Raw genomic sequence first — 144179 nt, 5'->3', positions numbered from 1 at the left:
CCTTAGCCACCTGATTGACTCTTCAGACAATTAGGGACATTAACTACTAATGCTAATGTAGTCCCTAGACACATTAGCAAAAAGCAGCATTTTAGTGGCTCGCTTTACCGCTAGCTCAACTTTGCAGACAGTCAGGGACCTTAAGTACCAATGCCAATGTAGTACCTAGCAATGCGGCCTCATTAGTGAGTAGCATCACTTTGGTGGGTAGTTTCACCTACAGACAGTCTGGTACCTTAACTACTAATGCTAATGTAGTTCTTAGCCATATAAGCAAAATGCATCATTTGTGGCTAGCTTTGCCTTAGATACCGGATTGCCTTTACGGACAATTAGAGACCTTAACTACGAATGCTAGTGCAGTCCATAGCCACATTAGCTAAAGGCATCATTTTGGTGGCTAGCTTTGCCTTAGCCACCAGTTTGAGTTTACAGACAATCAGGGACCTTACCGACTAACAATGTTACCTCTACGGTGCGTGTATGCGCAATTGCGCACTGCCCAAGCTTTTCCGTGCACAAGAAAATCTAGCCAGCTCACAAAAATGAGGGCTCAAAATTGCTAATTAAGAATCTAATTAGGTCAAAGTTAGGATATGAAGGTAAAAATACACGAGTTCCCCTGATGCTGTGTTCTAAATGCGGTATTTTGAAGTCTAGATCGAAGTAGAACGAAGTTGAGTAAAGTCAGTAGAGTTTTTCGAGAACCGGCTTTTTCGCCTCGACTCACTAAAAAGAACCGTCTCTTTCGGGTCCTAAACGGCTCTTCAGATTGTTTTTGCTTCTTAAATCCATACACGACCAAATATTATGTAAAATGATGCACAAAATGACTTAAAGGAATAGGGGGTGGGAAATAGAACAAAAAAAGAAAAAAATACCAAAATGAAAAAGTAGTGAAAAGCTGAGAAAAAAAAGAAACAAAAGGAGGAAAAAAGAGAAAAAAGAGCAGAAAACTTTCAGAAAAAAGCCAGAAGAAAAGAAAGAAAGACATGAAAGGAAAATGAAATAGAAAACAAAAAAGCAAGAAAAAAGTAAAAACAATTAGATTTTTTTTAAAAGGAATTAAAAAGAGTAGAAAAAACAGGGAAAAAAGGAAACGTTCCGTATTGTGCAACTGACTAAATAAGCCCCCAAAAATGTTACTATTATGCAACAAAAGATACCAGGAAAAAAAAAGAAATGGAAATCTTGTGAAAGAATTGTAAATACAAATGACGTTTGTAGGCCGTACAACCTTTGCAATAGTACATCAGTCAATTCACCAGATTGACTTTTCAGACAATTAGGGACCTTAACTACTAGTTTCACGTACGGACAGTCATGGACCTTAACAACTAATGCTAAAGTAGTCCCTAGACACATTAGCAAAAAGCATTATTTTTGTGGCTAGCTTTGCCCTAGCCACCAGATTGAGTTTACAGACAATAATAATGTAATAGTACTTGTATTAATAATAGTATTAAACAATCGTGATCAAATTGAGGTCATAATTTATGTTTAAAAACAATCTTGAATTGCCATTTTTTCCTCACATCGCCCTCCTCTTGTCTGAAAAATAATTTAGAAAAGAATAAAGGTACCGTCTGTAAAAACAAGGATGGCGTGCCGGTGCTCCTGAAAGACCATGTCCCCGTAGCGTTTCCTCATAAAGGCCATTTTCTCCAAGAAGGTCATGAAGACCAGGTTGATATCAGTTCCAGCGCGGTTTGTATTTTCACCTAGAGAGCAAAAGGCACCTGAAGACCTGGCAGTTCAAAAAACTGGACATTTCCTCACCGTCTAACGAGAAATTGTCCACTTGAGACTTCAGCGTGGCAAGTTGCACTCGGCCGTCCATGAAATGTAGAATGTCGACCACCTCCAGGATTTCCGAGGAGAAAAAGAGAACCTCGTAGTTTGGAGAGACGGAAAAGGAGGAAATCTGTCAGAACAAGCGAAAATCGACAGAGAAAATATTGATCATTGCGTACGTTTCTATGCAGATTGGAAAAGGGATTATTTCCACTATTTCGGTGATGTACAGAGACTTGCAGATGGATTACTGTATTCCTTTTCCAGTTTGACTAAACTTAGTTTGACATGTGTCGTGTGGTGACCTTGGTGATAAGCTTGGAAACGGCCTCCCTGGCCGCGGCGATGTTGTGTTCCTCAACGCTGTTAGAAATATCCACAGCGATGTAAATGTTGAGAAATCCACGTTTGGATATGCGAATTTTTCGGCCTTGATGGAGGTCATCTGAAAGTTTGAAATGTGAATACGGTTTTAGAAACTGCAAAACAGTTGGCTTTACAGTGGTAGCTCTTCTTACGAGCTTAATTCGTTTCTAGGTTCGTGCCCAAAGCTTGAATTGATTGTGTAATGAGAGAATTTTTCCCACATGAAACCATTCTAAAATAATTGATCCGATCCCGTCCTCCCAAATGCATACAAGTGAACACTAACTTGGTATAAAACATACTGTATCTTCCTGGTCTCTAAAAACATTTTCAAATGGTAAGTCAACGTAAAAAAGTAATAACACTGTAACAAATGTTTTACCTGTATTTTATAATATTCTGGCGGTATCCTATATAAAAAAAAATTTGCTGTGAGTGAATATGTGCTGCATTGTTTGAGGAGGATTAGCAATTAATAAGGGGAGCAATTGGCTCAGATATGAGATCTAGAGACTATTGATGATACATAGGGACTTACTGTACACTTAAATTTAAAGTTACTGTAACTTTAAATGAAGGTGCACTACCCAAAAATGTTAATTCATATACTATTATGTTTTTTTCCCGTATTAGTTTGCATGCCCAAACTGGATGAGCTGATGCTGGAGTTAAACAGTCACGGGTGGTGAACAGTCCAGAGCGCTCTTTAGTAGTAACCTTTGGGACCGCTCGTGAACTGGATTTTCCTTCATATAGCGGGCAATATTTTTGTTGAAAATAAAACTTATATACTGAAATTCTCATGTTTGGAGGTGCTGATATAAAGAGGTACCACTGTATTGCGGCAATGACACGATAACGTCGTTTACCTGCAAGCTCGGAAGATGCCAGCTTGCTTCTTATGGCGCCACCAAATGTCTCGGCAACTTCTAGCGGCGTATCATAAGTATAATCATCTGAGGAGGTCGAGACACAAAATTCAGGACAGTTTGGACGACTTATTGGCAAAGAGGAAAATAAGAAAACCGGAAAAGGCTTCCTCAAAATTTAGCTGTTATTTTTTATTGCGCACGATTTTTTGGGGGGGCATGTACAGTGCATAGCAAAAGTGGAAAAGTTCAAAGGACAAATGGGATACAAGAAGTTTTTGCAAGATTTACACATCTCCCGGATCACTTTGCGAGCTAGAATATCAAAATGGAGGGAGCATAAAACCACGGCCAACCTACTATAACCTGTCCCTCCACATTTTCAGCCCAAACAAAGAAATAACGATTCAGAGATATAACTAAGAGGTCCAGTATCACATTGGAGGACCTGCAGGCGTACAAAGCTGAGGTAGGACAACCTGTGCATAAGACAACTGTTAGTTGTACTCTGCATAAATATGCCCTCTGTAAAAGTGTGGCAAGGAGAAAACCTTATCTGAAAGAATATCATAAAAAGGCTGGTTTGGCGTTTTAAAGAAGCCACACGGGACACACAAATAACATATGGAACAAGGTGCTTTGGTCAGATGAGATAAAATATAGCATTTTCAGCTAGATAAACGGCATTACGTTTGGCTTGAGAGTAACAATAAACATCACCCTGAAAACACTGTCTCCACTGTCAAACATGGTGGTGGCAGCATCATGTTTTGAGTTTAATTTTTTTCAGCAGAAACAGGGAAGATGGTTAGTGTTAACGGTGAGATGGATGGAGCCAAATGCTTGTTGATTCTGGCAGCAAATCTGCTGGAGTCTGCAGGAGACCTGAGAATGGGATGCAGTTTCACCTTCTAACAGAACAACAACACCAAAAATAAAACATAATCTACAATCGAATGGTTTAAAATTACTAATATTGTGGTGTAACAATGGCCAAACCAAAGTCCATACCTCAATTTCGGACTAGTAAAGTGTAAGGGAGAGTGAGTAGAAGAGCAATAGGGAGAGAAAACACAAAGAGAAGAAAGAAATAGAGTATAAAAGAAAGAGAAAGAAAGACAGCAAGAAAGAAAGAGAAACAAAAAAGAGAAACTAACAGAAAGAAAGAGAAATGGAAATAAAAAAGAAGGAGAAATAAAGAAAGAAAAAAAGAAAAAGAGAATGAAACAAAAGAGGGGGACAGAAAAAGCAAGAAAGCAAAAAAGAAAGTGGATGAAATAGAACAAATAAAAAGGGAGAGAGAGAGAGAGAAAGAGAAAAGAGAGGAAAATACAAGAGTGAAAAACAAAGAAAGGGAGAGATTATTAGAGAAAAAGAAAGAGAGTCAGATAGAGAGCCTGAAATACGGCAATGTGCTACAAAGTTCTTAATTAACTCAACTGTACAAGCACTTCACCCAAAATTCAAGCACGGTTTAACCCTTGAAAACACATTCGAATTCTAGGAAAATCAAGATTTCAAGCACCTGTACGAACCCTTTGTTTAGCTTTGCTATTTTTTAATGTAAAGGTGCGGATTAACATGTAGCTCACAGTAGCAAGCGGGTTCGGTTCCGGTCCACTGTCCATTCCCCAGGCAGACCCGCTGGCTGGACCCCACCAGGAACAGGTCGGGACCGCAATTGTATTTGACTTTATCATCCACCTCGAAGGATTTGCCGATTCTCTGGGCGCCGGCGGGGATCCCCGGATCGGCGCATGCGCTTCCGGCAGCTGTGCAAAAAACAGCAAGAATCCAACCAAAATTGCAGATGAAGAACATTGAACAAAGACATATTTGTGAAAAAAAAGCATGTATACGTGAATAAGCAAGAATACGGCCATTTTCATTTTTCTGTCCAGCCCGGACACGAAGATGGCGCCTCACAGTCTATAATTAATGAATACCTCCCCAAAATGTGTATCTCCATCTCTATGCTTCCTTAGAAATACACTGCATCGTTGTTTAAGCTTACTGTAAGTAATTATCCCCTTTCTCAATAGGAGGGGCTAATCTTTATCTTCCAAAGTCAGTTGGGCAGCTGGCCGGATACTTAAACTTTCTCATTAATTATAATAGTGTGACACCGAGCGACCAGCATTATATCGTTTCATGTGATCTTGTGTAAGCCAATCAGATGAGTTGTTTTACGCCCGTGTTTTGAATTAATAGGAAAGTAGTTATCGAATGTGGGTGATTCCTCTATGAGACGATCTAAGGAACAGCTCAGGTAGGATGCGCCTCCGATCGCAGACTCAGTCTGTTTCTTTACCTAAAAGAGTTTCCTAATTTTTAATACAATCTCAAGTTATAACCCTGACAACATGTTTACCCTGGAGTGCTATGTTTAATCTTAAGGCATACAATAAATCACGCCATTGATATCAATGACAAAAAAGATGCCATAAATACTTTGTGCTCTTGTTTTTTTAGGGATGTATCCAACCCCTAGCAAAAGGTATGAAATCACCAGTCTTGGGCCAGCCCTCACTCAGGACTTTTATTCTGTAGAAAAACCTCAGATCACAAACATGAAACAATTGTAAGGTCACTCCAAAGTGCAACATATTGACATTCAGAAACACTAAAAGAAATTAAGCAAAAACATTAAAGTGGTCAGTAAATGTTACTTTTATAGAGCAAGTGAAGATACATAAATATGGAATCACGAAAAACAGACAAAGAAATAACTATCAAAACATACTACTAGTATTTAGTTGCACCACCTTTGGCTTTTATGACAGATTGCAGTCTCTGAGGCCTGGGCTTGATGAGTGACAAACAGTATTCTTTATCAATCTGGTGCCAACTACATTGCCAGATCATCTTTGGATTGTCAACGCTGGTTTCCTTTTAGCTTTCCTATATGAAAATCCCATTTCCTTTAGGGTATTTTGCACAGTTCTGTCACATACATTGACTACAACTTCCTCCCATTTCCTCTTCATTTGTCTTGTGCATTTTCTGTTTTCAAGACATATGGCCTTTAGTTGTTTGTCTTGACGCCTACTTGTCTCCCTTGGCCTACCAGTACGCTTGACTTTAACAACCTTCCCATGTTATTTGTACTTGGTCCATATCTTCGATAGCTGACTGTGAACAGCCCACATCTTTGGCAACCATACGAGTAGAATTACCTTCTTCAAGAAGGTTGACGATCCTGTCTTTGGTCTCAAGAGACCTCTCTCTACTTGTAGCCATGATTCTTGCCAATCCACTTAGTCCAGGAGCCCTGCAAGGTGTGATAACTGCACTGTTTTTAACTGCTGACTACCGAGCAGACTTAAACTAAGCCAAGTGCCTAATTAAGGAAAGGAAATTGACTGAGTGTGTCCTTTTTTCTCAGAATTAAGTGATTCCATATTTATTTCCCTGCACTTGCTCTATAAAATTAACATTTACTGACCATTCCGATGGTTTTTCTTATTTTGTTTTAGTGTTTTTGAATGCGAAACGATTGTTTCATGTTTGTGATCTGAGTTTTTTCTACAGAATAAAATCTGAGTGAGGGCTTGCTCAAGACTGGTAATTCCATACTTTTTGCTAGGGGTTGTACACATTATATATATTTAGACATACATACAGTACATGATTTGTAAGCCACTTAAGCTAAAGCATGAAAAAGTAACACTTTCTGTTATTGACCAAAACAGAAAAGGTCAAATTCTTTGATTTAACGAATACTAGCTCTAACTGAAAATTAATAAATAAATCAATTAAACATAAAAGGAAGGCCAACTAGTCTGAACGGCACAAAACACAAAAGGGGGTTACACACACACACACACACACACACACTTGTCAAAACAAATTCTGATACATTTAGGAACTACAGATGCAAAAAATATTAACAAACGGGAAGAAAACGACAGAAATATTAGTCTAGGGGTGTCCAAACGTCTCAGAAAGCAGGCCATATTTTGGTAAGCTGAAAATGTGTGAGGGCTGACAATTCAGCCTGGCATTCTTTAAACAGTCTTTAATAAATTCTCCCCCCGTGAAAGGGGTCAGCGTCGCGACCTCGTAGCTCGCCTTTGTAGTATTTTTATTTGACTCTCGGGGTCTCATTAAAAAGCAGTGCCGTTAAAACAGCTTCCAGTTGCTTCACCTTTTCACAGCGTTCGTTTTTAGTTAGCTTTTTGTCGTCGGCGTATTTCGTCTTGATATTATATCCTTTGAAAACAACCACTGCCTCTTGGCAAATTAGGCTGACGGAATTGTTTCGGCTTTCGGTGAAAAAAATACTCCAACTTCCACTTGTCCTGGGAGCGGTAACCCTTACAATCAACTACTCTTTTTTATTTACAGTCGCCATGTTGGAAATGGGGTGGGCTAAAATTCTCACAGGAAGTCAAGGGCAAGGCGGCCAAAGGGCTAGTGCTTTGAGATGCTGATTTTTTTTTTTGTACAATTTTACAGCAATAACATAATAATGTAATAATAATAATAATTTTACTGATACGATCCCAAAATGTAACATCCTACTTGCCCACATTTTCTTGTGTAAATATTGTGTAAATTATATCCATTATCTTCTTTGTTCCTTTATATTCTTTGTTTTCTTTTATCCTCACTGTTAAATGTGAAACTGGAGTGCCACGTCCAATATCATTGTCACAATATGTTCAACCCATTTTGTAACAATGACAATAAAGGTATATTCCATTCTATTCCATACTGCGGTCAACATTACTAGCGGCCCACATATTATTACTTTTATAACGAGGCCGCGGGCCAGTAAAAATGTGATCACGGGTTGTAAATGGCCCCCGGGCCAGACTTTAGACCAGGGATGTCACACTCAATTGCACAAGGGGCCAAAATTCAAAACACACTTAAGGTCACGGGCCAACCAGGATAAACATTTATTGAAAACACTTAAACTGAATGTTTTTGGAACATAAATATGAATAAAAACAGACAAGAATATTACATTTAAACCTTAAATCAGTTATACAGTATTTATTATTTTGCCCTAAATAAAAATATATTGTTAAATTATACAACTTAGAACTTAACTTAAACAACTTAACATTAAAATAACATTCAAATCCCATTGCTCCTATGTCAATGTATATATTAAAAAAAACTTAAATATCCCAAAAGATTTTGCTCTCCTTAATATATCTCCTGTTAAAAGTAGAAATATGAAAGTGCTAAATAAATTATTTTGTAAAAACGTCACAACATTCTGAGAACAGGGAGCCTGATGTGCTTACCTTTGGAGCAGACGGAGTAGGGCGAGAGATGGGAGGGAGTGCTTGCACTTTTTGCATAGCTCCAACAATCCCTCCCACTCACCCAATCAAATAACTTTAAATTATCTTCCGGTGTTTTGGCGTACTTACAATTTGTTCCGTGGATTCATCAAAAAGTATCTGAACACTGAACACAGATTATATAGGGAGCTTTTATATAAAGGATTCTTTAGAGTTGTACAGCCAAAACGAGTTTTTTTTCTGTGACACCTTGACTGTAAATCGTAGTGAAAACGTGCCCTATATATTCTGAAAAGTACTACTTAATGTTCAGCTTTGGTTTAGCTTTGCGTGTATTTGAACAGGATTAATGGGCCAAGTTTTGAACGAGATGGAGAAAATTTGCATTCAATTAAATTTGTCTCTGAGCCATAGGTACTCATAGAAAGAGCCATAGGTTCCCGACCCCTGGTATACTGTATACGTCGTATATGAAGGAATAGGTACAGTGACTAAAACGTCAGAATATGATGTCCAGGGATGAGACGGTGTTGTTCATATTGACGAGCCATTAATAACAATAATGTAAAATGGTCTTGCGGGCCTGATATGATTACACGGCGGGCCGGATGTGGCCCGCGGGCCGGGAGTTTGACACATGTGCTTTAGACATTACCATATTAGTCAATGCCACCACCAATGCATGTCAGATCAATACTGCAATCTAGTGGTGGTATGGCACAAATGTTGCTCGTCATATCAGCAATAGGACTGGTAAGCATTTTATATTAGCCGCATAGGATAGTGAACAGTTTTCAAATCAAATCAAAATGTATTTCTGAAGCACTTCTCAGGCAATAAATTAACGTACGTATAAAACACATTCTATAAAAAATGAAGACATAAAATTCCTTCCTGTTTTCCCAACCAATAACCCGGAGAGCCAAATACACAATGATTTTAGCGGAGCACAGACTAACCATGTGAGGACAGGGCTGGCCATTGAACCACACCCTACCAGTTTGGGTTCCCCCAAAACACTAAAATTAATTAAAATAAGGGCTGGCAGAACTAAGAGATAAAAATGTGAAGAAGTAAGTAAAATATATTACAGAAAGAGGTTCGAAGTGAAACAAATGCGCCTCCTTTTAAAAATGTCAAGGACCTCATGTGTTCCATAGGCTGAATGCTGCTTGAACATACAGTGGCGTGTAAAAGTATGTGCACCTAATGTAAGCTTCCATGAGTCTGAACGTTTACACAAAGTCTGTGATTGTCGCTTGTCCTAAGTGTGGCAACCAAACCCTTATCAAACATGTCCAAAACCAGAATCAACTCACACTTTGCCGAGTTTAATAATTTTTCGCATTTTAATAAATCAACTAAGGTACTATTGGAAAGGTTATACGTACGGCCTGTCAAAATTAGTTGTGTTTACAACAAAGTCACATGACATTTTCTTTTTTTTTTTTAAAGTATCTTTTTGGAGAAGTATTTAGTCAGTTTCACAGTACAGAACCGTATTTGATCACACCTTTATAGTGAAAGTACAATGTTGGCAACAACATCGATTTATTATATTTGTATCTAATATATTATATTTTTTTTCTCTATTTTTCTTATTTTTTTCATGATTTTTCTGCTGTCTAATTCTTTTTACATTTCCTTGATTTTTTTTCCTCTACTTTTGTTTCTTTATCTAGCTTTTTCCTTCTTTTGTTTTTTATCTTCATAAATTTGTTTTGTCCTTTTTTTCCGATCTTTTTACTTCTTTTTCCTGATGTTTTTCCTTTACTCTCTTTTCCGTTTTATTATTTTTCTTTCTTTTCCTTTTTCTTCTTAGACGTCTACTTCTTTTTCTTTGTCTTTATTTTTTTGCTCTTTTTAACCCCATTTTCAAGTCATTTCATGCACAACGTTACAAAATAATTGCTAATATATGGAGTAAAGGAGCAAAACCAATCTGATGAGCCGATTGTCAGCCAGTAGAGCTGGCTAATTTTAGCGAGCCGAGCCGAAAGAGCCAGGTCCTCAAAAATAGACGGAAACCATCGTGACAACGTTGACGTAGTCGTGCAGGTAAATCAGGTAGCTAATATGTAGTCCTTTTTTGTTTCTGTGGGATATTAAAATTGGTGTGACAATCTGAAACTTTAGTGAGTGATAAACATGCAAAAACAGAGAACTCAGGAAGAGGGCAGGTGAAGGTCCTCATCCTAGAAACAGTTAACAAACCTCTGCCAGAAGACCTCAAGGACCTCAAGTACAAAGTGGACTCACATTCCTGGATGCAGATGGGCGTGTGACCGCTCCACTTGCCGCTGGGTAAGCAGAGCCGCCTGTCCGAACCTCGGAGCGAATAGCCCGAGTAGCACTCGTAAGTTGACTCGTTGCTCACAAAATATTTCTCCTGGGCAGGAGAAACGCTGCCGTGCATCAGGACCAAGGGGTTGGGGCACTCCACCACTAGAATTAGAAGTCAAATCGTCTTTATTGTCATCAACTTAGACCCAAAAAGAAAATTGTGAAAAATGATTTGTTTCAAGAACCCAAACACAACAAACAGAACAAGGAAGTTTATGAGAATCCTCACAATTCAAAGACATCAGAGCTATGCCAACACGAGCTAAACGACATATCCCTGCTACGTCACGTTGACACACTCGATCCGAATGAACGAGACAAGAAAGGGAGAAGATCGAAGGCGGACAAACAACAACAAAAAGAAAGGAAAAGAAGAACAAAACAAAGAGGACAAGGCAGGATTATGTTGGAACACTAACAACATCTAAATTTACCAAATGTGAAAGGAAAAAGACTGATCGGCAAGCTAATAGGAAAAAGCAACAAAACAAAACACAAAAGTTAGAGAATGCAGGGAAACACAAGTCATGCATGAATTCAACAACTACAACATCTTCCAACACCAACTGGCTCTAAAGGAACAAAACATTAAGATGGACAACGCCGGATATATTTGGAGGACTGACTAGCTCTATCCGAACAAAACATGAAAGTAAGACCAACTAGTTCGAATGGCACAAAAAAGGGGAAACACGCTCAAACATGGATTGAACAACAATATAATGTTGCAACGCTGACCAGCTCTAACAGAACAAAACATGAAAGTTTGAGCACTAGCTAATTCATGAAAACACTAGTTAATTAATGAAAACATTAAAGGAGGACAAACTCGTTCCAACGCACAAAACGTGAAAATAAGAGGAAACACACTCACGTGTGGATTAAATAACTATATAGTGTTCCAATGCTGATAGACTCTAACACAACAAAACATGAGAGACAACACATAGCTATGTTGGAACGCTGATTAACTAACTGGAAAAAAATGAAGACCAACCAGGTTAAGCAGCCAAAAAGTGAAAAAAAAGGGGAGGGGGCACTCACATGTGGATTGAACAACTATAGATTTAAATGAACAAAACATGAAAAGAACACGATGCAGGCTATTTTGCAAAAATAACTGGTTCTAACAAGAAAAAAATAACTAAAGTAGGAGGATGCAGGGAGACTCATGTCCAGGGTTGGGTAGGGTTACTTTAACTCTATTACTTTCAATTACTTTTGGATTACTCCAATACCAAATATGCTAATAAAAGACAAAATAATCTAAATATGAATAAAATTACAAAATTTTGTGCAGGCTTGGGGAGTAACGGAATACATGGAACGGCAAAAATGATGTTGGCAAGCTGTTTGGATTTATTTTCATTTTGTTTCTGTCGCAATTTATGTCAGTTTTGCCGGAAATCAAATAGATCAAAGCCAGGAGAGAAATCTTACCACGTGTTGTGAGTCATCATTTTATTCATATTTAGTTTCTTTTGTATGTTATTAGCATATTTGGTATTGGAGTAATCCAAAAGTAATTGAAAGTAAACAAGTTAAAGTAACCCTACCCAACCCTGCTCATGTCCCATCAGCAACCAGCTCTAAAGGAGCAAACCATTAAAGTATTACAACACGGGATAACGAAGGCTTACTGAATAGGTTTAACTGAACAAAACATGAAAGGCGACATTGTAGTTCGAATGGTTTAAAATGTGAAAGACAGGGGAGACAATCACACGTGGATCACACCACGATATAATGTTCCAACGCAGACCAGCTCTAACTGAACAAAATATGGAAAGATAACGATGCAGGATAATGTTGGAAAACTAATGAGAGAACATGAAAATAGGACCATGTGGGCTATTTTGTAAAAACGACTCTCTCTAAAGGAAAAAATAACCAAAGCAGGAGGATGTAGGAAAAGTCATGTTCCACCAGCAACCAGCTATAACAGAACAAAACATTAATGGAATACAACACAGGGTATTGCTGAAACACAAAATGGCTCTAGCTGAACAAAACATGAAAGGAGGCTTTGTAGTTCGAATGGTTAAAAAAAACAAAGGAGAAGGGAGAGACACTCACAGGTGGATCAAACCACTATATAATGTTCCAACGCCGACCAGCTCTAACTCAACAAAACATACGATGCTGCAGGATACTGTTGGAAAACTAATGAGATCTAAATGAAGAGAACATGAAAATAGGACCATGTGGGCTAATTTGCAAAAACGACTGGCTCTAAAGAAAAAAATAACCAAAGTAGGAGGATGCAGGAAAAGTCATGTTCCACCAGCAACCAGCTATAACAGAACAAAACATTAATGGAATACAACACAGGGTATTGCTGAAACACAAAATGGCTCTAGCTGAACAAAACATGAAAGGAGGCTTTGTAGTTCGAATGGTTAAAAAAAACAAAGGAGAAGGGAGAGACACTCACAGGTGGATCAAACCACTATATAATGTTCCAACGCCGACCAGCTCTAACTCAACAAAACATGAAAATACGATGATGCAGGATACTGTTGGAAAACTAATGAGCTCTAAATGAAGAGAACATGAAAATAGGACCATGTGGGCTAATTTGCAAAAACGACTGGCTCTAAAGAAAAAAATAACCAAAGTAGGAGGATGCAGGAAAAGTCATGTTCCACCAGCAACCAGCTATAACAGAACAAAACATTAATGGAATACAACACAGGATATTGCTAAAACACGAAATGGCTCTGGCTGAACAAAACATGAAAGGAGGCCTTGTAGTTCGAATAGTTAACAAACCACTATATAATGTTCCAACGCCGACCAGCTCTAACTCAACAAAACATGAAAGTACGACGATGCAGGATATTGTTGGAAAACTAATGAGATCCAACTGAACAAAACATGAAAGTGGGACCAACTAGTTTGAATGGCGCAGAACACAAAAGAGGAAACACCCTCATACACGGATGGAACAACTGAATAATGTTGCATTGCCCAGCAGCTCTAACAGAACAAAACATGGAAGAAAGAATGTTGATGGTGCTACTCACTCTTGCAAGTCTGAGCTCGAGAACTTCGAGGCCCTGCGGAGCTCCAGGTGCCGTCAGGCCGGCAAATGCGCTTCTTTAAGGGATATGGATAGAAACCCGAGGGGCAAACGTAAACTAGCATGCTGCCTCCTTTCAGCCCATTGGTCAACGTGTACTGCACTCCCTCCGTTTTGATATCATCGTCCATACAATCGCATTGCGCTTCTTTGGCTGAAATGAAGAAAAGAGTTATTAGGCTACCGTGGAAATCACAATGCGGAGGACCAATTTAGAAAGTGGAACACGCTTTTTTTATTCATTAAGTGGAATCAACCATTCAATTAGGGGGAATTATGATAACATGGGAAAACAATATAAAACACTTTCTATTTTTACCGGACTTTTATGAAGCGTAAGAAATGAGAAGAAGCAAGCAGGAAATCAGATTATATTCGTAATGTTTCAAAATAAAGCTACCGGTTTAACAAGCTAACGATGCGTTTTTACATCAAGAGAAAGAGAATTAACTCCAAAAATTTCAAATTGAGAAAATAACACAATTTTGAACACAAAACATACTTAACTATTACAAATTCCCGGAAATAATTTCCACAAAGTGTATCCTTGAACAAGAAGAGCGTTTTTTTTGTTAAAAAATTCGGAACAAATTGATTGAATTTAGTGTACTTGTTTCTCAATGCGGATTAAACCATTCTAGTAGGGGGGGGGGGGGGGTCAAGATACGTCAACCTCCAGGGCTCCATGCTCTTACAAAATGTTGTATTTTCCCTTACAAAATACAAAATAATCTTACACCATATTTTTTTTTCAAACGTGTTTATTTATGTAGTTTGCCATACTATATTGTACATGTGTTTTGTTGTATCATATATATCGTTAATTAACATTTTGTTGTGAGATCCTGAGTTGCTCGACATGAATGAGGTTTATTATAAAAAAGTTCAAAAATTACTTAGCTTGGACCTTCACTGTAGAAGGAAAAATACATGCTGATATAATTAAGTAGAATAATACATTTTCTTATTCAAATTATGAATTCATTTTCTGCATTATATGTTGTTGGTAATATACTGATTAAAGGGATAACCACAAACCTGTCTTTTTTCATTTTCTCCTTTTATACTTCCTTTTTTTCTTAACCTATTTATACAACAATAATGATTCGTAATATAATGCATCAAAGCAAGTGAGTCGTTCTAGAGCCGGCTCTTTTTAATGAGTTGAGCCGAAAAAGCCGGTTCTCTAAAAAGAAACGGACTTATTTTCACTGCATAACTACCACATGAAATCCGAGGCGGCAGATGCATGCGCACAGTAGCATAAAACCGCTCGCCTCATTTGCATCGACAAAAAACAATACCGGAATAGAGGCTACCGCAGCGAACTCGTTTGACTTGATTGATTTGCCATTTCGTGATCGTCGGTGTATACCGGATGGTACCCATAATTGAAAAATTTGCGTTTTTCCGTGCAGATTTTCTCGTACGTCGTACACGTCTGACATGCATGATAAACGTACTTTGTACGGCAAAAACGTACAGGTTGATAGGTATGAAACCTTCCCTACAAAAAAACTTTCTATTTCTGCCGGAAACCGCATGCAGACTTTTATAAAGCTTAAGTTTTCACGCAAGGTAGGAAGAAAACCCGACACAAAATGAATAAATTATCCGTTACTTGCGAACATGACCTTATTTTAAACCCAAAACGTAATTATCTACAGCAAATTCTTAGAAATAATATCCACAAAGTGTATCTTTTACGTGGATTACGCCATTCAAAAGGAGGGGAAATAAATGTAACCGGGGAAAATTTCCCAACAAAAATACAATGCAAATGAAGAGAAGAGTTCATAGAAAAAAAACCTTTCCCCTTTGAAAACAAAAACAAACCGACTCACCCAGGAGCAGACACAAAATGGCGGCAAACTCCAACCGAACAACGTAAAACATTTTAGAAAATGAAAATGTGGAGAAAGAAAATGACAGTTTTTGCAGGACGCGACCTTTTCGAGAGTCAAATGAAATCTACGGGTTAAACATTACCTGGTGGACAAATAAAATCGGATCGATCTGATCGTGTGTGCCCAAGGCATTGGGCAATTAAGCGGCTGCTTAGGGCCCCGCAACCACTAGGGGGCCCCCAAGAGTGGTTAACTTTTTTGGTGTTCACTTTGTGTGTCCACTCAAAAATACAACAAAATACTACATGATAACTACAAAACTAAATATCAAATATAGTGCTTAAAAACAAGGACCTCGTATATTATTTTGCTTTCATTCTTAAAAAAATATATATTATAGAATTACTCGAAAAATACAACTACAGTAATACTGTATTACAAAATACTACTACAGAATGATTTACTCCCAAACTACTACAGTAAGATGATAAAATACTACTATGGAAATACTACAAAAAATCTACTAATATACTGCTTTGGAAATACATCAATTATACTCCTCAGGTGTAGTTCCAGCAGCTTTTATTAAACCTACACTGAAACAACCCAACCTTGATCCAGAAAGCTTATGTAATTATAGACCTGTGTCAAACCTACCGTTTCTTTCTAAAGTACTTGAAAAAGTAGTGGCACAGCAGCTGAATGATTTTGTATCCGAGAACAATCTTTTTGAATCCATGCAATCAGGATTCAGGGCTAACCACTCTACTGAGGCAGCCCTGATTAAGGTAACCAATAATCTTCTACTGGCAATCGACTCTGGCGCTTCATCACTTTTGCTGCTGCTGGACCTTAGTGCTGCTTTTGACACTGTGGACCACAATTTCCTACTAGAACGGTTGGAAAAATGGATTGGTCTCTCAGGAACCGTCCTCTCATGGTTCAGATCCTACCTCTCAGATAGGACGCACTGTGTTAGATACGGCCAAATGACATCTCAGCCCTCTAGTGTTACCTGTGGTGTTCCGCAGGGTTCAGTACTTGCCCCCCTTCTTTTCAGCATTTACATGCTTTCAGTAGGTGATATTATTCGCAAGTATAATATGAAATGATCTGCATTTATATAGCGCTTTTCAAGTCAATGACTTCCCAAAGCGCTTTACAATGTGCTCCACATTTCCCAATAGCGGCCTTGCAGCCATGTAAGGCGCTAACCTGCTTATTGGGGGTATTAGGGGTTCAGTGTCTTACCCAAGGACATTTCGACATGTAACACGGACGAGCCGGGATTCGAACTGAGATCCCTTGATCCCAAGACGAGCGCTCTACCTCCTGAGCTACTGCCGCCCCCTCAGTTTCCGTTGCTATGCAGATGACACTCAACTATATCTTCCGATGGAGGAATCTGCCACACTTAATTTGGGAAATTTGGAGGCCTGCCTCACTGAGATAAAAGAGTGGATGTCACTCAACTTCCTGCGCCTTAACTATGAAAAGACCGAAATGTTAGTTATTGGTCCATCTAAATGCCCTGACTTGTTCTCAAAAACTGCTCTGAACATTGACGAATGTAATATCACCCAGAGTGACTCAGTTAAAAATTTAGGTGTCATATTTGACCCCGATCTGTCCTTTCAAACACACGTAAAGAATATTACTAGAACAGCTTTTTTCCATCTTTGCAACATTGCTAAAATTCGTCCTATGCTGTCTCAGTCAGATGCGGAGGTTATAATTCACGCGTTTGTTACTTACCGTCTCGATTACTGTAATGCACTACTCTGCGGTCTCCCGAAGTCCAAAAACAAGAGCCTTCAGGCGGTACAAAATGCTGCGGCGAGGCTTTTAACTAAGACAAGAAAGTTTGATCACATTACCCCGATTTTAGCTAACCTGCATTGGCTCCCTGTTAGTTTAAGATGTGATTTTAAGGTTCTGTTGGTAGTATACAAAATCACGCATGGACTTGCTCCCTCATATCTTTCAGATTTAATTTCCCCCTATGTTCCGGTCCGGAGCCTTCGCTCTGAAAACGCTGGTCTACTACTGATCCCAAGAGCCAAGAAGAGATCCGCAGTTTCAAGAGCGTTCTCCATTCGGCCCCTGAGATTCGTTCCGCAACCTTAGTGGAAATGTTTAAATCTAAGCTTAAAACACACTTTTATTCTATAGCATGTGAATAACTTTTATTTTATATTGATAATATGTGTATAATTTGCCCTCATGTAGGTTTTAGATGAGGGGATGGTGTCATAATAGTCTATAATAATAGTTTGCAATGGTCTTTAATCTGTGGAGCCCTTTGAGACTCTTTGTGATTAAGGGCTGTACAAATAAACACCTAGATATAATCTTTGGCTTCGTTAAGGTACTGAAGGATTTTATACGTTTGACGATAAAGGATTTTATACAAGGCAGCACGGCAGCGCGGTGGTTAGCGCATGTGCGGCACAGTTCTGAGGTCATGGGTTCAAATCCAGCTACCAACCTTCCTGTGCTGAGTTTGCATGTTCTCCCCGTGCTTGCGCGGGTTCCCTCCGGGCACTCTGGTTTCCTCCCACATTCCAAAGACATGCATTGCAGGTGAATTGGCCGGTCCAGATTGTCCCTAGGTGTGAATGAGCGAGCGAATTGTCTGTCCCTGTGTGCCCTGCGACTGGCTGGCAACCAGTTCAGGGTGTCCCCTGCCCACTGCCCGAAGATGGCTGGGATGGGCTCCAGCACCCCCGCGACCCTACTGAGGATAAGCGGTACGGATAATGGATGGATGGATTTTGTACGATCAAAAACAAGTTACATTTAATGCAAAAGATAATCACTGGCGGGGCTGTGGTGCGACGTCAGTGCAACCTAGTGGAGAATATTGTTGACAGGAATGGCGGGAACGGCACGTCAGGCTGATAAGATAATCAGCGCATCCAGATGCGGAGGGGCCCTGATGACGGAGGACGGCAGGCAATGTTTTGAGAAACGCTCTGCTGTTTTGAGTTTTCCAGACATCGCGGCGAGGTGGTGGAGCTCACGTTGGTTGGGCTTCATTGGCATGCCCATGGGAGGAGCCGGCACACCATCTTGCTGAAAGACGTGGGCCGAGAGAAGAAGCGAGAGGACTTGAAGAGAAGGCTTACCGGGACTCCAACGATACTAATTCGACTACTTCGCCCGTATTCGATGGAGTTTAGTTAAATTGCTAATGAAATAAAATCTGCCCCGTGTGAAAATGTCGGCTTTTCTTGTTCATCTTTTCCATCAAGAAACGAGTGCACGTTGTTGGGTGAATGTAGGTTGTGTTTGGTTAATGGAGTCAGATAACTAAATCGAACAATTTGGTAAACGACACATTTTAGTATTTAAATTCCCAACTTTACTTTTGAGGATAAATACATTCAAACGCACATTCAAACCATAATTAAACAATAATTTCCCTTACAGACTTGTCTTATGTCAAATAAACACACCTTTAAATGGTAGTTCATGTATTTTTGCTTCTCATTCAAATCAATAGTGTTTATTACTGGTAGGGGGCACTAAATAATACGCACTGTTCCTTTAAGAGGAATACCCCATGAATGCTACGTGAGAGCCCCGCCCCCCTGATAATTTTTATTTTATTTATTTTGTTTTTTGTCCTCTTTTCAATGTTAGTACAGTGCGACTTATGCCTTTCACCTTTTCTAGTTTCCTGACTACTTGAGTCTACCAGGAATGGAAAATTTCCAGTCAAATTTAATGAAGATAAAAGCTGGTGTGCTCACTCATAGAAAATAAATGAAAACAAAAATGAACAATGATGCTATGGTAAATGATCACGGGTCAGAAAAAATAAATATAAAGGGATAATTGACCTAAAAGTCCAAGCCCCCCTACCACATCATTTCCCAAAAACGGAGGAGCAGATGTGAAATCATTTGTTGGCATCCAGGAATTGATCGTTGCAAAAACCGAAAGGTAAACAGAGGACATTTGAGTAAAATCGATAAAGGGGAAGTGTTTACACTCTTTTTTTACCATCCACCCATCCAATATCTGCGCCGCTTATCCTCATTAGGGTCGCGGGGGTGCTGGAGCCCATCGCAGCTATCTTGGGGCAGTGGGCAGGGGGACACCCTGAACTGGTTGCAAAGGGCACACAGACAGAAAACTCACTCGCGGGACAATTTGGTTAGGCCAATTAACTTACCCACACGAGCACGGGTAGAACATGCAAACTCCGCACAGGAAGGCTGGTTGCTGAATTCGATCTCATGACCTCAGAACTGTGCCACAGACGCGCTAACCACTCAACCGCCGCGCTGCCCAATACAGAGACATTTAGTGCTTAAATATTTTTACACATTGTCCCTTTAATTTTTGATAGTTTTGGTCCCAAAAAATGGCAAATATGCTGTCATTAATAGTCAAGTCATATTTATTTGTATAGCGCTTTATCATAAAAAGTCTCAAAGGGCTTTACAGAGCACAACAAAAAAACTAAAAAAAAAAAAAAAAAAAGAATGCAAACTTCACACAGGAAAGTTCGATCTCATGACCTCAGAACTATTCCGCAGACATGTCAACCACTCATCCGCTGTGCCGCCACCTTTTTCACCATTGTCATCAAATCTTCATTTTTGAGATTTTCCCAGGAGACTTTTGAGAAACTAGATCGCACAACATAGCCTGAGATAGCATTTGATTTGTATCTATTTAAAAAAATCATAACTCTTTTTTTGTAGAAATGAGAAACAGACTTTTGGTTTTCTCTTCCTTTGTTTTCTGGTTTATGTAGCTTTCTTATTTGTTTTTGTCATGATGAATAATTACATTCAGCTGTGCCCGCTCGTTTGGCACCAGCTACTGCTGGCTACCTGATTGGTTCCCCGTCCTACTTAAGCTGCGTCCTTTCACCGCCTGTTGTTAGTCCGTCAGCGAACCTCTGTTTTCACAAAGCAAGCATATTTGACTCTGACTCCCATCGGTCCTGTTTGCTCACCCGTTTTTCACCCGTCCGTTCCTGATTCTCCCGTTTGTCTCCGGCTATGACCCGTTTTTGACCCCGACCACATTTCGATCTCCCGTCCCGGCTAACGACCCGTTTTTTTTTTTTTTTCACCCCGACCACGTTCTGATCTCCCGTCCCAGCTAACGACCAGTTTTTCCGTCTACTACGCTATGATCTCCCGCTCCGAAAGATCCGCTTCCGCATTCGGAACACCTTCCGATTCCATGAGCTGCTTGCTTCCCACGTCCAGCGAACACCAGATCGCGGGCGCTGCCTTTCCCTCTATATCTCAATAAATTTGTGATTAACGTTGCGCATCCGAGTCCTACTTCTGTTCTTGTCGTGTCAGTTTTTCTGTTTTACATTTTTGTTTTAAGAAATTGTTTGACAATAATCAGGAAGTCTTGGTTTGTCCACCATTTTCAAGGCTAAATTCAAGTAATTTTTAATGACTTTCAAAGCCAATTTTTCAATTTCTCCAGTACAATTAAAAGGACAAATCCAGTGTGATTCGTGTATATTTCAGATCCATAAATATTTCTGCAATGTACATATGCGATTTTTAATCTTGCATGTGTATTTATCAAGATACATGATTTTTAGATCTCAGTAAATAGTAAATAGTGCATATAAATATAGTAAAAAGAGTAAATAGTGAATATATTTGTGAATCTGAACAATACGTATGTAAATATTTTTGATACGAATATCTACCCATATACAGTGAAGAAGTTTGAGCTCCCTCCAGAGATTTTCGATTGGGTTCAGGTCTAGAGACTGGCTGGACCTTGCTCGAACCTTAATATGCTTCTTATGGAGCCACTCTTCGGTTTTCCTGGCTGTGTGCTTAGGGTCGTTGTTGTGTTGGAAGACCAAGCCACGACCCATTATCAATGCTCTGACTAAGGGAAAGAGGTTGTTCCCCAAAATCTCACAATACACGGCCCCAGTCATCCTATTTTTAATGCAGTGCACTCGTCCTGTCCCATGTGACTATTGACTATTTTTTTGCACTATGATGACTATTTTCGCACCAAATGCACATTGCACAAACCTTTACGATACCAAACTGTATGTAACATCCTACATGCCGACATTTCTTGTTTAAATATCGTGTAAATTATAACTATAACCTTATCCTCCTTGTTTTATAACCTTATCTTCTCTGTTCCTTTATCTTCTTGGTTTTTTTACCTCACTGTGATTGTATGAAACTGGAGTGTCATGCCCAATTTCGTTGTCACAATACGTAACTGTATGTAACAATGACAATAAAGGTATATTCTATTCTATTCTATGTGCAGAAAAAACAACCCCAAAGTATGATGCTACCACCCCCTGCATCACAGTAGGGATGGTGTTATTCGGATTGTACTCTTCATTCTTCATCCTCAAAACACGCTAAGTGGAATTATGACCAAAAAGTTCTATTTTGGTTTAATCTCCCCACAAAATGTTTTCCCATGACTCCCCTGTAACATCTAAATGGTCATATTCACATTGAAGACGGGCGTTGACATGCGCTGGTTTATGCAGGGGAACCTTTCGTGCCATGCATGATTTCAATCCATGACGTCTTAGTGTATTACCTACAGTAACCCTGGAAACGGTGGTTCCAGCTCTAATCAGGTCATTGACCAACTCCTGTCGTGTAGTTCTGGGCTGATTCCTCACATTTCTTAGGATCATTGAGACCCCACGAGGTGATATCTTGCATGGGGCTCCACTCCGATTGAGAGTGATTGTCATGTTTATCTTCTTCCGTTTTCTAATGATTTCTCCAAGCTGCTTGGCAATCGCTCTGTAGCCCTTTCCAGCCTTGTGGGGGTGTACAATTTTTTCTCTGGTGTCTTTTGGACAGCTCTTTGGTCTTCGCCATGTAACAAGTCGATAGTATGGGGTGGACAGGTGTCTTTATGCGGCTAAGGACCTCAAACAGTTGCATCTGATTCAGGATGATACATGGAGTGCAGGTGGACTTCTAATGGGCGGCCTAACAAGTCTTTCAGGGTCAGAATTGTAGATGATACACAGGTGTTCAAATGCTCATTTGCGGCTATATTACACAAATAAATCGTTAAAAATGGTGATTTCTGGATTTTTCTTTTTAGTTTATCTCTCTCACAGTGGACATGCATCTGCGATGAAAATTTCAGACCTCTCCAAGTGGGAGAAATAGCAAAATAGCACTGGGTTCAAATACTTATTTTCTTCACTGTACGTGTTGGGTGAAAAATACAGTAATATGTACCTTACATTTTCAGTTGCAGGAAGCTTACCTTAGTAAGCTAGTAAACGTTACCTCTATTTTTTGCACGGCCCATAATAAATATCCATAATAGAGACGCAATCTTCTCACTAATACACATTTCATTGCGCCCAGTTTAAGTGTACCATGAACCTGTCCCGACGCATCCTAGTACAATGCGTACAAACTAAAGTCAGCTGCTGTCAATCACGATGAAAAAGGAAATGCAACGGCAAAGTGAAGCCTCCAGAGAGCAAAGTCGGCGTTATTTTTAAGCAGACTTGTTGAGAAACATGGCAATGATCTCAAGCATTTCTAGCTCTTTACTCAATATTTAAGCATTTTTGAAAGCACAACATTGAAATTCAAGCATTTTCAAGCTAAAAGCATGGGCCATGGTATTCAAGAAACATTCGTTACATCAATACCTTTTCACAACTCAATGCGATGTTGTGACGCTAACATCGCTAACATTGCTAACATCGCTAACATCACACTGCGCTATTTTGTTTGCACACGAGAGACCGTCGTCTGCAAAACAAACAAAAGTGGCCTCATAACAACACGTACTGTATTATGTTTTGCAACGTAAAATCAAAGAACTTTTCCTGTCTCTGTCTATTATCCGCCTGTCATTGTTCTTTTTTTGTCTCTCTGCCTCTCTCGCTCTCAAAGTACCACGCTGGATTCTTACGGCTGTTGATCAGGAAGCAAGAAGAAATGCAATGGCAAAGCGACGCAACCAGTTTTGGCGTCATTTTTGAGCAGACTTGTTGAGAAACATGGCAACCATTTCAAGCATTTACAAGCGCTTCACTCAATATTCAGGCATTTTTCAAACTTTGAAAGCACTACATTAAAATTCAAGCATTTAAAAAGTACTTCACAGAAAATTCAAGCACTTTTCAACCCTCCTCAGTTAAAGCTAGTTTGTGTTCAAACTTTCGTTTTGTTTATTAAATTCTAGCTTGTGTTACGCGTTATCTGCCTTTCATGTTTTGTCCATTTAGATTTAGCATTCTAACATAATCCTGCTTTTCCCTCTTTTTATGTTTTCGAGCTGGTCGGCGTTAGAGCAGTTGTCATAATCAAGTATGAGTGTGTTCCCTCCGTCCTCTTACTTTCATGTTTTGTTAAATATGATCCAGTGTTCCTTTGATTTCAAGCCCCCGAACAAACTTTGAGTCATGTTGAGTATGGTATTAGAGTTTTATTTTTCTTTATTTTATTTGCGGGAAAATGTCCTAATGGTTGCAATTTCTAATCCTATTTATCGTTTACCTAAATATGCATTTTCACTTGTCTTGTTTTCTTAGCTGTCAAAGTGAAATTCTCCCAAGCGAAAATCTTTAAGTTAAGTTCTTTAAGAAGGGTAGCGGCTTGTATTCCAAGGTGTCTCTTTCCAGGACGTCTTTGAGGAAAGGAACAATCCGGAAGACGTTGATGTGGAAATCTCGAGAGTCCTCGTCCGATTCCACCACGCCGCCGCCTTTGCACATGTTTTTGCTTCCCCAGCTCACGATTCCGATCTGGGGTGGGGGGTTACAAATGCATTCGATACAACCGTTAAAGTGACCGTGTGCAAGAAATTACCATTAGGGGCTGCAGCTTAGAATGGAGTTGAAGTTTGAAGGGTAAAATTCCCTAGCCCAATACTAAATTTGAGTCATTTTAGCTCATGGGGCAAATGGTAAAAATACAAACATTCTCACAGGGGGGACTGGACTTTTAGATTAAAGAGAAAGAAGGCTAAAAGGAGAGAGCGGGACATAGAAAGAATGAGAGAGAAAGAGAGATAGAGAGAGAAAGAAAGAGAGAAAGAACTTCAGAGAAAGATAGAAAGAAAGGAAGAAAAAAGATAGAAACTCAGAAAGAGAAAAAAGTTAGAAAGTTAGAAAGAAAGGAAGAAAAGAAGAAAAGAAAGAGAAAGCAGTGTTCTCGTTTGCCCGCGTCCCCGCGTCCTAGACGCATCATTTTTGCTGGGGACGCAATGTGTCAAATCAACGTGCGTCCCCGGGACGCAACTTTTTTGACACCAAATTGTCATTATTACCCGATTACTTTTTTTTTAACAAAGATTTACCGCACTCCAAACTTTTCGTCAGGCAGATCCGCTATTGTTGTTTTGGTCTCGCGTCGATCTCGGCAAACGGTTGTCGAGTGAAAGAGAAGTATGCCTCCGTAAAAACAGTTGGTATCAGGTGCAAATTAAAAAAAAATTGGTCATTTCTTCAGTGTCGGTAATAAGTCGAAACATAATACAGAAAGTGGTAACAACAGCAATAATTCCGGCACGAAAAAACGGTGGAGAAATTCTTCAGAAGACCGCGAAGGCAAGGAAAACACGCGTTTTGAAGCGAACAATTCGACAAGAGATAAACAAAAGAATACTCCTAGCAAGAAAAGGACTTTTCTGCCAAAATTGACTCAATTATATTCCTGGTTACGCTATAAGGAGGATGATAATGGAGGCAACAGGTTCTGTGATGCGTGCACCCAGCGTGACAAAAAAACTGGATTGCATAGATCATTTCGCAATACGAACTTTCAGAAAAGTACATTGGATCGGCACAACGACAATGAAAACCACAAATTAGCTATGGAAATTCCTTTGCTGCAATTGGACCTTGAGAAGGCATTACAACTGTAAAAATCTGAAGTGATTAAAACTGCATGAATGTATAGACTAATATTTCAGCAATATTATTTTGTATAATGTACAATACTTTTGTGAACTGAAAAATCTGAAGCGATAACTGCTTTGTATTACCAATTGAATGTGATGATTAAAACTGAATGAATATATAGATTTCTATATCTATTTATATATTTGTCACCGATTTACAATTTCAACCTCGATAACACTAAATTTTGGGGACCCAAAGATCTCTGTTGGGACCCATAGATTTTTGTGCATGCGAGTCCCCGGGACCCATCACTTTTCAGAGGTAAAATGAACACTGGAGAAAGAAATAAAGCAAAAAAAAAAGAACTACAATAAAGAAAGAAAGCGAGAGAAGGAAAGAGAAAGACAGAGAGAAAGAAAAATAAATAGAAAGAAAGAAAGAGACTAAGAGAGAAAGAAAGAGAGAGAAAGAGAGAGAAAGAGAAAGAGAAAGAGAGAGAAAGAGAAAGAAAGATAGAATGATAGAAATAAAAAAATAAAAAAGAAAGAAAGACAGAAAGAGAGACATAAAGAGAAAGAAAGAAAGAAAGAAACATACAAACAAAGAAAAATAGAAAGAAACATAAGAAGAAAAAAACAAACAGAAGTAGAGAAAGAAAGAGAGGGGAAAGAAAGAGATAAAGAGAGAGAAGGAAATGGGAAGAAAGAGATAGAGAAAGAAATAGATTTAAAAGAAAGAGAGAGAAAGAAAGAAAGAAAGAGGAGGAAAGAAAGAATCATACAAAGAAAGAAACATAGAAAGAAAGAAACAAACAAAAGTAGTGAAAGAAAGAGAGGGGAAAGAAAGAGATAAAGAGAGAGAGAAGGAAATGGGAAGAAAGAGATAGAGAAAGAAAGAGATTTAAAAGAAAGAGAAAGAAAGAAGGGGAGAGAGAGAATGGAAGAAAGCAAGAGAGACTACTTCCAGATTTTTCTTGAGAACGAATTTAAGCCAGTAAAGGGATAGGAAAACTGCTGAGTGACAACAAAAGACAGAGCAAGCTGCATAAACCCAGAGCGGCTGGAAAGAGCCCATCGCTGGAGTTGTTCAGAGCTGGTATTAGCGGCTAACTTGAGCACCTAGTGGAAGAAGCTACCAAAAAGTCCAGTGAAAATTACAAGAGCAAGCTTTATTTACACAGAGAAGTTAACCAAATATAGCGAGCCAGATCCTGCCGCCACGTGGAAAACGTGTGTGGCTAGAGAGGAAAACAGTGGAAAAATGTCAGCGATGACAGAATGATGGTATACCGTGATGTTCGCATGCACATTGAAGGACGAAGCAAGAGCAGCTAACAATTACAGTAGTGAATAACGGTGAGCGGTAGCCTGCAGCCGATTGTCTTACATGAGAAGCTAGATAAGGAAACCGTTAATAAAAGTCGGAAAAAGACACTGAAAGACGAAGCAATAACAATAGTGGCTAGCGGCTAGCCATAGCATGCAGCTAAGTTGTAATGAGCTTAGAAAAAAATCAGTGGAAAAAGTGAGTGAGAATAGAATAGAATAAAATAGATAAAATACCACAGTTATGACAACAAGTAAAGGGTACTGGTAAAATAAGAAAAAGTAAAGATCTAAAACATCCTAGTCATCATTGACAATCTAGCATTGTACAGAATCCTAAATTGTCTAACAATGTAGCACAAAGCAAGAAGCATCTAAAGGTAACAGTAGCGGCTAGCCGTCGAGCCAGAGCCTGCAGCAGCCAAGTGGCCGACATGAGAGGCTAAAGAAGGAAACAGTGGATAAAAGTCAAAGACCAGCCGTGGTAGGTGAGAAACGCCGAAGAACAAAGCAGGAGCAGCTAACAGTACAATAGCTACTTGCGGCGAGCCACGGCCTGCAGCCAATATGAGTGACTAGAGAGAGAAGCAGTGAAAAAAAATAGCAAAAGGCTGACCTGCACGGTGCGATGTTGGTAGGTCTTGAAGACGGCCCCTCCCGAGTCGCCTGCCCCCAAAAGACAAAAATCCATTTCTTTTTTCCAAAACAATAAAAACAAATAAAAGCGGACTCACCCGTGCACGCAATGTGATCCCGTTGAGGTTTGAGTCCCCCGGTGCACAAAAAGTTCTCGGTGACGGGGACTTCGGTTTTGTTGGTGGTGATGCCGGGAGCGTCCAGGGCGTGTCGGACGCATTCGTCCCTCTAGTTTCACATCAAATAAATCAAGAAAATACAAGGACAAGGACATTTGAAGGCGACTCACCTGAGGGCCGAGCTTGACCCGAACCACTTTTTCGTCTACCCATCGGGTTTGGCTGTGTGTCAGGAAAAAAAGAGTGTCCAGGTTCTTTAACAAGCGCTTCTCTGTCAGAAGTGAACAAAAAAAAAAAAGTATTCATCACAAAGTAAAACACAGGAATACAACAAAATAGAGACCAAATAGTTTGGTAATCACATTTGTGCTCAGGGCACCCGAATGGCTAGCAACGGCCCTGCCAGATAATGGATCACAGCCGCATGGGTACTGTTCATTTACGGTGAAAAGGACGGACAAATTTGCTCTGTCGGCCCCTGCTTTCAGTAATAGTCGATTGGGGGTAATGTATCACCAACACAACTGTGCATTTCATCTTTGGACGGCCAATAGCCGTACGCCTCTTGACAAAAGTGCCTTGTCCCCATTTGCAACAATATGTGATTAGGGATAATGGATTGTGGACAGACAAGTGCAGTTCAATATAGGCAGAAAAAGAGTAAAATGCAAAAAAGAGCTGCGAGGCCTGGCAAAACTAGTAGATTTACAAGAACGAGAGTAAGAAAGCAAGAGAGGGAATGAAAATGAAAGAGAGAGCAGAAAAGAGAGAAGGAAAAAAGAGAGAGAGGGAGACAGAGAGAGAGAGAAATACAGCGAGCCCAATAGAGAGCGAAAGAGAGAAAAAAGGAGAGGACGATTAAGAAAGAGAGAGAAAAGAGAAATAAAGGAAGGAAAACGAGAAAAGAAAATAAAGAGAGAAAGAAAGTGAGACGGAGAGAGAGAGAAAGGGATAAAGGGAGAGATATAAAGAAAAAGAATGACAGAAGTAAATAGATAGAGAGTGGGAGAGAAAGAGTGTGTGAGAGAGAGAGAGAAAGAGTCAAAGAAAGATCGAAAAAGAAAGTGTGCGTGAAATAGAGAGAAAGAAAGAAAAAAACGAGAAGGAGAGAGAAAGTGAGAAAAAGGAAGATACTAGAAAGAAAGTGATAGAACAAAACATAGACTAAGAAAGATAAAGTGAGAAAGTGAAAGTGAGAAAAAAGAGAGCGAAGACAAGAAAAAGAGGGACAGAAAAAAGAAAAAGTCAGAGAGAGGAGGAGAGAAAGAGAGGGAAAAAAAGAGTTGCAGGTGCTTTGCGAATGGCGCCTGGCTTTGGCGACAACGAGAGGGAATATTTCAATTGCAGCTCATTTTTTTCTTGTGCTTCTTCTCTCAGCGATTACAACCGTAGGGGGGGCTGCATGTTGTGTTCTAGAGTAAATCGTTTTGCTTATTCGGAGTCTGCTTATTTTTCTGATACCGACCTTGTTGTGCACAGGTGGATTCAGAAGCCATTCTTAAAGCTGCGTTGGTTTCCAGGGTGCAAGGGAGGCAAATGGGTCTAAACCGGAAGAGAAGACAATGTTGCAGGCGAGCTCTTTCATAACGGTTTTTTACTTTGTACCTGACCAAAGTAGAGATGGTCACATAGTCCTTCAGTTGGACGAGTGCCACGTCGTAGTCGTAAAATTCCTTTACGCCTTCCTTCTCTTTGGCGCTGACGTTGAACTTTGGGTGCAGGAAAAAATTCTTCACTCGCTTTGCTGTCAGAAAGACGAAATGGCTGAATCAAATCACCTCGATTTCAGATTTTCACGTAAAAAAGTGATGTGAGTGAATAGTGCGGTAGGTGGCCGTCAGGGCCTGTAAGGCCTACTATGCTGGCCTAATCGAATTTCAAGTTGGTGGAGCCAGGGCCTTATTACTGGCATAGGGATATGTCTGCAGTTTCACAAACAATGATTGGCTAGGGGGCGGTAACGGATGTATCACGGATGTGGCACAACATTTTCAGTCTAAAATCGAATGAAAATTTATGCCGGAAATACGGCAGGACAGGCTCGACTTTCGGCGTTAGAAAACAACTTCTTAATGGAACTGAAACGCACAAAGAATCTCTTCGACAAAATAATTGAAATCTTTTTAAGGAAAAAAAAACGAGGGTGGAATTTGTGCAAAAATACTTGTTGGATTATCCCTTACTATTATTCATGTTTTTATTTTTATATATATCGCAGGTGTAGCTGCAGTAAATGCATATTGTGTCACGGTTGCCACGGCGCCCAATCGGCCCCACCCGTGGACACCAGCTGAAACGCGTTGACAGATTGCTTCCGGACTACTTAAACGTGGTCTTGCCAAGTGCCTGGTGTCAGAGCGTCTGAAACTTCTGCGAAACTCCTGCTAGACTCTGTGTAATATGCCAATTCCTGTGAATTTCCCTGTGTTTGATCCTGTTTTATTTTCGTCCCGATCTGTTTGATTTTGACCACTCTTTTGTTCAAGTTTCAATCCACTTCCGCGACCATTGATTCCCGGATCGAGTGTGCGCGCATTCCTCCTCTCCCTAATAAACTGTGAGTACGTTACGCTATTGGGTTCTCCATTCCTGTTTCCTGGTTCCTGACATATTGAGGGTTAGATTGATTCAGTCATAGTACTACTGAAGGCCTAGGTGTGAAATGCACGGCTTGCCACTGGAATAGTGATATAGCGGGTCGGAGCATCGTCAAAGTAAAACACAAGTTTCAAAGAATATGGTTTACATCTGCTGCCGTGTCCATCGTCGATGTCCACCGTCACGTGTTGAGGCCTATCTTCAAAAGTGAAGCAGTGTGCCGCTGTCAAGACGAACTCGGCCGTCACTAGAGAGCCCATACACTTCATCACTCGTTCTTCGTTCTAGAGGTCAGGCAACAAAAACACTCAAAAATTCAATCAAACCTGATTTGTACAGCACTATTTTTTCCAGTACCATTAAAAGAAGAAATCCATCAAAAGAACAAGAGCCTAAACATTAGTTTCAAACCCTAACTTTAGCCCCAACCTTATTTAAGAACCCAAAATCTGTTCAGAACCCTAACTTGCAGCCCAAACCCTAGCTCCTAGCTCTAGCCCTACACTTAGGCATTAGCTCAAGCTGTAACCACTGCCCTAACCCTTTTAGAACTGTAACCAAAGCTCAAATATTCTATATCTATTTTGGAATCCTACATTCAGTTTAGAGCCCTAAAATGAAGCTTAAACCCTTGTCCCTAACCATAAGCTTTCACCTAAGTCTAGCTGTAACCCCAGCACCAACCCAATTTCAGAACCCTAGTTAAACCCAGTTTTATACTAAAGGATTTTATACATCTGACTATAAAGGATTTTGTAAGATCAAATACAAGTTACATTTAATGCACAATATATTCACTGGCTGGGCTGTAGGGCAGGTCAATGCAACGTAGTGGAGGATGATGTTTACAGAAACAGCGGAACTGGGACGAAGGGCTGATATGATAATTAGCCCTTCCCGACGCAAAAGGGGGCCTGATGACGTAGAAACACTCTGCTGTTTTGAGTTACTCCAGACATCGAGGAGAGGGCGTGGGGGTTTTCCTGGCACGCCCATTGGAGGAGCCGACACACCAGCTTGCGGAGAGACGTGGGTAGAAAAAAAAAGAAAGATCGAGAGAGGAGGTTTGACAGAGACTCAAGCGACACTAATTCGGCTAATTCAGCCATTGATTCGATGGAGTTCACTTGGCTAATTTATTTAAGAAATTCAATCTGCTGCCGTGTGAAAATGTCGGCTATTCTTGTCCATCTTTTCTTATCAAGAAACGAGCGCGCATTGTTAAGAGAGTGCAGGTTGTGCTAGGTTAGTGGAGTCAGATAACTAATTCGAAGAATTTGGTAAACGGTACATTTTAATATATTTAAAACCTAACAATACCCAATTAAGTAGCCTGAACCTTAGTTTTTAACCCCACCACAAGTCTTATTTTGGAACCATAAAAAAGTTTAAAACCCTTATTTCAAGCACCAAACCCGAGCCCCTTACCCTAGCCCAACCCCTAACAAAAGAAACATGGCGACAATTTCAAGCATTAACCACCACTTCGCTTAAAAATCAAGGACTTTTCAAACCCTGAAGACATAACACTGAAATTGAAGCAATTTCAAGGATTTCAAGAACCTGTATGAAAACTCAGATGAAAACATGTACCAGGACCTCCATGTTTGCATGAGAGAAAAAATGGGCCGACTCTGGCTGGGTACTTGAAACAGTAAACAGAAAAATTGCTCCTGATGTTAATTTTCGTGGAGTCCAGAGAGCAAGGAACTACAATTGTATAAACGATTGGGGAAAAAAGCATGGATAAGCACCTTCTTGTTTGCTTGAGAGAGAAAAGGGCAGACTACATTTGTTCAATGATAAATTATTATATAAATTTTCTTTGGGAGTCAAGAGAGCTGGGGATTACCGTATTTTCCAGACTAAAAGCCGCACACAAAAAAATCCAAATTGGCCAGAAATTTGAAAGTTTGCCTTATAACCCAGTGAGTAGGGCAAAATAAAGTAGATACGGAGCACACAATACAGTATATACAGGTGAGCATTTCTCCATGTTTAATGGTAGTACCGTATTTGTGCAATGATAGATGCATCGAAAAACATTCCTGACCAAAATCACAAAACACTGTATGTTACGGGAATAAAACCAGATGACATACGAAAAGGCATTTAGTTTCATCTCACTATCACCCTTTTTTTAGTCATGATGCTAGAAACGAATGTCGTAAAATGGAGAGAAAACAGAAATTAATCCTGAAAGATATAAATTAACGCAAAGTCCAAGTTGTTATTCCCTCTTCTTTGTGATTTCTGTTTCCTTATTCTCTAACATTTGTTTCAGGCACTGTGAGTGAAAATGGTGAAATAAAAAGATCAAATCTAATGCCTTTTTGTGCGTTTCTGTGCTCTCTCACCGCCGCAACCTGGGTTTAATTCCCGTTTCATGCAATGTATTTAAATTTTGGTGAGCGACGTTTTTCGTCTGATCAATCTTTGCATCTATAAAATGTGCAATGGTTATACACGATTACCGTAGCTCCTACTGTAGTTTCATTTCCAAGCGCCTTATAGTCCAGTGCACCTCATATATACACAACATATATATATATATATATATATATATATATATATATATATATATATATATATAAACCTAACTTTAATTTAATCTAAATCAAAGGTTAACCTAGTATAACCTAATTCTAATCCATCTATGTATCTATCTAAATCTAGTCTAATCTCAATCTATCTAATCTAATTGTAACTTAAATCTAATCTAATTGTAAACTAAATCTACCTACCTATCTATCAAGGGAGCCAAAAAGTTTCACAAGGCACTCTCTCTCTCTCTCTCTCTCTCTCTCTCTCTCTCTCTCTATCTATCTATCTAATCTAAATTACTTTATAAATCTCAAGTTGAGTGTGTGTGTTTTTCTGTTTGACTGTGGTTTATAGGCTTATGTGGCTTAAAACAGATTTTTGTGAAAATGTACACTCTAGTGCTTTAGGCCTCTGGGAGTGTCCTTGGCTAGGCACCCCCTATAAATACCAACAAAATTGAGAAACATCTGCTTTTGTGTACGAGCAGCTCAGGAGCTGCATGCGGTCAAAATGCTCTTTGGCACTCCCAAGTGGCTCCCTGGCACTTTTTTAAACGAACACCAGTAAGTAAAATGGCTGGCAACAACAACGTCTAAATAAAGGAAATATGGTCTTTGAGCAAATATTAGCCTTAACAGAGACAGACAGATGCATACTTAAGTGGAAGGGGATTTAAGTAACGGCTTCAAAGTACCCTAATGTGGTAAGTAGTTTCTACTTCACAAATCTACTCAAGCAAGAAATATAGTGATTTAAAAATACTGATGGAAGTAGAAAAATGTCCCAACAAGTAGATGTCACGGAGAAGATATAATTCATGACAACTCACCTCTGGAAATACGGTACAGTAACCAAAACTTGACTTTATATCTAAAATAAATTTTAAAGGGTATGAAATCCCCCACCTTGACAACAATATGTGCCGCCCAAGGAAAGTTCTCCCTTTTGTTGATGGTGGGGTAATTCTTGTGAAGACCGCAGGAACCTATGACGTCGTCCTCATCTATCCGTCAACAGAACAGGAATGTCAGAGGAGGCTCCCTCGTTAGTGATAAAAAATAAAAATGAAAAGAAATCTCACCGATAATGTCATCGAATGTTTTCTGCAGAGTTTTGATGTCCCTCAACCTGAAGTAATGCTTCCCCCCCTTGCCCGCCACCAGCGGCATGAGGTCATCGTCGAAGATGTCAACACCGATGGCAAAAACGTAAATGTCTGGAAGGCAAAGTGTTGGATAATCATTGATCTTAACCTGGGGTGGGCAAACATATGGCCCGTCAGGCTTTTTTGTCCGGCCCGCCGAACGAAAATGGTCGAAATATAATGACGATGAATAAAATTAAAAGCTTAAAACGTGTACCTAATATGATATGTTGCTTTCATTCTTAAAAGAGAAAAAAATACTCTAATACCAAAATACCACTACAGAAACGTTACAACCGAGAAACTACAAAAATTCTCCGGAAATACTACAGACATTCTAATACAGAAATACTATAAAATACCATTACAGAAATACTATACCACATCAGTAATCCTGTAATACAAAGCCACAACAACAGAAAGATTAAGAAAGAGATACTACAAAAATACTAGTAAATAAATTGTTTGACAGAAATACTACAAAAATACAACTACAGTAGTACTAAGAAATACTGCAGATATATGACAACAAATGTAACATGGAAACACTTCAGAAATACTACAAATTTACTACTATGGAAATACTATAAAAATACTACCAAATTATTAAAAAAATCCTACGATGGAATGTTTCAAAAACACTTCTACAGAAACACTACAAAAATATCACTACAGTAATACAAAATAATAAATATACAACAGAAATATTACAACAGAAGTAAAATTGAAATATTACGACAGAAACAGTACACAATTACTACTACAGAACATTATGACGGAAATACCACAACAACAGTAATACTCCCAAAATAATGCAGATACTGTATACTACAAACACATCTACAATAGAAATACTAAAAAAACACTACTCTGAAAGTACTACAAAACAAAACTACAGTAATAAAACAGAAATATTACTATCTGTAATATCTGACTGCAGAAATAGAACAAAAACACACACAAAATACATCTACAGTCATACTACAAAACTAAATATCAAATGTAGTACTTTTTACAGGGACCTATAATATTTCTTTCATTCGTAGGATTTCAAAACCAAGTTGATGCGACTGAGATAAACAAATAAAACATTTGGATGTCTGCAAGTATATTCATTCATAAATGAACAAAATGGGATAGGTCTCCAGAATCGGCCCCTTAGCCAAAGTTCTTAACCCAATGCGGCCCCCGATTCGAAATAGTTGACAGTTGACACCCCTCATCTTAAGTTCATACAGAGTGGATTCTTCTTCTCCACGATAGAAGACCAGATGGAAACATTACCTTCATTTTTTACATAGCCAAAATCAAATATCAATAATTGATGTTTAATCCTTGCACATTTTCATAGTGCCCCGTTTAGTTGTGGCATGCACCTGACGCTTCATAGGACAATGCCATACAAACTAATGTCAGCTGCTGTTAATCACAAGGGAAAAAAAAATGCAACGGCAAAGCGAAGCCACCAGAGAGCAATCTCAACGTCATTTTTAACCAGACTTGGTGAGAAACATGGCATCGATTTTAAGCATTTACAAGCACTTTACTCAATTTTCAAGCATTTTTTAATTGTTGAAAGCAAAACATTGAGATTCAAGCATTTTCAAGCTAGTAGCATGGGTCATGGTGTTCAAAAAACATCATCATTACATCAATATCTTTTCACAACTCAATGTGATGTAGTGACGCTAACACCGCTAACATTGCTAACATTGCTAACGCTAACATCACACTGCGCCATGGCGTTTGGATATGAGAGACCACGGTCTGGAAAAAACAAAAGTGGCCTCATAACAACACGTACTGTATTAATATTTTGCGATGTCAATTCAAAGAACTTTTCCTGTCTCTGTCTATTATCTGCCTGTCATCGTTCTTTTTTGTCTCTCCGCCTCTCACTCTCTGAAAGTTCGGCGCTAGATTCTTAAGGATGTCCTGTTGCTGTGGTTTTTCGCCTAGTTTTCAAACGGTCAAAATGACAGATTGTCACGGTTGCCATGGCGCCCAATTGGCCCCGTTTGTGTGGAGCCAGCTGCGGCACGTTAACAGATTGGCTTTCTGTCTATTTTACGCTCAGTGCTGTCCCGTTTCCCTTGTGAGCCCGTCAAAGAACTTCTGCCCCGCAAGACGTGGGTTTTGACTCGGTCCTGTTTCTGTTGGTATTTCCTGCTCGGTATTGTTCCCGTTTATTTTGTCCTGCTTACTTTCGGTTTCCAGTTTTGTTTCCGTCTAGTTTTGTCCTGTTTATTATTTTCTCCAGTTTTCGTTCCCGTCTAGTTTCTCCTGTTTATTTTCGATATCCTGATTCATTATCCATCCGTCTGTCCTGTCCTGTCCGGTATCGACCCCATCTGTCCAAAATCAACTCGGGCAATTGGAATCGATCTCGTCGGTCTCTGGCTTCCTGTCTTTCTACATCAGACCGCTGCCTAAGGTGCATTACTCCCCATTTCCCTTAAAATAAAAGGCTTGTGTGAGAACTTCACGCGTTTCGGTCCTGATTCGGTTCTGGTTCTTGACACAGATGTCTTTAAGATTTTCCTGTTGATGCTTGAAAAAAAAAACGCAGTGATAGAAATTTGGCGGTAATGTAACCTCTGCAGACACAGAAATATAAAAGATGTAAATTCTCATACTGGAAAGTCCTGTTTAACTTAGATTTTCTTACAAAAGACAGGCTTTAATTCATCATAAATCACCTCTCTACTCCAGAGTCCACACAAATATGAAATTTGGGGTTTGTTCAGGCTTGGTCCTGGAAATCGAGCTAATTGGTCAGGCTCAGGCTGGGTCGGGTTTTGATACTCGTGGGCCTGGGTCAGACCAGGCGTTTTTTTTTTTTTTAAGACCATACCTCTGCCAGTGAACTCACCCAGGAACTCGGCTCTTGAAGGTTCTTTCAACCTGTAGTTGGGGTCCATATAGACTCGCTGCTTGATTTCCTCCACGGTGGACTCGGGGGAACCGCCCATATTGTAGGCACCTGCATGTCCACACAGAACTCAAGTCTCATCTGGAGAAATTGTTTTAAAAAAATTGCCCCCTTTATGAATTCAGTGTTTTTTTTCATATTTATCACTCAAAGGGGTTTTAGATTATCAAACCAATATTAATATTGCACAGAGACAACCCAAGGAAATAAAATATGCAGTTTTGAAATGTTGATTCCATTTTTTAGGCACAATAAAAATCTAGGACTATCTGTCCCGATGTGAAAAAGAAATCGCCCTCCATTGTTGAATCACAGAGTAACTGTGACGAACCACAGTTTTGGGAAAACTGAGTTCAATTTTGTGGGCCACACCCAATATTTCTTGCCACCACCTTTTGAACTTATATTAAATGCATTAGACAAAGTGAAGTAGGCGACAAAATATCAAGAAAACAAATGACATGCCACAATCTGAAGAATTTCCAGAAGAAATTAGGTAAAAAGTGATTGAAATCCATCATTCCAAAATAGGTCACAAAGCCATTTCCAGGGCTGTAGGGCTCCAGCAAACCACTGCCATTATCCACAAATAGAGAAAACTGGGAAGAGTGGCAAACCTTCCCAGGAGTGGTTTACCAACTAATATTACTACAAGAGTGCAACGATGGCTCGATGGTTGCAGAGGAGCCTTGAAAAAAAACATTCAAGGAACTTCAGGCCTCACTGGCCTTAGTTAAACAGTGTTCATGATTCTACTATGAGATATACACCGGCCAAAAATGGCATCCATTGGATAGTTCTCAGATGAAAACCACTGCTGTTACAAAAGAACACACAGAGTCATCTCATATTTGCCAAAAAGGCATCTTGATCATCCTAAAGACTTTGAGAAATGTTCTGTGGACTGATGAGACAAGAATTTCAATTTTTGGAAGCAGTGCAGCCCGTTACATCGAGTATAAAAGTGACACATTTGACAAAAAGAACATGATGTCAACAGTAAAGGGTGATGGTGGCAGTGTGATGGTCTGGTGCTGCTTTGCTGCCTCAGGACCAGGATAACTCGCTGCACTTGACAGAATAATGAATTCTGGTGTTTAGCAAAAGATCCTGAGGGAGAACGTCCGGTCATCACCTCGTGCCCTCAAACTCAAGCGCTCTTGGAACATGCAGTAGGACACGGCTCAAAGAATACAATAAAATTAAGGTTCTGGAATGTCCAAGTCAAAGTCTGGCTTTAAATCCAATTGAGATGCTGTTGTGTGACCCTTGAGCTGCAATTCATGCTTGAAAACCCACGAGTATGGCATATTTAAAACTATTTTGCAAAGAAGAGTGGGCCAAAATTCCTCCACAGCTTTGTGAAAGACTTATTATCAATTATCGTTACAATTTGATTTCTGTTATCACTGCTAAAGGGGGCCCACCTTGCTATAAGGTTCAGGTGGCATTTTTTCACATAGTGTCAGATAGGTTTGGATTTTTTGTTGTGCCTCAATAAATGGAACCAAAACTGCCTTTTCTATTTCCTTCGGTTGTTCCTGTGAAATATTAATATTGGAAACCATTGTGAGCGATAAACATGCAGAAATCAAAAAGAGGGCAAATACGTTTTCACGGCACTATATGTACAGTAGACCCCTGGGCCACAACGACTCCCCCTTTAGGAAGTTTTCACTCTACCGTGCAGGATAAAATGTTTTGGGGCCCCTCTTCACGGTATTTACCCCACTATACGACATCAACAACAAATTATCAGAATAGATATATACAGTAGATCTCAAGATACGGCAACCCCACCTTATCAAGTTTTCACTTTACTGGGCGAAAAAATATGTTTGTTCTCCCCTCTTTACAGCATTCGGTCCGTCTGCGAATCTCCGTTTTTACACGGCAAGCCCTTTTTCGTCTGTCCTGTGTTTTTGCTCCTTTTTTTTTCCGGCTACGATCTGTTGGATCTCGTCCCCGTCTGCTCTCCCGTCTCGAATTACGATCTGTTTGATCTCGACCACGTCTGTTCTCCTGCCCCTAACAACGATTCATTTTTTATCTCGACCACGTCTACTCTCCTCTCCTGGTTTTCGATTTTTTTCCGTTCCCGGCACTGCCATCGCTCGCCACTGAAGTCCCACTACCACGTCTGAGCAACCTACTCCCCGGGACCAGCGATCTCCGGATTGTGTGTGCACTCCTTTCCCTTCTCCCCAATAAAACTGTGAGTAACGTTACGCGAGTGGGTCCTGTTTCCCGTTCTGATCCTGACAATAAGATGTTTTTCGGCCCCTGTTTACAGCATTCAACCTGCCATACCATATAGTCAACATCAGAATACAAATTGTACAGTAGAGCCCCAAAATACATCAACCCCACCTTACTACATTTGCACTTTAAAGCGTGGAATTAGATCTTTTTCGGTCTTTTTACAGCATTTTCCCCACTATAATCCATACCCAACAATTATAAGAATATATAGGTACAGCAGACCCCCTAGTTACAACGACTCCAACTTACGATGTTTTTTCTTTATGGTGCAGAATAAGATGTTTTTTCAACACTTAACCTAACCCTCATTTATAACCCACCATCGGCATCTCCTCCTCCCTGCATCCGTCCTCTACTCTACTGCAGCAACTCAAGTTACTTCACAACAAATGTAAATCTAATCAGATTTTTCATCTACTTTTATTTATGTTATTTAATCCTATTTGTGTACATTACACCTAAGTAATAATAACTATACACTATTTTGTAATTTTAAAGTTTTTATCTGGGGTAGTAGGCAATGTTCCCTCTAAGCTGCGACCCAAAAAAGAAAATCTATCCAGCGCAATGTTCCCTCTAAGCTGTGTGTGTGCGCCATTGCGCACTACCCAGAGCTTTTCCGCGCACAAGAAAAATCTAGCCAGCTCACAAAAATCAGGGCTCGAAATTGCTAATTAAGAAGCGAATTAAGTCAAAGTTACAGTGCGTGAAGGTAAAAATACAAGGGCTCCCCTGACGTTGTGTTCTAAATGCGGTATTTAGAAGACAAGGTCGAAGTAGAACAAAGTTGAGGAAAGAGTTTTTCGAGAACCGGCTTCTTCGGCTCGGCTCACTAAAAGGAACCGGCTCTTTCGGGTCCTAAACGGTTCTTCAGGTTGATTTTGCTTCTTTCATCCCTATATGACCAAATATTATGTAAGATTATGCACAAAATGACTTAAAGGAAGGGGGAATAGAACAAAAAAGAAAAAAAAACCAAAATGAAAAAGTAGTGAAAAGCTGAGAAAAAAAAGAAACAAAAGGAAGAGAAAAAAGAAGACAAATTCAGAAAAAAAGCCAGAAAAAAAGAAAAGAAAAAGAAACAAAGGAAAAAAAGTAAATACAGAACAAAAAGAAAAAAGGAAAAGCTAGGAAAAAATAAACACAATGAGAATTTTTTTAAAGGAATTTAAAAAAATGGAAAAAACAGGGAAAAAGAAGAAAAAGTTTGTGTTGCATTCCAATAATTTCCAATTATACCAAGTCAATCTTGTTGCCAACATTGTACTTCCACTAAAAAATGTGATTAAATACAGTTGTGTATCGTGCAACCGACTAAATAAGCCCCCAAAAACGTTAGTATTATGCGACAAAAGATACTAGGAAAAAAAAGAAATGGAAATCTAGTGAAAGAACTGTTGTAAAAACGAATTATGTTTGTAGGGCGTACAACCTTTGCAATAATACATTGGTCAGTTCATTCAAAAGTGAAAAAAAAAATTGCATTGCCGGAAACTCAGCCTAATGTAACTTGATGTCAAGTTTTGGACATGTTTGATAATGACTTAGTTGCCACACTTGGGATTGCTGTGGAAAATTAGAGGGAACATTGGTTTCCAGGTAGGGTTTTGGCTTCAAAGTAAGTTTTTCAACCGTGGAGAACCCACTGGTCATCATTTCCCACCAGAGAAAATTTTTCTTGGGTTCTTCAGGGTTAAAGCAATTTCATTTTTTTCAAACTAGAGTTCAAAGTAAGATTTTTTTTCGTTTTTTTCATTGGTAGTAGGGCTTCTGAGCTAAATAGCAAATTCACCCCCACCTGAGAACAAATTATTGTTGTATCCCGGGGGTCAACTGTATTTGAAATGTAGAATTTGATGACATTACCATCAGTAAAAACGATGATGACGTGCCGATGCTCCTTGAAGCGCTCGTCCCCTTCTGACTTCTTTATCAGCGCTATTTTTTCCAAAAAGGTGGCGAAGAGCAGATTGAGATCGGTTCCGGCAGTGTTCCTACCTTGGAACGTGGAAAGTCAGAGAAGAGCAGTTCAAATGAGAGAACTTCAACTTTGAACATCATTCTGTTTTGCTGGGGGGAGGGGCACACAGACATGAACTACCCCTTACCCCTCCACCTCAAGTTGGACTCCACAGGATTGCACCAACCCATCTGTGTCCACGCACAATAAAACTTATCATTTGCAGTGTCAATAAAATGATGAAATGATGTCAGGATTGAATCACATGATAGCAACAATTTCAATGTTCTTCAGAGAATTTTGTGAGACCCCAGTGGGTTGATATCACACAGAGAGAATCCAAGGAAATACAAAATGCAGTTTTGCAATGTGGTTTCCATTTATTAAGGCACACGCAACAAAATCAATACCTATCTGGCTCTATGTGAAAAAATAAACGTTGCATGTTTGTTGTGTACTTGTAACCTACTTTACTTTGCTTAACAGATTCAATTCACAAAACACGATGAGGGGAATAAATATGTTGGTGAGGATGGTGAAAAACGAACAAAAACTAGATAAATGGGGATACAATCACATAGATGTACATCTTAAAAAGAACACAAAACTGACATAATCTTCACATCTCAAAGTTAGGGCAGACAAGTGGGAGCTTAATGCTGGAGGCATCTGGCTCGTGCTTAATAACGAAGCGACTGAGTATCCACAGAGCCGATGTAAATATGTATATTTTGTATATAAGTTATTTTTTACATGTAAATACACAGAGGAGCTAACTGTGAGACACAATTATTAGTGAAGTCAATAAGCATATGCTTCTTCCTACTCCCTTTCGAACATGTACGATAACATTGTTTGGTTCTTTAATTTTCTTTTTCAAATTGTCATTTTGTTTTTGCTTTTGTAATGTTACGTTCAAAATAAAAGTTTCATTCATTCAATGCAAGTGATTTGGTGTGGCCTGTGGAATAAAACTCCGCTCTTCCAAAACTGTGGTTAGTCAAGATTACTTTGTAATTTAAGTGGGGGGGGACCAATTTTCAAATAGGGCGGGATAGCCCTTCATTTTTTCGTGCCATGGAATCAGCATTTCAGAACTGCATTTTGTATTTGTGATATTAAAATTGGTTTGGTTATGTGAAACCTTTGTGAATAATAAATGTGCAGAAAAGAAACAGGAATGATTCAAATACTTTTTAAGGCACTGTAGCTAAATCCGAAAGTGTGTGTGTCTTGTTTAAGGGTGGTGTCTGCAACGTGAAATTGTGCTACTCTCTGCCGCCATTTCTTGGCTTAAAGTCACGGTTGCAGCCTCAGTCAGTACAAACAAACTATTATTTTTCCACTTTTGGGGGGGGTTGGCTTGGCAATCAGCCATTTTTACTTTCACCATTTGCAGGCTACACTAACAAAAATCCTGGGACGAGCATAAAATCACTGGACTGCCCACCCAACCCCCCTTTCCTGCTTCATGTGTTTCAGGTCCCAAAATTGCAGTGCTAAATGAAAGATAAAAGGACTTAATCGAGATAACATTCTACTTTCAACTTTTTATAGACACTTCAAACAACGCACCCCACCTTAAGAGTATTATGAACTTCCAAACACTATGAACAATACTCCACTTTGAATTGTTGTGTAGCCAACCAGTGTATTAATTTATTGTGGGCTTAAAAATGGGTCAGGGCTTAAAAATGTGAGGAGGGTGCGGAGGAAATACCATATTTATTTTTGTATAACGCGCACCCATAATTTTTGATTAAAAGTCGGTATAAAATTTTGTTTGACTCTCTCTTAGCTCAAACCAAGCAGTGTACGTGACTCATGTTTTTTCAGGATGACATTCTGTTTCTACATTATCTATAATACGTCTTTGGTACTATAAATAAAAATTGTTTTACAATGAGATAAATTAAGAGGCGTGTTACACAATAATAAATACAGTACTCCTGCCTGCACGGACTACACTGATTTTTATTGAAACGCACAATTTTTAACGCCCAATTCACCTTGGGAAATAACCCCACACTCACCTAAAACACTTTCTTCTGAGATCTATATGAAATGAAATGAAATGATCTGCATTTATATAGCGCTTTTCAAGTCAATGACTTCCAAAAGCGCTTTACATTGTGCTTCACATTTCCCAATAGCGGCCGTGATCTGTGCAGCCATGTAAGGCGCTAACCTGCTTATTGGGGGTATTGGGGATTCAGTGTCTTACCCAAGGACACTTCGGCATGTAACACGGACAAGCCGGGATTCGAACTGGGATCCCTTAATCCTAAAACGATCGCTCTACCTCCTGAGCTACTGATATTTTCATGCCTTAAAAGATTTCCATATGATTTCCTGATAAAATTGTCTTAAAAAATGAATGTGTAGCTTCCAGAAGGCGAGACGGGGTTGAGGGATTGAACCTGCCTCTTCAGTTTAATTAGTTCACAACATCAAGGACAAAAAAAGAAAAATGGGGACTCACTTCCCACTGTGAAATTGTCCACTCGCTCCTTCAAGACGTTTAGTGTCACGTTACGTTTCATGAAGTCCACAATGTCGACCACTTCGAAGATGTCCGAGGAAAAAAAGGCAACTTCGTAGTTTGGGGAGATGGGGAAGGAGGAAATCTGAAGGGGACGAAAAAAAATTTGCTAACTCTCCATTCACTGCACGGTAGACCCCCGGGACACGACATGAATCTGTTCTGAGGCAGCGAACGTAAAATGAAATAGCCCTATAGCAAGAAATATAAAATTAAGCTGATTTTTAAGGAATGCCTTCCGAATCCTAGATCAAAACATTATTACAAAAAATAGTATGGATAACCTAGGCCGTCTGGGAACCATGCCGACCAACTAGGCCGAAAGTCACAGCCTCATCCAGCCAGGAAACATGGCAAAACCAAGCCTTTGTTCTCATTTTCCCCATCCCTCGGCTGAGGGATGTGACAAAATGGATCCAGAGACTAGCCTGAGGAGGGAGGTTATTTTCGCCATGCGGCCAACACCACCACCCCCCTTCCCTCGGTTTTTCTTCTCCTCTACGTGCTGCTTTGTCCAACCCAAAGGTAGGCAAGAAAGTATTTCACAACATTTGGTGCTGGACAAAAAATATTTCTCTTCTGACACACTATGAAAATATTTCCTGATCCTTTAAATGACTTGATTATCATAACCGGGTTTATGGATCAGTAATATAATTATGGCTACCGAATCTCTTTCCCCGTTCCCGTTTTCTAAGACTGCCAAGGCTGGTGTTAACAATGTCCTTTATTCCTTCATTTGATTCAATTTTCCTTGTCATGTAAATAAATGTAGTTTGTTAATATTAAACAAGTGCATTATTTATTTGTGTGTCTCTACTATTTTCCTTCTGGACTGATCAATCGTGAGCCATGAATGAAATGAAAAAGGTAAATCAAAATGTGTTAAGGGTATTGCTTCCTTAATAACAAATGCTAGACATAATATAAGGATATGTCGAATCAATTTGGATGGGAAACCGAAGCACTACCTGCTGGCTGAAAAGGAAACCACCAAATTACATTCTGAATTACAAAAACATAATAAAAGCAATTACCTTTCAATATATACAATCGTAAATCAAGTAGTACTATGTTCATGCAGACAGCAACTTATAGGACGTCAACCAATTGCAGGTCTTAGAGACCCACAAAGCCATACAACTTAGCATTTGCGTTCATTTCCATGGTTATGATATTTTTCATTCTTCCTTAGTATCACTGCAAGTCTTGGGACCCATAGAAAACACATTCAAGTTTACTACACAATTTCTGAACTGAATGAAGACAGAAAGGAGTTGTGGGAAGTAGTTCAATAGTAGCATTTTATGAGGTTGGGTCACTGCAAAGTTTTGGCCATGCAAAATAATTTCGCAATGATGTGATATAGTAGGGACAATGCCATGAAAAGGTGTCCGAGAAAAACATCCATTCCAAACCGTAACGTGAAAACGTCATAAGGTGGGGTCGCTGTATGCCGGGGGTCTACTGTTTTTTTTTCCACTATTTTTGTGTACTAACCTTGGTGATGAGTTTGGAGACAGTGTCCCTGGCGTCGTTGAATTGTTTCTCATCGATGCTCTCGGAAATATCCACGCCGATGTAGATGTTGAGGGTTCCCGTTTTGGAAACACGGATTTTGCGGCCCTCCTGTGTGTCGTCTGAACAAATCCAGACCCGTCAATGTGATAAATGCATTTTAGGTAAACACATGTGGTATTATATGACACAGGTTGAAGAAGTGGAGGGGTTTGGGCACTATCTTACGACTACGGAAGCCCGGATGAGGATTTTGTCAAGCAACTTGTCCCGGTATGGCATATAGCATTGGTCCGCAACCTAAAAATATTCTTGCAGTAATAATAACGATAACAATGATAATAACAAGCTTTAATCCACTGTGTAATCACTAGACTTATAGGGATTTGATGACATAGGAGAAGACATTCGATTTTATCTTTACATTTATCATCACACTATTATTATTCACTGTACCACGTTGTGCAACATTGTTTTGGCTGAAGTCTTTCCCATATTGCCCCATTAAAAATGTTGTACAACGTGGAAACTGGAGTAACAATAGTGTGGTGATGAGATCATATATGTCCTACATCACCTACGATCCTAGTGTACCAATAGTTATGATTCAGCGCTCTCCCCTTTTAATTCGCGTTCGATTCCTGTTGCATCCAAAGCTGAGCAAATATGGTTAGTATTTGTCGATCGTCAGTCATTGTTCAATTACGGTAATATAGTGCCATAAAACCACATGTATAACGAGCACCAAAAACATGTACATGAATAAAATAAGGCTCCTTGTTCTTTTTTCTGTGCGGCCGGTTAACAAACGACACGCGACCCAGTATCGGTGGTTGTTGTCGGATTCATTTTTTCCACTGTTTCCTTCTCTAGCCTTTCATCTTAACCACTTAGATACAGGCTATGCCGCACCGTTACTGATGTTGTTAACTGTCACGTGTAAAAGTGTCAAAAATGTTGAATAGAGAAAAAAATAAAAAATAACATAAAATGCAATACAAAGACAGGAAAAAAAAATGAAAAAGCAGCTCCAGATGAATAATCTTGCTTTGTCCTTCAGTGTCTTATTCTGGTATGGTTAACCACTCCCACCAGCTCTGATGAAGTCCAGCTATTGGCTCTTTTCAGTCGCCTATTTGTTGCCTTTGGGGATTAAAGCCCTGTCCCTGTTTAAAATTCATCCTTGCTAACCTGAGGAAATATAAAAGAAGCTTGAAAATTTAGCAAAGTGGTATCTTTCGGGTTACTGTCTTCTCTGAATTCAGCTCCATTCTAGGCTACAACTACCTCTAGTGGTAAACTATAACACACTGTCACTTTAAATAAGTTGTTCGGTTACCAGTGGGCTCCAAAGTGGTGAGGCTGTTTTTAATAGCGCTGCCAAAAGCCTCAGACATTTCCGCAGGCATATCATAGGTATAATCATCTGGGGAGGAGAAAAAAACCCGAGTAAATATTTAAATTCATCATAATACTTAGTTGCTGTGACTTCCCACAAAAAAAGGAATACATAGAATAAGATTTTTTGCACTGCAAAAAAAAAATCAAATCTCTTAGTCTCACAGTAGCAAGCCGGTTCGGTTCCGGTCCACTGTCCGTTCTCCAGGCAGACCCTCTGGCTGGACCCGACCAGGAACATGTTTCTGTTGCAGCTGTACTTGACTTTGTCGTCTAGTCGGAAGGAACTACCCGTCCTCAGGGCCCCGGCAGGGACGCCCGGATCGGCGCAATCGCTTCCTGCTGTCGTGTGGGCAAGAGGAAAAAGGTGAAGATGATAAAGTGTAAGTGGAAAAGTTTGGATTAAAAACATGGAATAAAATACAATCCATAATCTAGAATAAAAAGTAGGCCTGGGCGTTAAAATGATGATTATCGTCATTGTCACAATCACCTGGATCGGGAACACCTGTGCTCAGGATTTGGCGCACCCTGTCCATTTAAATCCTCAGCTTCCGGAAACAAGCTGTCTGATTGTACTATGCTACCTGTTGCCGTCTGCTCAGAAAGCCCATACCTCCGACTCTTAGCCAGCCTCCTGTTTTCTTCTACTTGATCTCCGTTGCCAACCCGTTTCCGAATTTGCCTACGACCTGCCCTGTCCGTCTGACTCCTGATCACTCTTCCGAACACGACAACGCCTTTCTTCTTCAGCCCCGACCAACAACACGACGATTACGCCTGTCCACGACCATTCCCACCAAGCCTTCGCCCGCCTGTCAAGCTTCGTCAAACCGTCAAACAACGGATCGAAGAATCACGTCTTGTCATTCCTTCCTTCCAATAAAAACCAAAAAACGAGTGCAAGTGATCTCAGTTTTCCTTCCGTCTGACAGTCATATAGTTTTTGCCATGATAAATAAAGAATGATTGATAAAAGTCTATAGTTTCAACAGTAAATACCACCCGACCACCAGATAAAACAGGGGTGCTGATGTGATGAAAACGCAAGTTCCAGACTAGAGGTAAGATCGGCCTAAAAAATTCAGCCCGACCCGACCGGAGTCGCGGGTACATGAACACGAACCCGCCCAAAAACGACAGATTAACTTCATCTGATAAACGAGCCCGAAATAAACCCAAAGCTTTAATTTGTCGTCAAAGTAAACGCGAACATTTACTCCGGCCGTGCTTACTTCAGCCCTGAAATACGCAGCTTGGACTTTACTGGGGTCGAGTCCCTCAAATCAAGTGTGCACTGCAAGTGCCACGCCTAAATTAACAGTTTAGCGCCGAAGTGCTCATCTCAGTGACGTGCAGCGAACGAAAGGGAAACTGAACAAAATGGCACAGAAATGAAAATCCTATTCTGCAGACTACAAGCTACAAATAGTGAGCGATTTGTCCAAAAAGCAGAAAGAAAGGTTGTAAAGCTTGTAAGCTTTTGGCAAGAAGCCGAAATGACGTCTGACATGAGGGAGGTGGAAGGAGGAAGCGGCGTGTCTTTTACCCCAACACCTAGGATGAAAATTTCTTTGGATTTAGAGATTTTGAGTTAAACTGACAGTCTTGCAAGTATTTTCTTTATCTAAATAATTACTTGAGTAAAAGTAAGTGCATGCTGTGTAGATCCTTCTCAAAACGGGAACTTTTTTTTTTCTTTTAACTGGCGAGAGAGAAACCCGAAGGGCCCGACTTAATGATTGACATTTTGAGGTCCGGGTTCGGACCCGGGGCCAGGATTTACTTCTATTCCAGACTAACATTCAGAAGATGGAGAAGATGACAAGGTCCGCCCCTTCATGAAGACCCAGCATACCCACTCAAAGCATACTGAGAGAAACATAGACAGGAGGGGCCCCTTTTTCTTCAGTTGTTTTGAGGTATTTTGGCTACTCACGAGTTTGATCGAAATCATAGTAAAAAACACAGGGCGGTGACGTACACTGCTAACTTTGCCGACATGTATCAACCAAGACAAAAAAACGTATTCCACCATTTAAAACAGTACCGCCCGAAGGAAAAACAATTCAGTCCAAAACGAGTGCTAGCGGACGTTCAGCAAACACTGGGCCAGTGAGCAGCAAACGGCTAGCTAGCAAGGCGGTACCTGCGTATTGAAGGATTTTATACATTTGACTATAAAGGATTTTATACGATCTAATACGAATTACATTTAATGCAAAAGATATTCACTGGCTGGGCTGTGGTGCGATGTCAGGGCACCCTAGTAGAAAATGTTGTTTACAGGAACGGCGGGAATGGGACGTAAGGCTGATAAGATAATCAGCGCATCCAGATGCAGAAAGGCCCTGATGACGTAGAAACGCTCTGTGTTGTTTTGGTTATTCCAGACATCGTGACGCTCTTCGACGAGATGGTGAAGCCCAGAGGGGGCTTCACGGGCACGCCCATGGGAGGAGTCGGCACGCCATTATGCGGGGAGAAGATGGCCAATAGGAGAGAGCTAAAGGACTTCAGAAGAGGGCCTCCCAGAGACTCCAACGTCACTAATTCGGCCGTTTTCGATGGCGTACACTTAGTTAAATTGTTAATTAAATTAAATCTGCCCCCGTGTGAAAATGTCGGCTTTCTTGTTCATCTTTACCATCAAGAAACGAGCGCACATAAATTGTTGGGTGAATGTAGGTTGTGTTTGGTTAATGGAGTCAGATAACTAATTCGAACAATTTGGTAAACGGTACATTTTGATATTCATTCCCAAAAGAAAACCTGAAACCAGCTCCCCTTCCGACAAAGATTTCACTTGTTCAATGTTCCTAATTTTTGTGAAATGCTCTGTAATTGTTTGTTCTGACATTAAAGATTGATTAAAGCAGCATCGTTTTTTGTCAACTTTCACTCAGGGGCAAAAAATTAGCCTTAAAATGTGAAAAGAAAAGAAGACGTGATAATTATCGTGATAAGACCAAGCAGCAAATTGGGGAAAGACTGAAATGCGTGCTGACGTTACTCCAGCATGCAAAAATCGAGCTGGAGTGGTTTGTCTTTGATGCAAGGACTTGCACCCCTTCTATCGTTCTGATTTCATTTTCCCCGTTGTCCATGCTCGGAGTCTTCACTTGGAAAATGTTGGTCTATAAGTGATTCAAAGAGGCAAAAAGAATCCCGCAGGTTCGAGACTGTTCCTCAATTTCGTAGAATCCTCTGCCTTCTGAGGTATGACCTGCAAACTCAGTGGATGTGTTGAAATGTAGGTTTAAAACAGACTTTATATTTGATAGCTTAAAAGTGATGTTGACCTCATACTCTTGTCTTCTTGTCCTTGAGAGAGTAGGGTGGGGCTGGTTTTGCATAGTTCTTGCATTTCGAGCCATTGTGCCGGCACTCGGACCTGATTTCCTCCACCATCTTGCACCTGCTGCATTGATCAAGATTTTGCGGCAGGAACTGGAAATTCTGTTGTTACCTATATTTCATGTTGATAATGTCTACGTATTGTCTGTAGATGTCTTTGCAGCATCAATTGCAGCCTGCTCAAGGGGGATTACCTCTTGTGTGGCCCTTTCTCAAGCATTTTCCTCATGCTGAGGTTATTTTAGTTTTCCCTTGCCCTCATGTAGGTTTCAGATCCGGAGTAGTTGTAAAGATAGTTTGTGCAGCCCTTTGAAACTTTTTGTGATTAAGGGTTATACAAATAGACATGACTTGACTTGTTCCAGGATTAACAAACCTGTTGCTCTCTTCTCTCATGTTTGTGTTTTCATTCTGTGACAGTTTGTATTCAATGAACCCCAGTTTAGAGAGTGTTAGCACATGAGGCCCCTTCTCCAACATGTGTAAGTGGAGCACAAGTGTGTTGTCTTTGTTATTCTGGACGTAACAAAGCCCAATGAAAAGGGTTGACATTTCTAACAACCCCCCAACCCACCCAAGATGTTGAATCTCTTGACAACACTAAAAATGTGAGTCTTTTTTACAGAAAACCCAAGAGACTTGAATTAAAAAATGGACTCACATTCTCGGCTGCAGATGGGTGTAGGGCCACTCCACTTGCCGTTGGGTAAGCAGACCCGACTCTCCGAGCCTCGGAGCGAGTAGCCAGAGTAGCACTCGTAAGTTGTCTCGTTGTTCACATAATATTTCTCCTGGGGAGGATTAACACTGCCGTGCATAAGGACGAAGGGGTTGGGGCACTCCACCACTAGAAAACACAAAGTGTCAAGACTTGTGTGGCTGGACAAATAAGGAGAACAGAGTGTAGGGTATCTGCTTAAGTTTTAGTTTATTTCATGTTAGAGTGGACATGTGAGAAGGCCACCACTTGCAATTATTGTATTGACCAGCCAAGGGGTGCCAGAGGTTGACCACAAAAATGTGTTTTATAAGTCTCATTTCTCAAATCTTTCTGAAGACCCAACATTTTATTTTACTTTTAAGTTATACATTTTAAAGTCCATGCATTTCGATAAGAATTAATGATCCAAAGAAAAGTTCTGGCCTGTGTCTTAAAGCCTGTAACAACATGTCGCCCCACTTAATCCACAGCCATCTGGAAGGCTTTTCTGCTGCGTCGGTGATGTTCTTGATGGCTCGCCTGTTTTACAGTCCCTTCACTACCAGCATCTTGAGTGCTCTGGTGAGAGACTGACCGGCAAATCCTCTGCACCCGACCTCTATGGGATTGCATCGGGTTTTCCATGCGCTGCTTTGGCATTCACCTGCCAGTTCCTCATACTTGGCTCTCTTTCTTTCAAAAGCCCCCTCTATCCTATATTCCCAGGGAACAGTAAATCCCACCTGACCACTTGCCTTGTTGTTTCTGACACAAGGACGATGTCAGGCCTGAGTGTGGTCACCGCAATATTATCTGGAAACTTGTGCTAGGTCGACTTTCAATTGCCACTCCTGTGCTGTTGCCAGAAGAACACCCACTTCACCCCGGAGCTGCTGTTGTTTCTCCCAAAGTCTGACAAAGGTGATGCACTGCCTATCTGGCTGTTGGTGTTTTCTGGTGGAAATCCCTGTGATAATGGCTTCAGCGATCACTCACAGCACTTGGTCATGCCGTCAGCGGTAGCCTCCCTCTCCTAGTGGCTGGGTAAGACGTCATAGACCAACTGGATGAGGAACCTGATCCGGCGTGGCCAGAGTTCTTTCCACAAAATCTTCTGGCCAGCTGCCTCTTCCCGGATCCACTGCCCCTGCTACCTCATTCCTACTGGGGCGGCAGTAGCTCAGGAGGTAGAGCGATCGTTTTAGGATTAAGGGATCCCAGTTCGAATCCCGGCTTGTCCGTGTTACATGCCGAAGTGTCCTTGGGTAAGACACTGAACCCCCAATACCCCCAATAAGCAGGTTAGCGCCTTACATGGCTGCACAGATCACGGCCGCTATTGAGAAATGTGAAGCACACTGTAAAGCGATTTGGGAAGTCATTGACTTGAAAAGCGCTATATAAATGCAGATCATTTAATTTCTACTGTCCTACTACTTCCTCCACCCCTGCCAGAACCTCTTTCTGGATAAGTAGATGCTATGTTGGAAAACTAACTAGCTCTATATTTACCAAATGTGATAGTAAGACCACGCAGGATATGTTGGTATACCAACTATTTCCCACAGAAAAAAAAACGTGAACGGTAGATGAAGCAGGATATGTATTTACACACATATACAAATATAGTGAGAATCCCAAGACAAGACCATTAAGCATAATATTGGGACAATAACTGGCTCTAATGGAACATAACATGAAAAAAAGGGCAACATAGGAAATGTTGGAAAACTAACTCGATCTGGATGAAGAAAACAGAGAGATAGAAAGAGAAGACAATGCAGGATATTGTTGGAACACTAATTGTGCAGGCTATTTGGGAGAAAACAATTGGTTCACATGTAACAAATCACGAAAGTCCTCTTATGGTTCAGATCCTACATCTTAAATATGGTGAAATGACATCTGAGCCCTTTAGTATTACCTGTGGTGTTCCGCAGGGTTCTGTACTAGGCCCCCTTCTTTTCATTTTAGGTGATATTATTCGCAAGTACAATATCAGTTTTCATTGCTATGCAGATGACAGTCAACTATAGCTTCCAATTGAGGACACTAAACTGTGGAAATCTGGATGCCTGCCTCACTGAGATAAAAGAATGGATGTCACTCAACTTCTTGCGCCTTAACTCTGAAAAGACCGAAATGTTAGTTATTGGTCCATCTGACTTGTTCTCAAAAACTGCTATGAACATTGACAAATGTAATATCACCCAGAGTGACTTGGTCAAAAATGTAGGTGTCATATTTGACCCCAATCTGTCCTTTCAAACACACTTTAAGAATATGAGTAGAACAGCTTTTTTCCATCTTCGCAACATTACTAAAATTCGTCCTATGCTGTCTCAGTCAGATGCGGAGATTATAATTCACGACTTTGTCACTTCCCGTCTTGATTACTGTAATGCACTACTCTCCGGTCTCCCGAAGTCCAAAATCAAGAGCCTTCAGCTGGTACGAAATGCTGCAGCGAGGCTTTTAACTAAGGCAAGAAAGTTTGATCACATTACCCCGATTTTAGCTAACCTGCATCTGCTCCCTGTTAGCTTAAGATGTGATTTTAAGGTTCTGTTGGTAGTATACAAAATCATGCATTGACTTTCTCCGTCAAAATTTTCAGAATTAATTTCCCCCTATGTTCCGGTCCGGAGCTTTCGCTCTGAAAATGCTGGTCTACTAGTGATCCCAAGAGCCAAAAAGAGATCCACAGGTTCGAAAGCGTTCTCCATTCGGGCACGGGTGCTATAGAATGCTCTTCACCCTGAGATTCGATCTGCAACCTCAGGGCAAATGTTTAAATCAAAGCTCAAAATACACTTCTATTCTATAGCATATGAAAAACCTATATTTTATGTTGACAATATCTGTTTATGATATGTTATTGCAACATCCATTGCAGCCTGGTCATCCTGGAAGGGGGACTACCTCATGAGCGGTCCTTTCTCAAGGTTTCTTCATTCTCCTCATGTTGACGTTTTTGACGTTTTCCTTGCTCTCATGTAGGTTTTAGATCAGGGGATGGTGTAATAATAGTCTAGCTGTTTGCAATAATCTGTAGTCTCTGCAGCCCTTTGAGACTCTTTGTGATTAAGGGCATCACAAATAAACATGACTTGACTTGAAAATAAGTGAACGCAGGGGAAACACGCTTACACGCAGATTTAACAACTATATGATGTTCCAACTCCGACCGGCTTTAACAGGACAAAATATGAACGGATGATGGCTGAATCACCGACTAGCTCCAACTGAAAAAAACATGAAAGAGGGACCAACTAGTTTAGATGGCACAAAAAAAGTAAGAGGGAACACCCTCATACATGGATGGAACAACTAAATAATGTTCCATTGCCCACCAGCTGGGGCAGCATGGCGGCGCAGTGGTTAGCGCGTGTGCGGCACAGTTCTGAGGTCATGGGTTAAAATACAGCTACCAACCTTCCTGTGCGGAGTTTGCATGTTCTCCCCGTGCTTGCGTGAGTTTCCTCCGGGCACTCCGGTTTCCTCCCACATTCCAAAAACATGCATGTCAGGTTAATTGGCGGGTCGAAATTGTTCCTAGGTTTGAATGTTCGAGCGAATTGTCTGTCCCTGTGTGCTCTGCGACTGGCTGGCAACCAGTTCAGGGTGTCCCCTGCCCACTGCCCAGAGATGGCTGGGATGGGCTCCAGCACCCCCGCGACCCTACTGAGGATAAGCGGTGCAGATAATGGATGGATGGATGGGTGCCCACCAGCTCTAACAGAACAAAACAAGGAATGATGTATGTTGATGGTGCTACTTACTCTTGCAGGTCTGAGCTTGAGAACTTCGAGGCCCTTCGGAGCTCCAGCTGCCGTCGGGCCGGCAAATGCGCTTCTTTAAGGGATACGGATAGAAACCCGAGGGGCAAACGTAAACTAGCATGCTGCCTATTTTCAGCCCTCTGGTCAACGTGTACTTCACTCCCTCTGTTTTGATATCATTGTCCGTACAATCGCATTGCGCTTCTTTGGCTGAAAAGAAGAAAAGAGTTACTTGGCCTCTGTGGAAATCACAATGCCTAGGACAAATCAAGAAAGTGAACCGTAGAATTGCTTAAACCCCCATTTATTCAAGGGGAATATATGTAACTGGGAATTCCTCTGCGTACAAAAGGTTTTCCATTTCTTTCGAACGCACCATGTGGACTTTTAAGAAGCTAAAGAAATGACAAGAAGAAATCAGATTTTATTTGTTATATGTCAAAAAAAGCTAGCGGCATGATTTTACATCAAGAGACAGAGAACTGTAATAAATCAAACTTGCAAAAATGACACAATGATATCTCTGGAGAACATACGAGTAACAATTTCCCAAACAGGTAAAGGGTTTTGTTCTTGTAGGATTATTTATCAGTTATCACACATTTGTTTATTACTGGAAAAGCTGCGGTCAATCATGGACAATCCATCACATCCACTACACAGCATTATCTCCAGACAGAAGAGCAGTTTCAGCGACAGACTGCTGTCACTGTCTTGTACTACGGACAGACTGAAGAGATCTTTTCTTCCTCATGCCATGAGGCTCTTTAACTCTACCCGGCAGAGTAAAAGCCCACAGTAAACCACACCACCTATATTGGATATTACCGAATCTTACTGCAATATGTATTCTGTGTAGCACTATTTAGTTATTCTATATAACACGCTACAGTGGGCATTTGCACGTCACACTGGGTATTTGTATATTGTATTCTTTTTGCTTTATTATTGTATTGTTCTCAGCTCAGGGATGCTGCTGGAAATGTGAATTTCCCATCGGGGATGAATAAAGTATCTATCTATCTATCTCTATCTATCTACTCCCCATTACTTACTTATTACTTTGCTTACATATAGCCAATTCCCAAAACAAGTAGAATGTTAATGCTTAAAAGTAGCGTGAACTCTCGTTTTCTTTTGGTTGTTTTTTTTTAAAGTGGATTCAACAATTCTAGCAGGGCGCAATCAATCTAACTGGGGAAAACACCCTCTACAAAAAAAAACCCCTCTATTTCTGCCTCTGACCCTACAAAAATACATAAGAAAGCTCTCTTGAATCAGTTATGCTTTTCCGGCTGGAATTAAGAACAGAGTTCAATGAAAAACGCTAACACTCACATCGCTAAAAACCTCTTTAAATTTTGGATTTAGGGAAAAGCCAAAAATGAGTCCACTCACCTACAAGGAGACACAAAAGAGCAGCAAATTCCAGCCAGCGGCCAAAAAAAAGCATGTCGGAAAATGAAAGCCGGGACTAAAATGTTTTTTTGGTAGGACCTGGCCTTTTAAAGACTCAAACAAAGTTAAAAATTAACTTCAGGACAAATACAATGAGATCAATACGACTTTTAGAGGGCAGAACTTTTAATATTGCGACGTAGCTTGACAGCGTTTTTTATTTGCTTAAATTCAAATAGTTACGACGCAAAATGAAAGTGAAAATCATTTGTATTTCTCTAATCAGAAACCAAACAGAAACGTGTTTCTTTGTAATGCATACCATGCTATTTGATATTTGGATGCAATTGACAGCGGGAGAGAGAGAAAACGAGAAAGGGAGGAAAGAGAGAGTGAGGAAAAAGAGAGAGAGAGAGAGAGTGAAAGAGAAAGAAAGAGAGAGAGAGAAAAAGACAAGAAGAGGGAAAGAAAGAAAGAGAGAACAGAGCAAAAGAAAGATAAAATAGAGAGAAGAGAAAGCGATATAAAAAAGACGGTGAGAGAGAAAGAGAGGGAAAAAGGAAATTAAAAAGAGAGAGTAATAAAGAAAGAGAGAAGGAGAAAAAGAGAGAGGGACAGAGAGAGAGAGAGAGAGAGAGAGAGAGAGAGAGAGAGAGAGAGAGAGAGAGAGAGAGAGAGAGAGAGAGAGAGAGAGAGAGAGAGAGAGAGAGAGAGAGAGAGAGAGAGAGAGAGAGAGAGAGAGAGAGAAATCCAGGTACAGCTGCTTTGTGATTAGTGCCTGGCCTAGGCGACATCAAGTGGACATGTTTAAAGCTGCAGTTATTTTTTCTCTTGCGCTTCTCTCAGTGTTTTCTTGTGGGCCGCATTACATCCTTTGGCGGGCCTTAACCAGCTTGCAGGCTGCATCGTGACATCGTTAATCTACCGATACTTGTGTTTTTTTCCTCCTAATGTTGTTAAAGGTTGATTATGAGAGGCACAAAGTACACTTGCCTCATCATTTCCCAAAAAAGGAATACGAAGTTGAGCAAAGATTTGTTGACTCAATGAGTCAAGCTTCCAAGTATCGATCAGACAGGAAATCCCCTTGTCCTCCTCCTGCAACATTTAGCGAATAAAGCATGGGAAAGGCAACAGGAAAAGCAATCGATCAGATTGGATTTGATTAACTTGATACAGTAAACGATTGTTATTGGCTGGTTTAAGTGCTAGAAAAAAACTGCAGGGAGGTTTACTTACACGATCTACTTGTGTCTACATGTGTTTTGTGTATTTGGAGGAGGCATTCGACCGTGTTCCTTGGGGAACCCTCGAGGGCGTCCTTCGGGAGAATGGGGTACAGCACAGTCTTATGTGGTCCCTGTATGATCGGTACTTGAGTTCGGTATAATTGCCGGCAGTAAGACTCGTTTCCAGTTTAAGTTAAACTCCACCAAGGCTGCCCTTTGTACTGGTTCTGTTCAAAACTTTTATGGACAGAATTTCGTGGCACAGACTCTGTGGGGAAGGTTTTGGGAGCCTTAGCATTGCATCTCTGGTTTGTGCAGATGATGTAGTGCTGTTAGCTTCCTCAAGCCGTAATCTTCAGCTCTCACTGGACCGGTACGTAGCCGACTGTGAAGCAGCGGGGTTGAAGTTCAGCACCTCCAAGTCCGAGGCCATGGTTCTCAGACGGAAAAGGGTGGCATGCTCTTTCCGTGACAGGGATGAGATCCTACCCCTAGTGGAGGAGTTCAGGTACCTTGGGGTCTTGCTTATAAGCAATGGTAGGATGGAACGGGAGATCAACAGACAGATAGGTGCAGTGTCTGCAGTCATGCGGACCCTGTACCGGTCTGTCGTGGTTAAGAAGGAACTGTGCCAAATGGCTAAGCTCTCGTTATACCAGTTAATCTACGTTCCGACCCTCACCTATGATCATGAACTGTGGGTCATGATTGAAAGAACAACATCCCGGATACAAACAGCTTAAATGAGTTTCCTCCTGAGGGTTGCTGGGCTCTCCCTTATAGATAAGGTTAGAACCTCAATCATCCAGGAAGACTTGGTGTCGAGCCGCTGCTCCTTCGTATTGAGAGGAACCAGCTGAGGTGGCTCAGGCATCTGATAAGGATACCACATGGACGCCTGCCTCGAGAGATGTTCCGGGCATGTCTGACTGGCAGAAGGCCTCGGGGATGACCCAGGACACACTGGAGAGACTGGCCTGGGAATGCTTTGGGATCCTGCTGAATGAAGTGGCTGGGGATAGGGAGGTTGCTGCCCCCGGGACCCAACCCCAGATAAGCGGAAGATAATGGATGGATGGATGGATGGATGGATGGATGGATGGATGGATGGATGGATGGATGGATGGATGGATGGATGGTTGGATGGATGGATGGATGGATGGATGAATGGATGGAGTGTTTATTGATAGTATTTACCAAGAATTACCAACTGCACAAAAAATATAGCAACAAAAAAGTAAAAAAAATGTTTTTGGGAATGAGACTGATAGGTTGGTCGTTTTGGTTGTAACATTTCTCAGAATTCACTGTGTGAATATAACTTGTTTTTATATTCCTAAATATAAAAACAATTTTCACACACACACACACACACACACACACACACACACACACACACACACACACACACACACACACACACACACACACACACACACATGAAGTAACGTTTCTATAATCAGTCTAATTGCATCTTTTGTATGTTTATCAGTCTTGTACTCTTTTATTTTGAAGTCGCATTTCCGGTGTATTTTTCTGTTTCCTGTGTGAAAGAAGTTAACTCGACACACGGGGGCGGGCAGAGTGGCATGGAGCCCTGGCCGGGGCGAGTGGTGGTTGCCCGATGGGCCACCGGACAATGCTAATAAATTTATTTACCTTAATGCTTGTTTTTTATTTGAGTAATTCTGCCAACATAGAGTTTATACAAGTTTTAACTTTATCAGAGACAGCTGAAATTAACTGACAACTGTAATATAAATATATTAATGTGATTTGGAATTTCATAAAGAAAAAAATAGTAAAACAAATTAATTTGGGGAGAATGCAGCTGAGCAGATAAAAGTTACATTTAATGGTGACTTTTCATTTTATTTGCGCAGCACGGCGGCGCAGTGGTTAGCGCTTGTGCGGCACAGTTCATGTCATGGGAACCTGTCGTGGGTTCAAATCCAGCTCGAGACTTTCTGTGCGGAGTTTGTATGTTCTCCCCGTGCTTGCGTGGGTTTCCTCCGGGCACTCCGGTTTCCTCCCACATTCCAAAAACATGCATTTCAGGTGAATTGGCCGGTCCAAATTGTCCCTAGGTGTGAATGAGCGAATGAGTTGTCTGTCCCCGTGTGCCCTGCGATTGGCTGGCAACCAGTTCAGGGTGTCCCCTGCCCACTGCCCGAAGATGGCTGGGATGGGCTCCAGCCCCCCCGCGACCCTAATGAGGATAAGCGGTACGGCTAATGAGATGAGATGAGATGAGACATATTTATATGTCTCTCCTACCCCCATTTTACTTTCTCTCTACGGTTGATTATTTTTTTTGACATGGTGGCCTAAATCACGTTTATTTGTATAGCCCTTAATCACAAAAAGTCTCAAAGGGCTGTGCGGACCACCAAATCCGATCCAAGACTTGATCATTTAAAGGGACAGTGTTTTTTTCTGACCACTCGATGTCGCTGTACAGTGTTGTGCAAACAAAGAGAGCTAAACAGTGATCCCAAAAAATGTTAACGATGGAGACCAAACCGTACCATTTTTTGTCTTAATATTTCCATTAACTTTCACCAGGCTTTTTTTTTACCTGTAGCAAAAAGCTAGCGGCCAATTACGTCAGCTCCCTCTAGGTGAGGCTCATGAAATTAAAAAATGAATGCAGATTTCTCAACAAACAAGTATTTTAAAAGAACACACAACTATAATAGCGGTTAGTGCCTTTGCAGCACAGTTCTGAAGTCATGGGTTCAAATCCAGCTCCCAGCCTTCATGATGTGAAAATAAGTCAGAGCTGCCAAACATTAAAAATGATATTTGAGAATGGGCAGGGATAATTTTCAAATTCAAATAGCTTTCACTGTCGTATTTAAGAGAACAGTGTGTCTTATTTAAGCAATGCATGCCCCTATATAGTGTCATGCGTCTGAAAACGAATGCTACATAACGCAAAAATGAAAACAAATTACGAAGACTCAAAGTTATTAAACTGTACCTTTTTCCCCGATTTTTATTTATTTTTTGCCCAGCCTTTAACGAGGTTTTGGGTTGTTTTGGGGTACGCTTGGCACAGGGTTGGGTAGGGTTACTTTAACTGGATTACTTTCAATTACTTTTGGAAAACTCCAATACCAAATATGCTAATAAAAGACAAAAGAAACTGAATATGAATAAAATGATGACTCACAACACGTAGTAAGCTTTCTCTCCTGGCTTTGATCTCTTTGATCTCCGGCAAAACTAACATAAAATGCGACAGAAACAAAATGAAAATAAATCCAAACAGCTTGCCAACATCATTTTTGCCGTTCCATGTATTCCGTTACTCCTCAAGCCTGCACAAAATTTAGTAATTTTATTCATATTTACCGGTAGTTTCTTTTGTCTTTTATTAGCATATTTTGTATTGGAGTAATCCAAAAGTAATTGAAAGTAATCAAGTTAAAGTAACCCTACCCAACCCTGGCTTTGGCAGATGGCGGACAATCATGCTCCCTCTAGGTGAGCTTCATGTAATGTAAAATAAATACAAAGCTCTCATGATACATTTTTTTAAAATCAGGGTTGGGTAGGGTTACTTTAACTGGATTACTTTCAATTACTTTCGGATTACTCCAATACCAAATATGCTAATAAAAGACAAAATAAACTAAATATGAATAAAATCACTAAAATTTGTGCAGGCTTGGGGAGTAACGGAATACATGGAACGGCAAAAATGATGTTGGCAAGCTGTTTGGATTTATTTTCATTTTGTTTCTGTCGCATTTTATGTTAGTTTTGCCAGAGATCAAAGCCAGGAGAGAAAGCTTACCACGTGTTGTGAGTCATCATTTTATTCATATTTAGTTTCTTTGGTCTTTTATTAGCATATTTGGTATTGGAGTAATCCAAAAGTAATTGAAAGTAATCCAGTTAAAGTAACCCTACCCAACCCTGTTTAAAATGCATGTTTACATGTTAATTCGCTTATTTTGGTTAATATTCAAATCGATATTGTTTAATGAAAGATGTTTTTTTGGTTTAGTGTTTTTTGTGTGTGATACAAATTATATATATTTGAATTTACACACCGTAAGTTTCAGAGTTGTCAATAATACCTACACTGTGTATACAATAGTTAAATTACACTGTCACTTGATGGTTCATGTTATAATGAGAAAAAAAACCCTCATCTTTATGTCTCACTGACTTACCAACGTCACCCTTCGACCAGGAGCCAACACAGTTTGTAGCGTTTTCTTTATCGTCATTATATATTAATTAATAACGTTAGAAGTTTACTTCCAACTTCAAAATAGCATTGAAAAATACGCAAGTAAATCATAAAATCAGTTGTTTTATACTGTGTGAAAAAGTATGATGAAAGAAGTCAGTTCATTTGAAAAATAAAAATTAAAAGTACATTTTACACAGCATTTGTTAATAAACAATAAAGCTACAATAAATGCAGCTGAGAGTCAAAGGCGGGGTCGTGAAGGAGGCAGTGTCCAGCTCTGGGAAAATAGGCGAAGAAGAAATGAAGCGTAACCGGAAGTAAGGCAGCTGTCAGAAGGACGTAGCTTAGCCTCTTAGCTCCGGAAAGATGCTGTCCGTTTTCTCGAATGCGTTTAGGACGTGTGCAACAAAAAATGTAAGTAAATTGAATTATTTTCCTGCGGCAAAGTGTCGATGCATCATTTTAATGCGAGATGATATTTGTATACCGAATTAAATTCGGTTGACCTTGTTGTGCTAATGTTAGCTTTAGCATTATCATTGAAGACTGTTATAGGTGTAATGGGCAAGACAGACGGCTCTGAGCTCAAAATGCATGCAAAAATGACCACGTTTGATTATTTTCAAACTGCCATTGAAAAATACAAACTCGACACCAAACTGAACATTTTGTTAAGATTCATTTGGTTTTTGCGGCACCTGATTTTGCACCAATCAACTAGAATTAGAATAATCTTTATCGTCATTGATAACAAAGTAGTGGACATTGTTTATCACGAGAACAGGCGTGTCACTCTCGGATATATACATGAATTTAATGAAAAAACAAACAAGATGTATAAAAAAGAATATCAGTTCGGAGCCTCCGCTCGGAAAATGCTCGCCTTCTAGTGTTTCCAAGAGCCAGGATGAAATCCACAGGTTCGAGTGTATATTCTATTCAGACCCCTGTGCTGTGGGATGCTATACCAAATGGGATAAGATCTGCAATCTCAGCGTAATTGCTTAAAACAATGCTTGAAACACACTTATATTCTATAATTCTTATATTCTCTTACGAGTCATGATGACCTCATATTCATGTCGTCTTGTCGTTGATGAAGAAGGTTAAGCCTGGTTGTTGCACAGTGCATGCATTTTGAGCTATTGTACCGGCATTTTGACTTGATATATCATCTAGGTCGAGATTTTGAGACGGGGATCGTGCCAGTGCTGTCAGCTGGACTATTTGCATGACTCCTGTTATCACTATTTTCTGTTGATGCCCTTGCAACATCCTTTGCCCTTGCAGCAGCCTAATTATCCTGGAAGGGAGATTACCTTCTGTGCAACCCGTTTTCTATATTTCTTTTTCCTTTTTTGACTCTTTCGTTCCCCTCAATTAAATTTCAGATCAGGGATGTTGTAAAAGGGCTGTGCAGCCCTATGATAGATACCTTTTGTGGTTAAGGGCTCCTTAAAAAAGGGACTTGACCTGACACATGGGCAATATTTACAAGGTACTGTAAATAGTTGTGCTTGTAGAATGGCCTTTGTTTTTAGTGTTCAGAATAAGGGCTGTATGATAAAACGAACTCTAATCGATATTGTGATGTACTGTAGTGTAATTAGTAAGTGCAAGACACTGCTTTTTTTAAGGATTTATTGTTTATTTGAGTGATTGAGTGTTTGGCCAACCAGAAGTGATAGACAAGCTCTTATGGCTAGCTGCTTAAAAAATACTTGCCTTACGCATATGTTTAAAGAGTTAAACATCTGTCTTATATTTATTGAACAACTGGGCTTCTACAGTTTATCATTGGCCTCAATGTTGGCACTTGGAGACAGCATTTTCATTTCAGTATATTTGTGGACAACAGAAATCAAATGTGTTCAATCATTTCATTTGCAGGGGGTTGCCGCGGTGGTTTCAGCTAGGACATACGCTGACTTCACAACTCAGGCCAGCTTTGAAATAAAGGTGAGTTATAGTATCAGACGAGCGAGATGGACGACATATTGCCATTGACGCGTGGCGTCTTTGCTTCAGAAATGCGACCTCCACAAATTGGAAGAGGGCCCCGCCACAGAGGTGATGATGACTCGCGACGAAGGCCTGCAGTACTACCGCACCATGCAAACCATGAGGCGGATGGAGCTGAAGGCCGATCAGCTCTACAAGCAAAAGATCATCCGCGGTTTCTGTCACTTGTACGACGGACAGGTAACTGTGAACCTCCTTGTCTTTTTCAAGCCTTTGAGCATTTCGACTTGTTTCTTTGGGCAGGAGGCCTGCGCCGTCGGCATCGAGGCGGCCATCAATTTGTCGGACCACCTGATCACTGCCTACCGGGCTCACGGCTACACGTTGACCAGAGGCGGCACCGTAAAGGAGATCATGGCTGAACTAACAGGTGGATTGCACAATCGCTGCTTTTAGGGCTGCAACTACGAATCAATACATTGGATTAACTCAATACATGACAGACTTTTCTCTCAAATGGGATGAGTCAATGTCAGCCAGTTTTTGCCATTTTTATTCATTTTTGAAGACCAAGATAAATGTTATTTTTGTAGCTATATAGGCATAAGATATGTCATAATAATTTCATTAAAACGAAAAAATATGTTTCTAGCTTTTACCATTGTTTAGTAAACCACAGTTGAACATTGCTTTTGTGAAATGATGCATAATTTCTGTGTTTTTTTTTTCTGCAGTTGTGATGCATCTAATATTTAAACAATGCTTTCCATAAACACAAGGCCACTTTGCTTGCAAAATAACATTTTAATTCAAGGACCCTGAACAAATGCGTGAACGATGCACACATTTTGCAAGAACCTATCAGCGTCTGATGTTTTCGTCGATTTCCATCACCGTGGCTATTGCATTCCCTTGTGTGAACACGTTTCTGCGTGCATGAAATGTCTTCCCTCTCTGACAAGATGATGACGATAGGACTTAGTTTTTTTTTTTAAAGGAATACGCCCTGGTCCCTCATCACTGCTTCAGTATATCTACTCGCCATGTTGGGCTGCCGACACACTTTCATTCACTGGATACTGGAAGCAACACTAGAAAGTGGGGCCTTCCTAGATGTATGTAAAAAGATCTGATTAAACCCACTCCTACCATTTAACAGTGATTTTTCATACCCAAACGATTCCCAGAGGCTTGATACTTATTCATGAGCTGCGTCAAACACTTTATACATTTTTTTCAAATGTTAGTTTGTTTGGATCCCTTAACTTCTAGGGTTGTAGGGTCCATTTCCTGTGCTATGTCCAAGTACAGCCTGGTTGCGCCCGTCCCTCTCCAGGCCAAGATATGTTTCCACCCGGTCTTAAATCGGGGACCTTTCGCGTGATAGGCGAATGTGCTTACCACTGCACTAGGTAAAAAAAGTAAAACATGATCCCATCTTATCATTTAAAAAAGGAAGGTATAATGATGAACACTTGAGTCAACATACTTGGATAATAAATGTAAGATTACAATTTGTCATCACACCCTCTGATTCAATATAAATACATTCCAAATTAGATGGAAAAAAAAATTGAAATATGGATATTTGCACGTTTTTCTTTTTTCCCCATTCATTTTTTCCTCGAACCTGAGACTTTTTGCATGTCAGGCGAATGTGCTAACCACTGCACTACAAACAAAAACACTCCTAGATGCATTTTTACGGTCTGGCCCTCGGGGACAATGTTTCTGAAAACTTTTATATATTATAGCACTGAATGAGTAAAAATTGATTATTGAAAGCATTGGCAACAAATTTGATCATCGATTCCTTGTGTCGCGCGATTTATGCGTCACTCAGCACATGAATTCAATGCAAATCAGAGTGTATAGAATTTTGTTGTCACGATGTATTGTAGTGGGGCTGTTGAGGGGACATACCGTTTGTAGTACTATTTCAATCCAGCATAGTGTGACTCGAGACCCCATTAAGTTTTGCAACGTCGTCTTGATCCAGCTGCAAACTTGTAGTAGCACTTTGGTCTGCGAGAGAATGACTCGATACCATATATTGATGCACAAAGTCTTTGTGATCGGTTCTTCTCTGATGTTGTCTGGCTTTTTTCTTTTGCACTTGGTAAATAAAAAGTATCTTACATATTTGTAGGTGTGTAGCATACATATGTTTGTATTTTTGTTTATTGCTATTTGACAAACACTTTTTTTATAGTCTTATAGAATATTCTATTGTTTTGTGCACTATTTATCTATCCGCCCAAAACTTCATTTGAATGAAGAGGAAGAATTTAAAAAGTATTTTTTTTTTATCCGATTAATCAAAATCTAATCAACTGATCCATCTATTAATAAAATAATCTTAAGTGGCAGCCCTATCTAGTTTTCAAGTGTCGCTATTTTTCTGAATTTCTTTTTTTTTTTCAGGCCGAAGAAGCGGCATCGCCAAGGGAAAAGGCGGTTCCATGCATATGTACTGTAAACATTTCTATGGGGGAAATGGAATCGTTGGAGCACAGGTATGTGTTGGAGATGTCTACTCTGCTTTTTCTTGAGAGGTGTTTTTCAGATTAGTTTACTTCAAGAAATGTCTTAATTTTATCTTTTAAAAAAAGTATGCTATTGGCCAGTATATTTGCTTCATTCCAATAATCTGCCAAGTAACTGTAACCACATCAGTACGTGGTGGCAGCTTACATTTGTTTTCTTTTAGTATAATACTTATCTGCTTATGAGGTAGCACAGTATATTTAACAACTTATTTTGTCTGATGAAGCAATTTAAAGGGAGAGTGTGTAATGCTTAGTGGCACATTGTGGTACAAAAACGCATTAATTCAGTAAAAAAAATGATTTGGAAAAATGGGGAAAAGATTAGCACCTCCAAGTGGTGGAAAGATTTACTCTGGACCAAGTGTAAATTATCTTTCCTTGAATGATTATTTCCAGGTTCCTCTGGGTGCCGGCGTGGCTCTGGCCTGCAACTATCTCGACAACAAACAGTTATGTGTCTGTCTCTATGGCGACGGCGCTGCCAACCAGGTGAGCTGCACTTTTTTTTCTTTTACATACAGTTCCTTGAAAAAGTATTTGCCCCCTTATTGAATTCTGTGTTGCTTGCATATGTACGTGTATGTATATTTAAATTGTATCTGTTAGACAAAGTACAGTAGGCTACAAAATCTCAAGAACATAATTGACATGCCACAATCCAAAGAAATTGCCGAAGAAATAGGAAAAAAGTGATTGAAATCTGTCGAAGCCTTTTCCAAGGCTGTGGTTGTTGTTGTTGTCGTTGAGTCACTCAAGGCGCCTAAGGTAATCCTTAGTAGCGCTAGACTCGCTTGTGGGAGGCTCCGTAGTTCTCCGAAGGAGAGGGGGCTGCGACTGTCCTCTGCTGCCAGGCCTGACGCGGTGTGACCCAAGCAAACCAATCAGACGAAGCCTCTAAAGTCCTTAGTACGTTCGGACAGGCCGGTGCATGATTTATGGAAGCCCCCGGGCAGGTAGTACAGGTGATTGGGGTGTGATCGCAGCGAATGGTTCGAAAGCACCACTGGCATTTGGACTGGGGGCCAGAGTTGCTCTCAAAGTCGCCCGCCCTAAGAAGAACAGAGAGAGGAGAGTAGAAGGGAGAGAAAGAGAGGGACAGATAGAAAGAGAAATAGACAGACAGAGTAAAACGCAAAAAGGGGGAAAAGAAAGTGAGAGAGGTGGGGAGAGAGTAGGAAAGAGAGGGATAGAGAAAATGAGAGACAAGAGTGTAAAGGGGGAAGAGAGAAAAGGAGAGACAAAGAAGGAGAGAGGACCAAGAAAGAAAGAGAGAGCGAGTCTGAGTGGATTGAGTTGGATTCGTAAGGCTCCCCCGGGAGAGAGCCCTTCGCAGGACACCAGGGGAAGGTTCCTAGTCTTTGTCCTGCCCAAGGCTGTGGTGCTCCAGTGAATCACTGTTACAGCCATTATCCGCAAAAGGCGCGGTCAATGAGCTAAGAAATTTTCAGGAGTGCAACAACGGATCATCTAGGAGGTTGCAAAAAAACCTCGAAAACCATCCAAGGAACTGCAGGCCTCGCTGGCCTCAGCTTAACTCGGTGTTAGTGACTCGACTATAAGAACTGGCCAAAATAGCATCCATGAGAGATTTCCCTGACAAAAAAACTGCTGCCGCAAAAAAAACCCACGAAGTGTCGTCTCACATTTGCCCCAAAAAATCTTTATTATCCTTGAGACTTTTAGAGAAATATTCTGTGGACTGAAGAGTTGAAAATGGACCTTTTTGGAAGATGTTCATTCTGTTACATCTGCTGTAAAAAATGCGGTACAACGATCCAAAACACCAGCAAGTCCATCTCTGAATGGCTTAAAAAACAAACTGAAGGTTCTTGAGTGGCCAAGTCAAAGTCCGGTTTAAATCCAATTGAGATGCCGTCGCGTGACTTCGAACGGGTAGTTCATGCTAAAAAAAAACCTCCATTACGGCAGATTTGAAACAATTTTGTTAAGAAGAGTGGGTCAAAATATCTCATCAGCGTTGTGAAAGACTCATTACCATTTATCGTAAACGTTTGATTTCTGTTATCACTGCAAAAGGTGCCCCAACTCTCTCTCAGGTTTAAGGGGCAATAACTTTTTCACATCGGGCCGGATAGCATTTGATTTTTATTTGTTTTTTGCTTAATAAACGGTATCAACATTTCAAAACTGCATTTAGTGTTTCATTGGAATGTCTCTGTATGATATTAAAATTGGTTTAATAATCTGATACCTTTTGTGAGTGATACATTGGCAAAAAACAAACCAGGAAGAGGGCAAATACTTTTTCAAGGCAGTGTAGAACCACTGCTCTTTTCTCAAGCTGAATATGTGTCGCGCAGGGTCAAATCTTTGAGACGTACAATATGGCCGCCTTATGGAAGTTGCCTGTTATCTTCATCTGTGAGAACAATCGTTACGGCATGGGCACGTCAGTGGAGCGAGCGGCTGCCAGCACCGATTACTACAAGAGAGGAGAATTCATCCCTGGTCTCCGGGTACGACTAAATAACAATATGAATAAATACACACATAAAGTAAAAAAGTAAATTTGACTCACATTTGGTGTAACTTGACTTGAGCTGGTAGAATGGAGTAGCGGGATGATGCAAAAGTGGGAGTGGCGAATAAAGAATTGAAACTGATTTTAAAACTTACTAAGATTGCCATGACCTAATTGGAACCTCGTGTTTAATAATTGTCCAGATCGGTTATTGGTATTTCCTGATAATGACGAGCGTTTTGTCAATGGTTGTTAGGTTTTTGCTTCTCTCTATAGCATCAAATCTCCAGACCCATTGATGATTAATACAGTATTGTATTGCCAATTTGCCAAATCTTTACGGAGCGTGCATGATTCTGAACAGTGAATAGAATATGGGCATTATCACAATTCTGTAAGACACAAACCAATAGCAGACCAGCATTTAATACGATGTTGACCAATAGCAGGAAAAGCCTGATCCCCGCTATCAATACCCCCCTGAACAGGACCGTTTTAATCAGTCCACCCTCACTGTCCCACACTAGTATCTGCTCTTTTTGGGGGGGATGTAATACCTGTTATTACCCTCGGCACAGTCAGTGGAAGTAAATTTCCCAAAAGGGACCAATAAATTAAAATTAAAACCTTTAACATTTCAGGTGGATGGGATGGATGTCCTCTGTGTTCGCGAAGCGACTCGGTTTGCCGCTGATATGTGCCGAGCTGGCAAGGTACGGCCAACATATTATATGATACGAACTATTTTTATCTTGATTTGCACAGTTAACTTGGTTTTTGCCCTTTCTCAGGGTCCTGTTCTGATGGAACTTCAGACATATCGGTATCATGGTCACAGTATGAGCGATCCTGGCGTCAGGTAATCCTTGAAATATGACCAGTATTTACTTATAGAAGCCACACGATGTCAGCAAAACCCTTAAAACCAGGGGTGTCAAACTTATTTTTTTGCTAAAGGCCATATAGTAGAACACTCTGTGAAAAATTATGAACTCATTCCGTGCCGTAACGTACACTTACCTTTTCAGAAACATTGCCCCTGATTGCCAAAAGTTCAAATACTTAAAAAAAAGCCCTTAGGTGAAGTACCAAGCCTCTGAGAATGATTTCGGTATAATAAATCACCACTACGCAGGAGTGGCTTTGATCAGATTTCTATCAACCTACCTCATGCCTCGTTTTGTTTCCTTCACCATATGGCGCTGTGTGGCAGTGTGTCAGCGGGCTATATCACATGTATGCGCAGTTTGGTTAGAAACATGAATATATAAGTACAGACAGTTTAAGGATTCAGAGCTTTGTTCTTTCTAGAAAAGATCACAAAGTCCCTTCGTCATTGTCTGGACAGAGAGCATACCTGCCAAGTACTACGGTTTTGCCGTAATGAGTACGGTTTTCTTGAACCCACTACGGTGTTACGGTTGGGTCACAAAACTTCGGTGCCGTCCGTACACTTTGGATTACTTTCTATCATATCGTTATGGGTTTTAACGCACAAAAATGTGTTTATCCGAGGAATCAACTCCTTGCCCTGAAGAATTCTCGCGCGGGCGTGATGTGGGGGCCCTATTATGGATGCAGTGCCGGAGCTAAGGCTAAGCGGCTAGCGGCGTTATAAGTCTTCTGTACCGTCCGTAATCATGGTAAATGTTAACTCCATACCAAATAAGACAGACTAACTGGCTGTGCTGGTGAAAAACGTCAAAGCGTACAGGGAGTGCAGATTGCTGTGTTTTACGGAAACGTGGCTTACGTCTAGCATCTCGGACGCTAACGTGGAGCTACCTGCAGCAACCGGTAGCTACTGGAGAATAGAATAGAACAGAATATACCTTTATTGTCATTGTTACAAAATGGGTTAACATATTGTGACAACGAAATTGGGCATGACTCTTCAGTTTCACACATTCACAGTGAGGTAAAAAAGCCAAGAAGATAAAGGAACAGAGAAGATAAGGTTATAAAACAAGGAGGATAAGGTTATAGTTATAATTTACACAAGAAATGTCGGCATGTAGTATGTTACATACAGTTTGGTATTGTAATACAGTTTGGTATCGTAATAGTTTGGTAACGTAAGGGTTTCTGCAATTATACATTTGGTGCAAAAATAGTGATCATAGACAAAAAATAGTCATCATCGCAAAAAATAGTCATCCTCTCCGATTCCCGGCTTAGCGTGTGACGTCATCCACTCCGCTAAACGGAACTCCGGAAAATGAAAAATCTCCATCGGCATACATCGCAGGTAATTGACTATGCAGTTTATTCAAAATTATTATTATTTCATATCGAAACTGATCAAAATCAATTATATAATCATTAACTCACAAATATATTGGAATATCTCAAATAAAAAGTTTCCAAATTAAACTAAAAACCAACACTAAATAATATTACTTCAATGATGAAAAAAATAAATGTTCTGTTTCTTATTGTATCAAATATTGAAAAGAAAAGAAAACTATGAGGGTTTTCTATGACATTGTTATATTAAATACATTATTGAGCTTTAAAGAACTTTCTTTCGATTAGGCTTGCATGGCACACCAACTCACCCCTTGTTGTACTGTGGGCTTAATGTTCAGTGTCAGGTTGGGAAGAGCAAAGGAAAACAAATGTTTGGTGAATGTGAGTGTGTTCTGGACTATAGCCACATCCTAATAGGGGATATTGCTTTGTTATATAGATAGATAGATGGAAAATGTAGAATGCATGTAATTAAAACCATATTGGCTTAAAACTTTCCAGAAGCGAGTCAGATTCTGTTTTGTTCTACTGTCTGATCATGTCCATTGCATTCAGACTCATCAATTTTTGTCAACAAAGTGGACTAATTGTTGCTGCCCAAGTGCAACGGTTTGACTTTGAAAGCACATCTGTATTGCCACTTGACTACTCCACGCCTTCATCTCTGCCCTGACAGCTACCGGACCCGCGAGGAGATCCAGGAAGTGCGCAGCAAGAGCGACCCCATCTCTTTGCTAAAGGACCGCATGCTCAGCAACAACATGGCCAGCGTGGAGGAGCTCAAGGTAGCAACATTCACATACAGTACCGATTTATTTGTTTTTTTTCTTTTTGCATATTTATAACTCACAAAGTTTTCAGACTATCAAAATGATATTGATATCACACAGAGACCACATTAATTTATTAATGCACAAAAAGAAATGGAAATCTGTCTGGCCCTATGTGAAAAGGTAATTGCCCCCTAAACCTAATAGTGAGTTAGGCCACTTTAGGCTTCAATAACAGATATCAAAAATGTACAATATTGGTTATGTGGCTTTCACAAAGGAGGAATTTTGGCCCACTCTTCTTTGCAAAATTGTTTCAAGTCTGCCATAGTAGAGGGTTTCCTAACATAAACTAGACGTTTAAGGTCACACCACAGCATCTCGATTGGATTAAAATCCGGACCTTGATTGTTTTCCTGCTGCATGATCCAAGAGCACTTGATTTTGAGGAATTGAACTGATGGCTGGACGTTCTTGGGGCGGCAGTAGCTCAGGAGGTAGAGCGCTCATCTTGGGATCAAGGGATCCCAGTTCGAATCACGGCATGTCCGTGTTACATGTCGAAGTGTCCTTGGGTAAGACACTGAACCCCTAATACCCCCAATAAGCAGGTTAGCGTCTTACATGGCTGCAATACAAGGCCGCTATTGGGAAATGGGAAGCTCACTGTAAAGCGCTTTGGGAAGTCATTGACTTGAAAAGCGCTATATAAATGCAGATCATTTCATTTCATAAACATCAGAACTCATTTTGCGTCAATCACAGCAAGTTGTCCTGGTCTTGAGGCACTAAAGCAGCCGCCACCATACTTGACTGTGGCCATCATGTTCTTTTAGTCAAATGCTGTGCCATTTTTGCGCCAGATGTAACAGGCTGCACACCTTCCAAAAAATTCAATCATTGACTCATCAGTCCACAGAATGTTTCTCCAAAAGTTTCGAGCATAATCAATATGTGATTCGGCAAATATGAGACGATTCTTTGTGTTCTTTTGTGACAGCAGTGGTTTTCGATGCCATTTTTGCCTATTGTCTCTCTCATAGAGAACTCATGAACACTGACTTTAACTAAGGTCAGCGAGGCCTGTAGGTCCTTGGATGTTTTTTGAGGTTCTTTTGTAACCTTCTGAATGAGCTTTCATCACACTCCATGGAGTAATCTTAATTGGTCGACCAATAATGGCTCTTACAGTGGTCCGCTGGAGCCCTAAAACTTCGGAATTGTCTTTTTGATCTTTTCCGGACTGATAAATTTCAGTTTTTTCTTTATTTCTGGAATTCCTTTGGATTGCAACAAGTCAATTATGTTCGTGAGATTTTGTAGCCTACTTAAATTCTTCCAACAGATTCAAATTAAGTCATTTCTTGACTCAACACCGTTGGTGGCAATCAATTTTAGGCGTGGCCTGTGAAATTTTACTCCGTTTTCCCAAAACCGTGGTTAGTCACAGTTGGTCTGTGATTTATTAAGGGTGGACAAGTACATGGCCCAGATTTTTTGTGCCTTAATAAATTGAATTAACTTTTCAAAACTGCATTTTGTATTTCTCTGGGTTGATATTGGAATCGGTTTGATGATCTGAAACCATTGTTAATGGTAAATAAGTAAAAACCACAAAATTCTGAAAAGGGGGCAAATACTTTTTAAGGACAGTCTACGTTTATTTGTGATGTTTTTTTCCGCGGCAGGAAATCGATGTGGAGGTGAGGAAGGAAATCGAAGACGCGGCCCAGTTTGCCACCACGGATCCCGAGCCGCCCCTGGAAGAACTTTGCAACCACATCTTCCACAACAATCCGCCGCTGGAGGTGCGAGGCACAAACCCGTGGGCCAAGCTCAAGTCTGTCAGTTAAAGCACTTCCACTGCCATAACTCCTAAGACTATTCTGTCAAGTTTTAGCTCTTTAAATCCCTCTTAAGACCTGATGGCTCAGCAACTCCTTGAGGCTCCAAATGGAGACTGTGGCTTGGTTACATTAAGATGTATATGTTTGAAGTCTTCTCTCAGAAGCTAATAAACTCCACAATGCCATGATAATATCATGTGGTTCTTGGCTTTGCTTTGATGTGACAAAACAATACTGATAAAAAAAAGTACCAGATTTTCCAGAAAATAAGGTACACCTAAAAAAACCCAAATCTGCCAGAAACTAATTTTTATTAGGGTTGCGCAAATTAGGGCCTGCAGACCGCACACATCCCAACAGGCTTTATCATCCGGCACATAATTTAGTAATTTATATATAAGTGCTACTAATAGAAAAATGAAGTTTTTACATGTCCCAAATGTCCTTTTGTGTATTTAAGACAAAAATCCTTTCAGATTACAATATTAAAAATCAAATTTAGTGCTTAAAACAGGCACCTTAAAAGACAACAGTAATATTACAATGTAGAAATACTACTACAAAAATACTACTAAAGAAATACTCCAAAAGCCAATTTAACGTAATACGACAAAATATGTGCGGAGTTTGTATGTTCTCCCCGTGCTTGCGTGGGTTTCCTCCGGGCACTCCGGTTTCCTCCCACGTTCCAAAAACATGCATTTCAGGTGAATTGGCCGGTCCAAATTGTCCCTAGGTGTGAATGAGCGAATGAGTTGTCTGTCCCTGTGTGCCCTGCGATTGGCTGGCAACCAGTTCAGGGTGTCCCCTGCCCACTGCCCGGAGATGGCTGGGATGGGCTCCAGCACCCCCGCGACCCTACTGAGGATAAGCGGTGCAGCTGATGAGATGAGACGACAAAATACTACAAAAATACCGCCAGATATTTACTACTACATATATACTATAAAAATATTAAATAAGTACTACAAAAAACATATCTAGAGTACTACTACAGAAATATTTTTTTTAAAATCCTGCAGAAATTTTACTATGGAAATACAGACGCTACCCTACATACGAACGAATTGGCTCGTACGTTGCTTCAGTGCTATATTTTGAATGTTTAAGGTTTGAATAAGTATGTTTAAGTCTTGTATAAGTAACCTGTATTGTTTTGTACTAACAAATAAACATTTCATAAAATAATATGCTCTATAAAGATGAATAAAGTTGAGTTCAACTTACTTTTGGGAGATGCGCTTTACGAGGTCCTCCGACATGGTAGAAAAATGGCAGAAAAAAAGGGTTCCGACCATTTTCTCAACCGCATCAAGCGTTCTTATTCCACTTTGTTTCAAAAGAAGCGGCTCGCCTCTTCTTTACTCTTTACACCAAGCATATTGAATGGAAGATATTAAAGAATAAAAATATCAACGTTCTTAGTGCCCTGGAGATACAGTCTAGTATGTTTACACACGAACTAGGAAGAGGAAACCGCATTTCATTCGGTGGCGGGGGAAAGAAACACTACAGTACTGTCCTGTACTCGGAAAAAGGTGCACACAATACAAAATCTAACTTACAGCAATGTCCGTATATTCTTCGACGTCCCGAAAAAAATGTTTGAACATATCGTTTTTCTGAACTTGTAAGTAGGGGAGCATCTGTACTACAAAAGTACAACTAGAGTAATACTAAAGAACTGAATATCAAATTTAGTTCCTAAAACTGATACGTAATATATTATTTTGCTTTAATATTGAGTATTTCAAAACCTAATTGATGAGACTAATCTCAATCAAAACAAATATAATTAGGAATATAATGTGTAGATTTATCCATAAATGAAAAAACTGGATAGGTCTCCACAATAGGCCCGTTGGCAAGATTTTTTAACCCAAAAAGCATTTACCCACCCCTGATTTATAGTTACTCATTTATCGTCTGGTGCGCCTTTCAGACAGTAAAGTGGGTAAATATATGATTCACAGCATAATGTCTTTAAGATGCTACAAATTGAATCAATTCATCTGAGTGGTTTATCTTGTATGAAATATGTGTTTTCTTTTTTAATTTCTGATTTTTTTTGCAATTTTGCAAATGTCTAGCATTTGAAGGTGCGCCTCATCTGAAGAAATTCTTCTGTCCACAGTCGACAGTGCTGATTGGTTAGTATTCATGATGTGTCCTTCTTTCAGAAAAATGTTCTCGAAGTGTCACTTTCAGCTAAGAACTGTGCAGGTTCACTCGTATGTCAAACTCGAAATAAAAATTTCACATGTTCTGTCGTGTGAGTATTTTTCAAGACTGAAAAGGAAATGTTAATGCCGGTTTTGATGCAGATTAAGTAATAAGTGTGGCTACGTTGAGGGAAGTATTCTAGAGTATTGCGTTAATATTAAACTACCTGAAATCTACAGGCTAATTGTTCCTACTTTATTCGGCCCAATGGCAGTAGCCCGGGCAGTAGCCTTGCCCTTGGCTTTCTGTGAGAATTTTAGCTCACTCCATTTCCGACATGGCGACTGTAAATAAAAAAAAGGATATGTGACTGTGAGGGTCGCCACTTCCAGGACATTTAAAGTTTGTTTTATCCAAAATCTGCCTGCCTAATCTGCCAAGAGACTGTGGTTGTTCTCAAATAATATAATATAAAAAGCCACTACCAGAGGAAGCTTTCTGACTACAAGATGCTAACTGGAAACAAATGCTGTGCAAAGGTGAGGCAACTAAAAGCTGCTTTAACTGCACAATGGCGTTTTTTCGCAAGACCGAGCGAGTCAAATGAACGTGCTACAAAGGCGAGCAACGAGGCTGGTCACCGAGCACCGCAATTTTTTCACGGCGGGGCAATTTATTAAAGACTGATCAAAGAATACCAGGCTGAATTTTCAGCTTCCCAAATATGGCCCGTTTTCTAAAAGGTTGGGACATCTCTGTTCTAAATAATTACAAAGCTCAGTTTCTGCAGAAGGAAACACTGCAATATAAGATAAAATCACATTTGCAAGCTCAGCGAGCATTTATCAAACAATGGCTTTCAACTAAATATATGGAACTCGCCATATCTGCCTCAAAAATTGTCCGACACAATTTCATAATCTATAATCAATGATCATATGATGTCAACAAGAGTCCAGTAAAGGTATTCTCGTGGAATAGTCGGTCCAAATAAGCCTGACATTCGTAAATCCATGTCATTAGCTGCTGCAACTGTTAAATGTTACGAGTCAGATTCACATATTACGTACATATTTCCTATCGTAGATTGAGTTAGCTTTGACAGTTTTCGAAAGATAGGCTGGACTTTATTGTCCAATTGATTCAGGGTGTGGACGGGTGCTAGAATTCCTTGAAAATGCTTGAATTTTAATGTGCGTTCAAGGTAAGGATAATGCTTGAATTTTTGGTGAAGTGCTTCAAAATGTTTGAAGTTCTGGCCATTTTTCTCACCAGTCCGACTCAGTGGACCGCTCATTAAACGAGTGTGTGTGGGGGGATAGTAGGCTTGAAAATGACGCTGACTCTGCCGCTGCACTTGGCTTAGTCTGTCATGTGACACGTGATCGCCCCCTACAGGTATGTCAAACCAAGATGCCGATATAGTGTTGTCCATAGTGACATTAACAAGAAAATGTAATGCAATATAAACCAACAGACGGCAGCAAACACTAATAAAATGGGACAAAGAAACTGTTTCATTCCATTCGGTTGCTGGTTTAATGTTCGGCTGAGGATTTGTCAAGTTCTCTGGTCTTTTTCCTGCAGGCAGAGCTCAGTCACCTTAAACAGCTGGAGCCATGGATTGATTTCCTCTTTTAACAAACTGACGTTGGAAAATTCGCCATGAAAGTGCTTGAAATTGGCTATGAAAAGGTGTAGAAACCATACTATTTGCTTACTTAATCCAATAAAAGAATAATCGTCTTTTTGGTCGACAACAGCCAATCCCAACATCCATCCATTAGCTGCACCGCTTATCCTCAGTAGGGTCGCGGGAGTACTTGAGCCTGTCCCAGCTGTTTTCGAGCAGTGGGCAAGGGTACACCCTGAACTGGTTGCCAGCCAGTCGCAGGCAGGGCACACAGAGACCGACAACTGACTCACTCATTCACACCTAGGGAAAATTTGGACCAGCCAATTAACCTGATATGCATGTTTTAGAATGTGGGAGGAAACCGGAGTGCCCGGAGGAAACCCACACAGACACGGGGAGAACATTCAAACTCTGCACAGGGAAGCTGGACTTGAACCCTTGACCTCTGCAGTGTGGGGCTGTGCGCTAACCATTCAGGCTATGTGCTGCCTCCTAATCCCAACATGCTTTGTGTAAAAAGTTCCACCTTTTCATTTCTCATGATTCATTCCCATCACATAAAAACTTCTAGGTGCTTGATGTATAAACAAGCCATTGAGTTTCTGGGGGGAAAAAAAGATACCCGCAGTGCCTTTTTACTACTGAATAAGTACCACAAACCACAGATTATTGCAAAGTACAGACTATGATGACACCATCCCCTGATCTAAAACCTACATGAGGGCAAGGAAAAACTCAAAAACCACAACATGAAGAGAATGAAGAAACCTGGAGAAGGGGCCATACATAAAATAATCCCCCCTTCTAGGATGACAAGGCCAAAATGGATGTTGCAATACTCAGATATTGTCAACATGAAATAAAGGCCATTCAAAAGCTATACAATAAAAGTGTGTTTTAAGCCTGGACTTATACATTTCCGCTGAGGTTGCAGATTGAATCTCAGGAGGAGGAGCATTCCACAGCACCGGGGCCCGATTGGAGAATGCTTTCGAATGCAGATTTCTTCTTGGCTCTTGGGTTCACTAGTAAACCAGCATTTCCAGAGCCAAGGCTCCGGACCGGAAATAGGGGAAAATTAAATCTGAAAGATATGAGGAAGCAAGTCCATGCATGATTTTGTACAATACCATCAGAACCATAAAATCTTAAGCTAACAGGGAGCCAAAGCAGGTTAGCTAAAAGCGGGGTAATGTGATCAAACTTTCCTGTCTTAGTTGAACGCCTCGCTGCACATTTTGTATCAGCTGAAGATGGTACAAAAGAGATATAGAGAAAGGGTGAGAGAGAAAAAGCGATAGAGACAGAGGTAGAGATAGAAAAAGATACAGTTGAGATAGAAAAGGAAATATAGAGGAGAGAGAAAAAGAGATAGGAAATTCAAGATGAAGACCAAGAGAGAAAGATAAAAAGATTGATGAAGAAAAAAATAAATGAGATAAAATAGAGCGAGTGAGAGATGAAGCAAAAGAAAGGGAGACTATGAAAAAGAGCGTTGTTTTTCCAAACCTTGTGTCCATTTTTGGTCATGTTTATTATTATTATTTTTTTAGATGATTGTCTATCTCTTAATTTTGGCTACGATCAAAAGCATCTGACATATTTCTCCGAGGTAAAATGTCACTTTTTTGCCAAGAGACATTGCACGTCTTTGAGGTGACGTTCTCCTTCGGAAAAGTTTGCGATTCTTTCAAACCCGGACTTCTTAAAGAGACAGCGTCCACATTCTAATTCTGTGTTGTTTCACAAAACGGTACAGAGCGCTAGGACCCCGAAGCGTCCACGAGCGAGAGAGTCCCTTTTAGTTATGGGAATTCCGGGTTTTTTTGTGTGTTTTTTGTTTTGTTTTATTTTTTAGAGAAGCGGCCTTTTTGGCCCAGCTCACTGAAAAGAGCCGGTTCTTTCGGCTCCCTAACGGTTCTTCAGTTTTTCCTGGAGAGAGAAACAAAGAAATAAGTATTTAAAGTTAAGAAGAAGAAGCAAGACAATAAGAAAGATAGAGGGATGTATAAAGATATGTAAAGAGAGACTCAGAGAGGGAGGAAGCGAGAGAAAGAAAGAAAGAGAAAGAGAGAGGTAGAGAGCGAGGGAGAGAGAGAGAAAGAAAGAGAGCAGAAAGTTGAGATAAAGAGCAAAGGAGAAAGATAAAGAGATTGCAGAGAAAAAGGAAATGAAGATAAAGAGAATAAGTGAGAGACAAAGTGAGAGAGAGAGAGAGAGTGAGATAGAGAGAGAGGGGAACCGAGAGAATGAGAATGAAGAAGAGATGGAAAGAAAAAGAGAGGAAGAGCACGGTAAAAAGAGATATAGAGAAAGGGTGAGAGAAATAGAGACAGAGGTAGAGATATAGAAAAAGTGAGAAAAAGAGTGATAGAGACAGAAAAAGATGGAGCAAGAGATATAAAAGGGAAATAGTGAGGAGAGGGGAAAATCAAGATAAAGACAAAGAGAGAAAGAGATTGATGGAGAAAAAAAATAGAGATAAAAGAGAGCGAGTCAGACTTGAAGCAAAAGAGAGGAAGAGAGGGAGAGTATGAACAAAAGCAAGAGAAAGCAAAAGAGAGGAAGAGAGGGGAAAATAAATATAACAAAAGGGTGAGAGAAAGACAGAGTGACAGAGAGAGAGAGAGAGAGAGAGAGAGAGAGGAAAAGAGTGAGAGAAAGGGCGAAAGGAGAAATAGAGAGAAAAAGAGAAAAGAAAATCAAGATAAAGAGCAAGACATAAAGACAAACAGATTGATGGAGAGAAAAAGAGAAATAGAGATAAGAGAGAGCGGGGGGGAGGGGTAGAGCAATAGAGAGAGAAAAGGAGAGTATGCGAAAAGGGTGAGAGAGTGGGAAAAAGAGATATAGAGAAAAGTGCAGGATAGAGAAAAGATAGATGAATACAAAGAGAGAGAGAGAGAGAGAGAGAAAGAGAGAGAGAGCGAGCGTTACCCCCTCCCGTTAGCTTCTATGCTTCGGCTCAAAAAGCCGTTTCGTTCGCGCACGACCCATCACTACTGGCTCTCGCCTCCTTTAGGCCGCGGTGGTCAGTTACTCGACCGCGGCCGCCCGGAAGGACCAAGGCGGCAGGAAGAAGGCAAGGAGGCGGCGGGGCAGGGACGCTCTCTCCGCTTGTCTACGGGCTGAAAAGGAGAGCCAGCGACGGGAGCCGTGGCCCTAAAACTTCGGGAGCGCATGGAGCGTCAAAGCGGTGAGTTTTCCAGCCCAAACTCCCTAAAAGTGAACTTTGGGCTTGACGTCACTTGACCAAAGTTTACCAGCGGGCTAACGGCGATGACGTCACATGACGTCACGTCGCTCGAACTGAATTCGACGTCCGAGTTATTGAAGCGCCGAGTCGCACGCCAGTAAGGGTGATGACGTCATTGCCAGGCGTGGGAGCGCCCCGTTATGTTTTTAATGTATCTGACTTCCATTATTGAGAAAAAGCCTTTCTTTTTAGTCCTCTTTCGTCCGTCGTTTCTATTTTTCTCATTTATGTTTCTTATCCCCGCCTTCGCCCTTTCCTTCTTTGTCTTTTTTCTTCCTTTCCTTCTGTTCCTTTCCCCTTTCTTTCTTCCACTCCTTTCCTCTTCTCTTTTTTATCTTTTCTCTTCTTCTTCCTCTTGTTTTTCTTATTCTTACCTCCTCTCTTTCTTATTACATATTTCGTTTTTTCCCTCTTTGATCCAAATTATTTTCCTCCTCCTTATGCTCTTGGCAAAAATAATGTTAGGAAAAAAAGTAGCTGAGGTTCAATTACAGTCCTTAACAGTAGATGACGTGTGTTTATTGAGAGAGTATTTACCTATTGATAAGCTAATTAAAGGAAACATTTTGTGTACTTGAATCATTTTGAATTGCACTTTATGAAGGATTTTATTTTCAGTTTATGGATTAAAAAATACAACATGGAAAATAGTTTTTCCTCCCAGAATGCAGTATTGATTGTTCGATTTAGTGAATGAGATCATTCAGCAATCTCAGTAGTTGCACTTTTCTTTTAATGTTTGAGCTGGATGGGTTATGGTTTGATGGTAGATGAATGGACCCATGTGGGGGAGGCAGGAACTGGAGGCAGAGGGGTGCTCAAAAAGAAGCTTGTATTTAATAACAAAAGCAGGGTCATTGTAGCAACTGGGAAGTGGGCACAAAGCAGCAAACAAATTGTCCAAACAAGAAACCAGAAACAAAAAAACAAACCTAAAAAAACACCGGAACTGGAAATGGGATAACACACAGAACAAAGGAACCACAAACAAAAAAACTAACCAGACATAAAGGTGGAGATGAAAATCACAACCAGAATGACAATGGCAGAAGAACTGAAAACAAACGTCTGCAGATCTTAAATGTCCTTTTTAAAGGGTGCAGGATAATTGGGCACAGGTGTGTAATGGTTGGACACACCTGTACCCAGTCCAAAACCCTGGTTGGGGCCCTCTGCTTGTAGGAGGTGTGTAAGACCCCAACTATGATAAGTGTTTAAAATGTCTGAAGCTACCGAGTGAAGCGTTTTAGATTTCAATAAAAATGCGCCACTCTATGAACTTTGACCTCCTCCGGGTTGACTCAAATGGAACCGGCGTGCTTCCTGTCCCATGACTACGCCTGACAATGGCGTCAGTGTGGGACGGCGGAGCAGCTGATCCTTTCTTATTTTTCCCCGAAAATGACGACCAGGGGTTGGGAACGTATGTGACAAGTTTAAACTCTACTAGACACTCCAAAAATGGAGAGAAGACATCAATGGATTTTCAACTTGCAAGGGAGGACTGTGATAGAAGCCTGCTCTGAGGGCTCCCCCTGACCATTTTCTTTTTATTACATCTTCAAGGTCACAATAAGCAGATCAGCCCTAAGGGGTGTGGAAATTAAAGAACAGCAATAGGATCGGGCAAGACTGACAATGATGTAATTGGCGCATGATAATTCAAACAACGAACCACAGCGAGTTATAGCAGTCAAAATAAGGAGTCAGAAGAATCCAATTAAATCAAAATGTATAGCACTTTTCAGGCAACAGATTGCAACTCAAAGAGCCGTAGAAAAACATAAACGATACAATAAGAAAATATTCCCCACCCAACTGTCACGATTGCCTATTGCCCTCACCTGGGCCCGCTCGTTTGGCACCCGCTGCTGCTCGTTGCCTAATTTGCTTCCCTCCTATTTAAACTCAGTGCTCCCTTTCACTCCTTGTCAGTCCGTCAACGAACCTCTGCACTTGCAAGACGTGTATTTTGACTCCGTTATTCTACTTGTGTATCCATTATCCAGTCTCGATCCCGTCTTTCCCGTCCTGTCCGGTATCTTGCTTGTGTATCCAGTATCCGGTATTGATCTCGTCTGTCCTGTCCTGTCCGGTATCTTGCTCGTGTAACCAGTATCCAGTTTTTTATCCCGTCTGTCCTGTCCGGTATTTTGCTCCAGCATCCGGTATCGATACCGTCTGCCCCGTCCTGTCCGGTATCTTGCTCGGGTATCCAGTATCTGGTATTGATCTCGTCTGTCCTGTCCTGTCCGGTATCTTGCTCGTGTAACCAGTATCCGGTATCGATCCCGTCTGTCCCTTCTGTCCGGTATCTTGCTGTTGTATCCAGTGTCCAGTATCCGGTATCGATCCCGTCTGTCCCGTCCTGTCTGGTATCTTGCCCCAGTATCCGATAGTGATCCTCTCTGTCCCGTCCTGTCCAGTATCTTGCTCGTGTATCAGGTATCGATCCCGTCTTTTCCGTCCTGTCCGGTATCTGGTTGTGCATCTGGTATCGATCCCGTCCGTCCTGTCCGGTTTCGATCTCGTCTGCTTCCGGCTTCCTGTTTTCCCCCGCCTGACTTCTCTGTCTCACTTCTTCTGCACAGCGATCGTCGAACCACTGGCGTTTGTGTTCACGCGCACTGCCCCATTTCCGTAAAATAAAGCTTGTGTGAAAATGATACGCGTCTGGGTCCACCAACTGTTCGGGTTCGGACGCCAACGACCCAAAATGCCAAATACAAACACACACACAATGGCTGAAATATAAGCAACTGTGCGCAATAATATTAGACAAAATAACAGCATTACCCTTTTTCATATCAGAGCGCAGAAACAAAGAAACCAAACAAAATCTATATTTATTCTGACATACAACAAATGACTTACTTAACATTCCCCCATTTTCGGATAAACAAAAAAATTTAACTGTTATTGTTTTATATTGTAACATATAACAAATGACTTACTTAACAGTCTGGTTCGTGAGCCAATTCATCTGGCTCAGATTATTATTCTAATATTTGGCAAGGAAAAATCCAATTGTGAATGGTTCAGTCCTGAATATATAAGGCAGAGGTCTCATTATAGTTGCAGCCTGGTCCTCCTGGATGGGGATTACCTGATTTGCGGTCCCTTCTCAAGGTTTCTTCATAACTTCATATCGAATGGTTTCATGCTGTGGTTTTGTGTTTTTCCTTGCCCTCATGTATGTTTTAGATCAGGGGATGGTGTACTAATAGTCTGTAGTTTGCAATAATCTGTGTTCTGTGCAGCTTTTTGAGACTTCTTGTAATCAAGGGCGTCACAAATAAACATGACTTGACTTGACTTCTCAAACTCGCGGCCCGGGATGACAGTTTGAAGCCCCCGTCTTATTATGAAATTTAAAGGGACAGTGTGCATTAATTTACCACTAAAGGATGTTGTATTCTGTTGTGCCACCAAAAATAAGTGCTAAAGCCACAACAGAAGAAGACAAAATACGGAGACTCAAAGTGACCAAAACACAGCTTATTACTTTTGAAAATAAGAAAAATAAAGGAATGAAAAAAAGGACAAAAAATGAAAAGAAAAAGAGAGAAAACTGCATTTTTATCTTGTTTATCTTTATTTTTTTTCTTTACTTTTTTCTTTATTTTTCTCCTTTTTTGCTTTCTTTTCCCCTACTTTTTTTGTCCTCTTTTTCTGAATTCTTCCTTTCCTTCCCGATTTCTTTCATTCTGATTGAAAAAATGTTTTCCTTTCTTTTTGTCTTTCTTTGAGAAAAGCTGGGTACAAATTGATGCTTTTTGCTCCCTTTCAGTCTCCGTAGTTTGTAGTCTTCCTCGGAATTATTTTTGGTTGCGCTACACTTGACAGCGACATCTAGTGGACAAATATAAAACACTGTCCCTTTAAGAACAGGGGGGTGTTTTTATCAGTGCTGTTTTTGTGTACAACCCCATTCAACCCAACCTCAACCTCTGGCGATTAAGGGCGTCACAAAAAAACATCCATTCATCCATTATCTGCACCGCTTATCCTCAGTAGGGTTGCGGGGGTGCTGGAGCCCATCCCAGTTAACTTTGGGCAGTGGGCAGGGAACACCCTGAACTGGTTGCCAGCCAGTCACAGGGCACACAGAGACAGACAATTCACTCGCTCATTCACACCTAGGGACAAATTGGACCGGCCAATTAACCTGACATGCATGTTTTTAGAATGTGGGAGGAAACCGGAGTGCCCGGAGGAAACCCACGCAAGCACGGGGAGAACATGCAAACTCCACACACGAAGGTTCGATCCCATGACCTCAGAACTGTGCCGCGGACGCACTAACCACTAAGCCGCCATAAAATCAAATTAGAGACAACATTTAACAAAACCTTTTCCTTTTTCTTTACTAGCTGTTGTTGTTGTTGTCAGTGTGTTGAGTTAGTTAGTTAGTTTTTTTTTATATTAGACTCTCACCCTGGATGCTGTATTACTATTACATAAGCTCCAATATTTTTATGTTTGTATCCCTGGTTTTCAAAAATCTAATTAAAAAAAACACGCTAAACTCTAAGAGAGTCTCTGGACAAAAGCTCATTCTTCAGCACATGTTATTACACCGTGTGACATCTAAAGAAATAATAAAATGTATGAAATGAGAATAATGCCAGAGCCTGTGTGCCAAATATCAACAAATATACCACTTTAAACTTGTCTCTCTCAAATAATGGTTTCACAACCAAGGTGCAAGCAGGTATTTTGTAAAAATGTCACCAAATTCTGCAAACAAATATCCGGATGTATTTATTTTCAGCACAGACGGCGCAGGGCGAGAAACGACAGGGAGTGCCTGCGCTCTTATGCATAGCTCCGCTCACCCCTACGGCTCACCCAATTAAATTTCTCCGTGCATTTGGCTGGCGTTTCTGTCTGATGACATTTTTTCTGTATCCTTTTATCATAAAGTCTCTCAACTGTCAACCGGATTATTTAATGAGAAGGAATTCATTAGCGATGTACAGCCAAAATGATTTTTTTTGGTGTGTAAACTGTAGTTAAAAATTTGCCCCCTGAACAGTACTTTACTAGACTTCAGTGTTGGTTTGGCTTCGCGGGCGCTACATAAAGCTTTGCTCGCTCAAACAACATGTAACGATATGGAGAAAATTTTCTTCGAGCCATACGTACTCATGAAAAAAGCCATATATATCACGAGCCAGGACAGGAACATGAATGAGAACCCAATCGCGTAACGTTACTCAGTTTATTTGGGGAGAGGAGGAATGAGCGCAACTCGATCCGGGGATCGATGGTTGCGGAAGTAGCTTGAATTCAAAACTAAGGGGTGGTCAAAACCAAACAGATCGGGCCGAAAAATAAAACAGGATCAAACACAGGCAAAAACAGAGATTCACAGGACTTGGCATATCACACAGAGTCTAGCAGGAGTTCCGCTCTGACACCAGGCAACTCACAAGACCGCGTTTAAGTAGTCCAGCAGCAATCTGTCAAAGCGTTTCAACTGGTGTCAGTGGGCGGGGCCAATTGGGCGCCGTGGCAACCGTGACAGAACCTGGCACCACACGACGGGGACCAATTGAGCGCCATAGCAACCATGACAATGTATGGCTTGCAAACGATAGTTTCCTAAACCCCTGGTTTACAGTTTATAAATTACGCCAACTGTTTTAATTGTTCGTCTCTAAGGAATCCTTTATGCGGAAGATCATCAAACAATGTATGTTTACTGATGTGTAACTTTATGATGTTAACCCACAGAACAAACAGTAAACACCCCCAAAAAAGCCAGCCAAGCACCCAGAGCAGTTTGATTAGGTTAGCAGTAGGGGTGGGCGGAACTCTGCGCACATTGCACACTCTTCTCTCTTTTTGACAAAGCGCCCTCTGCATTCGGTATGGCCTTTTTCATACATCTGGCTTGGGGATTAAATTCACTATTCTACATTCATATTTTTCTCGTTTGCAGTCTTTTGTGACATTTTTACAAAAGAACTTTGCTTGCACCTTGTTTTAAAAGCATTATTTAGGACAAAAATGACGGTCAAAATGAGCCTCAGCGATTTCCACTGTGGCACGTGGTATATTTGTTGGTATGGGACACAGGTTCTATTTTTAATAAAATACGCTGAAGGATTAGCTTTTGTCTGGAGAGCGGCTTTGGCCGTTTTGTTGAATTACAGCGATTATATGGTGTAACTGTCCACCCAAAAAATATATTGCTTTTACCGCTCTTGCGGTTGATGCTTGGAAAAAATGCAACCCAACGATAGAAAGATTGTCCTTTGTTGTGGAGAAGCCGGACGGGAAACGACAGCTGCCGCTGGCCTTCCTCTCAGCTGCTGTGAAGATTGTAGGCCACACCCAGTTTTTCAATGAGTGACTGTGTTGTTATCGTCTGAGTTTTTTTTCTCCCAGAAATGCGAAGGCAACACTCTATTTTGTTGTCTGTTTCTTTTACTTTTTTGTCCGTTTTCAGGAATGCAAAACTGTAATAACCAAGATCACCTCTTTTTTTATTGTTTTATGACATCTGCACCTCTACACCACCTCTCGTAAAAAAGTCAAAAAAGAGCCTTTTTTAAGGCAGTTTTAGCCGTTATTTGCATTCCTTACATTCCTGAAAAGACCGCAATTTCATTAGGCTTGATTTATGACCTATTTATTCAGATGTGTTCTAGAAATTAATGATTAATGACTGCAATACATTATTAGCAATCCTGAATTTACAGAGATTCCATTATGATCGATTTATGATCTGTCACATCTATGTAAATACGTTCTGAAAATTAGGTTTTATGACTGCAGTTATTGCACTCCTTCGTGAATTACCAGGGTTCCCATAAGGTCTTAAACACTTGACAAAGTCTTAAATTTGACTGGGGAAATTCCTTTATGAGTTACGGTGTATTTATGACACCCACCTGTCATATGCTTCAGTTATGGTTGGTTGGTTGGATGCCTTAACCACTAGGGTGGTAGAGGCACCATTTTGTTTGCCTAATTAATTTGCACAAATATCTCAGGTCATAAATCCTAATTTACAAAGGAATTTCAAGAATTGAAAGAATGTAATAACCAAGACCAGCCTCAGATAAAAATGGTTGATTTATGCCCTGTCATGTTTATGCAAAGTAGTTCTGAAAATGAGAATTTATGACTGCAGATCTTCTAATCTGGTCATTCCTCGTGAATTACGATGAATTTATGACACCCACCTGACAAATGCTACACTCATACAGTTGCATCACTCATTTGCATACACACGTAAGGTCTCAAATCCTAATTTGTAAAGGAATTCAGGAATTTAAAGAATGTAATAACCAACATAAAATAATTGTCTTTGCTTTGTGACATGCTATATTTTTTAAATGAGTTCTGAAAATGAGGATTTATGACTTTACCTATTGCATTCTGGGTATTCCTGTAGTTCCTTTTTGAGTTACGGTGTATTTATGACACCCACCTGTCATATGCTACAGTCATTCATTTGCATACGTCATTTAAGTAAATATGAAGAGTCATAAATCAGCTCTAATTCATAAAGGGCATGTAATGACCAAAGTCATAAGTCATAGTTTTTCTGCTCTTTTGACAATTTGGTGACAGGTGGAAAGCAAGTGTCACAAAACAATACCAATTATCTGATCTTGACAGTTTTATGGCTTCACTCAAAATGTCCAGTGTAATTTTTTATCTAGCAACATATTTTTGTGTTTTTGGGAATAGTAGCTGACAAAAGTTTAAGGCCATCCCGTTTTGCTCATTTGTGTGCACTCAGAGACGCTGGAGCGGCTGGTGAGCGAGCTGTCGGCGCTGCTCCAGATGTTGGACGGCGAAAACGTGAGCGCCGCCACCGCACAAAAGATGGCGTCAGTGCGCCACATTGTGGACGGACTGCCCATGACAGGTAACCTTGTTTTGATGTATTAGCATTTTTATCAATGTAATCAAAAAGTAGGTCATGCTAAAATATTTTAGGGCTGTCAAACTCATTTAAACTCGGAGGCCACATGGTAGAGAAAAACTTTCAAGGGGGCCAGACTAGTAGATTAGTGATAAAGAAAGAAAGTGTGAGAGAGAGAGGAAAAGAAAGAGTGGGAGGATGAAAGAAAACGAGTGAGAGAAATGGAGACAGAGAAAAGCAAAGAGAGAGAGCAAGATAAAGACTTGGCAAGAAAGAAAAAAGAGAGGGAAGGAAAGAAAGGCAAATGAGAGAGTAAAAAAGAGACACAGAGAAAGTGAGAAAAGAGAATGAGAGCAAGAGATGAGAAAAAAAACTGAGACACAAAGAAAGACTAGGCGAGAGAAAGACAGAAAGCACGAGAGAGAGAGAGAGAGACAAAGAGAGAGAAGAAAAAAGGAACAGATGGAAAGTGGAAGACAAAAAAGATAAAGAGAAATAAAAAATAAAAAAAATGTGCACATCTGTAGTTGGTGCAGTCGGCTGGGGGCATAGTCTGTAAACCAACAATTTAAGGTGTTACAATGGCCAAGTCAAAGAACGCTATGTAAAAATTCAAAGCAACGTTTACTCATCTTTCAAACAATAAAATCAAAATGGAGAGAGCTTAAAACCACTGCAAACCTACCAAAGAGCAACAAAGAGAAAACTAATCAGAGAAGTAACCAAGAAGATCATGATCACATTATATGACCTACAGGCATACACAGCCAAGGTGGGACAATCTGTGTACAACTATTAGTCGTCCCCTGCATAAATCTGCCCTTTATGGAAGAGTGGAAAGAAGTAAACCCTTGGTGTAAGGGTAACACTGCACATCACATCCCCACTGACACACATGGTGGTGGCAGCATCATGCTCTGGGGTCTCTTTTCTTTAGCAAGGAATAGGAAGAAGGTTAGAGTTGATCTGAAGATGGATAGAGACCAACACAAGGCGATTTTGGAAGAAATTCTTGATTATGCAAGAGACCTGAGAATGGGGTGCAGGTTCACCTTCTGACAGAACAACGACCAATGGAAAATCTACAATGTAATGGTCTAAAACTAACAATATAAAGGTGTTACATTGGCCAAGCCAAAGTCCAGACCTTGATACTATAGAGCGTTGGTGGAAAAGATAAAGCTGTGCACAAATGATTCCTATTAAACGTTAAGGAACTTGAGATGTTTTGTAAGGAAGAATGGGAAAAATGTCTGTCTCAAAATGTGCAAAACTTCTAGACATACTTCAAAAGACCTTTGGCTGTGATCACAGCAAAGTATTAACTCAAAGGGGGCGATGTTTTTTGCAACGAATACTCTTTCGTTTTTTTTGTTAGCACAATATAAATATTAAATCAATTCTGTTTCTTTTCATGATCGTGTCTCACATGTTGTTGATTCTTCGAAAACATTTCGAATTTTTCATCTAGAAGTTCGGAGTCTGAAAGGTGGCAATATGTCTGGATGGTCTACTCGTAATCTCGCTCAGAGATCCTGGTGGAGGAACTCTCCTAGATACATCTGTTATCAATGACAACAAGGACAATTCGAATTCAATCCAGATGGTGTCTTTTGAACCATCGCGAAACTAAAACTAAACGAAAATCACGCTAGGAGAAATGTGAAAGGTACAGGTTTCTAGTGAAAGCTTTGGAATTACCATAAAGATGGCAACTTCTCATTCTGATTTTAAATCATTCCAACCAAAGTTTATGGCCTCTTTTTAATCTATGATTACCAATTTGCAGGCGGCGGCTCGGGGGCCAATGTCGGGACTTCTCTGTACGGAAACGGCAGCAGCTTCGTGGCATCCTTATTCGAAAGTTTCGGTAAGTCGCCTGCTTCGGATTTTCCTGCACCAGAATTTAAAAGTTAAATTCGGTTCCTTGAATGTACCGTACTTTCCGCGTTAAGAGGCGCAAAAAATAGTCTTTTGTCATATATTTTTCATACATAAGGTGAACCAGACTGAAGCGCTTGAAATTGTTGCCATGTTTTCATACATAAGGTGCATGAGACTGGGGTGCTTGAAATTGTTGCTATGTCTTCTTACATGAGGTGCACCAGACCGAGGTGCTTTAAGTTGTTGCTATGTCTTCATACATAAGGTGCACCAGACTGAGGTGCTTGAAGTTGTTGCCATGTTTTCATACATAAGGTACATCAGACTGATGTGCTTGAAGTTGTTGCCATGTTTTCACACATAAGGTACACCAGACTGAGGCGCTTTAAGTTGTTTCCATGTCTTCAAACATAAGGTGCACGAGACTGAGGTGCTTGAAGTTGTTGCCATGTTTTCATACATAAGGTGCACCAGACTAAGGTGCTTGATATTGTTGCCATGTCTTCATACATAAGGCGCACTAGACTGAGGCGCCTGAAAATGAGACTACAGTAAGAGTTACTGTGTTTATTCGTGTACACATACGCTATAAATGTGCGCAACGAATGATCATTCGATAAGAGTTGCTGTTTAAGAATACCATAGATTGTTTGCAATGGGAATTGAACCCCCTGTCCTAGCCGTGAGGTCGCCGACACTTTATCACTAGACCACCGTTAGTACAGATGACATACAAAAAGCAGGGTTAGTACGAGTGCTAGAAATCCTTGAAAATGGTTAAATTTTGTGTTTCCGTTTTTTGAAAAGTGCTTGAATCATGGAAAAGGCTTGTAAATGATTGAAATGGTTGCCATGTTTTCCGGCTGTCTGGCTCAATTGACCACCAATTCAATGAAAAAAAAAAATGCCAACATGTCTGCTCTGATGGCTTTGCCTTTCCATTGCATGTGTTCTTCCCACTTGACTAAGGGCAGCTGGCATTAGTTTGTATGGCATTGTCATGTGAAGCACCATCGCTCCTTGTGCATCGCGCCCACGAGGACAGGTGAAGAGACCGACAGGTCGGGCCTTGGAGAAATTGTACAATTGGCTTTCAAAGTTCTTAAAAAGTGCTTGAATTTGGCCATGGAAAAGGTGTGCTAACCCTGGAAAGCCTCTAGAGCACAGGTGTCAAACAGGCGGCCCGCGGGCCAGATCAGGCCCGCTAAGGGATTGAATCCGGCCAGCGAGACAACACTCAGAGAAGCGCAAGAGAAAAACAAGCTGCAGGTTGAAGTATGTCAACTTGATGTTGCCAAAGCCAGGTGCCGCTCACAGTCTCTTTTTACCTTCTTTTGCTCCCTTCCTTTTTCCTTCTCTCTTTCTTTCCTTCTCCTTTCCTTTCTTTCCTTCTCTCTTTCGCTCTATTTCTCCTTTTTTCCCTCTCTCACTATTTCTCTTTTTATCTCTTGTTTTTCATGCTTTCTCTCCCTCTCTCTCGCTTTTTTCTCTCTTCCCCCCTTTCTCTCTTTAATGTCCTACCTTCTCTACTTCTCTCTCTTTCTCATTCTCTTATTTCTTTATCTTTTCTTCTTTCTCTCTAATCTACCCTTCCGGCCCCCGGGACAATGCTAGTTCCAAGGTGTGGCCCCCACGTTAAAATGAGTTTGACACCCCTGCTCTCGAGCTTATTATGCGGCTTATTCAGAGATTCGGCCAATCTATGTAATTTTTTTAACGGCCGCCAGCGGCGCTCGGGTATCTGAGGTAAGATCTAAACCGGTGGAATACATGCGCCGAGGAAGATCACAACTTATGAGAGTAAACATACACTCATCGTGCAGTTTGCATTAAGTAAGGCTCATGACGCAGTTTCCATGTTCAAAGCAAATGGGCATATTGCTGGGATGTATTGAAGAAAGGGAGCGAGGAACGACGTCTTCACGATAAAACATCTTTCCGACATTGAGAAAGACAAACTTGTGTGTCATTACCAAGGAGGATGAAGCGAACCGTCTGCCGTGATTCTAACAATTACGGTATTCTTTCCTTGACAGACTAATTTACAAGTATGCAAGCGTCTTGCTAGTAGCGTGAGGCTACCTCCCAAAGGCACGGTTTAGGATAAAAGTTATATTAATATTATTCAAGCTTTGAAAACTCTATCGATGTACCGTCTTTCTTTGTAAATATGTGTAATATGTATTTGCAACTGTATATTTTTGTAATGTATTTATTTGTATTTATTTGAGACACTTATTCGAGCAAAAAAAGAGGGGCGGAGCAAACGCGGGCTGATGGGAAAGTGGGGACCGGTAAAGGTGAGTTTTTGTGGCCACGGCGGACAATAATGGATATATATTTTTCCCACCCTTACCTTTTTTTTCCTTGGATTACTATCAACGGGCACCCAGAATCTGCAGGTCTGCAACAAATTTTAAGTACCTATATCATTTTACATTCAATTCGGCGGCTGTGATTTTTGGACTGCGTGCTTCAATGAAGGACATTTAGTTTCAATCGCGGGACTTGAGGTTTGGCTTGGATTAATTTTGTGTTTGCATGAAGTGGGTACATGCGGCTTATATGCAGGTGCGGCTTGTGTATGGACAAAATCGGTTTTCCCGTTAAAATGTGATGGGTGCGGCTTATAATCAGGTGCGCTCCATAGCCCGGAATTTACGGTACATCATTTTTACTGTGCCAGAAACAATGATTTGCATAGTGCATTCTGATAGGTTAAACAGTATCTACACTTCTTCACCTGTGCGTCAATAACGTTATGCAAGGCAGAAAAAGAAACGGAAAGTCTTTCAACAAAATATTATCCAAGCTGTTATACGAAAAAAGACTTTCTGTTTTCATTTTCTTCTTGAACTCGTAGGTCTGACAAGAACATGGTCTTCCCCTGATTTGCACACTCATTTTCCTTCACCGGTTGTAGTCTCACTGAGGCCAGAGCCTATATTCCGGAGAAAACAAAATTAGCATAGGCAGATTGTTAGCCATTAACACCAGTTTTATCTGAATAATCTGAAAGAGAAAAACCCACATAATCAAAAAGGGCCCAACAGTTCAGCATCCCCTTTTATCCCCCTACCTAACCCACCTTCCGAGGCCCCGGTAGCACCCCGGGCACGCCAATCCCACCCTCGGCAGCAGCACTCGCAAAGGAGCTGGTCCCGGGACCTGGAACAACACCACCAGGACGACCAGCGGCCCCCAGCTAAACGATGCGGCACAGGAGGGTAGGGAGGAGCAAAGGGAAAGGCCAGAACCGAAGTCGGCGCATGCGGAAGACGAAGGTGGATTGTAGAGCGATTTGGATCAACGATGATTATTGATTGATCAATCGATGCTCTAAGATTGTAGTATATTGTAAAAACTCATGCATTAATGCATACCTATAATCACTGTGATTATTTTCAATCTTATCCACCGTATTAGGTGCTTTCAACTTCATAACCAATTTTAGCTGGTTAGGTGCGCCTTATAGTCCCTGAATAAGGTATTCTTCCGAGTACTAGATGTAGATTGCCTTATAATTCCAGTCCTTACATGCCTAACAAAAATGCCCTTTTTTTTGCAGACTGCGATTTGCATACGCTCAGTACCTCTCCGATCCAAAAGGGGGAGCAAGAGGACGAAGGGACACTTGCCGAAAAATGGGTGAGTTGGACACCTGAGGCGTGTTCAGGAGAGTGAGCGATTGCTATCGCTAGCTATCGCTAGCTTCTGAACGGCCAATGATTATTGAGCGCTCGCGTGCCCGAGTAATCACGGGAGAAAGACCGCTTACTTTGATTTCCAACATGGCGTCGACAGTGCAGAAGATGGAGGATCTCACCCTGACGAGTGCTGTTGGCGATGTAATATATCGTCTTACATTGCCTGGTAATGTTTGTGAACAATGCAAGACAGGTATGACCCTTCCACTGCGTTTAGGATAACCTTAACTGTGTCAATATGCGAACTGTCGCTCATATAAGCCAACTCGCTCAAAGCAAGCTGTAGAACGAAATCCATTGTACTGTCGTCGGCCATTTTGGATCAGTAAGGCAATCACAGTGAGCGATTACAAAACGTTCAGCAGTGCGCGGCAAGCGATTAACAAGCGACTACATGTCTGATTACTCTCCTGAACACGCCTCTGCTCTGCTATTTGCCGTTTGTTTCAAACATGTAAACGTGCTCCCGTGCAGAAGGACACGCCCACGACCACGCCACCTCCATTGCCCACCACGCCCCTTTTGGAGGACTGCTACGAGGAAGCGCTTCCGCTGGAGCCGGAATCGAACTCGGGTCACCGGGACTCGGACGATGACGTGGGAGGTAAGTTGACGCGTCTCGAATATAAACAAGCCAAGTCATGCTTATTTGTATAGCCCTTTATCACAGGAGGTCTCAAAGGGCTGTACAGACTACTGTTACCCCTGATCTAAAACCTACATGAAGGCAAGGAAAAACTCAAAAACCACCCTTACCATTTTGGTTGTCTTAATTGTGATAACACAAATATGCGACTGGATTTTGATGCATTTTAATTTAAACATAGTGCAGTAATCCCTTGCTGTATTGCGGTTTACTTATGCGGTTTCACTACTTTGTGGATTTTCATTGTGTATTGAGTTCTGCATTTAATTGGGTAAGAAGTTGCCCCGCCCCTTTTCTCCAATATGTCTTTGCGTCAATGAGGTTGCGGCCTAAGTTAGGCACGGACGTAAAACAGCTTGATGAACCTGCATTATGTATGCACAAACTTTTGCCATTTTTTAAGTTTCTTTAAAAGACATTTCAACAAAAGCAGCAAAAGGCAGATGCTTTCTATCGCCAACAACTTCTCGACCCACTTAACTTGTTCTGCAGCTACATGCGGAACTTTGGCGCTCCCTAGTGCTAACGTTTTCCAATGAGTATGGATATATGCAGTATGTGTTTTCTTTCTATTAAGGCCTACGTAAGACTAAAATGAGGCTTGTAATTTTTTTGAGGCTCTAGATCAGGGGTGTCAAACAGGCGGCCCGCGGGCTGGATCAGGCCCTCTAAGGGATTGAATCCGGCCCGCGAGACAACGCTTGGAGAAGCACAAGATAAAAATGAGCTGCAGGTTGAAATATGTCCACTTAATTTTGCCAAAGCTAGGTGCCTCTCACAAACGCTCTGCTTGTATTTCTTCCTCTCTCTCGCTCTCTCTCTCACGCTCTCTTTCACTTTCTCTGTTTCTCTTTTTCTCTTTCTTTGTTCCTCTTTGTCACTTTCTCTCTCTGTCTTTTTACCTTCTTTGCTCTCTTCTTTTCCCCTCTTACTATTTCTCTTTTTATCTCTTCTGTTTCTTTCTCTCTCTCTCTCTCTCTCTCTCTTTCTCTCTCTCTCTCTCTCTCTCTCTCTTTCTCTCTTTCTTCTTTCTTTGTCCCACCCTCTCTACTTTTCTGTCCCCCTCTCACTCTTATTTTTTTCTCTCTTTTTTCTTTCTCTCTAATCTACTAGTCCGGCCCCTGAGAGAATGTATGTTCTATCGTGTGGCCCCCGCGTTAAAACGAGTTTGACACCCCTGCTCTCGATATATATATTTTTTGGTCCAATAATGCTCCTTTGGGTTGCTGACCGGAAGGTATATACAGTTTTCCATAACATCCATTTGATGGAAACAAAGTATCATGTAAACTAAATCGTGAACCTTAATCTATGGCATGATTCTTTTTAAATTTTGACAGTGACAAAGTTATTTGTAAAAAACAACAACAACAACAACAAAAAAACTTTTAAAAAAAAACTAGTTTTATTTGTTAAACAAATACAGTAAAGTTTGTTTCTGTGTATTTGATAAATAAAATAAATTTACAAATAAAAAAAAAAGGTTTTGACTATCGCGGGACAGTTTTGTAACGCAAGAATAAACAAACTTAATCATTCAAGAAATTAAAAAAAACAATGCTCTCCATAAAAATATCTCCTGTCAAAAGTATACAATTTTAAAATATGAAAAAAATGGCAATATAAATAAAATTTGTGCTTTTCACTTTGGTGAAAAACATGTGCTGGATCCTCATATTCTTCTTTAACTCTTTAACTTTCTGTATCTTCTGTTCTGCATTCGGGTTTTCAGCTTACTTTGATGTTTTCCCTTGTAGTGCCGTTTTACATTAAATTCCTTAATTACGGCGACATTTGCTCCACAAAGAAGAGCACTGGGTTTATGGCTAATGTTAGTTAACAGATATTCAGCCTCTCCTCGGTTTCGAAAGGCTCTGTTTCCAAATCAACTTTTTGCTCGGCCATGAGGGTTTAGCATCCCTTTAATCCGCAGCAACAGAAACGTCACCCTGCTTTTCTGCCTTCCGTTACATTGTGATGTATAGAGGGCTCCGCGCTTTGTGCTAAAAATAGTAACACGGCTTCGTGCCGCCATCTTGGAAGTCTGTCGATTACAAGCGGTGATAGCGAGAGGAGCAAATATTTACTCAGTTTGTCTATTTATTTACTCAACTAGCTTCGTTTGTGTACGGATTTTGTCCATCAACACTATGGAAAACTACGTGGAGAGTTTAGACAAGCAAGCACGCGAGCGGTACGCTGCGAAGTTGCATTTTATTGGAAAATTGGATCCCTACAAAATTAAAAACAAGGACTGGAAGTCTGATCCCGATTTGTTGCCGTGTGTGACTTACATTGAACTTGTTAACTATCTTATTTTCCACCCAAGTCCCTTTTGTGAACTGAAGGATTTTCAAAATTACAAAAGTATGGAAGCCTACGACAGATTTGTGTCTGGTTGGGTTCGGGATGTGTCTGTGCACACAAGCGAAGGTGATGAAAACAAGATTGTGAAAGGGAAAGTTCTACATTCTCAGAGTTTGTCTCAGCCAAGTTTACAACCATGGATCATTGTTGACAAGTCATCATCGATTCTGTGTGCCCATTGCAACTGTGTTGCAGGTTTAGGGGAATGTTGTTCTCATGTTGCTTCCCTTTTGTTCTATGTTGAACAACCCGGGAAAGGCAACGCTTCTCCGAACGGTGCACCGGTGGCTAAGTTAGCTTAGCTTTCGGGGGCTTTAAATCCTCTATTGACGCGAGTTGACTGAGGAAAGGAGATTCTCTTTCCCTGAAACCGCGTTGAATTTCTCCACCAAAATAGTGTACGAATGAGAAACGGAGTTTTGTTCGGTTTTTAAATGTCGTTTTCGGCGAAATACCTCACATATATCTTATAAAAGTAGTTTGGGGTCGTCGAGCTGTTGTCATGAAGTACACATGTCCCATAACCTTTTTTAAATTTATTTCTACATCATAAATAATTCAATTTACCTGTCAGAAATTGGTCAGAACAAACACGAACACAGTCAAGCTTTGGCAAATTCGACCGGTTGATAGCTGCCAGCCACATTCGTCTTCGCCGTTCACTTTTCTCCTGAGCTTCAATCCCCTGATCGTAAACACACTTCGGAAGTCTAAAGAAGCCCTTCCCACCCTTTTCCCCTCGGCTACAACAGCCAACAATAACGCACGTATTCAGCATTACAATGTACAATCTAACTGGTTCGCTGAACAATAACAATGAAGTGAAAAGCTTTGTGGACTTCCAAAATGGGCGCCAGCAATGCATTGTGGGTAATCTTAGGACCTCGAAGCACTCTATAGAAGTCCGTCCCCAGACGTCACTTCTCCGCTTCCTGACACTAAAGACTTACTATTAATGCACCTCCCGGTCTTGTTTTTCGACTGGCCGACGTGTCGTTTGTCCGTAATTTCTGCGCTCGTCAGGCTACAGCTAACTCGATGGATTGCGGGAACATTCTTAGCAAGTCTTGTGGCGGCAGCTGAAGCGCTGCATTGTGGGATCTGTAGTCTGAGAGTTATCAGCGTTTCATAGAGCCAGGCCATTATAATATAAGTAAATAAAATTATGTCATGGGCCGGATATAATTGTACTCCAGGCAGGATGTGGTCCGTGGGCCGTGAGTTTAACACCTATGCCTTAAGCTGTAGGAACCCTGCAGACAGTAGTTGGTTCTCTTGGAAACACTTTTTTCCCCACTATTGATTGGTCGATATTTTTTTTCCATTTCCATTTTTTCCCGTGCTGTTGACTTTAAATGTGATGTACATAAAAAGTAAAAATTGTTTTGTATTTTATCTTTTTTGTGGATCTGTCCACATTTTAAGTGATGCTTTCTGTGTTTTGGGATTGTGTCTTTCCTAATTAGCCTTTTTTTAATGTAAAGTCCATTCTTTTAATTCATATTTGTTTATTCTTTCCACTGAAAAGTCCATATTTATTATTTACATTATTTTTTCCAAGGGATTCCGTGTTTCTTGAATTTAAAGTTGCTTAATACAAAAAGGTTGCAAGCAAATGAATTGAATCCGCTCTCTGAATCTTTGTTCGGCAGCGCGCAGGAACTGGGAAGAGGACGCCTATTACGAAGACGCAGACGAAAATTACCCAGTCACCAGGATGGACGGGCCCCCCCAAAACTCCTGTGAGTCCGTCTTTCGGGCCCCTGTTAGAAATCTGAGCATTCGGAAGTACTAACTACTATTTTAACAGTTGACATACGTACATAGATGACAGTAGATTTGATTTAATCATCACACTATTTTTAGTCCCCGCGACCCTACTGAGGATAAGCGGTGCAACAGATGAGATTAGATGAGATGAGATGAGATGAGACTATTTTTAGTCACGTAACGAGTTTGCACAACACAATTATCATTAGTCTTTGGTACCATGACTAACGATAGTGTGGTGATGAAATAAAACTCAATGCCTTTTCATTTGTTATCTACATCACTGGTGGTCAAGTATTTTGAGTTGGTCTCTCTCGCTGTCAAAAGAAAAATGAGAAGAGATGGAGAGATCTCTTCTCTCTATCTTTTTTCTGTCTCTTTTTCTCTACTGTCTTGCTCTTTATCTCTCCTTTCTTCTCTCTCATTTCTCTTTTTATCTTCTTTTCTCTCTACCTTTCTCTCTCTTTCTTTTCTGTATTTTTTTCTCTATTGTTTTTCTCTCTCTTTCCTATTTTTCTCTTTTTTATCTCTTTCTCTTCCTCTACCTTTCTTTTTTCGTTCTCACACTCTGTTTTTTACCACGTTTTCTTTCTCTCCCTTCTTTTTTTCTCTCACTCTTTCTCTCTCCCTCGGGCCCCTCTCTCTTTATCTCTCTCTCTCTCTTTTTCTTTCTTTCTTTGTAATCAACTAGTCCGGCCGTAAGACGGTTTTCCTACCACGTGCGCTTTATAGTCAGAAATATTTATTTTTTAATTCTTCAAAGGTGCCCCACTCTTTTGGAAAAACTATAGTAGTTGACAATGGAATTCTTTGTTTCAACACACAATTTTTTACGGGGTTGCGTTTCTAAAAGTAGCAAAAATTAGTTAAGCGAAACCGAATTTTGTCCACTATGTCGACTAATCGTTGCAGTTCTATTCAAAAACCGTCTTTTGCACACCCTCAGACAACGACTCGGATGGGCTGAGCAGCTCCTACGAGTCCTACGAGGAGGACGAGGGGGCCAAAGCGCAGCGGGCCCCTAGCGGAGCCATGGAGGCCCCGTTGGGCGACTGCCGCATCTGCGCCTTCCTGCCACGTAAAAAACGTTTCGGCCAGTGGGCCAAACAGCTGGTTGTGGTGCGAGACGATAAACTGCAGGTGCGGTGGGACGCTCCAGTTGGTAGATCCCAATGGAGAATTCCAATTCCCATGACCCTTTGTTTCCCCAGTGCTACAAAAGCATGAAGGAGAGCACCCCCCACACGGAACTGGACCTCCGCCATTGCAGCGTGGTGTATGTCAAGAAGGACGCTCGCCGAAAGCGAAGACACGAGCTACGTTTTTCCACGCCGGCTGGCGAGGTTCTAGTTCTGGCCGTGCAGAGCCCAGAGCAGGCCCAGCGCTGGATCACGGTATGAGCCCTGCTTGGTGTTCTGATTTCTCATTGGCTACCAGTCAGTTACTTTAATCAAGACACACACACACTCTTATGGACTTTTCTTTGACAAATCATCTACTGAAGAAGCTTGTATAGAATACAAAGAGTAATAAGAAAATAAAACAAAGACAAAATTGAGAAGTTGAGAACTTAAACTGGCACCATTTAGATCAGGGGTGTCAAACTCATTTTAACTCGAGGGCCACACGATAGAACAAACATTCTGTCGGGGGCCGGACTAGTAGATTAAAGAGAAAGAAAAAGAGAGATAAAGAAATAAGAGAAAGAGGGAGGGAAAAGGAGAGAGGGCAGGACAAAGAAAGAAAAAAAGAGAGGGAGAGAGCATGAGAAACAAAAGATAAAAAGTCGTGAGAGAGTGTGAAAAGGAAGGGAGAGGAAGAAAGAAATCCAAAGAGAAATAGACAGAAGGAGAGAAAAGAGAAAATAAAGCGCGAAGGGTATTAAGAGAGAAAGAGAAAAGAGAGAAAAGGAAAAAAGGAAGTTAGAGCAAAAGAGGTTAAAAGACACAGAGAGAGAAAGAGACAAAGAGCAACAAAGGAAGAGAAAAAGAGAGACACAGAAAGAGACAGAGACAGAGTGGGAGAAAAGGGGTGGAAAAGAAAGAGAGAGAGAGAGAGAGAGAGAGAGAGAGAGAGAGAGAGAGAGAGAGAGAGAGAGAGAGAGAGAGAGAGAGAGAGAGAGAGAAAAAAGACAATTACAGTAAGACCTCGGTTATCGCGGTTAATGGGGACCAAAACCACCCGCGATAAGTGAAAATCCGCGATGTAGCGGCCAGCTTAAAAAAAATAAAATATATATTATTATTATTTGTTTTTAAATTATTTTCTTTAGACCCGGTTAATGGGGAACAAAACCACCTGCAAAAAGTGAAAATCTGCGAAGTAGTGACGCCCCTTCAAAGAAAAAAAAAATCTCATCTCATCTCATTATCTGCGCTGCTTATCCTTATTAGGCTGAGGCCGCGTCCGCCGAACTCGCTCCGTCGCGCGGTCCGAGAGTGACCTCCGCCGAGTCGGCGGCTGCAAGTTAGTTGGAAGACTTTGCGACTTAATATTGATCCAAAAATAAGGCGCACTGTATTATAAGGCGCATGGTCAGCTTTTGAAAAAAATAAAGGCTTTTAGGTGCGCCTTATAGTGCGGAAAATACGGTAATAACAGTTTAAAATGAAAAACAAAGCAAAAAAACGACTTGGCTTTGACAGGATTATCATGCGACTGGAACTGAACATGAACTTATTGAAAGACAACATAATCTTGAAATATTAACCGTTATAAATATACACTAAAGGTTTTTGAGTCCTGCGCTCTCATTTGTCTATTTTTCACAACGAGAACACTGCCCAATCAGTACCTGACTTCATTGCCCCTCTTACAATCAAAACTAACAAAGTCATGTTCAAAGGATTCAAATGTTTTTATTTTATTTGGGTACAAATAACAAAAAAAATCCTTTACAAATGTTTTACAAATGCATTACTTATTATGCCCAATTTGTGTCATTTATTGTCTGTGATTAGTCTGTTGCCACACGTGGATTCCTTTGAGATACAATTGTGGGAAGTTTCTGCCAACATGACCTGACTTGTTTAGGAGAACTACTTTAATTGATTAGATTTTTTTATATCGGTACAGTAATTGAAATAGTACCTTTAAAACTGCGCCCCATGGTAATAAGATGGGTAAGGCAGCTGCAACCTGCCTGAACCGCACAGTGCCACGAAGCCGCAGATTTTTTTTTTTTTTTAACGTAACCCCCGCAAAAACGAGAGATTTCTGTATTGTTACTACTACATTTTCTTTTCACTATTTTTTCCCCTATTTGCAGGTGATACAAGATGTCGGCAGCAATTGTGGCAACAACCTTAAATCTTCGACATCTCCCATCGTCTCAAGGAAGATAGAGCTCGACAAGGTACGTCTTGCTCATCATGGGACTATGTCGAGAGCCTTGTGGTACTGGTGCTCCGATCCACCTCCCGCAAGGCTTCTGGAAAGGTCAGCAGTTCGGGAAAGGCGGCATCCCCCCCCAAAAAACCTTCCTTTCTTCCTCAGACGGCTTCCGACTCAGATAGCGGGAATGCTGCCGATTGCCAGCTAGCTGCAGGATCAGGACCCAATCGGGACGGCGGGGATGCGCTCGGTAAGCTGCTTCACGTTCAACAGGGTTCTTACTCGTAATCCTTGAAAATGCTTGATTTTTAATACTGTGTTTTCAAGGATTGAGAAAAGGTTAAATTTTGGGTGACGTTTTGCCATTGCTTGAAATTGTTGCAGTGTTTCACAACACGTATGCTTAAAAGTGATTCAGAAAATTTAGCAATTCCAATTCTCTTGGTATTAATTTGTGCTGCATTGTCTTATGAAGCGTCATCGCCCCCTACAGGTACAGCCCAGGAGGATAAGTGCAACCTAACAGGGCACAATGAAAGGTGTATGAGTGCAAGAATTATGTATCACTAATGGACATTTATTATAGGCTATGCAAAAAATGAAAGTAGCCATTCCCTGAGGTGAATTTTAATGGGAAATATTTCCTGCAACTTAAAATGCAAGCTACATAATACTGCCATTTTTACCCAACACCTACATGGGGAGAGATTTTTCTCAAAAACAAAATTATTTGTGATCTACTTGAGATCTCGAATTCATATTTCTTGATAAATGCACACCTAAGATTAAAAATTGCACGTGTAAATCGCAGATATATTTGTGGCTTGCACCAGATTTTCTCTATAAATGGTACTAAATAAAATGGAAAATAAGCCTTGAAAGTGCTTGAAAAGTGCTCCGATTTGACCATGAAGAAAGTGTACGAACCCTGATTCAAGCATCGTCTTTTTTCACAAATCTCCGCCGCAATAATTCGGGACTTGGATGGAAAACCTTTTGTATCAAAAAAATCAAAAACTTCTCCTTCGAGGGAGGGGGTTACTCATTTGTTGTTGTTTTTTTGCAGGGTTTGCGTTCCAAAAAGTTCCCGTGATAGTCAAAACCAGCAAAGTAGAAACCCTTATATATTTACTTTTTAAATACTCTCTCTTAAAATTATAAATTGAAACCAAAGAACAAACCAAATTTACAGGGTCAAGCATTTGCTTAACACACTTTAATGCTTAAAAAGTTGGAGAGTCTAAAAATATTGGTTGAAAAAAGTGCCTTGACGAAAAATGTCATTTCTCAACAAAGCCCATTGACTACAACACAGACGCTCCCCTACTTATGAACGAGGTTCCGGACGATCGTTCCTAAGTTGAATTTGTTGCTAAGTTGCTTCAGTGCCATATTTTGTATGTTTAAGGTTTATATAAGTATGTTTAAGGCTTGTATAAGTAACCTGTACTGTTTTGTACTAAAAAATAAACATTTAATAAAATCATATGCTGTATGAAGATAAATAAAGGTAAGTTTAACTTACCGTATTTTCCGCACTATAAGGCGCACCGGGTTATAGGGCGCACCCCCCAAAAATAGTTTTTGGTCCTATATTTTCCATACATAAGGCGCACCGGATCATAAGGCGCTACAATGGGAACGTCGACAAAACAGTCAGATAGTTCAGTCAAACTTATTACCCCCTTAACATTCCCAAAGCTTGCAAAGAAGCAAATACGTGACGTAGACACGTGCGGGTGCGGTGTCCGTACGATGTCACCAAACAAACATTTCTTAGTTTCCATTTTATTTTTTGCTGGCAACTGTGTGGACAGCAAAGTAAGAATTTTATTGTGCAGGGAAACGGGGTTCTTTACTGTGCATATGGCATTAAACACTTTGAATTGAATTTAGTTTAAAAATAGACTCATCACAGAAACATCAAGATCGTTCTAAAACAAGATACCGGGAAAATATAAATCCGCATAGCTCACCTAAGTTCTCTTGCAGCCTTCACGTAACGATTGTCTTAATACCGTGAGTGTAGTAAATCCAGGAGAGTAAAATATTTACAAATACAGAATAGTAAAACATGTTTTCTCTATGCCGTAGTGCAACCTAACCAACGTGTGATTCACGTTCATCTTTTTCGGCCAATTGCAGGCTTTGTTTCGCCCCTTTAGCCAATGCGAGCCTGTAAATGATAAAAAGGATCCGCCCCCTTTACCTCCGAATAACTTTAGCCAATAGTGACTGATTCAAATGATGACTGACACATTGGTGAGGAAATGAAACGCCGGTATATAAATCCCAGCATACACCGCGGACGACTTCGCCTCCGGGGGAAAATCTAGTCGGCAGCTGCTTGCTTTAGTTGCAAGACTTTGCGACTTAATATTGATCCATATATAAGGCGCACTGTATTATAAGGCGCATGGTCAGCTTTTGAAAAAAATAAAGGCTTTTAGGTGCGCCTTATAGTGCGGAAAATATGGTACTTTTGGAAGATGGGCTTCAAGCGTTAGGCTATTTACTCCGTGCTAAAAAGCGATCTGACCATTTTCTCAACCGCATTAAGCTTTCTTATTCCACTTTCATCTAAAAAAAAAAAAAACAGCTCGCCTCTTCTTTAGCCTTTACACCAACCATATTGAATGGACGCACAAGATATTAAACAATAAAAACGTCAAAGTTCTTAGCGCGCTGGTGATACAGTATAATATGTTTACACCCGAACTAGGAAGAGGAAGCCGGATTTCTTCTTCTGTGTGGATGCCGGGTGACCTCTCACCGCGCCATGCGGCGGAAAGAAGCAATACAGTATTGTCCTGTACTCTGAAAAAGGTGCACAATACTAAATCTAACGCATTGTCCGGATATTTTTCAACATCCCCCAAAAAATGTTCGCATCTACCGTTTTTCGTAAAACGAATGTTCGTAGGTAGGGGAGCGTCTTGTACCCTCAAAGTTACTTCTCAGCGTCACTACATACCAATGTTTCCGCCTGAATGCCAACAGGTAGAATTGATAAATAAAGTAACATATATGTGTAGGAAGTTTTTTTGAATGCAACTGTATTTTACATACCATTCAATGACATTTATACATCAGGCCCTTAAGCTTATGAATCCTGGTTTAACAAGTAAAAGTACTGTACTTGTTTTACAAATAACTCCTTTACTGTCAAACTATAATTAGTTGTGATTGCTTCAGCAAGGCACAACTACATTGCCAAGTGCTGCGAAGCAGGCACAACTAATATAATCCCCCGAGATCTTTTTATTATTATTATTATTATATCTATCTTCTTCCGCCGAAATTTAACGGGTATCTCCTCCCAGAGCTTTTGGAGTAACCCAACGATTGATGTACCAAAAATTCCGGCCCGACCGGGACTCTTGTGGGTTGACTTTTGACAGCGTTACGAGTCACGGAGACGAAAAAAAGTCCCCATCCGCTCTAATGTATTTTGAGAGTCTCCCATCCGGAATACATGGGCCCATTCAATATAATGGGCTTTTCCCAAGGGTAGTCATAGGAACCAGGGACTGTCCAGGGTGGCTTGAGGGGGCCCAACCCCACATTATTTTTAACATGGGTAAATTGTGAATTCCAAAGAGTGGATGCTAGCGATAGGATGCTAACAGCTATGTGCGCCAATATCAAAGTGTTGGGCTGGCATAGCCATACTAGCTGTAAACACTGTCGGCAATGCTAACTTCTTCATAGTAAACATTTTTGGTAATGGCTATATTTTAACGACTTCATATTTATATAGTATGCTAATTGCTTCATGTTAATGGGTTATGCTAACAGTTGCATGCTAAAAAGTGATGCTAAGGGCTAAATGCTAACGTTTTCATGCTAAAATTTTTTGGTAATGGCTATATTTTGACGAATTCATATTTACAATTTATGCTAATGGCCTCATGTTGATGAGTTATGCTAATGGATACATGCTAAAAAGTGATGCTAACGGCTAAATGCTAACTGTTTCATGCTTAAAAATTTTGGTAATGGCTATATTTTAACGAGTTCATATTTATAAATTATTCTAATGGCCTCGTGTTAATGAGTTATGCTAACAGATACATGCTAAAAAGTGATGCTAATGGCCACATGCTAACGAATTAGCAAAATGAATGGGCTTAATGGATTCCGTATGGGCCAACTCAAATCGAACGGCCCATTCTATTTGAACATGTATATTTTAAAAGTTTTTAAAGTGTAATAACAGTGTTATTACTATGTTTTTACCATGAATGTGAATTTTGGACCTCCACAAGGCATATCCTTGTTGTTAACGATTATGGGTCCATCCGAAATGAACTTGCCAGTACCGGGGGGGTGTGGGTGGGCGGAGTCCCCCCACAGAACCAAGTAAAAAAATGACAGAAACATCACTCTGGGTTAAACATTTTAAGCTAACTCATAATGCTAACAACCGGGGTTATATATACATGACGGGATCATCTTCCAGATCAATCACAACTCTTACAATTGCCGCGGGAATTGTCTAGTTTTGAATATGATCTTGCTGCTTTATCACACTACCGCGAATCAACTTTGTCTATTTTGTCGTCATCATGTGGACGTTACAAAATAACAATTAGAGATCTACAAATAAGAAAACAGAATTGCAGTTGTAAGAAAAACAAACAAACACAAACTACTGTGCCGGCTTTTTGTGTGAGTCTCACATTGTTTGCAAGGAAACAAGAGGAGATAGGACATCCTTCCTGCCCTGCTTCCTGCTATTGTGTCCTGATGACATCAACAAGTCACAAATAGGAATCGGAAAGGAGTCCAATGTATTATTCAGTCTTCGAAAATTCTTGCTGACTTTCATATTATGGGATGATATCCAAAAATATTTAACACAAATCACCATGCATAACAATTGGAGTACAGACTTTCCTCTATTAACGACCATTCGACGTAAAACGGTAAATACAAACATTTTTTTCTTGATGTCGAAAAATATCCCGACATTGCTGTAAGTTAGATTTTGTATTGTGCGGACCTTTTTCCGAGTAGAGGATATTACTGTAACGCTGTAAGAGGTCACCCAGCATCCACCCCGAAGAAGAAATCCGCTTCCTCTTCTTAGTTTGTGTGTCTGTGTTTGTGTATACTGTATCTCCAGCGCGTTAAGAACTTTGACATTTTCATTGTTCAATATCTCGTGCATCCATTCAATATGGTTGGTGTAAAGCATAAAGAAGGGGAGAAACTAACCCCTGCAAAAAAAAAAAAACGAGGGATTACTGTACACACACAAAAAGGAGTAGTCCCCTCCCTTGAAGGAGAAGTTTTTTGATCTGTAACATCATGCACAAAATTACTGACAAATAAAGCTAAAAAGAGACAAAATTGAAAAATGATACGACAGAAGAGAAAAAATGAATCGGAGGCAAAAAGATAGAAAAAAGAAAAAACAATAATTAAAAGAAGAAAATATAAGTAAGAGGCTAGAAGAATCAAAAGAATTCAAGGAAAATTAGAAAAAGGAAGGAAAAGGGGGGAAAAAATGAGAAAAAGAGGAAAAATGTTAGAAAAAAGAAGAAAAAGCCTTGAGAAAAAAGAAACAAAAGAAGAAAAATGAAAATAATTTTTGGTTGCACTCCAAAAGACAGCGACATCTAGTGGACAAATATGTAACACTGTCCCTTTATGAAAAGCGGATTTTTTTTGTGGCCAAAACCCCATTTGGCCCAACCTCACCCAAATCCTAGCTTTAATTGAGTTTGAGACCCCCTGACTTGCAAAATGTTCCAATTACAACAAACTCTAACAGAACAAAACATGAAAGTAAGATAACGGAGAATGTGTTTGGTCGATTGATGGATGTCATTTTTTTGCACGCAGGCAAATCCAAGCGCGGCGGCGCCCTGTCGGACTTGACGGGCTCCATGAGTCGAGCGGCCGGAAAGACCATCCACCAAATCATCACCTTCTCCAAACGGAGGCCGCCCGTCTCCCCCGGTCGCCACGGCAACCCCGGCTGCGGTACCACGCCCCTTTTCATGCCTTAAACCGACCGTTTCAAACATGTGGTTCGCCGGCCCGAAAGAAGCTTGATAGCAAAACGGGCGGCATTTTTAAATATTTCTGTTTGAGGTCTTTTGCACTCTTTCTTTTTTCTCTCTTACTCTCTCTCACTCTCTCTTTTTTGGTCCCTTTCTCTCTCTTTCTTTTCTCTCTCTCTTACTCTTTCTTTCTCTCTCTCTCTCTCTCTCTCTCTCTCTCTCTTCCTTGTCTCTTTCTTTCTCTCCTTTTCTCACTTTCATTTTTCTTTCTCTCCCTTTCTGACTCTCTTCTCTCTTTCTTTTTTGCTCCCTTTCTCACTCTTTTCTATTTCTCTCTCTCTTCTCCATTTCTCTCTCTCTCTCTCTCTCCCGCTCAATGTCTTTTTGTTCATATCTGTCCTCTTTTTCTCTCTCTCTCTCTCTTTCTTTTTTCCCTATATGTCACTGTCTCGTTTTATTCTTCTTTCCATCTCACTCTCTCTCTCTCTCAGAAATAAAGATTTGTAACATCAACCAAAAATTATTTTCGTTATTCTTCTTTTTTCCTAAGCTTTTTTTTCTATCATTTTTCCTCTTTTTCTTTTTGTTCCCGTTTTTTCCCTCCTTTTTCTCATTTTCTTTGAATTATTTTTATGCTTCAAGCCTCTTACTTGTATTTTCTTTTTCTCTCTTTTTCTTTCTCTGTCTCTCTCTTTCTTTTCTCTCTTTTTCTCTCTATTGTTTTCTTTCTCTTTCTCATCTTTCTCTTTCTCTCCCAATCAAAGAGAGCAATAACTATCTTTTTCTCTCTATCTTTTCTGTTTCTTTTTCTCTCTCTTTCTCTTTTTCATCTCTCTCTATCCCTCTCCTCCTCCACCTTTCTTTTTTCTCTCTTACGCTCACTCTTTTTTATCTTTTTATTTCTTCCCCTCTTTTTTTTCTCTCTCTCTTTCTTTATTTGTCATCTACTAGTCTAGCCCCCGTGAGAATATTTTTCTACCGTGTGGCCCCCGAGCTCAAATGAGTTTGACACCCCTGCCCTCAGGTCACCTAATTTCTAACAAGCCCCGCCCCCTTTGCCAGGTTACCTGAGCGTCTGCATGGGCGGAGCCTGGAAGGAATTGTGGTGCACGGTGCGAGAGGGGAGTCTCCATCTGCGGAGGGACCCGGGCGACCAGCGGGTCCCGGTCCTGGCGGTCCCTCTGCGGGGGGCCACGGTGGCCCCCGGGGGCCTGGGCCCCACGCGGCCATTTTCCTTCCGGATCTTGCGCGGCGGGGCGGAGCTTGCTGCCTTGGAGGTAACGCCCACTTATGCAATCCCATTATTGTCCTTTGCTACAAACGCCATATAGAAAAAGAAACACTATTTAATTTGAAATGCAAGTATCTGAGAATGTTCCTATGAATTTCAAAATTAAACGTTTGGAAAATAATGCTTCAAAATTGAAGTCATTGTTGGTAAAAGATAAAATGCCTTATTCAAACACAAAACGGTCTGTAAAGGATCTCTAAGGCCCCAAAATTCCATGTGAAGCAAAATTGAAAGATAAATTCGTTTCAGTATTAAAAAATATTGAAACATTTTGAACTTGCCCAAGAGATTTCAGAATAAAATATTGTTGAAATTTCGAATGCGACGTAAATGTGATATTCAGAATAAAAGATTGTTCAAATTTTGAATGTGACCTAAATGTGATATTTCAGAATAAAATATTGTTGAAATTTCGAATGTGACCTAAATGTGACATTTCAGAATAAAAGATTGCTGAAATTCTAAATTAGTCTAATAAGTGACATTTCATATTAAACGAATTGTTCAAATTTGGAATTTGTCTGAAAAGTAACATGTAAAAAGATTAAAATGGTGGCATTCCTAATTTGTCTGAATAGTGACATTTCAAATTAAGATTCGGTTGAAATTCAGAATTTTGATGAAATGAATTTTCAGAATAAAGGGTTGCTGAAATTGCATTTATGCCTGAAAAGTGACATGTCGGACTAAAAATTCTGAATTTTCCCGAAAAGTGACATTTCAGAATAGAAAATTCTTGGAATTCTGACATCGCCTCAAAAATGACATTTCCGAATAAAATATTTTTGCAATTTAAAATTAGTCACGTAAGTGACATTTCTGAATAAATTATTTTTCAAATTCTGACTTGGAGAGGGACCTTTCAAAATAAAAGATTGTTGAAATTCTAAATTTGTCCAAAATGGAACGTTTCAAAGTAAAAGATTGTTGAAATCACAAATTTGCCTGAAACGGGACATTTAAAAATAAAAGACTGTTGAAATACTGAATATGCCCAAAAAGTGACATTTCAGAAAAAAGAAATTAGGCACCACCCACAAACCAACTGGCAGCTGTATTTTTTTCTCTCTGTTTCTCACTCTCTCTCTTTTTCTTTTTATCTTTCTCGCTTTATCTCTTTTAATCTCGCGTTCTCTTCCTCTATTTCTTTTCTCCTTCTCCCTCCTCCTTTTCCTTCCTCTTAGTCTCTATTTCTTTTCTCTTTCTTTCTCTTTTCTCTCCCCATTTCTTCTCTTTCTCCTTTCCCTTTCAGTCTCTTTTTCTTCTCTCTTTCTCTATCCTTTCTCTCCCTATTTCTTCTCTTTCTCCCTTTCCCACTCTGTCTCTCTCTCTCTCTCTGTCTTTGTTCTCTCCCTCTCTCTCACTTTCTCTCTCTCTCTTTATCCCTCTTTCTATTTCTTTTCTCTGTCTAACACTCTTTTTTCTTTTTCTCTCTCTATCTGTATCTCTTTCTATCCCTATTTATTTTCTCCGTCCATCTCTCCCTTTTTCTCTTCCTCTCTCTCTGTCTTTGTCTCGCTCTCTCTTTCCCCTCTGTCTTTCTCTATTTTTATCACTGTTTCTTTCTTTATCTTTTTGTCCTTCTTTCTCATTAGATTTCTCTCTCTCTAGCTTTTGTCGCTTTCTTTCTCTCTCTCTTTCTTTTTCTCTCTCTCATTCCCTCGTCTTTCTCTATTTTTATCACTGTTTCTTTCTTTATCTTTTTGTCCTTCTTTCTCATTATATTTCTCTCTCTCTAGTTTTCTGTCGCTTTCTTTCTCTCTCTCTTTCCCTTTCTCTCTCTCTTTCCCTCTGTCTTTTGCTATTTTTATCACTGTTTCTTTCTTTATCTTTTTGTCCTTCTTTCTCATTATATTTCTCTCTAGCTTTCTGTCGCTTTCTTTCTCTCTCTCTTTCCCTTTCTCTCTCTCTTTCCCTCTGTCTTTCGCTATTTTTATCACTGTTTCTTTATCTTTTTTTTCCTTTCTTTCTCATTCTATTTCTCTCTCTCTCTAGCTTTCTGTCACTTTATTTCTCTCTCTCTCTCTCTCTCTCTCTCTCTCTCTCTCTCTCTGTCTGTCTCTCTCTTTCCCCCAGCCTTTCTCCTTTTCTGTCTCTTTCTTTCTTTATTTCTTTCTCCCTTTTCTATTTCTCTCTACCTCGCTCCCTCTCCCTTTAATTAACTTTTCCCCACCAGGTTGCCCCCAAGTCTAAATGTGTTTGACACCCCTGATGTCATATAATTTACTAAGCAAAATAGAAATGTGATTTTCACACGGCAAACAAGATTTGCCCTGTTTTACTTTACATTACGAGCACTCCGAGATGTTTTGTGCCCAAACCCCTTGACAATATTCGGATTGACTACGCTTGGTAAAACATTCTCAACATATAACAATACAGTGATTTTGAACACCATTTAACTGCAAAATAATAATAATAATAATAATAATAATTTCCTTGTATTGTCATTCTGTGTAACAATGTACACAGAACGAAATGTCGATTGACAGAAGACAAGCATTTTGACTAAGTGTTCCTGAACGCATCACCAGTGCAACGCCACTGCCCTCACGAAAGTGCGGGCTCACGCCAATTCAATTTGATTCGGTCTTCTGGAACCGTAACGGAATACAATATCTTTTTGGTATCCTAAAAACGTAACACCGTTGTATGTAATCCATTATCCCCGGAGGTTGTTCAAAAGATCACAGTGTTTTACTTGTCTCAGGCCAGCTCCTCAGAGAATTTGGGCCGCTGGCTGGGGGTCCTGCTGGCAGAGACTGGCTGTGGCGCTCTTCCCGACGAGCTGCACTACGACTACGTGGACGTCGATACGCTGACCGACATCCGACATGCGGCCAGACGCTCCTTCCTGTGAGACGCACGCACTTCCTGTTTATTGTTTTTAGTTATTTTTAAGATTAAATAAATATAGTCTTCTTTCGGCGCTAACATTAGTATGACAGCTTATGTATTTTTGCCTATTATTCAAATCAATGTTTTTTAATGTATGTTTTTACTGAATGGCAGTCATTTTCGTACCACTAGGAGGCACTAAATATTACACACTGTCCCTTTAAATATTTCTTTCTCTTTTAAAGAAAATACACCTATAGTTTTGCAAAATATCTTTTTAGTGTTTGAAATATTTTTTTCAGCTTTTTTGAATAGAATCCTTTTTGTAGGGTTTCTAGATATTTTTGACCCCCTAATTTTGGCACAAATGACAACGAAATTAAGATTCTACCAAGATTATTGTGCCATTCATTTTCTGCCTAAAAAAATCCAGCCTGTCCCAACCCAGGCCCGAGGGTATATAAGCCTGACCCAGACCGAGCCCGACTAAATAACTTGATTTGCAGGCCTGAGCCCGAAGCAAACTCCAAATGCTATATTTTATCTGTGAGGACTCGGGAGGAGGAGAAGTGATTTCTGATAACAACTTAGAGCCTTCTAAGCAGGCATGTCCAAAGTCTGGCTCGGGGGCCATTTGTGGCCCAAGATCAAATTTTTACTGGCCCGCGGCCTCTCTCATAAAATTGATAATAAGTGACCCGCCATTACGGTTGACCGCAGTGTAAAATAAATTTGCACATGAAGGCAATAAGCAGTAGCCCTTTGGCCACCTTGCCCTTGGCTTTCTGTGAAAATTTTCTAGCCGACCCGATTTCCGACATGGCGACTGTTAATTAAAAAAATCAAGGTTGATTGTGTGGGCCGCCGTTTCCAGGACAAATGAAAATCGGAGTTTTATCACACCAAAATGTGCGTTTTGACCGAAATTGCCAAGAGACTCTGGCTGTTTTTGAAGAATATAATATCAAGAGGCACTTCCAAACGAAACATGCCGACTACAAAGAGCTTCCTGTAAACAAACGCTGTGAAAAGGTGAAACGACTGGAAACTGTCTTAACGGGACAGCAGTGCTTTTTTTCACGAGACCCTGGGGTCAAATAAAAATGCTACAAAGGTGAGCAAAAAGGTTGCGACGCTGATCGTCAAAACTGCAAACCTTTCACAGAGGGTGAGTTTATTCAAGACTGTTCAAAGAATCCCAGGCTGAAATTGGCCCTTGCACATTTTCAGTTTACCAGATCTTGCCCGCTTTCTGAAAGGTTTGGACACCCCTGCTTTTAAGTCTTTAAACCAGATTTTAACCAAGTGTAAACCCGAGCGACCCGAACATAATGAGTGACATTTTCGGCACGGTCGGGTCGGACTGGGGCTCAAGATATCTCCTCTGTTTCTGCCCCTCAGGTGGGCCACCTCCGCTGCCGTCACCTACGACGACGTCTACGAAAGCGTGACCGTGAGTATCCTTATTTCCTTCTCTAAACTTAAACACCATCATTGCTACACACCCAAAGTGTCGGATGTGTTAAAAGCTATGCTAATTCGGTCGCTACCATTAGCCACTGCATACAATAAGAAAATAAATTACAGTGGTACCTTTTTATATGAACACCTCTATACACGAAAATCTCTGTATACCAGTTTTATTTGCAACAATGATCTTGGTCGTCATACAAAGGAAAATCCAGTTTACGAGCAGTGCAGGAGGCAGGGTTTTGAGGGTGCTTGAAACCCTTTGAAAATCCTTGACTTTAAACATTTAACTTCCGTAGTGTGTGCAAACCTGGTGAAAGACTCCAGGAAACGTTTGACCTCTGTAATAGCAAACAAGGGCTACTCTACCAAATGTTAACATTCATTTTCTCAGGTGTTCAAATACTTATTTGCAGCTCTATCACACAAATAAATCGTTAAAAAAAAATCATGCATTGTGATTCCTGGATTTTTCTTTTTAGTTTATCTCTCTCACAGTGGACATGCACCTACGATCAGACCCCTCAATGATTTCTAAGGCGGAGAAATAGCAAAATAGCTGGGTGTTTAAATACTTATTTTCTTCACTTTAGATTGATATTTTATTCTGTATATTTTTATAGTTGTAGTTTTGTAGTATTAGTTTTACATTTGTAGTATATTTGTAGTATTTCCTTAGTACCCATTTTGTAACAATGGCAATAAAGGTATATTCTATTCTTTTCTATTCTATTCTATTCTAGTGGTATTTTGTAATATTTATGTCGATTTTTTGTAGTATTTATTTTGTATTTTTGTCATATTGTTGTAGTTATATTTTTGTAGTATTTCTTTAATAGTATTTTTGCAGTATTTCCTTAGAAAACCTCTTTGCCTGGAGAGGGATGGGTGACACCTGGCTGTACTTGCCCAAGACACACCACAGGAAATGGTGCCCCTACGACCCTAGAGATTAAGGGATACACCCACCCAAATTTTGTAGTATATTTGTAGTATTTTTGTAGTATTTCCATAGTAGTATTTTTTAAATGTAACTAGTTGTGATTTTGTAGTGTTCCTGTTGTCATATTTCTCCAGTAATATTTTAGTATTATAACATTAATGTAGTGGTATTTTTGTAGCATTTCTGTAGAAGTATATTTTAAGTGTTTCCATTGTAGTATTTTTGTTGTATTACCGTAGTGGTATTCTTGTGATATTTCTGTAGAAATATTTTTTAAGTATTTGTAGTATTTCTGTAGTCATTTTTGTTGTATTTTTCAATATTTCCATAGTAGTATTTTTGATGAAATATTTTTGTCGTATTTATGATGTTGTTTTTCTGTAGTAGTATTTTTTTATTGTATCATTACAGTAGTAGTACAAAGTTGGCACCCAAAATGCATTTGTTTTATTAGTAGTAACGTTTTTACTGTTATCAATATCTTCATTATATTTGGACCACTCTCATTTGGCGGGCCGGACAAAAAAGGCTGATGGGCCGCATGTGGCTCACAGGCTGTAGTTTGCGCACCCCGATCTTATTTGTCATGTTACTGTATTTTTTATATTTAATTAGATCATGCAGATCATTTCATTTCAATTACTATTAGAATGTGTTTTTAGTCATCAGCAAGATGTGTTGAATAGCTATTTAGGGTTCTCTTGGCTGCTTTTAGGACAGGAACAGATCAATTAGTTTTTAATGATTTCATATGGGAAAATTTCGCTCATTACACAAGAATTTCGAGCTACGAACATGATCCTGGAACGAAATAAGCTCGTAAGAAGAGCCACTACTGTCGACAATAAAAGATAACTGCTAGCTCTGCTACTTCTTGGTCGACATAGTGCTAGCTAGCGTCTGCAACTTGTGTACGCTGCTAATGCTAATTTGGTCATTACCATTTGCATTCAGACTTGAACCAATCCGATTTTGTATTTGTCACTGTAGGACGACGGCAAAGATGCAAGAGGCGGCCCGGTGAGGCGCCACTCTTCATTCTCCAGCAGGGACTCTGATAGGACGGAGCAGCAGGCGGCCGTCAAGAGACACGCCTCCAGTGAGTGCCCGGACCCCGCCCATTCTTTCCCCTGTTTCCTTCTTTAGCCCATTATGTTAGTGGCTGCAAGTTATGGCTTTTGGCCTTGCAGACCTAAACCAGTACGCCCGCTACGGGAAACTGCGCGCGGAAGACGACGCCAGGAAATACCTAAAGCAGCAGGCGGAGCTAGAACGGCAAAAGAACGACCTTCGACGCGCCCTCAACGACCTTCGCCGCCAGAGGAAGGAAGCCAAAGAACTGAGGGACGGCGGCAGCACCGGTGGGGATTGAGAATGGCACCTTTGTTTTGCTTCTTTGCGAAAACTCTTTATGTTTAAATTCTCTTTTTGAGCATAAAAAGCATATTGCAGTGTTTCCCATAGAATATTGTGAGACCCTGGTGGGTGGACAGTCTACAGGGGTTCGGAGGCATGCTTCCGTAGGGGTCGGGGGTTGGCTGATAATCCTTCTGACTAAGATACGTTGCATAAATACACACCATGGCTTTTGGGATTATTATTCATCCATCCATTCCATCCATTATCTGCACCGCTTATCCTCAGTAGGGTCGCGGGGGTGCTGGAGCCCATCCCAGTCATCTTTGGGCAGTGGGCAGAGGACACCCTGAACTAGTTGCCAGCCAGTCCAGGGCACACAGGGACAGACAGTTCGCTCGCTCATTCACAATTTGGACCAGCCAATTAACCTTACATGTATGTTTTTGGAATGTGGGAGGAAACCGGAGTGCCTGGAGGAAACCCACGCAAGCACAGGGAGAACATGCAAACTTCACACTGGAGGTGAGATCTCTTGACCTCAGAACTGTGCCGCACAAGCGCTAACCACTGCCCCTCCGTGCTGCCCTGGGATTATTATATAATACTATATATATGTATATATATGTATATATATATATATATATATATATATATATATATATATATATATATATATATTTTTTTTTTTTTTTTTTTAATAATTATTTGGATGATGACTGGATAATAATACTAGTTTTTGAGAGTCTGGTGGAACCAATTAAACCCTGGTGGCCCGCCAGATTCTTCCTTTGTGTGGATAACCCTGTAGTTCTTTATTTAGACAAATTGTTTTTTTGTTTTGACTAATACAACAGTGTCGCTATTGGCCAATCAAGTTGCTATTTTTTGATTCCACACCCCTTAGGGATGATCATTTTTTTAATCTCAAAGGTTTAATAAAAAGAGGATGCTCAGGGGACAAGGCAGACGCAGGCAATGGAATTTTCTTATCTGAGAGCCCCTCTCTGTTTCTCCTTGCAAGTTGACAGTCCATTGATGTCTTCTCTACTTATTTTGAGTGTCTACTAAAGTCTAAATTTAACACAGGTGCAGATGGTGAATTGGAGCGTCGTCTTGTCCAGCTGGAGGCGCTGTGCCGGCAGAAGGAGGAGGAACGAGTGGAGCTGGAGCTGCAGCTGACCCAAGTTAAAGAGAACCTCAAGAAGTCGTTGGCCCGGGGAGCCGATGTGGCTCAGCCCAACAGCTCACAGCTTACCCCCAAGGTAGCAAAGGAGAGAATTGAAGAAAAAAAAAAAAAAAAAAAAACGCAATCTGGAAAACATTCAGGGCTTGCAAAGTTCAGGGAGTCCAGAATAGATTGACAGCAGCCATACTCAGGAACTTTGGGGCCAAACAAAAATCCGACAGCTTCTGCTGTAGGCAGAGTCCTTTAATAACGGGTTGCTGATTCGAGGCCAGGAGCAGGTAATGAGGAAAATCTCCTTCAATTCGTCTGTGTTTTGGCGACCTCTGGAGTACGGTGACGTGCTGAATCCTAATTATTCTTAACTTATTCCTGTGCTTGAAATGGGCTGTTTGTAGTATTTAGCGCTCTCTATTGGCACAAAAAACCCTCATTCAGTAAAAAGAAACATTGATTTGAATAATAGGAAAAAATACTTGAACTATCATACCAATGTTAATTATGATTGATATTTCATCTCATCTCATCTCATTAGCCGTACCGCTTATCCTCATTAGGGTCGCGGGGGGGCTGGAGCCCATCCCAGCCATCTCCAGGCAGTGGGCAGGGGACACCCTGAACTGGTTGCCAGCCAATCGCAGGGCACACAGGGACAGACCACTCAATCGCTCATTCACACCTAGGGACAATTTGGACCGGCCAATTCACCTGAAATGCATGTTTTTGGAACGTGGGAGGAAACCGGAGTGCCCGGAGGAAACCCACGCAAGCACGGGGAGAACATACAAACTCCGCACAGGAAGTCTGTAGTTGGATTTGAACCCACGACAGGTTCCCATGACATGAACTGTGCCGCACAAGCGCTAACCACTGCGGCGCCGTGCTGCCCATGATTGATATTTATAGGTCGAAAAATGTCTCTTATACATAGCAGGATCCATTCCACCATGTTTGTCTGTCATCTTGCTGCTACGTTGTGCTCATTTGGCAATGCTTTTCGTTCGCATTAGACAATACAGTGCCATCTCGGTGGTTGTCAAATATTACACAATGTATCTTTAAAAATAAAATCTATAAAAATATTTAAAACAAGTGCTAAAAATCACAAGGAAAAATACAAAGAATTGGGTGTCAGAGTGACCATTTTATCCCATTTTTTCTCGAATCGTTTTGCAAAGAAGAAAAGAAAAAAAAGAGCAAATAAGAGAAAAATGAAAAAGAGACAGAAAAGAAAAAAAATAAAACTAAGATAAAAAGGACAAAAAGGAAAAGAAAAAATGAACAAAAAAGAAAACACATTTTTTGTGTGTTTTTGGGTACAGCTAGCAGCAAGATGGCCGACAATCAGCTCCCTCTAAGTGAGCCTTCATGTTATGTCAACTACATAAACATTTCTCGAATAAATGCACATTCACATGATATTTCGTATAGTTTTACATATTCGAATCAATATTGTCTTGTTTACTAGTAGGAAATGCTAAATAATACATAATGTCCCTTTAAAATCCTCAAGGACATTCCCGGAAAAAGACTATTTTTGGCCCCTCAAACTAGGATTTTTAAGTCGTTCACGATTTGGGATGACTATAAAGTGTTTAAAAAAATCCATTTTGATTTGATTTATAGGTAAAGAAAGCGACAAACGGCGGTTCGATTCCCGTCAACTCGGCCTCGGAACTGGTAAAACGCCCGCCTTCCCTCTACGCTGCCTCTAAGGGCAAGGTCATACAGAAGGCCAAGGTCAGTCGGCACGCTCATGGTTTCTCACCTTGTTTTCTTGAAAAGATCGATTTTAGTATTGCTTTTAAAAAAATAATTTCAAGAGGCAGTGTGTATGATTTTGCAAGGGCTTAGTCTGGGTGTTAGAGTTAGAGGGTTTGGGTTTCGGGATTGAGGTTAGATCGTTAGAGGTCTAGGGTTAGAGGGATAGGGTTAGAGAGTTAGGAGTTAAAATTAAAGGGTTGGGTTTGAGGTTTATGTAAAAGGGGTTAAGGGTTAGGGTATTAGAGTTAAAGGGTTCGGGTTTAGTGTTAGAACAGGGGTGTCGAACTCATTTAAACTCAGGGTCCACATTATAAAAACACATTCTTACGGGAGCAAAACTATTAAATTAGAGGCATAAAAAGTGTGTCTTAGCTGTAGGGCTGGGGTTCTTTTCAGAGGCTCACAATTAAATGATTCGTGAAAGTAAGATTTGATAATGAAACAATTATTGAGGATTTTTTTTCCTCAAGATTTTTTCACTTCTCTAAGCTTTAATACCTTAGTGTTTATCAGTTGTGCATTTATAAAATAAAAAAAGGAAAACATTTGAATATGTTCCCTCTATAGTTTATTTAGAAAGTGACAAAAATAGTATACAAGGGCTAGTGTTAGGGGTTAAGGGTTAGGATTTGAGGGTTAGGGGTAAGAGGGTTCGGGTGTTTAAGTCAGAAGGCTTGGTTTTGGGTTTAGGTTTAGAGGGTTAGAGTTAGTAGGTTAGGCTTCAGTTTTAGAGGGCTAGTGTTAGAGGGTTATGGGTTAGCATCAGAGGGTTAGGCTTCAGTTTAGGGGGCTAGTGGTTGAGGGTTATTGGTTAGCATTAGAGGGTTAGGGTTTAGAGGGTTAGGGTGTTAGAGCTAAAGGCTTGGGTTTGGGTTAAGGTTTAGAGGGTTAGGGTTAGAGCGTTTGGCTTATGGTTTAGGGGGCTAGTGTTCGAGTGTGATGGGTTAGCATCAGAGGGTTAGGCTTCAGTTTAGGGGGCTAGTGTTTGAGGGTTATTGGTTAGCATTAGAGGGTTAATAGAGAGTTAGGGTGTTAAAGTTAAAAGGCTTTGGTTTGGGTTTAGGTTTAGAGGGTTACAGGGTTAGAGGGTTAGGCTTCCGGTTTAGGGGGCCCGTGTTAGAGGGTTATGGGTTAGCATCAGAGGGTTAGAGGGTTAGGCTTCAGTTTAGGGTGCTAGTGTTAGAGGGTTATTGGTTAGCATTAGAGGGTTAATAGTTAGAGAGTTAGGGTGTTAAAGCTAAAAGGCTTGGGTTTGGGTTTAGGTTTGGAGTGTTAGGGTTAGAGGGTGAGGCTTCAGGTTTAGGGGGCTAGTGTTAGAGGGTTATGGGTTAGCATCAGAGTGTTATGGGTTAGAAAGTTAGGCTTCGGTTTAGAGGGCTAGCGTTAGAAGGTTATGGGTTAGCATTAGAAAGTTAGGGGTTAAAGGGTTAGGCCGTTAAGGTTGTAGGGCTAAAGTTTGGGGTTAGAGGGATAAATGATTAGGCTTCAGTTTAGGGGGCTAGTGTTAGAGGGTTATGGGTTAGCATTAGAGGGTTAGGGGTTAAAGAGTTAGGGTGTTAGAGTTAAAGGGCTAGGGTTTGGGTTCAGAGGGTTAGAGGGTTAAGCTTCAGACTTAAGGGGCTAGTGTTAGAGCGTTATGGGTTAGGATTAGAGGGTTAGGTTGTTAAAGTTAGGGGCCTAGGGTTTGAGTTTGTTTAGGGGGTTAGAGTTAGAGTGTCAAGGTTTTGTCTTACCAAAATCGACTGGAGTCAATTTTCTTCTGGCGTATCAAAGCGTATTTTAACGGGTGGCCGCTTCACAGGAGTGGGAGTCTAAAACGTGCACGTGAAGACGGAGGATGGTGAGCTTGGACCGACGCCTCGACTGGACCTAAGCACCTAGAGGCGCCCCCTGCTTTCTGCTTGGACCACTTTGGACCTTTCTGAGCGTTGCGAGTTTTTGTGCACTTTATGTAATTGAAGACAAAAAATTGAATCCAAGATCTACGTCTACGTACGTTCCTTTGGACAGCAGCGGCGCCCGATGTACGTCTTGTGTTCTGCAGCCTTCTCAATGAGACACATGGAAAACTTTGTTACAAACTTTTTATTCTGTGCATGTCCACTTGAGACCAGAGTGGAAAGAAAAACCTTCGGCGGTTCCGTCACGAGTGTTCGGGTTTGACACTTTTTGCGCGGTGGCGCCCTCAGCCTAGTGTAAACGGCAAGACGGACCATGGCATGCTGCTACCGGGACAAAGTCACTGAGGATCGCTGCAAAACCAACGCCGAACACTTGATTTGAATGGAAGACACAGAATTGGAGGGGCAAGAAAGCATCAAATGCTAATGCTAACTCAGGGGTCGCCAAAGTTAAAGGTATTCCCAAATTCTTAAACATGCAAAATGTGAGGAAATAGTACACACTTTTTGCATAAAATCGATATATATTTCATCAGTATATTCCAATTATTTTCTAAGATGGTTCATTTTGAAGACAGCATGTCTTGTCTTCGTCATCCTGAGCTGTGACGTCATCGGAGGAACACCAGCACCCGAGCAAGCCAGTCGGTATATTGTTTTATGTGTTAATTAGTCGAAGAGGTTACAAGTGTTTTAGTGAAGTTTTGGTAGTTTATGTGGAGAAGGCCTAGGCGTTGTGCATTAATGGTACGGCAAAAAAGGGGGAAAAAATAACACACGGAGAGTTAACGGGGGCTAATCAGGCCCTATCATTAAATAGCGGCGGCGGCCTCGCCTCAAAAACACACACTGAGCAGCCAGGAAAACCGGGAACCAAAAACGAAAACACAAAAAACAGCTACGGCGACAAGCGTGGAGCCAATCGGGAATAAACAAACCAAGGAACATGGCAAAACTCGCGGTAACGCCAGGCTAGCTGATCAAAAATCACATGGCAGGCAGCCATGATAACCGGGAACCAACAACATAAAGTGTCAATGTTGACAAATGGCAAACTGGCCTGGAAAAAAAACAAGGGACACGGCAAAACCGACCAACTCAGAGTGGCCAACAAGGAGCAAACAAAACAGGAACGCCCTCGACAGCACACTGACAATAACTGGGAGCTAGCCAGTAAAATAATACCAACGTGGCAAAGGCAACAAAAAAAAGTACAAGGCAGAGGTCCCATTTCTCTAAGCAGAAATGAGCAGTGTGTAATCGCTGTCTGGGAGCTGGCCTCACGTGTTGCGTTAATGGGTTTTGCTATTTTGAAAGTGTTGTCTTCCCTCAATGACGTCACAGCACTTCTGCTAACTCAATTTCTCAGGCTGCGTGGAATACTTATTTAATACATATTTGCACAATTGTGGGGAAGAAAACGGCACATTCGGTGCCTAATTGAAGAAAAACATATCTCTTTGGGAATACCTTTAAGTCAACCACTAATAGAAAATCAAATTGAATTGTAAATGGCAATAACCCAGCACTGATGAGCCTCTTTCGAAACGTCTCTGCGGACTACTCAGGTGCTCTCAGGGGTGCCCGCGGACACTACGTTGGAGACCCCTGCGCTAACCTTCAAGTAGAAAACGTGCAACGGACAGTCTATTGCCTAAAGGTCAGCTTTCATTTTTTTCCCCTCTACCAGTGCGAAGTAAAAAAATAAAATAAAAGTGCAAATTCTTGCAACGCTACAGCTAGCTTTAAAATGCCACTCTCTGACTTTCTTCAGCAAATGAGAAAAGAGGAAGTCGACGTCTGAGAATGGCTTGTTTTATTATATTTTTTTTAGGGTTATGGAAAAATGTGATGGATCGTTAAAAAAATGGATCCCAAGAGAACTATGAAAATGCTTTGTCCATTTTGGGAAATGACATGTGAAGCTAGTTCCCAAATTATATATATATATATTGGAAAAGCCTAATGTATTTTCTGGGCTATAAGGCGCACCAGGTTATAAGGTGCACCTCAAAGGGACAGTGTGTATTATTTGACCACTAGATGTCACTGCATTGAGTAGTGCATCCAAAAACAAGTGGTAAAAAGCACAAAAAATAATACAAACTACAGAGACTCAAAGTGACCGAACTGCAACATCATTCATTCTCATTTTTTTGCTTAGCTCTTCCAGGAAGTAAAACAAGATAGAAAAAAAAGAAAAGAAAAAGGATAAATAGGAAAAAGGGCATTTAAAAAGAAAAACAAAGTAAAGAGAAGAGAAGTAAAGAATGAAAGAGGAAAAATGGAGGGGAGAGAAGAAAGAGAAAAGGAACAAATAAGATACAAAGAAAAGAGAAAAAATGGAGGGAGGGAAGGAAAAGAAAGAAAAAAGAGTAAAAGGAATGAAACAGAAGAAGGAAAAAAGAAGAAAAGGGAAGAGAATAAAGAAACAAAAAGCAGGGGATTAAAGAAGATAGAGTAGAAGAATGAAAAACGGAGACAAAAGATATAATAGAATTATATATAATCAGTAATAAAGTATTAATTGGCCACAAGATGTCGATGTAGTGTGTAGTGCAACCAGAAATGAGTGCTAAGAAGCACAATAAAAGTATACAAACTACAGGGACTCAAAGTGACCAAACCGCACCAGTTTCTTTGTTTTTTCTTTTTGATGTTTTTGGGTAACCATAGCAGCAAGATGGCAGACATTTAGGCGAGGCTCTTGATATTTCAACTCAAAGAACATTTCTCGGCGTACGAGTATTTTAAAGTGCACGTTTCTATAATAGGGTATGTATTTTTGAGTTGAATTTAAGTCACTTTTTTACCTCTAGGAGGCACTAAATAATACACGCTGTCCCTTTAAGGGCACTGTTAACGACTTAATAATGTATTTAATAATCAGGGCCAGCTTCAGCAAATTCAGCTCATAAATCCCTAAATATATTTCACCATTTTTTTCAAATTCTCGATTTCAAAAAACAAAAAATCTATAGAATTTGATTTATTGCTCAGACCTACAACTTCTCGTTATTGTTTTTTACACTGCCTAGCGAAAGTATTGTCCCTCCCAAGAACTTTTTGTCATTTTGCCACATTACAGGCTTTAAACTTAAAGCTAATAAACGATTTTATTAGAATCAACAACTTGTGAGACACAATCGTGAAGAAGACCCAAATTATTTCAACATTTTATATTATATTTACAAAGAAAAAACTGAAAAGTAAGTGTTGTAAAAATATTGCCCCCCCCTGTTCTCTCAGCTCAGCCAAACGACTCCAGAAGTTCCCTGATGACTTCTGAATGATCCAATGTCAACCTAAATGACTAACAATGACAGAGAGCGCCTGTGTGTTATTCATTCTCAGTTTAAATGTTCCAGAACAAACAGCATTATGAAACCAAAGTACACACCAAACGGGTCCGGGGATAAAGTTGCGAAAAGTGCAGAGCAGGAATGGGATACAAGAATATTTTGCAACATTTACACATTTCTCGAAAAACTGTTTGAGCTATGATATCAAAATGAAGAGAGCATAAAACGAACGCAAACCTACCGAGACCTGACTATCCCTTTAAACCTTCAGCCCAAACAAGGGGAAAAGTAATCAGAGAAGCAACCAAGAGACCCGTGATCACATTGACCTGCAGGCATTCACAGCTGAGGTGGGACAATCTGTGCATAAGACAACAATACTACTCTGCATAAATTTGCCCTTTGTGGAAGAGAAACGAGAAGAAATATACTGATGAAAGATTACCATAAAAAGGCCCGTTTAGCGTTGGTAAGAAACTACATGGGAGACATATAAAACATCTGGAACAAGGGGCTCTAGTCAGATGTGACCAATATGAACTTTTTGGGCTGGATGCAAAGAGTTAAATTTGGCATAGGAGTAACACTACACATCACCCTAAAAACACCTTCCTCACTGTCAACCATGGTGGTGGCAGCATCACACTCTGGTGTTTTTATTTTTCAGCATTGAACTAGGAAGCTGTTATTGTCTGCTAGAATCCTGAAAGTGGGGCGCAGGTTCACCTTCCAAAAGCACAACGGCACAAATAATCTAGCAAAATCCATAATATAGAACTTTTAAAATGGCCAAACCAAAGTCCAGACCTCAATCCTATAGAGTATTTATGGAAAGATCTGAAAAATACAAAATATTAACTTAAAGGGGGCTAATATTTTTTGCAGCGTCTAATTTTACATGTTTTAATGTTAGCACGATATAAAATGTTTAATACATTTGGTTTCTTTTCACATTTATGTTGCTGAATTGTAGAAAATATTTTGAGTTTTTTAAGTTTGTAGCCTGAAATAATGGCAATACGTCAAAAGTTCTTAGGGGGACAATACTTTTGCAAGGCACTGTACGTCACTAATACTTTGCAGGTTAGAAGTACTAATGCAAACTATTCTCCTGTGACTTTATTTTACCCGATATCTATGATACTTTCGGCCTACTAGTATGAATTAAACTGCCTTACATTACTAATACTTTTTGAGTAGTACATGTGCGTAAATATATTATTTATTAAAAAATGCACGTTTGTATGATATTTAATGTTTTTTTTTTTTTTGCTCATCATTTGAATCCATATTGTTCTTTTTTAAATTCATATTTTTTTTTACCACTACGAGGTGCTAATTTATACACACTGTCCCTTTAAATTTATTTAATGGGATGTTTGTCACGTATATAAGGCGCGTGAGACTAAAACTTCAAAATATAGAAAATAAATTAAAAAAAATGTAATTTATCTGTGAAATATTAATATTTATGAAAATAACGTTATTCATGACTTGGTACCGCAGGGGTGTCAAACGTGTGGCCCCGCAAAACGGATCAGCCCGCCAAGGGTTTTCATCCGGCCCGCGAGGCAACAGTGAGAGAAGCGCAAGAGAAAAATGAGCTGTGGTTTAAAGTATGTCCACCTGATGTCGCCAAAGCTAGGCACCACTCATAAACCAACCCTAGCTGTATTTCTTTTTCTCTTCCTTTCATTGTAAATGGGTAAGTGTGAAGGGCATTGTAAAGCACTTTGGGAGGTCTTCAGTGAATTAATCAGTGCTATATAAGCACAGAGCATTTACAATTCTTTTTCTCCTTTTTTTTTGTTTTTCATTTTCTTTGTGCTTTTTCTGACTCTTCTCCCTCTCTCTCTCTTTATTCTCTATTTCTGTTTCTTTAGTTTTCTGTCTCTAGTGTCTCCCTTTCTTCTTTTCTCTCTCTATTTCTCCCTGTCTCTTTTTCCTTTTCTCTCTTTGTCTCTCTCTTGCTCTCTTTCTTTTTCTCTCTTTCTATATTTTTCTCACCCTTTACTATATTCTTTCTATTTTTCTCTCTTTGATATTTTTCTCTATTTTCCTCTTTCTCTTTGTTTTACTTTGTAAACCTTTCCCTCTAGTTTTTTCTCTCTCTCTTTCTCTGTGTCTCTATCTCAAAGTCAGCTTTATTTTCAATTATGCAGCATAAACAAAGAATTGAAATTACGTTGCTCTCAGCCCTCAGTGACTTGAAGGTTTAAAAAAAAACTCTGTGTCTCTCACTTTGTCTCTTTCTCTCTTTTTTCTTTCTTTGTTCTCTCTCCTTTTCACTTTCTTTATTTCTTTCTCTTTCACGCTGTGTCTTTATCTCTATTTTCCCTTTCTCTTTTTTTCTTTTTCTCTCGCTCCTTTTCTTTGATCTCTCTCTCTCTCTCTCTCTCTCTCTCTAGTCTGGCCCCAGTGAGAGTGTTTTTTTTCTACCGTTTGGCCCCTGAACTAAAATTAGTTTGACACCCCCCGGGTTACCCTATGTAATAATAATAATAATAATAATTTCCTTTGTATTGTCATTCTTTGTAACAATGTACACAGAACGAAATGTCGATACACCTGACCCGTTGTAGCGAGTCGGTGCAGCCGCAGCCAGAGGGCGCCGCCATTATACCAATTAGGTATGTCTCGGTCGAGGCGCGAACCAGCGACCTCCCAGTCTCAAAGCCGGCACACTACCATCTAGGCTACTGAGCTGGTAGTATGTACGCAATTCCAATTTTATTTACCGTAGTTCCGGTCTATAAAGCGCACTGGAATATAAGGCGCACCTTTAAATTTCTGGCAATTCTTTGTTTTTTTTTAGGTGCGCCTTATACTCTGTAATAAACGGTATTTAAAAGAATAAGAAGGCTTATATAGGGGTAAATGATTAGGCCAGCGTGATAAATTGCTGTGAATGTGTGTTGAATGGGTCATCGGATGAAACATATGGAATAAAAAAAAGTGAATTTGTGTCAATTGTGAATATCGGAGGAATTGAAAACAATATTTTTTGTTGTTGTTGCAATTGCTGTCAAAAGTCTGCGTTATATTTAATATTTCCTTTTTTTTTAAAAGTCCAAAACGGAAGAAAATACTGGCAAGAAACGGTTGCCAAATATTTCCTTAAATGGAGCACAAGGCGGTCTTGTAAACACGGGCCACGCCTCTTTCCAACATGGCCACCGCGACGTCATCGTGTAAACAAGTGTGTCCGTTGCCTAGCAACAGACGACTTTCTGTTTTGGTTGGCTACGTCCGTTGATTGTCTTTCCATGACTGGTGCTTGTTTTTTTTCTCACCCTGTCCACTAGAATTCCCTTCCTATTTCCCCAAACGAAGCTCCTCATCTCACTTCAACTCTCTCCCCAATGCCAGCTGAGATCTCGAAAATTGTGCTCGAAATTCCAAGCGACCACAAATAGAGGACGAAAATGCTGGAAAAGAAAATAGAAAAATAAGCTTTTAGTCGTTAAAGGATAGCAGCAAAGCGCTCCTTCTGCCCGAGTGAAGCTCCTCAACTCACATGGTGTGCCACAGATTGAACACACAAACATGGTGAGATCTAGAACAGTTTTGTTTTTTTCCTCAAAATGGATAATTGATGCCTCGCCTAACCCCTCTCTCACCAGAGGTAATGTGGGATGAGTACCTCCTTTTAGGGGAAAACATGATAAACACAGAAAATCCTGAAAAAAAGAGAGTTATCGAATGCTCTCGAGCCAAAGTGCTGTGAAAAACAGAACCTTTTTCCTGAATTCTGTGGTTTTTTTTTTCACTTTTATCACTCACAAAGGTTTCATATCATCAAACCAATTTTGATATCACACATAAACAACCTAAGGAAATCGAAAATGCAGTTTGAAGTGTTGATTCCATCTATTAAGGTACAATAAAAATATAAGGCCTACCTGGCCCTATGTGAAAAAGTCATTGCCCCACCCTTGGTTTCAGGACCAGTAAGGAGACAGGACCCACTTGCGTTGCGTTTCTCACAAGTTTTATTGGAAGAAAGAGAAAGCGTTGCGCCCAAGCTCTGGTGATGGCGGTGTCGGGAACGGGAAAACGGGTCAGTAGCCGGGACAGGAGAGCAAAAACGTGGTCGGGGTCGTAAGCGAGTCGTAAGCCAGGAAATGATTTGGTATTTTATTGGGGGCATTGGGGATTCAGTGTCTTGCCCAAGGACACTTCGACATAAGCAGGTCGGCGCCTTGCATGGTGCATGGCCGCTATCGGTGTGTGAGTGTGTGTGTGAATGGGTAAGTGTGAAGCACATTGTAAAGCGCTTTGGAAGGTCTTCATTGACTGGAAAAGCGCTATATAAATGCAAACCATTTACCATTTAGACATGGTCGGGAGTCAGGGTCAAAAAAGACTTACCTAATGTTAACTGAGGTTCGCAGACGGACTGACAAAAGGGGACAGATAGGAGTGGGTTTAAATAGGGACAGGGAGCCAATCGGAGTCCGTTGGCGCCAAATGAGCGGGCACAGGTGCTTCACACCAGTAATCATGACACTAACTGCAGTTTTGGGAAAGCCGAGTTCAATTCCACAGGCCACACCCAAAATTGTTGGAGGCCACCATCCCTAAAAAATTTCAGAAGAAATTCGAAAAAAGCGATTGCAATCTATCAGTCCGAAAAAGGACACTAAGCTATTTCCATGGCTGTTGGGCAGCGAACCAATGTCACAGCCATTATCCACAAATGGAGAAAACTGGGAACTGCAGAAAACCTTCCCAGGAAAAATGACACCTGTGGTAGAGTTCCCAGGCGAAAACTATTGCCGTCACAAAATAACACAAATAGTCGACTGCCAAAAAGCATCTTGATTATTCTCGAAACTTTTGGAACAAAAGTGAACTTTTTCAAAGGTGTGCAGCCCGCTACACCTGACATGAAAATGGCATAGCATTTGACAAAGTGAACATGATGCCTACAGTAAAACATGTTGGTGGCAGTGTGATGGTCTGGGGCTGCTCTGCTGCTTCAGACCAGGACAACTTGCTGTGGTTAACGGGATAATGAATTCTGGTGTTTACTAGAAGATCCTGAAGGAGAAGGTCCACCCATCAGTTTGTGCCCTCAAAACACATCAGTAAGTCCACCTCTGAATGTCTGAGAGTAAACCCAAAATGAAGGTTCCGGAGAGACCAAGTCAAAGGTCCAAATTTCTGGCTAACCTGCAATCTGTGTCACGGTTGCCTATTGCCCTCACTTGGCCCCGCCCATTTGGCGCCAGCTGCGGCTCATTGCCTGATTGTCTCCCCTCCTATTTAAACTCAGTGCTCTCATTCACTCCTTGTCAGTCCGTCAACGGACCTCTGCCCTTGTGTTTTGACTCTGTCCGGTGTCCGGTATCGATCCCGCCTGTCTCGTCCTGTCCGGTATCTGGCTCCAGTGTCCAGTATTGACCCCATATGTCTCGTCCTGTCCGGTATCTTGCTCCCGTCTCGAGTATCCGGTATCGACCCCGTATGTCTCCTCCTGTCCGGTATCTTGCTCCAGTCTCCAGTATCAGATATCAATCCCGTCTGTCTCCTCCTACCGGTATCTTGCTCCAGTATCCAATATCGATCTTGTCTGTCTCCTGCCCGGTATCTTGCACCTGTCTCCAGTATCTGGTATCAACCCTGTCTGTCTCATCCTGTCAAGTATCTTGCTCCAGCCTCCAGTATCTGGTATTGATCTCGTCTGTCTCCTCCTGCCCGGTATCTTGCTCCAGTCTCCAGTATCGGATATCGATCCCGCCGGTCCCGTCCTGTCCGGTATCTTTCACCAGTCTACAGTATCCGGTATTGTCCCCGTCTGTCTCATCCTGTCCGGTACCTCGCTCCAGTCTCCCCATTCCCGTAAAATAAAGCTTGTGTGAAAACGTTACGCGTCCGGGTCCTCTGTGTGGGTTCTGACACTCTGTCAGTTTAAGATGTCATTCTTAGGTTCTCTTGGTATTATCCAAATTGATGGAGCCTTTGCTTGGAAAATGGTGGTCTACTAGTCATCCCAAGAGCCAAGAAGAAATCTGCAGGTTGGAGAGCGTTCTCCATTCGGGCCTTGGTGCCGTGGAATGCTCTGCCCTCTGAAATTTGCTCTGCTGTTTCAGTGTTCTAATCTAGGCTTAACACACGCTTGTATTCAATAGTTTATAAATGATGTTGAGATCAGGAAACTGTCAACCGGACATTCTGTTATTACCTATATTTTATGTTGTTGATTTCTGTATACTGTCTGTTGATGACCTTGCATCATTCATTGCAACCTTTGTCATCTTGGATGGAGACAGACGGGGACGATACCGGATACTGTAGACCGGTGCAAGATACCGGACAGGACGTGACTGGCGGGATCGATATCGGATACTGGAGACTGGAGCAAGATACTGGGCAGGGGGAGACAGACGGGATCGATCATGCTGAGGTTTTTGAGTTTTCCCTTCCCCTCATGTGGGTTTTACATCAGGGGATGGTGTAATAATAGTCTGTAATAGTCCGTGGTCTGTGCAGCCCTTTGATCATGCTGAGGTTTTTGAGTTTTCCCTTGCCCTCATGTGGGTTTTAGATCAGGGGATGGTGTAATAAAAGTCCGTAATAGTCCGTGGTCTGTGCAGCCCTTTGAGACTCTTTGTGATAAGGGGTTTACTAATAAACATGACTTGACTTAACCAGATGCTGTGGTGTGACCTTTAACTCTCAGATCATGCTTTAAAACCCTCCAATATGGCAGATTTAAAGCAATTTTGCAAAGAAGAGTGGGCCAAAATCACTTTAAATCATTGTGAAAGACTCATTACCAATTATCCTTAGTGTTTGATTTCTGTTATCGCTGCCGAAGGTGCCCCAACCCGCAATTACTTTTTCATATAGCCCCAGATAGCGTTTGACTTTTTGTGCCTTAATAAATGGAATCAACATTTGGAAACTGCATTTTGTATTTCCTTGGGTTGTCGCCGTGTGATATTAAATCTAATTTAATGATCTGAAAGCTTTGTAAGTGATAAATATGCAAAAAAACACAAAAATCAGGAAGGGGGCAAATACTTCTTCCCTACATTGTAGCAGGAGACGCTAACAAATTGACTGATGCCAGCTCGGCGTGAGTCATCGGCAGGGGCCAAAGATGTTGTAATCGGATTTAGGGCTAAGAAAGGTGGATGTTACTAGGACAGGTGGTTGTTGCTAGGACAGGTCGTTGTTGCTAGGCGACTTGCCTCCTCCGTTTAGCAAAGCCGAAGCGCTGCGACTTTTTGTGGGCGTGGCCGAGCGCGACATTTCGCTCAGGTCGTGGAGGGACGGCTCTCGGTACATGGCCACTACAGGAAAACATATTCAAAAAAAGGAGTTAGCCGTTGCTCTTAGCCATTAGCTGCACAAATCAACTCCATTCCAATAAACATAGAGCAGGGAAAAATACATATTCAGTATTTTGAGAGCTGGTGAACAAACTAATGTACATCATCCAAGTTGTCTCTTAAAGCCACAGCATGTTTAAGAGCTGCAAGTCTGCACAGTAGGCCAAAATTGGGGTTTTTAAGGGTTATTTAGCTATCTTCGTTATTCATTATCCATTATCCGTTATCGGTCAGTTCATAATACGCTACAAAGCCTAGGAGCCGGGACACTTACTCTCAGCCAAAAGGCCAAGCTAAGGTCCTAGCCCTAAAGCCTTGCTGGATGTGAGATTCAAATATTTTGATATAAATCCTACAAATTATGAAACAAATCGTATAAGTTTATAAGTATGTCATGTATGTACCGTACTAGTGGAGGTTTTTCTCCCTTGTCATGCCTTTTTGCGTTTATTTATATCTTTCAGGACCACTTTGTGTTTTCTGCATTCTCTAACCATAATTTCTGGCACAGTGACTAGATTAGAAGCTAATGCCCTTTCACATGTCATCTGTATCACTGGTGGTCTAGTGGTTAGGATCCGGTGCTCTCACTCCTGTGACCCTGTCATGATGACTGATTAGTATCACCTGTGCCCACTTGTTTGGCGCCAGCCACTGCGGGCTGCCTGATTGGTACCCTGTCGTATTTAAGCTCAGTCCTTTCACTCGCCTGTTGTGAGTCCGTCAGCGAACCTCTGTTTCTACAAGCCAAGCACTTTGACTCTGACTCCCACCTGTTTTTGCACCCGTTTTCCACCCAGCCGTTCCCGATTTCCCCGTTTGTCTCCGGCTACGACCTGTTTTTGACCCCGACCACGTTTTGCTCCCCCGTCCCGGCTTATGACCGGTTTTTGATCCTTACCACGTTTTGCTCTCCTGTCCCGGCTATCGACCTGTTTGTTCCGTCTTCGACACCACGATCTCCCGCTCCGGAAGATCCGCATTCGGATCACGATCCAATTCTGTGAGCGGCTTGCTTCCCGCGTCCAGCGAGCACCGGATCACAGCGCTGCCCTTCCTCTTTATCTCAATAAACTTGTGGTTAACGTTACACATCTGGGTCCTGATTCCGTTCTGGTCGTGACAGACCCTAGCTTCATAACCTTTACAACTAGTGTTTTGCGATTGTTGTCAACGATATTTTTGTACTTACTGCACAAATACTATAAACCTCGTGTATAACATATAAACTCCGAGTTTTTTCTTTAGGTTAAAATAAAATGCGTGTAAAAGTTAATAAAAGAACACAAATAGGGTAATTGAATTTGTGGGCGTCACCTTTGAGCGGCTTGGGGATGAAATGGGCGGCGGCCTTGTTCTTCTTCACGTGATTTCCCTTCATGACTCCGCCTTCTTTGTTGAGACCGAGGTACCAGGCCCGGCCCGAGGCCTGTTGCCGGTACAGCATGGACGAGTATGTCACGTAGTAGTTCTCAAACACCGACTCCTTGAACTTACACTCGGGTGTAAAGTGTTCCTGAAGGAGGGAGAGAGGCCGTGAGCACGTGATTTTGCAAAAAAGGGTTTGTACGGGTTTTGAAAATCCTTAAAAATGCTTGAATTTTATCGTTGTGTTTTCAATGATTGGAAAGTTGTTGAATTTTGGAAGAAGTGCTTGTAAATGCTGGAAATTGATGCCATGTCTCTCAAGATGTCTGCTTAAAAATAAGTCTGACACTGCCCTCCTGTGACTTTGCTTTGCCTTTGCATCGTTTTTGCCTTGTAATTAACTGCAACTGGCATTAGTTTGTATGACATTCTCCTTGCAAGTGTCATCCTCCCCTGCAGCACTGGTTCTCAACTGGTCTGACTTGAAGACCCGCCATTCCACTTTAACGACAAGCCTCGACCTAAATCAAGAAATTATACTTCTTAAATGAAAGGATTGTGCAGATTAAAGTAGAGACAGTAGAATACATACAGCGAAGAAAACAAGTATTTGAACAACCTGCTATTTTTCTATTTCTCCCACTGAGAAATCATGGAGGAGTCTGACATTTTCATCGTAGATGCATGTCTGCTGTGAGAGAGATAAACTAAAAAGAAAAATCCTGAAATCACAATGCAAGATTTATTTGTGTGATATAGTTTCAAATAAGTATTTGAACAACCGTGTATTATCCAGAATTCAGACCCTGAAAGACCTGTTAGTCCGCCCATTAGAAGTCCACCTGCACTCCATGCATAATCCTGAATCAGATGCAACTCTTTGAGGTCCTTAGCCGCATAAAGACACGTGTCCACCCCATACTATCGACTTGTTACATGGCGAAGACCAAAGAGCTGTCCAAAAGACACCAGAGACAAAATTGTACACCTCCACAAGGCTGGAAGGGCTATTGCCAAGCAGCTTGGTGAAAAAAGGTCCACTGTTGGAGCAATCATTAAAAAAATGGATAAAGCTAAACATAACGGTCAATCTCGATGGGAGTGGAGCCCCAAGCAAGATATCACCTCGTGGGGACTAAATGATTTTAAGAAAGGTGAGGAATCAGCCCGGAACTACAAGACAGGAGTTGGTCCATGACCTGAAAAGAGCTGGGACCACCGTTACTGTGGGTAATACAGTAAAACGTCATGGTTTGAAATCATGCATGGCACGAAAGGTCCCCTGCTTACCCAGCACATGTCAAGGCCTGTCTTGGATGATACAGAGGAGTCATGGGAGAAAGTTTTGTGGTCAGATGAGATCAAAATAGAACATTTTGGTCATAATTACACTAAGAGTGTTTGGAAGAAGAAGAATGAAGAGTACAATCTGAAGAACACCATCCCTATTCTGAATCATAGGGGTGGTAGCATCATGCTTTGGGGGTGTTTTTCGACACACGGGACGGACCAAGTGCACTGCATTAAGGAGAGGATGACTCGGGCCGTGTATTGTGAGATTTTGAGGAACAACCTCCTTCCTTTAGTCAGAGCATTCAAGATGGGTCTTGTTTAGGTCTTCCAACACGACTGACCCGAAGCACACAGCCAAGAAAACCAAGGAGTGGCTTCTTAAGAACCATATCAAGGGTCTAGCATGGCCCAGCTAATCTCCAGACCTGGACCTGATCAAAAATCTTTGGAGGGAGCTCAAACTCCGTGTTTCTCAGTGACAGACCAGAAACCTGACTGATCTAGAGAAGATGTGTGTGGAGGAGTGGGCCAAGATCCCTCGTGCAGTGTTCAAACCTGGTGAAAGACTACAGGACATGTTCGACCTCTGTAATAGCAAACAAAGACTATTGTACCAAATTTTAACATTCATTTTCTCAGGTGTTCAAATACTTATTTGCAGCTATATCACACAAATACATCTTGAAAAAATCATGCATTGTGAATTCTGGATTTTTCTTTTTAGTTTATCTCTCTCACAGTGGACATGCCCCTATGATGATAATTTCAGACCCCTCCATGATTTCTAAGTGGGAGAAACAGCAAAAAAGAAGGGTGTTCAAACACTTATTTTCTTCTCTGTGTATATATTATTCAAAAACAAAAAGACCAGCAAAACCAAAATGACTTCAAGTATATGCCTTCATTAAATTAAAGTTCGACTTGATTGCTAATGATACTGCTTTTCACTGTTCCTTCTCATTATTACTAACTTTCTTTGGACTGAAGGATTTCATACATTTTACTATAAAGGATTTTATACGATTAAATACAAGTTACATTTATTGAGTGCAATGAAGATTTTCACTGAGTGGGCTTCAGGTCACTCTGTTCCAAATGCGGAATGTTTTGACTGAGGACTTTTGATAACAGGACTCTGACGAAGGACGGCAGGCATTGTTTAGATAAACGCTCTGCTGTTTAGAGTATTTCCAGACACCGAGGCGAGGGGGTGGACCCCACGCGGGGGCTTTCCTGGCACGCCCATGGAAGGAGCCGGCACACCAGCTTGCGCAAAAAACGTGGGCCGAGAGAAGGAAGCAGAAGATCGAGAGAGGCGGCTTTAAAGAGGCTCGAGCGACACTTATTCGGCTAATTCGGCCATATTCGATGGAGTTCACTTAGTTAAATACTTTAAGAAATTAAATCTGCCCCCGTGTGGAAATGCCGGTCTCTTGTCCATCTTTTCCCATCAAGAAACGAGCGCATAGTTAGGTGAATGTAGGTTGTGTTTGGTTAATGGAGTCAGATAACTAATTCGAACAATTTGGTAAACGGTACATTTTAATATTTAATTCCTAACAGGACCCATTATTATGTGCAGAAATAGGAAAAAAAACAAAATAAATCACAGTAAGATGAGATGAGGTCCCTCTCAAACTACCGGTACGGGGCCGAGTGACTGAACAGAAAAAAAGAGATAGAGCAGGGCGTTATCGCCATCCACCGTTAAGGTGTGCCATTGACCCACCATTTTTTTCTTCCCACCAGTTGAGAAACACTAATCTAAATAACAGTAGGGACATCAAAAGTTGTCTCTAAAAAGCACAGCATGTTTAAGAGCAGGGTAATCTGCACAATAGGCCCAGAAATGACGTACCGACGTGTAAAGGAAGCCTTCACTGTTCATGGCCAGGTAGAGTTTGGTTTGGACGCCCTGGATGGCGACCACGCGAAGTCCCACCGGGATCAGGTTGAAGACAGCTGCAAACAATCAATGCTTGTTATCAGAAAGCAGCGCCCCCTAGTGTTTATTATTTCTTTGAGAACTTCCTGTCCGCCAGGCTGTTGAACCAACACAGGTCCCCCTTCCTGAATTCAAGCATTTTTTTGGGCATATTTCCTTCTGTCTCTGTCTCTCTCTCTTTCTCTCTCCGTTGTTCTTTATCTCTCTCTCCCTTTCTTTTGATAACTCTCTCTCTTTCTTTCTCTCTACACTACTAGCCTGGCCCTCAAAAGTGGGTCTTCTACCATGTGGCCCCGAGCTGAAATGAGTTTGACACCCCTGATTTACATATTTAAAAGGCAACTTCCCAGTAGCGTAAAGATATTTTACATATTTGTATATATCTTTTTTCACTGTTTCTCTTCCTCTCTCTTTTTTTCCTTTTTCTTTTTCTTCTTTCTTCTCTCTCTTTTTCACTTTCTTTCTCTCTATACATGAATATAAACATCTTTCTTTCTCTCTCTCTTTCCCTCTTTCTCCCCCTTTTCTATCTTTCCCTCTCTCTTTGTTTGTCTTTCTTGCTCTCTGTCTGTCTTTTTTTTCTCTCTTCCTCTGTTTCTCTCTTCCTCTCTCTCTTTCCCTCTTTCTCCCCCTTTTCTATCTTTCCCTCTCTTTTTGTTTATCTTTCTTGCTCTCTCTCTCTCTCTCTTTTTTCTCTCTTCCTCTCTCTCTTTCCCTCTTTCTCCCCCTTTTCTATCTTTCCCTCTCTTTTTGTTTGGCTTTCTTGCTCTGTCTTTCTTTTGTCTCTCTTCCTCCGTTTCTCTCTTCCTCTCTCTCTTTCCCTCTCTTTTTGTTCGTCTTTCTTGCTCTCTCTCTCTGTCTCTTTTCTGTTTCTGTCTTTTTCTTCTCTTTCATCTCTCTTTTTTCTATTTTTCTCTATTCTATTGTTCTCTCTCTCTTTTTCGTTCCCACTCTATTACTCTCTCTCTCTCTCTCAATCTCTCTCTCTTTTTCCTCCCTATATCTCTCTCTTTTTTCCTCTCTTTCATTAAACTCTTTTCTCTTCTCTCTCTCTCTTTCGGTTTTTTAGAAATGCAAACTGGTAGCCCTTAGCGCTAATCAGTAACCAAAATGTAGCGTTGGCGAACCTTGGTCTGGACACACAAAGAGATTGATTCAATGGCCAATTGCTCACCAATTCTTCATACATCGACACACGTCTTTCAAAATAAAAGCATATGAGCAGTAAGGGTCTTTTGTGTGGCGCTCTGACCGTAGGCGGCGTCTTCTTCTTTGGTTCCGTCCACGGTGCCGTCAGCCCCGAGCTGCAGCTGGAAGCCTTGCCGGCTGGACAGTCGCGTCACGATGCCCTTCAGCTGCGGCTCTGAATTGAGAAAATATAAAATAAAATCAGAGAAAGAAAAGTTGTCCGTAAAGCAACGATACATAACACTGATTGCACCATTTCCATTTTATTTTTGTGACTCCGTAGTAAAAAACTAATCGAGTTAGCCCCTAATGCTGACTAACTTTCGTGTGAAAGTTGACAGTCTGTTGTTGTTCTAAAAAAACAAGGAAATTCCAAGTGAGAAATTGCCAAGAAGATCTCCTACAAAGGTGTGTACTACTCCCTTCAGAAAATAGCAGGAACAGGCTCTAAACAGAGTAGAAATAGAAGTGGCAAGACGACAAGGGCATTAGAGTCTCTGGTAGTGTCGATTTATGAAATAATAAATAATAATGAATGTGAAAAATTGTTTGCCCACCCCTGCTTTAATGAAAGGAAATGATCTCCATTTTATATAGCGCTTTTCAAGTCAAGACTTCCCAAAGCGCTTTACAGTGTGCTTCACATTTCCCAATAGCGACCGTGCAGCCATGTAAGGAGCTAACCTGCTTATTGGGGGCATTAGGGGTTCAGTGTCTTACCCAAGGACACTTGGACATGTAACACGGAGGAGCCGGGATTCGAACTGCGATCTCTTGATCCCTAGATGAGAGCTCTACCTCCTGAGCCACTGCCGCCCCAGTGTGTAATATTTGACCATTACATGACACTGTATTGTCTAATGCTCAGAGAAGTGCAAGAGAAAAACGAGCTGCAGGTTGAAATATGTCCACTTGATGTTGCCAAAGCCAGGTGCCTCTCATAAACGCTGTGCTTGTATTTCTCTCTCCATCTCTCTTTTCACTCTCTCCATCTCTCTTTCTTTGTCACTCTTTGTCTCTTTCTCTCTGTGTCTTTTTACCTTCTTTTGCTTTCTCTTCCTTTTTCATTTTCTCTCTCTTTCTCTCTCTATCTTGCTTTCCCCTTCTCTCTTTCTTTCCTTCTCTTTTCTCTCCTTCTCTCTTTCTCTCTTTGTAATTCTCTTTGGAATTTGTTCTTTCTCTCTTTCTTTCCCCCTCTTTCAGTATTTCTGTTTTTATTGTTTTTGTTTTTTACACTCTCTCTCTCTCTCTCTCTCTCTCCCTTTCTCCCTTTCTGTCTTTCTTTGCCCCACCCTCTCTACTTTTCTCCCCCTCTCTTTCTCTTATTTATTTCTCTCTTTCTTTTCTTCTCTATAATCTACTAGTCCAGCCCCCGAGAGAATGTTCTATCGTGTGGCCCCCGAATTAAAAGTTTGACACCCCTGGTCTAATGCAAACAAAAACCAGTGCCACGGAGCACAGCGTAGCAGCAAGATGCCAAAAAAACACAGCTGCGACTTCTAGGTAGGGATTCCGCTATGTAAAAAAAATATACATTTCTCAACCTATGAATATTTATAATTAAAATTGGTAGTTTATGTATTTTTGCCAATCGTACAAATCAATGTTGTTGTTTTTTGCTGAATTAACGTCTTTTGTACCACTAGGGGGCACTAAAAATAACACATGATACCTTTCACAAACTCGCAGCCCGGGATGATAGTTTGAAGCCACCGTCTTAATATGAAATTTAAAGGGACAGTGTGCATTATTTTACCACTAGAGGGCGCTGTATTCTGTTGTGCCACCCAAAATGAGTGCTAATACCACAAAAGAAGAAGACAACATACAGAGACTCAAAGTGACCAAAATACACCTTATTACTTTGGAAAAGAAGAAAAATAAAGGAATGAAAAAAGAAAAAGGACCAACAAATGAAAAGAAAAAGAGAGAAAACTGCATTTTTTTCTTGTTTCTCTTTAATTTCTTTTTTTTTCTTTCCTTTTTTCTTTCTTTTCTTTGGCTTCTTTTTCTTAATTCGTCTTCCCGATTTTTTTCATTCTTATTACAGAAATGTTTTTCCCTCCTTTTCGTCTTTCTTTGAGAAAGGCTGGTGTGGGAATTTATACATTTTACTATAAAGGATTTTATACAATATTTTTACTATTAAATACAAGTTACATTTATCGAGTGCAATGAAGATTTTCACTGAGTGGGCTGGAGTTCAATGACAGGTTATTTTGATAAGCGCTCGGCTGTTATGAGTTTTTCAGACATCGAGGCGAGGTGGTGGAGCCGTGGAGCCCACATGGGGGGCTTTCCTGGCGCGCCCATGGGAGGAGCCGGCGCGCCGGCTTGCGGAAAAAAACGTGGGCCGAGAGAAGATCGAGGGAAGATCGAGGGAGGATGCTTGACGGAGACTCAAGCGGCACTAATTCGGCTAATTCGATGGAGTTCACTTAGTTAAATTATTTAAGAAATTAAATCTGCCCCCGTGTGGAAATGTGTTTGGTTAATGATAACTAATTTGAACAATTTGGTAAACGGTACATTTTTCATATTGAATTCCTAACACTGGGTGCAAATTGAAGCTTTTTGCTCACTTTCCGTCCCCGTAACTTTTTGGTTGTGCTACACATGACAGCGACATCTAGTGGACAAATATAAAACACTGTCCTTTTAAGAACAGGGGGATGTTTCTATCAGCGCTGTTTTTGTGTACAACCCCATTTGGCCCTACCTTAACCCCTCGATGGAGTTTGAGACCCCTGCTTTAAGGTCTTCAACGATTCGATCTGCCTCTTACTTGTCAGAGAGAGATCACCTACCCACCCGGAAGTGATCCATGCGCGACGGGAACGACAGCCAATCAAATTGTAGACGACAGCGATGATGAAGGAGCTCACCTGGCGGCCTCCTCCTCTTCCTCTTCTTGCGTTTTCCGAACAAGTTGACGCGCGCGAAGACGTTCAATTTGCTCGCAGCGCCATCGGCGGCGCCGTCGGCGTCGCGGCACGCGTTGGCCTTCTCGCGTTCACGCGCTTGGCGCTTTTGGCGCATGAGCGAGCTGGCGATGGCCGCTGCGCGCGACATGTCGTCAAGGGAGGGGGCCGGGGGGATAATGGATCAGCCAGGCGGGGTGTTGACGGCCGGGAGGCGTCGGCGGCGGCTGCCGCGCGCGCCTTTCGCGTCCTCCCTCACGTCCAAAAGCCGTGCTCGGTGAAGACCCCCCCTCGCCCCCCACCCCCTCCCACGGCTTCTCATAGCCCCATGGTTTATCCGCCCACCCCCCCTATTAGCGCAGCCTGGTCGCCATGGCGACGCCACAAACCGGACGACCTATGAATCCGCGCATCTGCAGTTGCAACTTACGGAAGTTCCGACTCTTTGAAGAGAACGGGTTCTTTTGGCTCGACAAAAAAGAAAGTTAAAAAAAGAGGAACTGAAAAGATGAAATGTAAAAAAAGAGAAAAAAAATGTCAAAAAATGATGAAGAACATAAAATGAATGGATGGGAAAAGGAAAAAAAAGAAAGAAATCAGAGAGACCAAGAAAAAGGAAGAGGAAAAAGAAGAAAAAAAAAGAAAATGAGAAAAAAACAGAAACAAAGACAAAATAAAAAAGAGTAAAAAAAGAAAGTAAAGATAATAAAATAAAAAAACAAACAAGGAAAAAACAAACGTGCCGAAGGAATGAAGAGCGGAAAAACAAAAAACACAAGAAAAAGAAAAGATAAAACGGAAATAGGAGAAAAAAACTACGTCAAATGGAGCAGGCGCCTGATTGGGGGAGCTTGTTCCTGTCGTTCACCTATAAGGTTTGCGTACCAAAGAGGACTATATCTCTAAGGGAGCTGGCTCCTGTCGTTCACTTCAAGTGCCAGCCCATAGAGCTCTTTCATTTGCAAATGACACATCGCTATCTCGAAGGGAGTTGGCTCACTATCAGTGGAGATCCGGCTCCCGTCATTCATTTCAAAGAGCTGGCTCACAAGGCTGTTCAGTTTAAGCTGTCCCATATGGAAGTCAGCTCAAAGAAATAATAAGTTCACCACTGACACGTTGCTTTCTCAAAAGCAGCTTGCTCTTGATTGGTGAAATGGCTCCTGACATTCATTTCAAAGGCTGATAAAAGTGCTACGTTCTATCTCATATAGGAGCCTGCTCATAGACAATTTAAACATAACTATCTCAAAGGGAGCTGGCTTCCGTTGATTATTTAAAAGAGCCGGCTCATCTCGCCGTTATGATTCTGAGCCGACTCATAGAGGCGATACGTTCGCAATGAAACATCACTATCTCAAAGGGAGCTGGCTCTTGATGAGTGGAGAGCCGGCTCCCGTCGTTCCCTTCCAAGAGTCGGCTTATAGAGCCGTTACGTTCGGGCACGAAACATCAAGATCTCAGAGGGAGCAGGTTCCCATTATTAATTTCAAAGAGTCGGCTTGTAGTACCGTTTCGTTCGCAAAAAACACCTCACTTTCTTGATTGGTCGCGACCCCGTCATTCACTTCAAAGAGCCGGCTCATAGACCCGTGACGTTCGCGTACGACACAGCACAAGCAGTTGCATCCAAGTTGCGAGTCCGCCTTAGACCGTGTGTGCGCACGTTCGCGTGAGTTCGAGCTACGAGTGCGCGTGTCTTTTTCAAATGCGGCGTGCTTGTTAGTGCACGCAAGAAGCTAGAGTGTAAAAGAGTGCGCGTGCACGACAATAGTTGCGTGCACGTGTTGCTGTGCGTCCACACGAAGCTTTTGCGCAGCCGCAGTGCGCACACAAACAAACCCAGCCCCGCCTCCCCGGGCTGTTTGTCAATGAAAGCTAGCACCGTTCACAAAAAAAGAAAGAAAAGGAATCGGGAATGATGGAGGAGTCTGCAAGAATGTGTGGAAAGGGGGCGGGGGTTGGAATCGTGGCAAGGGGAGGGGTTTTGGTGCAGAGGTGCTGCAAGAGGACCTCTGCAACGCACACACGCACACACACAAATAATGACATGCACATAAAAATGTAAAAACAGGAAACTCGATTTGTCTCAGAAACCAAAACGTCAAAGACACGGATCAAAGATGCTCCCGGTTCGCACTCCCACATGTCCCCATTCATCACGTTTTTGAATCCGAAATGCAACTTGTGACTCATCTACTAGAGCACATATGTCGAGCTCTTGGCCCGCGGGTCAAATGTGGCCTGGTACATCATTTCATGTGGCCCGCTAGACAATGATGAGAGAAGCGCCAAAGAAAATTGAGCCCCATCACAATGTCTTGCAGTTTCAGACTAGGTCCACTGGAGGTCACCAAAGCCAGGCGCCACTAATTAATCCCCGAAAGCAGCTGCATTTGCTGACGACAATTAATCAACCAGAGAACATTGAGTAAAACCCATCCCAATGTTATTTTACTTTTAAAAAAAGTCACTTTAGCTTCTTTCTATAATAGATTTGAAATCTAACAGCGAAGTTTCCATATTCCGGTAAACATTTTCATAAAAAAAGGAAAAAGCAGAAAGACTTTTACATAATTGAATCAATCAATTACATTAGTGTTTGGAAGCTACTTTGTCACTTCCAGGCTGCATGAGTTTCCCTGAGTTAAATAAACTGTAGCGAAAATTATTATTTTCATTATTAGTATTATAAGTTTGGAAATGCATAGTTGATAAACACCACAAGAGATTTAATCTTAGTGAAAGAAAAATACCGTATACGCTATATAATCAATTCCTAAGTCATAATTGAAGTGGGAGCCTCCTAAAAGACCTGCAGCCCCGAGCTAAATTGAGTTTGACACTGTTGCACCAAAGGGAGCCGCTTCAAACATGAGGAGAAATAAGAAAAAGAGCAAGTCATGGCTTAGTGAGCTAAGTCATGGGTGGGAAAACTATGGCCAGGGGGATGCCACATACTGGTATTTTTATTTTAATGGATTGTGTTTTTGTTAAAAATAACAAAAATTCGGAGTACCCACCCTTTTTGGGGTCCTTAGAGGGTGTGCTTGAGAGCGCGCCCCCTGGGGACTCCCTCGTACTGCTGGGAGACTTCAACGCTCACGTGGGCAATGACAGTGAGACCTGGAGGGGCGTGATTGGGAAGAACGGCCCCCCTGACCTGAACCCGAGTGGTGTTTCGTTATTGGACTTCTGTGCTCGTCACGGTCTGTCCATAATGAACACCATGTTCAGACATAAGGGTGTCCATATGTGCACTTGGCACCAGGACACCCTAGGCCGTAGTTCGATGATCGACTTTGTCATCGTTTCGTCGGACCTGCGGCCACATGTTCTTGACACTCGGGTGAAGAGAGGGGCGGAGCTAAAATACATCACCAATAATCCAAAATGGAGGGCCCAGAGGTCGTCCGATGAACCCCAGAAGGTCACCATCACACCAGCGATCCCCGGGGACGGATAATAAATCCGTTAGCAGCGCACAAAACAAAAAACAAAAAAAAATCCACAGGTAAACTGAGAACAAACAGCACAGTACCTCAGAATTCTTCCGAGTGAATAGACACCCCTTCGTCCGCATCTGAAGGGGCGGTAGCGGGTGGGTCCGCCGGTGGAAGGGTAGCAGCGCCGGACCTACGACGACGACCACGGCGTGGCGCTGGTTGGTCTGGATGCAGTCGATGGAATTCTGCCACAAGAGATCGGTCCAGGATCTGCCTGCTGGGAATCCATGATCTCTCCTCCGGACCATATCCCTCCCAATCGACCAAGTACTGGAAGCCCCGACCCCTGCGTCGGGAGCGGAGCAGGCGGCGCACTGTATAGATAGGCTCCCCGTCCAAGGAGCGTGGAGCCGGGGGAGGAGGTGGAATGGGTGCCAACGGGCTCTGGCTGACGGGCTTGATTCGGGAGACATGAAACGTGGGGTGCACTCTCATAGATCTTGGTAGACGGAGACGGACTGCTGAGGGGTTGATAATTCTTACTATAGGAAACGGACCAAGATACCGAGGAGCCAGTTTCCTCGACTCAGCCTTCAGTGGAAGATCAGCTGATGCAAGCCACACCTTCTGGCCCACCTGGTAATTCGGAGCAGGACTCCTCCGTCGATTAGCCCCGACGGAATGAGCCTTGCTTGCCCGAAGGAGTGTGGCCCGAGCACGAGCCCAAGTTCGCCGACAGCGGCGTGCGTTCGCCGTAGCTGACGGGCAGTTTACTTCCTCTTCTTGACTAGGGAACATAGGGGGTTGGTACCCATATACGCACTGGAAGGGGGACATTCCAGTGGAGGAGCTAACCAAGGAATTGTGAGCATACTCCACCCATGCCAATTGCCGAGCCCAAGACAACGGTTCACTAGAGACCATACAGCGAAGTGCCGTTTCCAAATCTTGGTTCACTCGCTCAGACTGACCATTGGATTGAGGGTGGAACCCCGATGAGAGGCTGACTGAGGCACCCAACAGACGACAGAACTCCTTCCAAA

At 40.9% G+C, this 144179-nt stretch overlaps 5 protein-coding genes across 7 annotated transcripts in view; 2 read left to right on the top strand and 3 right to left on the bottom strand.

Annotated features, from left to right (window-relative positions):
- The window catches only part of LOC148349412 (complement factor B-like), a 27272-nt gene extending 11569 nt beyond the window's left edge, over positions 1-15703 (bottom strand). Inside the window, exons 1-8 of the mRNA XM_088320823.1 lie at positions 15557-15703; positions 13657-13866; positions 10547-10732; positions 4622-4801; positions 3030-3116; positions 2100-2239; positions 1780-1924; positions 1584-1721 (exon numbers count right to left, since the gene is read on the bottom strand). Of these exons, the coding sequence (XP_088176949.1) occupies positions 1584-1721; positions 1780-1924; positions 2100-2239; positions 3030-3116; positions 4622-4801; positions 10547-10732; positions 13657-13866; positions 15557-15608 (1138 nt within the window). The 5' untranslated portion in view covers positions 15609-15703. The remainder of the gene's footprint in view (positions 1-1583; positions 1722-1779; positions 1925-2099; positions 2240-3029; positions 3117-4621; positions 4802-10546; positions 10733-13656; positions 13867-15556) is intronic.
- An 8280-nt stretch (positions 15704-23983) lies between these two features.
- Positions 23984-55778, bottom strand: LOC148349411 (complement factor B-like). The gene is made up of 18 exons (XM_088320545.1): positions 55631-55778; positions 54233-54442; positions 50412-50597; positions 46559-46735; positions 46335-46421; positions 44978-45117; positions 43418-43562; positions 40842-40973; positions 36654-36764; positions 33719-33853; positions 33543-33640; positions 30242-30377; positions 29101-29239; positions 28961-29037; positions 27666-27766; positions 27475-27604; positions 27357-27406; positions 23984-24317 (listed from the first exon to the last, which is right to left on the bottom strand). The coding sequence occupies exons 1-18, from the start codon at positions 55683-55685 to the stop codon at positions 24138-24140; spliced, it is 2289 nt and encodes a 762-aa protein (XP_088176671.1). The 5' UTR covers positions 55686-55778; the 3' UTR covers positions 23984-24137.
- Positions 55779-61336: 5558 nt separating this feature from the next.
- LOC148349410 (pyruvate dehydrogenase E1 component subunit alpha, mitochondrial-like) lies at positions 61337-73117 on the top strand. Of its 3 annotated transcripts, XM_088321172.1 has the most exons (11): positions 61337-61480; positions 62957-63025; positions 63095-63268; positions 63332-63458; positions 65453-65544; positions 65974-66066; positions 67899-68054; positions 68701-68772; positions 68851-68918; positions 70986-71094; positions 72768-73117. In XM_088321172.1, the coding sequence occupies exons 1-11, from the start codon at positions 61433-61435 to the stop codon at positions 72930-72932; spliced, it is 1173 nt and encodes a 390-aa protein (XP_088177298.1). In that variant the 5' UTR covers positions 61337-61432; the 3' UTR covers positions 72933-73117. The 3 variants fall into 3 exon arrangements, with proteins under 3 accessions (XP_088177298.1, XP_088177296.1, XP_088177297.1); XM_088321170.1 differs by having other exon boundaries at positions 68701-68918; XM_088321171.1 differs by having other exon boundaries at positions 63095-63458.
- A 6648-nt stretch (positions 73118-79765) lies between these two features.
- Positions 79766-122762, top strand: LOC148349409 (actin filament-associated protein 1-like 1). Its single transcript, XM_088321747.1, has 19 exons — positions 79766-79921; positions 87741-87869; positions 89656-89736; positions 93319-93398; positions 93932-94061; positions 98123-98212; positions 99187-99380; positions 99452-99634; positions 101509-101595; positions 101736-101823; positions 107424-107564; positions 108647-108861; positions 111586-111731; positions 113115-113166; positions 115117-115225; positions 115317-115487; positions 116572-116747; positions 118295-118408; positions 120234-122762. The coding sequence occupies exons 1-19, from the start codon at positions 79906-79908 to the stop codon at positions 120258-120260; spliced, it is 2229 nt and encodes a 742-aa protein (XP_088177873.1). The 5' UTR covers positions 79766-79905; the 3' UTR covers positions 120261-122762.
- Positions 122763-130023: 7261 nt separating this feature from the next.
- On the bottom strand, positions 130024-139941 carry LOC148349408 (fibroblast growth factor 13-like). The gene is made up of 5 exons (XM_088321748.1): positions 139655-139941; positions 136834-136944; positions 135495-135598; positions 132293-132491; positions 130024-130936 (listed from the first exon to the last, which is right to left on the bottom strand). Exons 1-5 carry the CDS (start codon positions 139839-139841, stop codon positions 130803-130805), a joined length of 735 nt encoding a protein of 244 aa, XP_088177874.1. The 5' UTR covers positions 139842-139941; the 3' UTR covers positions 130024-130802.
- Positions 139942-144179: the final 4238 nt, after the last annotated feature.

Source organism: Urocampus carinirostris, chromosome 17, assembly GCF_059441175.1.
Source record: "Urocampus carinirostris isolate Australia breed hairy pipefish chromosome 17, RoL_Ucar_1.0, whole genome shotgun sequence".
In the NCBI taxonomy this organism is placed as follows: domain Eukaryota; kingdom Metazoa; phylum Chordata; class Actinopteri; order Syngnathiformes; family Syngnathidae; genus Urocampus; species Urocampus carinirostris.
Note: the sequence above shows the minus strand (reverse complement) of the source record. Positions and strands in the feature narration are given on the sequence as shown.

Bases quoted from the DNA above. Each gene is read 5' to 3' on its own strand.
- LOC148349411 (XM_088320545.1), bottom strand. From the start codon at position 55,685: ATGCTTTTTTTTGGCCGCTGGCTGGAATTTGCTGCTCTTTTGTGTCTC. The intron at 46,736-50,411 runs GTGAGTCCATTT...CCCACACGACAG, and splicing joins ACCCATCTGCAGCCGAGAAT to CAGGAAGCGATTGCGCCGAT. The intron at 33,854-36,653 runs GTGAGTTCACTG...TTTGCCTTCCAG, and splicing joins TTCAAGAGCCGAGTTCCTGG to ACATTTACGTTTTTGCCATC.
- LOC148349409 (XM_088321747.1), top strand. The intron at 111,732-113,114 runs GTGAGACGCACG...TCTGCCCCTCAG, and splicing joins GCGGCCAGACGCTCCTTCCT to GTGGGCCACCTCCGCTGCCG. The intron at 113,167-115,116 runs GTGAGTATCCTT...TTGTCACTGTAG, and splicing joins ACGTCTACGAAAGCGTGACC to GACGACGGCAAAGATGCAAG.
- LOC148349410 (XM_088321170.1), top strand. From the start codon at position 61,433: ATGCTGTCCGTTTTCTCGAATGCGTTTAGGACGTGTGCAACAAAAAAT. The intron at 61,481-62,956 runs GTAAGTAAATTG...TTTCATTTGCAG, and splicing joins GGACGTGTGCAACAAAAAAT to GGGGTTGCCGCGGTGGTTTC. The intron at 63,459-65,452 runs GTGGATTGCACA...TTTTTTTTTCAG, and splicing joins GATCATGGCTGAACTAACAG to GCCGAAGAAGCGGCATCGCC.
- LOC148349408 (XM_088321748.1), bottom strand. From the start codon at position 139,841: ATGTCGCGCGCAGCGGCCATCGCCAGCTCGCTCATGCGCCAAAAGCGC. The intron at 132,492-135,494 runs GTACGTCATTTC...TCCCTCCTTCAG, and splicing joins AAGGCTTCCTTTACACGTCG to GAACACTTTACACCCGAGTG. The intron at 130,937-132,292 runs GTGACGCCCACA...GTTTTCCTGTAG, and splicing joins CATCCCCAAGCCGCTCAAAG to TGGCCATGTACCGAGAGCCG.